The following is a 144,179-nucleotide window of genomic DNA, read 5'->3' as shown; positions in this document are numbered from 1 at the left end:
GCAGTTAATTGGTTTAGAGTTTATTGTGTGGATGTGTTGTGGAGTGAAAACTAAAAATAAAAATCTGATTGATAAATTACAAGCTTATTGAGTTTTGATTTTAACCGGTTACTCGGAATTGTGACTATTACCAACACTGGTGGATGCTGGGACTGTGAACAGAGTTTATAGCAGAGAGTAGCAAGAGAGAGACTACTGCAGGGCCCAGAAAGTAGCCAGCAACAGTGTGGGATGGAGATTGGGAGTTGAGACACTTTGTTGATTGAGATAAAAATACCCCACATGAAATGTGGCCCTCTGGAGCCAGAACTAGCGAAGATTGGTAGATTCTTTTTTGAATATTTACCACTACACCCTACTACCATTTCTGAAAAGCTGATGGAATCTGCCCATAATGATTAAGAAGACTGTAAGGAGAATAGTAGGATTATTTTGTCTGGTTCCCTGTTATAAATTCTCCTTGCTAAACCTCTTGTCTTTAGGGAAAGGTGAAAGGCAATGTCAAATTTTGAGGTAACCTTAAGTAAAACAGAGTGGGCCTGGTACAACCACATGAGGAGCCCATTCTGCCATAACACTCTAGGACCCCCTCAAGGGACCACGGAATTATGACCAGGAGGGGTTTCCCTGGATCATGCCTTTCCAGAGTTGATACACAAAGGAGTGGCATAACTTTCTGTAGTAGGTTGCTAGTCTCGGGAGTTAGTTTAACCTGGCAGAACCACTAGTAGGCCCCTCCAGGAAAGTAAAGACGGGCCTTATCTCCGGTCGGGAATAAACAGGAAAGGTTTGAGCCAGTTAACAGTTCCACACAATTATTGTAGTTCCACAAGGGAGTGGAATTCTTTCTCCATGATGGAGAAGGCCAGGGGCTTAATCTTGTCAGAAATAGAAAAGCCCAGGAAGGCATGCGGGGGGAACTCTCTGATTCTTTTGGGAGCAACCTTTGAGTTGAGTTTTTCTAAGTTAAGCAACAATTGAGAGGACCCCCCACAGCAGGTTCTCTGAACACTGCAAGCTCCTTTAATACCCTCCACCTGTGCCTCCATTGGTCCCAAGAAAGCGTTTCTTCTAAACAGCAGTTCCAGATTGGCTGGCATCGTCTGCACCAGCAATCCTTGGTCTCTCAGGCAGTCCTCAATTGGGTCTGCTGCTTTTGCTCAGATGCTATTGTGGCTGGCCAGCCCCAGCATTTACATTCAGGAGGTTCCTGCTACATAGGACAAAATATATTTTACCAAAAATATTAGAATTTATGGACAATTTTGAAACAGAAAAATAACAGTAGCAATAGATTAGCTGATATATACATACTGATTACATAAAATAACTTTTTAATATACTGTATTAAATTATTTCCCTACTGCTATGATAAAATTGGCCAACAAAAAAAATCAATGTAAAAGAGAAAACCTGGTATCCCAGAGAAGGGGTAACTCTGCCTAGTGGGCAAGGCTCTCCTTCTCGATTAATATATTCTGGGTGATAGCATGCCCAAGGTAATTCTAGATTCTTACAAGTTAACAATTAACACCACCACAAGAAACCAAACAAAACTAAGGAGATTTTGTACAACTGAACTTGGGCCGTCATCAGCTGAAAAGCAGTTGATACAATCATAATCTATTGTTGATGGGGATGACTAGAGCTGATGTAGTATTGGATGGGAAGAGCATCAAAGATTGCACTGAATTAATTAAAGACATCCAATCAGTCAAACAAAATTCAAGATGCTCTAAATTTCAAGAAGAAAACACCGCTGGGCAAAAGTGAAAACAATAAAGTGCACAAGGAAAAAGATTCATTGCCTCTAAAGGAACAACACCAAAGCTGCATTTTTAACCAAAGCTATAGAAGCCAGAAATAATGACATGATATTTTAGGTGTCAAAAGAGATGAACTGCTAAGCAAGGATTTTATAAACAGATAAAATATTCTTCAAAGAATATGTTCAAAGAAAAAAATGGAATTCCAGGCTATGTACTATCATTAAATATACTGCTAAAATATGTGTTTAGACATAAGGAAAGTGAGTCACAAAGAAGCTCAGAAAGACAGGCTTGGATTGAAATGGTTCACATGTGGCTATATTTGAGTAGATACTGACTTGATAAAGCAGTAATAATAATAGTGTGTTCTCAAACTCAAAATATATGTAACAATAAGATAGAATACAGCATAGTACAAGTGCTAATTTATGTTCAATTAGGGAAAGCAAGAGAGTTCATGGTGATTTCTTAGTGAACATTAAAAAGTAACAGAAATATAATTACAACTCTAATAGATAGTCAAATTATTTGACTTATTCCAACTGTTTTTCTAAAAGAAGATTAAAAGTGTATACAATGAGTAAAATAGTATATGGGAGCTAAAATAGAAAATGATGCAATTTATAGGTAAAGATCTGCTTAAATAAAAATGAACAACTTTATGCTACTTTCAAGAGACATACTATAAAACCTCAAAATAAAAAATATGAAGTGAATAGGTAGAAGGCACCAGTTACTTAAAGAACGAGCAAGGAATTCCTAGCTACTATCACTTCATTGTGATATAAGAGAGTAAGTTCCTCTATGACAACCTCAACTGTGCCAACAGTGTAAAAGCCAGAGGACAAAGGGGCAGGAGGAAGGAGCAGTGACTAGAGACTGTGGAGGATGGTAAAGCACTTCTCACAGACCTCATGGGAGGGTGCTTTTGTACACTGTGTATTCAAATGCTGATTTCTGTACGCAGAAATGTGGTTGCTGTTTGGAACTTCCTATTGTCATTATTATGAAGTACTGACTTAGTATTTTGTAAAGCATTCTTCTCAGTCACCTTCTATTAGTTAAATAAAGAGCTGAACAGCTATAGTTGGGCAGGAGAGGGAAAGGTGGGATTTCCTGACAGAAAGAGATGGGGTGGGAGGAGAGAGAGAGTCTTAGGTGTGGACCAGAGGAGTTACCATTAGGACATAGATAAAGAAGGAGGTGCCAGAGAAAAGCTAAAATGGCAGGTAACTGACTATGTGGTTGGGAAGTAGGCCAGGCCAATATTGTTGTGTTAGAACATCTCAGAACCTGCCCAACTATAGTGCCTGAAGCTTTTAATAAATATAAAGGTCTCCGTGTCACCATTCAAAGCAAGGATGTCCATAAGAAGCCCATAGTTTTACAAACACACATCTGAATTCATATGGATGCACATACTTGAAGAATACTGTACCCAGACTCAAGAGAAACTAAAATCAATATGAAACTATGGCATGAATTCCTCACATATGCTGTAACCAAACATTGTGTCATTGTTTAAGTCAACATGTACATGGATATATACATAGTCTCACATGCCAGGGAGATTGGCTATGTGTATATATCCTCAAATTATACAAACTAAAGTTCAAAATATGGATGAATCTATGAAGGGCTAGAAATGAAACTTAGAAATACTTTAATTTGAATAACAAATCAACACTTCAGAAATTAGAATAGAGGTAAATTGGTGGTTAGGGGAAATTCAAAACCTAATGTATATGCTAGAGCAAAAAAAGACTAAAAACAAATTATATGAGTATATATTTATTTTTATAACAATTAATTTGAAGATAAACTGGAAAGAAAAGTAAGAAAGAAAATTTTAAAAGCAGGAAAAATTCTGAAGAAAAAAATCAACAAAGCTGAAAGTTAGATATTGAAAAATACCAACAAAATTGAGACTAAGAGGACAATTAGTAATAATTTTAAATCAAGTAATTATATGACTATATTTGAATTGTTTTGTACAAAATAGGGTTAAAAAGATAAATTTTTGAAAAAACAAAAATAAAATTATTGAAATTGACCCAAAAAGTAGATTATCTGTTTGGTATTATTTCTATTATGTGGAACCTACATCTGACTAAGTCTTGAAACTCTTCTAGAAAAAGGTATTTAAAAGAAAACAACCACAATCGTATGTTAATTGTTGAAAAATATAATTCAAGGGTAAAACATCGTAGAACAAAGTTACAAAAATCTTATATACATACTGTGATATTAAAGACAAATAGTACCAAACTGCACTCATTCCCAAAATGCAATGGTTGTTTGAAATTCAAATTTCAATTGATGTGATACTCTCAGACAAAGCCAAAGAGAAGGGTTGGTCTAAAAATATCTGACCTTTATTCTTCGAAAATGTCAGATCCTTGAATGAAGACAAAAACTTAGCACACCCCTTCAGAAAAAGAAAAACATAGGCAACCTTTGTAGGAAATGAAACCTGTGTTTTTGAGCTGAGCTTGTGCAGGACAGAAAAAACTCGATAAAAGATGTTATTCCAATCATTAGTTCTAATAAAACATGAATTATACTCTACATGAATGTTTGTTTCTGAATATGTTTACTGTGGTTGGACAAATGCAAGGGTCCAAACATTTCTGAAGGAAGACCTCAGACTCAGATAGTATGCAAAGAAGAACCTTTATTCTGTAGAAATAACCAGCATGTAGAACAATCATTCTCCAAAATGGCAACCCCAGATAAAGGCAAGCAGGCCATCTTATAGAGAACCAGGGGAAATCCCTAGAAGGATTAGGCAATCTAAAATTTCATTGGTGGGTGCTAGGGGATCATAGGTGCTCAGTGCTCTTCATTCTTATGTCATGGATGGTTAACCACAGGGAGAGAAATGGCTACCCAGCATAGATATCCCATTCGAGATAAGGTATTTCCCCATTTTTGTGATTATCCCCAGCCTGTTCTTTGGGAGGGGGTTTTATGTCCTTGTTTCTAGATTTTATGGTCTGTCCCTGGAGCTGGTACCTTATGGCCTTCTTTTCAAAATCAGTCCTGGTTCTTAGATGGAGACAAATCTCATTTATATCATCCTTTCACAAAGAGTAGACTGGTAAACTGCAATGTTCTAACAGTAGAACTTACTTTTGCTATTTTTGACTCATCTATCAAAGGAAAAATTACAAATTTAATTGCGGTCTTGTCAGCTTTTCTTTGCTATAAGAATGGAGCCAACCATATTCTCTAGACCTGAGTGAGAACCCCATAAGTGACAGCTGAATGAGGGAGAGCACAAGGAGAGGGAGGTGAAAACCTGAATGCTCCCTTACTCCAGGTTACTCTCAGTAAGAGCTCAAGCCAAAGGGCTTCATTGTTACCTGAATCATGGGGAACACAATCTCTTTTCAGGAAAGGTTACAGTGGCAAATTGCTTTGTATTGGGATCTGTTTGCTTTCTAAAAGCTTCAGTCTGATTATTATTTGACATTTAACAAGAATGGGACAGTTTTGTGTGTTGTCTGTTGAACCCTTGTGGAGTTCATTCCAAAACAAAGACCACCAGGAGTGTTTGCTATGACTATGGCTTCCAAGCCTAAGAGAACACAATGATTACAGTAAAGTAAACTATTCACATCTACTTTCAGTTCGCCAGTTGGAAAACTGCGAGCCAATCTAATCACATGCTAGTCCATGCTATACATGTTTCATACTGCCAAGAAAAGTAAACTCCAGGCCTCCCTTACCATTTGACAGGGCTATGAATAGACTACATCTAAGCCATCTTGTGAATTTTGCATAATGAGTTGGCTCATGAGCTTTCCCACTCACCTACCCAGTCTATTGTATAATTGTTTTTCCCTGTTGCTTTTCTCTTGAAATATTCCCAAGACAAAAAAGTATATATTTTTATTCAGGGACATTTTCATTCAACTATCCAGTTCTTGTAGAATAATGAAATCACAGCTCTGTGACTCTAATTTTCTTGTGCTTCCTTCCCTTTCCTGCCTCCTCTGACATATACCTCCCTAGTGCACAATGTGGCAACAGTACCTGCTAATCACTAAATGTTAGCGAGAGAAGAAACCATAGTTTAAAGTAGTGCCTGAGGCAAGTTCAAAAAGTGTGTTTTTTCCAACAGAAGCACGTGAATTTTGTGTGTCTTTTGTACAGTATATCTTTTTGATCAAAAAGAGAATGCAAGAGAAATTCAGGCCAAAATAATCTAGGATGTGAAAGTGTGTAGGATCTTTCTGCTTAAATAGAATAGTTAATGAACAATCACCTATTTTGAAGATATGAGCAATTGCTCATCAATCTCCTGTTATAATAGAACATAAAAAAAAAGTGTCACAGACCTCAAGGACAAAGAGAATACAGGAAATTCTGTTTACATGGTCCTAAACTTTCAGAGAGTAGAAAGTAGGTGAATAATGCTATCTGGTGGCTTAGGTATGGGAGACATATGCTGTCTTTGGCTGCTGAGTCTTTCTAAACAGGCAAATTGGCCATGTTTGGAATGATCTTACCCATAGTAATTTATAAAAATTATAATGCTGTAAATTTTTAAATAACATGCAAAAATCATCAGTAAACCAGGTCCTTTCCCTGAGGAGTCTTTTTAATGTATTAAAATTCTTTTTTTTAACCACATTGGGATTCAATTACTCATTGAGAGGGGAACACCCATGGAACAGATTATCTATCTTAAGGCTTTAAATGCAGGTTCTTCACTTAGTAACAGACATCCATTTTAATGGAATCATAAAAACCATCCAACAAGCCATACTGAGGTGAACAATCACCCTATTTTGCCATTTCTTCTTCTAAAATGTATAACTTATGCCTTCAAGACTTTCAGAGCTTGGGCTGGATCATCAAAACCAGGTCCTACTCTTCACAAGTACTTCTTTTTCTGTTGAGCAGATCCTACTTTTAACCTAGTGGGACACATAACACTCAGCTCATGACAGGAAGCTTGGGTCTCATGGTCGTTGGTGGTCCACAGTCAAGTATTCAGGTTCCACCACTGCCCAATAGCACACATAGAGCTCAAAGGGAAAATGGTTTTTGATTTGGTTTGGTTTGGCTTTTGGTGTTCTTGTTTGTTTGTTTGGATTTTTTTTTAGATGATGGTAGAGCCTTCCTCCAAAATTCCAAAAATCCTTGCTGTGATTCATCTATAGGGTCCTGCCATAGACTCCAACAGTGTCCTCATCTGCTGCTGACATCTTAAATGCCATCAAGTATGATGGATCATATGATCTAAGTAATATGGCAGCCTACACAGCAGCCTGGGCCTGTTGAAGAGTCTTCTCCTGTTCTAGGTCCTACTCAAAGCTTGCCACCTTCTGAGTCACTTGGTATAAGTGAGAAATATAGTGTCTCTAGACTCTAAATAGGCCCACTAAATATTGTGCTTCTACTTGGTGGAATGGCAGGCCAGGTGCCATAACTTTATCCTTTACCTTAGAAGAAATATCTTTGCATGTCTTATACCACTGAACTCCTAAGAATTTCATTGAGGGAGAAGGTCCTTGGATTTTGGTTGAATTCATGTCCCATCCTCTGATGTATGTATGCTTTACCAACAAGTTTGGTGTGGTTGCTACCTCCTGCTCACTTGATTCAATGACCCTAATGTCATCAATAAAGTACCAATGTGACATTTTGTGGAAGAAACTGATTATTGAGATCACTTCTAACTAAGTTACGACACAGAGAAGGAGAGCTAGAATACCCTTGAGATGAAACTGTAAAGGTATACTACTAACCCTGCTAAGTAAAATCAAATTGTTCCTGGTGGTTCTTAGGTACAGATACCATTTGCTAAATTGACAGCTACATACCATGTACAAGGAATTGCATTAATCTACTCAAGTAAGGAGATCATATCTAGGACAGGAGGTGCCATCAGACTCACTCCTTGACTGAGTTTTTCATATACATGTATAAATGTATGCAGGTATGTAGGTGGGTATGTATGCATGTACGGTTGAATTTTTGGATAGTCAATTGCCATTATCCATTTGTCTTCTGCACTGACCAGGTAGGAGAGTTAAAGGGCACTACCATCCTTGCATTTTTTAAATCCTAGATGGTGACACTAGTTTCTGTAGCACCACACTGTTTTTGATTCACTGCTTTCCCTGACAGAGACAATTCTAATGGCGGAAGCCTCTCCAACCATAATAGCCCTTACTCTAAGAGTCAGGGAACCAATGTGAAAATTCTGCCAACTACTTATATCTATCCCAATTATATATTCTGGGACTTGGAAAACATTCATAGAATGAGTTCAGAAATGCAATAGACCTACTGTGAGTCAAACTTCTGTCAAAACTCCATTGGCAACCTGACCTCCATAAACCCCTAATTTAGCTGGAGGGCCACAATGTTTCTTGGGGTATAGAGGAATGGACATCAATTCAGAAACAGTATCCAATAAATCTTGAAAAGTCTGAATGTTTCCTGTCCCCAAGTGTACATTTACTCTTCTAAAAGGCCTTAGGTCTCTTGGGGGAAGAGATGAAGAAAGGCTAATGGTAAAACTCGCATATTTCAGCAAAGTTCTTCCTCAGGTTGACCTGGACTTCCCTTTATTCAAGGACATCTGGATCTGCAAACTGGCTAAAGTCTGGAAATTGGTTCATCGGCCAAGATTCCCTTTTGGCACAATCCAACATGGCCTTTTCTTTTATTTTTTGAGAATTTTACTGCTTACACAGAGCAACAAAAATGAATAGGCCTCTTATCATTTCAAGCTTGAATAAAACATGATTGATTAGCCAGTACCAGAGGTTCATGTGAGTCATACCACTATAAAAACTACTTTGCCTGTGCTGCCAATTTACAGATCAGGCCATTAAGGACATTGCTTTGTCTATGCTGTTCTCTACGATAACTATGATTACCTTGCCTTGATGATTCAACGCTGTTGCCATCTGTCCCCTGCTACTTAGGGGCTCAATTAAATACATTGTATTTATTTCATCCAACTGAGCAGCAGCATCTCCAACCCTAAAATCTTACACAAGGGAAAGTATAGTACAAACAATTTAAACCTATCCCCAACTAGCTTACAAGTAAATGAGACTCAGACTATTGTTATTTGGCTTCAACAATTACTGGGGGTCACCCCTAATCTACTCTGTAACTGCAGACCTGGCTACCTGCCCAATGGTGTACCCCAGATACTTTCTGTTTCTTCTGGTCATGTTCTCATGGTTTCTCTCCTATCATGGCTGCTTCCTTCTCTTTCCTCATTCCCCTCTTTCCCCCTCCTCTTTCCTTCTCCAATCAGGTCACTCCAAATCCACCTACCTCTAATCCCTCAAGTAATTGTCTATAGCCAATTTTATTTAACCAATAGTTTTTACTCAAGGAATAAGTTTTGCACAACAAAATCTTGTAAACATGAGAAGTCACTTGTAGGCCTAGACCTTCTGATACAGAATTTATCATTACAATACATAGCAATAGACTAAACCTCAACAATTACCTTTTTGCATCTGAAAAATAAAAGTTATTTCTTTTATAACAATAAACAACATACCCTAGGCATAATTGTGAAATCATTGTGAAAATTATCAAGTAAAAGTTACATTTTAAAAAATCTAGTCTGTTCATATTTGGCAACTTCTGAGAAAGTATTTTATTATCTATTCTATCTTGGTGAGTTTAGAGTTCTGTATCTGTACCAATTTCTATCCTAACTTGTGTCGTTCTCCTAAAACTCATTAAGTTCTTCAGTACTCTAGTATACTTCCTTATGGACTACACGTTCTATCTCCTGTCTAGGATCCTACTTAGCCTTTATACTGGTTATACGTCTAGAGGCAACTACTGATGGGCCATGAGGGACATTGGTATTGTCTTGCCTGGCATTTCCTTCAGGGAATGACACTTCTGGTTTTGCTGACAATGAAGGATTAATTTCCTCTGTCACAAGCAGAAGAGGCAATATTTTGTGGGGTGGGAAAATGTCTTCTGTTGAGAGTGGAAAGAGTACTTCCTTAGGTGAAACAAGTCCTTGAGAATCTCAGGGTTCAAAGTTCTCAGCCTCAATAGGGTCCTCACAAGCATCTCCACCCCAAGTTACAAGATCCTATTTACCAATTAACACCCTTGCTATCATTCTCAATATGCTTCAGGACTGGGACTTCAATATCCTTTGTAATTCGGTCTTATGATGAGGCCTTCATTTGCTTTTTCTACAACTTCAGCTCTGTGGTTGCTGCAGAGAAAATTCTTTTCAGGGAACACTTAGAAAACTGTAGATTGATTACAGACATATGGAGCGGCTCAACTTATCAGAGTTCAGTGTTATCCTTTACCGTATTCTAAGATACTAGGAGTTGATTAATTTTACCACATTCTATTCCTTTGTCAATGTATTCATAGACGCAAAGAGGAACTAACCAGCATCATTATTTTGTTTATGTGTCTACAAACTGTCAAATTTTTATGAACAGAGTCAACTAATCTATTGCCTCTCACAAGTGGTGAATCCAGATCAACAAAAGATTGATTAGTTCCTTAAGCTTGTACAATATTTTACATCATGGACTTTCAGTATTCTCTGAGCTTCTAGGAGAGGCTTCAGTAACTTTAGCTGTCAGAAAATTCAGAAGCCTAGATACTTAAAAAAAATTCATCCTTACATTTCTGTTGCTCTAGAACAACTTCTAGGACCAAATTATGTATTTTTCAGGGTTCTCTAGAGTACTAAAATGTATAAGGTGAATATATATAAATATTTATAAAATATCTATATGAAAATATACTCTAATAAATCCCATTATATATACATATATGCACACATACATGAATTTATATACATATACATACATACATGCATACATAAATACATACATATCCACATACACATGTACACAAACACATATACACATATATTGACATATAGACATATATCATCATATATATCATATATACATACAGACATATATAATGGGATTTATTAGAATGGCTTTCATGTTGTGGTCCAGCTAGCCCTCTACCAATGGAAGGTCCAAGAATCCAGGAGTTGTTCAGTCCATGAGGCAAAATGTCTCAGCTGATCTTCAGTATATGCCAGTCAGTGAAGGGACAGACTTGTCAGTGAGAGTGAAAGCAATCAGGTAAACACCAAAAGCTGGCTTTCTATGAACCTTCTTACAGGCTGCCACCAGAAAGTGTGTCCCAGATTAACGGTGGCCATTTCCACTTCAAAAGATCTGGATTAAAAGTGGGTCTTTCCACTTCAAATGATTTAATTAAGAAACAAAACAGATCCATCAAAGATATACCTAGTTGTTTGGGTTTTAGTTACTTCCAGATGTAGTCAAGTTCACAAACAAGAATAGCCATCATAAATTGCAACCACATATTGTGGCATTTTCATAAATCTCCACACCAAAAAAAGAAAAGGCTCAAAAAAAAAAAAAGGAAGCAGGATAAATAAATACACTATCAAGTGCTAAGAAATGCAGAGAAAGACAAGCAAACAAACAAACAAGAGCCATGGCTCTATTTAAGGTAGGAAGAAAACCAAAGGGGTAGAAAGGTTTGGAATTGAGACTAGGACCCCCTTGGCGGGAATTAGAGGAAGTATTGAAAGAGTTAAAGAAGCTTGCAACCCCATAAAAACAACAATGTCAACCAACCAGAGCGTCCAGGGACTAAACTACTACCAAAAGACTACACATGGACTGACCCAGAGCTCCAACTGCATATGTAGCAGAGAATAGCCATGTTGGGGCACCTGGGGAAGGGAAAGCCCTTGGTCTTGCCAAGGTTGGACCCCTAGTGCAGGGGAATATGGGGGAGGGCAATAAGGGGGATATATAGGGGGAATACCTGTATGGGGTAGCGGGAGGGGAGGGAATAGGGCTTATGGACAGGAAACCAGGAAGAGGAATAACCTTTGAAATGTAAGTAAAGAAATATATAATAATAAAAAAAAAAGATTGAAAAAAAAGAAAGGTTTGAAAATGCAGTTGTAGTTACTTGCTCCTTTAAATCTCCTTTTGGCTGTTTGTTTGTTTTTGTCTACATATGTAGATGTTTTAATAAAATAAAGAAAATATCTTTAAAATATAAGATTTCATATTAGATTTATTATTTTTTGTTGTCGTTTTGTATTTTATTGGATTTTTTTTTATTTACATTTCAAATGTTATTCTCTTTCCCGGTTTTCCAGCCATAAGTCGCCTATTCCATCCCCCTCCCTTTCTTCTCTGAGGGTGTTCCCCCTCCCCAATCACCCCCATTTGCAAACCCCCTGACATTCCCCTGCATTTGGGGGTCCAGCCTTGGCAGGACCAAGGGCTTCTCCTCCTGTTGGTGCCCAACAAGGCCATCCTCTGCTACATATGCAGCTGGAGCCATGGGTCTGTCCATGTGTAGTCTTTGGGTAGTGGTTTAGTCCCTGGGAGCTCTGGTTGGTTGGTATTGTTCTTATGGAGTTGCAAGCCTGTTCAGCTCTTTCTATCTTCTTTCTAATTCCTCCAATGGGGACCCCGGTCTCAATACAATGGTTGACTGCTAGCATTTGCCTCTGTATTTGACATGCTCAGGCTAAGTCTCTCAGGAGACAGCTATATCAGGCTCCTGTCAGCAAGCATTTCTTGGCTTCATCAATATTATCTAGTTTTGGGGGCTGTATATAAATGGACTGTCTCTCCAGGTGCAGCAGGCTCTGAATGGCGATTCCTTCAGTCTCTGCTACAAACTTTGTCTCCATATCCCTTTCTACAAATATATTTGTTCCACCTTTTAAAAGGGAATGAAGCATCCACACTTCGGTCATCCTTCTTCTTGAGCTTCATGTGGTCTGTGGATTATGTCTTGGGTAATGTGAACTTTTGAGCTAATATCCACTCATCAGTGAGTACATACCATGTGTGTTTTATTGTGATTGGGTCACCTCACTCAGGATGTTATTTTCTAGTTCCATCCATTTGCCTATGAATTTCATGAAGTCATTGTTTTTGATAACCGAATAGTACTCCATTGTGTAGACGTACCACATTTTTTGAATCCATTCCTCTGTTGAAGAGCATCTGGGTTCTTTCCAGCTTCTGGAAATTATAAATGAGGCTATTATGAACATAGTTGAGCATGTGTCATTGTTGTATATTAAAGCATTATTTAGGTATATGCCAAAGAGAGGTATAGCTGGGTCCTCAGGTAGTGCAATGTTCAATTTTCTGAGGAAACTCTGTGGGAGTCCTTGATCCACTTGGACTTAAGCTTTATACAAGACAATAAGAATGGATTGATTTACATTCTTCTACATGCTGACTTCCAGTTCAACCAGCACCATTTGTTGAAAATGCTATCTTTTTTCCATTGGATGGTTTTAGCTCCTTTGTCAAAGTTCAATTGACCATAGGTGTATGGGTTCATTTCTGGGTCTTCAATTCTATTCCACTGATCTACCTGCCTGTCTCTGTACCAAAACCATACAGTTTTTATCACTATTGCTCTGTAATTCAGCTTAAGGTCAGGGATGGTGATTCCCCCAGAAGTTCTTCTATTGTTGAGTATAGTTTTCGCTATCCTGGGTTTTTTTGTTATTCTGAATGAATTTGAAAATTGCTCTTTCTAACTATGTAAAAAAAAATTGAGTTGGAATTTTGATAGGGATTGCACTGAATCTGTAGATTGCTTTTGGCAAAATGGCCATTTTTACTATCCTGCCAATCCATTAACATGGGAGGTATTTCCATCTTCTGAGATCTTCTTCAATTTCTTTCTTCAGAGGCTTGAAGTTCTCATCATGCAGATCTTTCACTTGCTTGGTTAAAGTCACACTGAGATATTTTATATTATTTGAAACTATTGTAAAAGGTTTCATTTCCCTAATTTCTTTCTCAGCCTGTTTATCCTTTGAGTAGAGGAAGGCTACTGATTTGTTTGAGTTAATTTTGTACCCAAACACTTTGCTGAAGTTATTCATCAGGCTTAGAAGTTCTGTGGTGGAACTTTTGGGATCACTTAAGTATATTATCATATTATCTGCAAGTAGTGATATTTTGTCTTCTTTCTTTCCAATTTGTATCCCTTTGACCTCTCTTAGTTGTCTGATTGCTCTGACTAAGACTTCGAGTACTATATTGAATAAGTAACAAGAGTGGCAGCCTTGTCTAGTCCCTGGTGGTGAGCTAGGTCCAGCCCCTGTACACTTTTTGGTTAGTGGTTCAGTCTCTGGGAGCCTCCATGGGCCCAGGTTAGGTGACTTTGTAGGTTATCTTGACCCTCTGGCTCACTCAATTCTTTCTCCCTCTCTTCCACAAGACTCCCCTAGCTCTACCTGATGTTTGTCTGTGAGTACCATCTGCTTCTGCATGAAGCCTCTCAAGAGAAAATGATGCTAGATTCCTGACTGCAAGAACAGCTGAGTATTATTAATAGTGTCAGGGATTGGCTCTCTGTCATGGGATAGGTCTCAGGTTGGGTCAGTCATTGCTTGGATGTCCCCTCAATCTCTGCTCTACTTTTATCCCTGTGCATTTTATAGGCAGGACAATTTTGGGTTGAAGGTTTTGTGGGTGGGTTGATCTGACCTGTTCTAGTTCCATCCTTGACACTGTCTGTAGTGTCCTCTTATTTCATGGCATGAGTCAAATTTATCATATACTTTTCATATGTGTCTTTTATGTAATCAGTTTTATCTCATTTGCTATAAGTATGCCCAATAGAATACTATTGATTTAACTCACAATGCCTTCAAATTTTAAAATGAACACAGGCTTACAACATACTTTAATATGCATGACTGAGGTGGAGCTGCTCAGGTAAAAGAATTTCCTACAGAAACCTGGCCACATTGATAGATCTCCTGTAAAAGTAAAAGGAACTGATGTCACAGGGCTGTCCACTGACCTCTACCTGCACCCCATGCTGCATGCTAAGCATAAATGATCTATGATTTCTTAATATTTTAAATTGGAATATGAGTTGGGAAATAATTGATCGTCTTCATGACATCAAATATTGATTGATACATAAAACCTTTTTGTCAGGTCATAAAAAGAATACACAGAACAAAATCATTAGCTGTATTCTGGAAGCAGTGGGCAAACAAGTTCAGAAGTGAGGAAACTTGATTTCTCTAACAGCAATATGTCAAAAGTTGGGCTTCATAGAACTGAAATTGTTTGCATTAGTAAGAAAATGTTTCATCAGTTTCATCAGAAATAGGGTTTTTTTTTTAAATACTCAAACATCTTAACAGTCGTTCCTCATCTTTCTTGTTTGTCTCTTCTCTGAATATAATCTGATAATTTATGGAACAATGACTGGGAATTTGTGTCTTTCACTGCCAGAAAAAAAAACACACTGAGGACATTCAGGCAAAGAGGTTTACTTGAGACAATATTCTTACTTAAAGAACTTGGAAAAGATTGATACTTCTGTGTATCTCAAAGGCAGCATATGTTCTGTTTCTCCTTGATTTCTTGTGGAGACAGCTGTTAAAACTTGGACCTGTGTGAATGCTCCAACATGTCTTCCTTTCCTTCTCAGCCTCAAGTCTAGCTAAGATTCCAGCAACCTCTGGTATGGACTTAATGTCTCTTCTTCCTAGTTTCAGGAACTTCCTTCTGCCTGGGGAATCACAGTATCAGCTATCACGAGCCTCCTTTAGGAACTTTCCACAGTCTCACCATTCAGAACAAAATTTTTCTCTCAAAGAATTTGCCAGAGTAATTTTGAGAACTCAACATTTTCTTCATTTCCTTTATGACCTTCTTTATTACTCACAGCCTGAGGAATAATCTGTCCAGTAAGTCTACACCTTGCATTTCAACACCACACATGAACCTGGAATGGCTTTTTCCTCTCAGGCTTGTCTGTCTGCTCTCCCCTATTCTGTAGACAGGAGTTACTACTAGGCCTTACCAGGGTCAAAACTTACATTCACTAGGGCCACATGGTCTGGTATCTACCCATCCATTTGATTCTTCTTTCTCTCTGCAGAAAGGCCTTCTCTGCTTTTTGCATGGTGCTTTAGCAAGCTTGATACTAAGTTCAACTTGAGTCTCTGAACTCCACTTATTTAAAAAAAATCAACTCTGAGGGGTCCAGAGGAGGTGAGAACTTCACAGGAAGACCAATAGAGTCAATTAACCTGGACACTTGAGGGCTCTCAGAGACTGATCCACCAAGCAAACATCATACAGGGGGTGGACCTAGGCCCCCTGCACATGTTTAGCATATGTACAGCTAGATCTCATTTGGGTCCCAAACAACTGGAGCAGGGCCTAGCCTGTCTGTGGAATTCATTCTTCTAGCTAGGTTGGCTTGTCTGGCCTCAGCGGGAGAGCATGCACGTAGCTCTGCAGACACTTCATGTGCCGGGGTAGAGTAGGGGGATACACAGAAGAGCCTCTGCTCTCTCAGAGGAGAAGGGGAGGGGAATGGGGAGAGGGAATGTGGAAGGGGAGACTAGGAGTGAGTGGGTGAGTGGGGCAGCAATCCAGATGTAAAGTAAAATTAAAATAACAAACAAACAAACCAAAAAAACCCACAACTCACATCAGAATCCATTTTCCTGGTCAAGGAGTAGAATCTTGAGACATGAAGCTGGGTTGACCAGATCCTGAAGGATAAGGTTTTCTAAGATAAAATTGAAAAGATTTTCTGTAAAAATTTATAAATCTATGAGTAAAATAAAGGACAAAAGAATGGTTGTGTTATCCATTCCCCAACAGGGCTGACTTGTCTGGTCTCAGAGGGAGAGGATGCACCTAATGTTGCAGAGAATTGATGTGCCAGGGTGGGGGGAACACCAAGGAGGGGGACCCTGGCAGAGAGAAAGGGGAGAGGGAGTGAGGGGAGGGACTCTTTGAAGGAGAGACCTGGAGGGGTGGTGGTGATTGGGATGTAAACAAACAAATAAATAAGAGTGTTTGTTTGTTTTTAGAAGACACATCTTTAAATAAATATTTAAAAATGCTTCTAAAAGTCTTAATTTTCTTTTTCATTTTTTTTCTACTGTAACAGATTGCAATTTCTATGAAGGCAGGATTTTTCACTGAATTTTTTGGTTATTTTGGTTTGTTTTTTTATTTTTTGTTTTGTTGTTTTGTTTTTCATACTATTTGAGGGGCTGGAATAGGTCCAGATGTGAACCTGGAAAATTAACTCATTTGCAAAATGAGTTAGTAAAACTATTTAGAAACTGATAATGTTCATAAATACAGTTCCCCTAAGGGTAAGAGAATAAGTGACTGATTACACAGAAAATATACTGTATTTGTTGTTATGATTTTTCATATTTATTGCTTCTGTTTATTTACCTCTCTATCATTTGGAAATTACGTTGTTGAGAGAACTAAGCAAAATGATTCACTTTTGAATATTTAGCCCCAGTGTATACCTGGGACCTAATGAAAGAACATGAATGTATTGGTCAAATAGGTAAATTAAGATGAAGCTATAGAATGTTGCAAGTTACAGATGACTACATGAATGTTGGATGGCATATTCACAAATGTGAAGCTTCAGAGATATGTCCTTGGTAATAGTATTCAAGATACTTGAGACGCTGGAGGCCAAAAATCAAACCTGAAAGCTGACCCCAAGAGTTTACAAAGACCTATCTACCTCAATCAATGTTTTCTTCCCACAGGGTTCTGAGTTAGTTATTATCTAGACCACATTTTTCTAATATACTTGAGGGAATAAAACTACACAACTTTAACTCATTTTTATGTCAATGTAGATTTTTGTCACTGTATTAGCTTCTTTTCCTTACTGTAATAAAACACTACAAGCATTAGTGAGTTCTGTAGACTTTGTTTTGGTTTATTACGTCAGAGAGTCTATAACAATGGGAAGGCATGGCAGTGGATGGCTAGAGTAGGAGACTGAAAGATAACAAATTTACCCACTGCAAGTTGTGGGGGGGGGGTGGATTCTATAAACTCTCAAAGCCTTCCACAGTGATGTACTTCCTTCTGTAAGTTCCTGTGTCCTAAAAGTTGCATAACCTCTCCCCAACTAGTGATCCCCAACTAGAGACCAGTTATTCAAATACATGTGCCTATGGGGAAACAGTCTCATTCAAACAACCACAGTTGCTATATGAGACCAGTTTTAAATTAGAAGCTTAGATGAATAACATTTCCCAAGGGCCTGTGCGTTAGACGCTTGGTTCTAAACTGCAATTATTAGTAAAGATAGGTTCTTTCTCTCTCCCTCTTCCTCCTCCTTCTTTCCTCCTTCCCTCCCCCTCCCTCTCCTTCTGCCTCTGTCTCTCTCTCTCTCTCATGCTATCTCCTTCCTGCTCTCACCCTTTCTCTCATGCTACCTGTCTCTCATGTTATCTCTCTGTCTCTTATTCTCCCTCTCATGTTATATCTCTCATAGTCTTACACATACTCTCTCATGCTACCTCTTTCTCATTCTCTCTGCCTCTCTCTCTCTTCTTCTCATTCCTGGTCCATGCAATATCAGTAGTTTTATTTCACTGTACATGCTTCTGCTGAGATGTATCCCTTTACCAGATGCCTGAGATTAGAGGAATAGTTAGTCATAAGTACATTCAAAATAAGCTTTCTCTTATTATTACTTGCTTCATAAATTTGGTACAGAAAGGAAAAGTTATGTAAAACTGAAAAAACCTATATGATAATATTCTCTTTTATATTCTAATGAATTATGGAGGTACTGGCTAATTCCAGTACTATATTATTTATTGTTCAAATTTCAGCAACCATGCAAATAAAATAATTTTCATATTATTTTGTTATAGAAAAGATTGTTGTGTAATACACCAAATTTAAGAAAGCCTTCTTAGTGGAATCTATATGAGAGCATATATGTATACATAAAATGTAAAACAGAAAATTTTCATAATCTGTTATACTTAATTCAATCAACATTATTAGATTTATTTATTAGTCAAATATAAAAACAATCACTATTCAGACCTGTTTGAGGGACCTAGGCTTTGTTCAGTGGAGTGAAAGAGAGTAGTAAAGCTTCCAGTGGTCATAATAACTCATAATGTTCAGTGTGTTTCATAAGAAATATTCTGAAATCAGAGAAAGAACTGGAAGAGCTTGAAGGAGCTCGAGACCCCATATGTACAGCAATGCCAACCAAACCAGAGCTTCCAGGGACTAAGCCACTACCCAAAGACTATACATGGACTGACCCTGGACTCTGACCTCATAGGTAGCAATGAATATCCTAGTAAGAGCACCAGTGGAAGGAAGCCCTGGGTCCTGCTAAGACTGAACCCCCAGTGAACTAGACTGTTGGGGAGAGGGGAAGCAAGGGGGGGAGGGTGGGGAGAGGAACACCCATAAGGAAGGGGAGGGGGAGGGGGATGTTTGCCCGGAAAACGGGAAAGGGAATAACACTCGAAATGTATATAAGAAATACTCAAGTTAATAATAATAAAAAATATATAAAAAAAAAGAAATATTCTAAAAAGACATACAAGTTTAAAGGATGAAAAAATGAGATATTTTATCTCTACAGTGATGGTGATTATGAAATACAGACAAGTGTAAGAAAGAAACACATTTGAAATGGTCCATGAAAAAGAAATACATCCGCCTGATAACATGTGCTTACGATGCAATAATGGCATGAATACTGCAGAACTGACCACTTTCTGTTAGATCCAAGGCTCATTCCATGAGATCCAACCTAGTACCACTGAAAGGACCAAAAGTCTACAGCCAGAAAGATCAGTCTTTATGTGAGAAACGACTACTGTTATTCTGCTAAATGATTGTAGGATTAAAATGACTCCTAGTGACTTACTGCTTTAGCCATAGATCCAAACATCTTTCAACTCTCAGCAGAGAAGTTTCTCCTTGAAGTAGATTACAATTAACAAAGATCTCCAACTGGTCACTGTACAGAGAATAAAAGACTATGAAGTGTTCAGCCCTTTCTGGAGCGTCTATGTTATGTTCATCATCACATAGCTCAGGATCTTCTTGGAAGAAGGGGAAGAAACACTCCAAGAGCTAGAGGTGGTGGAAACCATCAAGAAAGCAGTGTTTTCCAGACACGACAGGGCAGTTTGCAAGTATAGATTCACAATGACTGTGAGAACATATGCAAAACCTGTGCAAACTCTAACCAAACAAAATCCAGGCAAAAATTTGTGGAAGGTAAACAGGAAATACATTACTAGTCGAGCAGCTTTTGACATTTCATAGCTGGCGGAAGACGGAGAGTATGCTGTGTTTAGTGAAATAACACCTGGTAGATCTACCACATGCCAGGGCATGAAGACTAACTGGTCAACACGAAATAGACTCCATAGTCATAAACAAACAAACAAGTAAGCAAGCAAGCAAACAAAGGAAGGAATCTCAAAGTTGTATGGGAAAATGGGAGGGAGATTATAGAAAGAGTTGTGGAGGTGGTGAAGTTTTTCAAAATATATGAAATTCTCAAGGAATTAATGAAAATGTTTCAAAAAATAAATACAGAATACGTTCATGTTTTCAAGGATGGAACTGGGAAGGAAAACATTCAAGGAAGAGACACAATTACAGAAAACCTATAGCAATTATAACAAAGAAGCTAAGCTGTCCAATTTAGTTGGGTGGAAGAGTATGCAAAAGATAAGAGTGAAAATAACGGGCTGATGTAGGACCAAAGTGCTCCAGGTCCAATACTGATGCTCAATGAGAGTTTGCACAGGGCCATGCTACTTATAGATGAGCTATAAAATGAGCACGTTGGCAGACTTTGGGAATTAAAAGAGTCTGAAGACAGAGAGTAGTTAAGCTATCAAGGTGAACTCCAAAGAGTGAGTCCACAGGAGCTGGAAGTGGAGATGTAGCCATAGATATAGAGGTGAATCAGAAAAGATGGGGAAAGCGCATACATTCCAAAGAAAGAATTACAGAACCATCATCTGAAAGGACAAAATACAATGGAGAGGAAGCGATTGTTGTGATATGTATTTTCTTTTGATATTATTAACAGGACCTAGAGTACTGAGACTGATGAGTTAGGAAACAGCAGAGAAAAACACCGATTAATAAATCTAAGAAATAAGTGAATTTTACAAAGAAAATGAAAGAGAGGAGAACAGAGGTAGGGAAATGGGGTGAAGATAAAACGTCAGGTAATAAAGGAAAGAATCGCGGGAAGGGAATGGGAGCTTCTCAAGTATCCAGCAAAATACAGACATTGTCAGGTCTGGGAAACACAGTAGATTAAAGAGAGGATGCTACAGTTGGCAATTTAAATAGTGAAGGCTATCGAAAAAATGGCACACAGGCTAATTGTGTTGATGGTTATGAGCAAAGTGTATGAGCAGGAGGACATTAAATGCAATTAATTTAAATTCAATTTGTAGTAATTTTTTTTCAGAGCTGAGGACCGAACCCAGGGCCTTGTGCTTGCTAGGCAAGCGCCTTACCACTGAGCAAAGTCCCCAGCCCCAAATTTGTAGTAATTCTAAAAGTAACACAAAAAGGAAAAGACAATGATAGTTCAAGACATTCCTATTTCTTCTGTGTCTTCATCTATGGTTTCCTAAAGCAAAACAGTGCAATTTGTCACTCCTCTTTGCCTATTCCCATACTGACCAACAAATTCACTGGGCTTGGGAAGTTGAATGATTAGTATTTTCCCTAATGAGCACCTACAATATTTGTCTGCAATAGTGATCAGAAGGCATGTGGATACACGACATGTGGAAGGGTTTCCACTATTGATTGTCTTTGATTTGGGTTTTTCTTGTCAGAATCACTTGACTTTGAATCTATTGTCATTAGGAGAGGGAAAAAAAGATTTCCAACTGAATATGTATTATCTGGGAAAAAAATAATTGTTTATTTTAATTCTTAATTTCCTTTGCTTTCATGCTCTTCCCTTACACTCACATGTTTTCTTACTAATCAATTACCAACGCATTATAAAAATACAGAGCATTTTATGTGATGTTGATTCTCAGACCCCTGTCAACACTTTTGAAACCTTATGCTTGCTGAAGCACCTCAGAAAGTTAGCTTCCTAGTACATTGTTTGCTCGGGAGCTAATGTCCATATATGCCTTACAGCGTACGTAAATCCGTTGTACACTGAGAAGACGTATGCACAACGTTATACAAGCACTTCGCCCTCATCTCTAGAGTAATGCCTCACTCTGCAAGACAAGTAGAACCACACCTACTTTCCAAAGATTCCTTGCAGCAGCAAGAGCTTTTGCAACAACCCTGAATGTGGAAATCACAGAAAAATAATTCAATACCATAGAAACTGCTATGCTTAGAATTTCAGGGTTTCTGCTTATCTAAGCTAATTATTTCAAAAGTCAGAGTTTCGACACAACGTTTATTCTGTCAACAGTTTAGGTCACTGTTAGGGCTTTTGGACTACACCATCTTGTGTTGCCCAGTAGTATAAAGAAGGGCTCTCTGGAGTACCACACAAATCGCTTCTTAACCTGTGTGCCTTTTGTTTCTACAGCCATTCAGCTTAGGTTCCTGGACATAGCTAGATCACTTTAAAGGTAAGTGACCTAATGATTTCTATTTCGATTCTTATATTTCAAAATTGTAGATTATGTGTCCAAAAGACTCTCCATGACAGGAATGAAAGCACATCCCTGGGACTATCAGTATTTCTTTGTCTTTCTTTTGAACTAAGAAATACCAATTATGCCTAAGTCTAAAAAGAGCATTTGTAGACTTTGAGTCACTTGTGAGTTAAACTGCAGTAAATGGAAGAGCAAACACACTCTTCAACCAAGGCTACCAATGTGTGGACTCCCAGCCTACAATTAGCAGTGGTAAATATCTCTTTTAGAGCCTCTGCGGCACCCACAAAAAAAAATGGGATCAATGAAAGGTTCAAGAAGTTTGCAAAAAGATGAAAAAGGAAAGATGAATGGCCAAGGATAAACTGTAGCATCTGCTGAGATCTGTCAGGTCAAATGCACTGAACTGCCCTGCAGATATATTTTATGTGAGTAATGTGTACCCAAAGGTGACAGAGTACCATGAACTGGTTCTAAACCAGGATTCTCTAATTCTCACGAAGCCATATTCAACGGTTCAGCAAGACTGTTGACTTCTGGAGAGGTCAAGAGGGGATAGCAATTACCAGAAAACTGCAAAAACAGCTGCTCTTCTATCGTGACCCCAGATTAGAAGTTGTTTCTCAACAAGTCTCTCTCTCTCTCTCTCTCTCTCTCTCTCTCTCTCTCTCTCTCTCTCCTCTTTCCCCCCTCTTTCTCTCTCTCTCTCCAACCAATCCTACTGACATTTCCTAATTGACATTCCATAAAAATACGTGCCAGTGAGTCAAATATTTGCATTGACTATTAGCTACCCTTAAAGTATTTTTAAAAAATTGAGAATCAGCAAATATATGTTGAGGGATGATAACAATAAATTAAAGAAATAGTTCTCTTTGTTTGAGTGAAAATTCCTCTTTTAACATAAAATCATCTTTTTGCCCCTAATTTACTTATCTTAGTGCTTGGGAAACACACCCAGGACCGTGTACATACTGCCAGTCAAGTAGTCAAATGCTGTGCCACGAATCAACACCCAAACTCAATAAGTTTCCATCAAAGCAAAAGTGTTATAAAGGGAGAAGTTGATAGCCACCTCTGTTACTAACATCATCAAATAAGTTTGGCGTCATCGTCTTTTTTATATTATTGTCCAAATTTCCCCTAGCAGAGTTATAACCAAATAACAGATCAGAATATTTTATATTAAAGCTTTGTTTTAGAAATTTTGATGGTAATTCTGAAGAAAATCCACCTCTGATTTCAAGCATCTACAGATCAAAGCAGATGGCATTTGCTAAGAACTGAAGCCTGATAATGGGACACATTGCCACTTGTTCTGATCATTCTCATGCTAAGTATATAAAATTAAGAGTTTGTTTTCTTTCTAATATGTGTAGGAAGATTCTAGAAGGTGTACAAATCTGCCAGCATTTACAGGGATAACCACCCAGATTTTCTCTGAACCCTCTCACCCTGCCCTGTTAAGATGCTGAGGCAAAAAAAAAAAAAAAATATGATTTCTTACCAGGAAGCAACAAATTGAGTGGTCTGTAAAAAAGACCCTATTTTACTATCAAAACAGACTAGGGCTACAGAAACTTTTGAGTTGGATTAAAAAAGACTAGACCAAAAGCATGAGTAAGATTGTCAACACCTGCCTATCCTTTGCAGACAGTGACATTGGCTTCCATTTCTTCGTATCATGTTCACGGCCAAGCAGCAGGTATACAAATGCAGGTAGATTGTCATTTACATTGAAGGGTTATTCAACATGTGGCAGTGGATCTGTTTGCTTTTATTCTAGCCCTTTCCTCTGATCTGTCAGATAAGGAAAAAGTTTAACAAGAAAGTCCTCATTTCTGAGTCCATTGGAGAAACAATTCTGATACCTTCCCTTGGCTTAAAATAAAATCTATTGTCTCGTGTTATCGTTGCTGACATAACCTTTTATCACAACTAAGAAATGTAAGCTCATTACATTAAAATATAATCAGAAAATAAGCTTCTGAGACAGTTAAAAGAACTATAATTCAGTATGATAATTGGGCAATATTAAAACTTGTACATTTGCTAGGACCATACTCGCTATCTTCACGGATATGCATCTAAAGTGTACTAACACCTAATTACAGAGTTACACCAATTGATTATACGGAATTTCCACAATGATCATAATTGTTAAATGCAATTAGTGCATAAAACTATGCAGCCAGCAACAACAAAAAGAAGTGGCCAGCATTGTGGCCCGAGACTGTAATTCTAGCCATAAGAAGTCTGAAGATAGAGGATCGTCTGTTCCAGAGCAGTCTAAGCTATTGTTAAATGGGTCCAAGTCTAGAACGGGTGACTTGGTAAGACTTTATCTCTAAATACCATGCCAAAAGAGGTCTGGAGACATAGACAGTGGTAGAATATTTGTTTAACATGCATAAAGCCTTTGGTTGAATTTATAGCACCAGAAAACAAAATGAAAATTAAGGACATAAATATTTCCCTATTAACAGGAAAGATCATTGAAGTGCATTATGTCTTGAAAAAGCTAAGCAGAATCACATGGCTGTACATATTTAGAGCCTGTGCATGCAAATATATGTAGGGTGTGTTCATGTATTCTTATTGACGTATAACAAGAGTTAAACTATTATTTTAGAGATAAATAAACTGAGGCATAGAGAAGATAAGTGAATGTCATTTTTTGTTTTAAGTGAAAGTTACCATATTAATTTCAAGAGCACTGTATAGATATTGAATGCATTATTAGAACATGTAATATCAACTTACGAATGTCAGGAAGTAGTGGTGACTTTATAGATAACTCCCAGATACTCAAGGCCCAACAACACACCTAGAGAACACACTCATCCTGATTTTTATTCAAGCATTAGTCATGTAAAACTTTCTGGTACTCAGGGTAGTAGAACTCTGCAAATCCCAATGCTCCAGTAATCTGATAATAAGTGTTGCTAGAAAGTTAGCAAAGGGTGCACTTCATTCAAGGGTCAAGAGTTTTGAATGAGCGCTTGTCATGCTACCTCAGTTGTACATCCTTGAACTTCACCATCAATGATGTAGAGAATATGGCTTCTTTCTCTCTCATTTTTCCCCTACTTTTTCTTTTATTGAAAATAGATTGTTTATCTACATTTCCTTTTCCTCTACCCGTTCCAGTTCCTGCCTCCTCTCCCATTCAGATCCACACCCTTTCTGTTTTCCTTTAGAAAACAAACAGTCACCTTTGGAATAATAATGAAATAGAATTAATTAATTAATTAATTAATTAAAATATGACAAAACAAACAGGTACAAAACCAAAAGAAGCACAAGAGGTGCTCCTGTGAATAGCGCAGAATTTCATTAGGACTCATTTTATTGCTACATTTCTCTCAGACTCTTGGCCATTCATCAGTGTTAGGTGTGGGCTCCATCTCATGGAGAGGCCTTAACTCAAATCATATTTTGGTTGATTTCTCCCACAAGTTTTGAGCCACTGTTTTACCAGTGTACCTTGTAGTCTGGTCAATCTTGTAGATCAAAGTTTAATAGCTATGTTGGTGTTCATGTTTCTTCTTTGGTAGCCTGCAGAGTAACCTTTCAGTACCATGAATGCTAGTCCTTAGGAGTGAAGGCTCGAGGCGCTAGCTCAAGTTCTCCGTGCTCTGTGAGTGTGTAAGTGCTGTCTGCAGCAGTACTGCTTCATTTTGGGCATTTTGTGGAAAGTCACCAGTAGCCTCGCCTCGGCAATGGCCTGCGTTGTTTAGGGGTTCCTACGGGACCCCTTTAGCCAACAACTCAATTAGATATAACACATATCAATTCTGGAAGTTTCCTTTGGTGATGAGAGATGTCCATTTGGGCTTCTGTTGTCCTCCCTCCCCATTACCGGGCAGTTTAATTTACATCACCTTCATACATTTATACATTTCAGGAAGAGCCTCCTGCATTTGGTTTCCACATGACTTCTCAATTTGCCCTTAGTTTTCCCTCTCCATAATCCTTCCCTTGCCCCCGTCCCTTCCCCCTCTGCTTGATCCTCCTGTTGCTATCTCCCCTCCTCCCCCACCAATAACTATCTATTCTATTCTTATCCTAGAGGTCTCTAAGACATATCACAGCTCTAACTTTCTATGAACCATCTATGAAGGACAAAGGCAGTAAAATCCCTTTAGTACTTCCTACAGAGTAGCCTAGACTGTTCCCCCAGTCTCTAGAAAGCATGGAAAAGTGAATGTACCCAAAGTAGCACAGCATAAAATGGGTGGCTATTCCGAGAAACATGTTATAAAATTTTCAATATTTTGATGAATTAAATGTCTTCCAAATACATACTACATAATCTGTTTTGTTTACTATTACTAGTTATTATACTATAATGAAGGTTATCACTCTGTTAATCTTTAGCCTTAAAATCTTTTTGAAAATTACCCTTACATGAATTCACATATGAATTTATGTGTTAACTTGTCCCATGAAACCTAGAGCAATGAAAATGTTTTCTTTAATCACATGAATCTGTAATTCTCATTATTTATCTATCAGGCCACTCTATTTCAGGGCCTAGGAAAAGGTCCTGTGGAAGCATGACCAGATATCTCCCCTTGTGTTTCATTTTGCTGATCATACTGATTGACAAGAGTGAAGCCTGTTTCTGTGACCACTACCCATGGACTCACTGGTCCAGCTGTTCTAAGTCCTGCAATTCTGGAACCCAGAGCAGACAGAGGTGGGTATGAAATATTCGTAATATTCTGAAGAATCTCAAAGATGATATCAAATCATCTGACCTGACCTGAACTGCAGGAGATATAATATCAAAGATATAATATCAAATAGATCATACTATGCATTGAAGAACAATTATATATCAACCAACAATTTAGTATATCTGACAGAATTTGAGTTCTATTTCACATGAAGTTGAAATGAAGTGTCTACTTTTGTTCTTTCTGCAAAATTAAAGGGCTTCATAAAAATGATTAAGAGTCTGCACAGGAAGTTTAATTTTTTTATTTTTTTTTACATCACATAACTCCCTGCTTGCCTACAGTTAGTGAGTTAATTATACAGAAATTTGTAGTCATTAAACAGAGCGGAACTGGACCTCAACTGAACAGCATGCTAGCTACTTGCTTGATTGTTGGCACAGTTAATGTGGCAAGAAAATTGTGCTTACTTGCAAATATTTAATAATCCAATTGTTTTACAATTCAGACTCCTCACCTACACATCTTGCTTGTATCTGCTAGATTTTTCTGTCTCCTTAATTTGCTCACATGATGCAGAAAACAGCAACATGACTGTTCTGGAAAGGGATCACACCCAAAGACCTACATCTGTGTGATCTGGATGGAATGCAGACAGCTCACACACCTTTAATCCCCCTGGCTGGAATACAGACCTGCCCTTAGCACACCTTTAAGGTAAAATTAGTTTGTAGAAGGAAGCAGCCATGTTTGAAAGCAGTGTCTAATTGAGGGGCAGACAAAGTGACCAATCAATCAGAGAAGGATTTGACAGAATGAGTCAGAGATAGGATATGTCCATCTCTCATGAGAACAACACAGAATAGAGAAGCTATTGGAGAGTGGCACAGAGAGTCGGGCGGTTGGGAGGCAGTGCAGTGTGCAGTATAGTGTAGTTGAGTTCATTTATGAGCTCCTGCAGTTCAGGTCAGGTCAGCAGAGGCAGTTGAAGAATAAGAAGCTAGAAGATTAGAAAAAAATGACCAGAATTAGTTTGAGGCCAAGCAGAGCAATTCAGTAAGGAACTGAGAAAAGCCACATTAAATCAGTCCACTTGGGGAGGAGTTTTCAGCCAGAACAACTGAGTTGAATCACTCAGCCAAAGCTCAGAAAAAACTAGAAAGGGTGAACTTATTCATCAGTAAGCCTCCAAGATAACTACATCAAGTGAATAAAAGTTACTTTTACAATGTGACCTAAGAAAAAAAAGCATATTTTACATTTTTATTATTATACTGCTTTTAGAGAGTTATTTTTAAAAAGTACTTTTCTATAGCCCATTAAACTTACCAATTGATTTGCAATATCATGAAGTATGAGAAGAGACTCCATTCTTCAAGAGTCCTTCCATAACTCTCAACTGCCATCACTGTCTTGAAATTCTCCACTTTGGACTCCCGTTTCCATTATGGTCTTGAGCTCTGTTAAGTTGTACAGAGTACGCATGCACCATCCTTCTTGATTTCTCTGATAATGTTATATTTTTACTCTTGGTAGGTAATGCCACATATTATTTTTTATTGATATGAAGGCACTGTGAAAACACTGACTCTGAGTAGCGTTTTCTCACCGTTACAGACAAATCGTAGTGAACGATTACTATCGGGAGAACTCCTGTGATCAGCTCTGTACCAAGCAGGAGACCAGACAGTGCAACGTGGAGACATGTCCCATCAACTGTGTCCTAGGAGACTATGGAACATGGTCAGACTGTGACCCTTGTATTGGAAAACAGGTACGTGAGTCACAGTCAGCCCCAGATAATCTGAGTCCCAAGTCAGTGCCAGTATCCCATGGTAGATTCAATATCAGAGATTTGCTAAATTTCTGAAAATAAACTGCCTTAATTTTCATTAGAGGAAAATCATGTTTAGTAGTGACAGTCATGGTGGTGACAGTGACAGCTGCAGTGGTGGTGATGGTGATAGGGCTCCTTCTATATTAATCTTGGACATATGAACACCAAAAGGAAAGTCACCTCAGATCCTAGCACACTTATCCATATCTGAACTCCACTGACTATGCCTTCTGACACTTCTGAAAGCAAAAGTAAATGCTAAAAACTTCTGCTTTCATCCAGTGCTTAAAACAAAACAGAAATAAGGGAAATAAGTCAAAACCCTGACTCTGTTTTTCCTCTAAACTCTGTCTACTCATGAGAAAATCCCTCAACTTGTTTATCTCTCTCCGTTGCAATATTTACCCAGTACATAGTCATTCCGGTAAAGGCCACATCACGTGATCAACATTAACTTCAGTCAGTCCCGTGTTCCCAACAGCTACACATTAGAGAGGAAAATGAAACTTCATTTGTGAAAGGCAAACTGAGAACTGTGCTGGTTCCCTTAAGAAAATCTTGCAAATCACATCCTAGTTTATGTTTATGCACAGTGTGTCTTCCAGCTCCTTAGAGGGCTAAATATTTTAACCAAGAATGTACCATTAATTACTACTATATTTTGAACTGGAGCTTTCCTGCAATTTAAGTCAGCACTGGCTAATTCTGTCATATTTCTACCATCACTCTCCATCTTCCTCCTTACCAAAATGTGTCAAAGTGTGGAGAATATGTCAAATCAGTTTCCATAGTGACTTTCTTATGCAAAAGAATCTCAAGATCCTTTTCCATTTATCACTTGACACTGTCAGAGATATAAAAAGGCTATTTTATTGCCTGAACACAGGAGACCCTCAGTAAACACTTTTGAATTTACCGTTGGTGTAATTTAGAATTGTTATGATTTCAGCATAAAGAGAAGCCTTCTCATTTTTCACTTTGGGAAACTGAGGCATGCCAAGTGCTGATTTACTAAATATACATATTAGAATGAAATTGAGGAAAAATATTAGTACAGTCCAGGTACTGTCACCATGGGAAAGATTACAATTAGGACTGACAAGGACATCCTGGGATGGATTTTTACTTTGACATTGGCCTTGCTTTGAAATTATTCACTCACCTCTACTTCTCTTTCAGGTTAAAGTTAGATCTGTCCTGCGCCCAAGTCAGTTTGGGGGACAACCATGCACAGAGCCCCTGGTGACCTTTCAACCATGTGTCCCATCTGAGCTCTGCAAAATTGAAGAGACTGATTGCAAGAATAAATTCCTCTGTGACAGTGGTAATATATTCTGCTAAAATATTCAGTCTTCACTAAAAATACTGACTGCCAGGAAAATCTCAGGGAAAAAAGTTCTTTTCCCATTGTAAGCATGAGGGGGACTGTTGTGAGGTTACAAATTAGCAAAGCACTAGGTGTGAAATTAGCTTTCATAATAATCTTGACCAGTTACCTGACTCGTTTGCTTAAGTAGTAGTGTTCAAAGCTTTCCTTGGTTATAGGGGTGGAGAGGGAAAGAGGAGAACAAAGGAAAAGACAGCAGCAGATTTTATAACAAGTAGACATTAGTACACACAAATCTATAATGAGGCTTATCCAAAGGAAGTGATGAAATGGGGGCCAGAAAAATGGCTCCGTGGATAAAGTAGCTTTCACTCAGCCTGATAACATGAATTGAACTCCAAGCGCTCCTATGACAGAGAGAACTGACTGCTGAGAGTTGCTCTGGGCTCCTTGTGTTCGCATAGCAAACACAAACACACTAAATTAAATAAATAAATAAATAAATAAATAAATAAATAAATAAATAACCAGAAAGCTAGGTTAAATAAGAAGTGGCAGATTTTTTTTTTGTTGGAACAAGACTGATGAGATATTATTATGTCAAGTGAACTGTAAATAAATTTTCATGACTGGTCCCCAAAAGCTACTCCCAATACCACACTAATTAGAAATCATATTGGTTTAAATGTTATCAACATTCAAGTATAATGTATGCTGATATCTGTAAGAACTTATATTTAAGTTACATTAGAATAGAGTCAAATCTTAAATCGTTTAATCACAGGTACTCTTCTTCATTCCCGGATCCTACCACTTCGAACAATTTAGATATAATTTCTACAAAGGCTTCAACAAACATCAAAATGGACAATTTTAGCTTTCCAGTCACCTGGTCTATCTTGCTGTCAGCCAACTGTCAACCCTCCTACATAAATATATGACCCTATACCAGCAAGCCATATATATATATATATATATATATATATATATATATAAGCAAGGACATGTTCCAGTGAATCATATTTACAAAAATGAATGCAGGTCAATTTCAGCATATGAGCCATAGTTCTTTGAACTCTAACATAAATAACCAATTTGTAGTTATAAAAACGAAATTTCGGATAGATAAACCCCACATCGCTTCTCTGTACTAGCAACTTTTAAATAGTAAGTAGCAAGTTTTAAATTTCACAGATAATTGACTTAAGACCTTAGAACTAAAATTCTTCCTTTCTTACACATCGCTCTTGACCTCCATCTCCGCCAACTTCTAAATGCAGATGAAAGGGTTAGTGTCAGGGTTTTCCTGACCTAGAAAATGAGGGTAAGTGTTGGGTTCGGAGATACACCTTGTGCCTCCATGATGAGGTCACATCATGAATTAACGTAAGATAATAAAAATCTTGATGGAATGGCTGAGAATAATCCAGACTTGAACATTACATCCAAAATCTTAAAATCAAAATTTGCAATCGAAGTGCAGCTATTACAGCTTTTAAATGCAGTTGTTATAGTGAACGACATGAAATGGGTTATAGAAGAGGTCACTGTAGATAAAATGTTCATGAGCCTACAAAAGCGTTAGAGTCACATAGTGAGAATTAATACACTGTGGCTAATTTCAGGCGAATCTGCAACTGCAGCTGCCGGATTCCAGGTCAACAGCATTATGTCCACAGCCACTGTTTAAAGACTGGAAGGACAAGATGGTTCAGCATCCTGATGAATGACCAGAGTTCATTCCCTGAGAGTCACATAATAGAAAGAGAACCAAATCCTATAAATTGTCTTCCGGTCTCTTGAACCTCAACCCCATCCCCTGTGGCTGCTATGCCATCACCCCTCCAATAAAAGCTAATTAAGTTCTGCAATAAAATTAAAAGTTAAAACATCCAAAATATCACAATGTCAGTAATTGTTGATAAGTTGTGTCCCTGAGCTCTGTGCTTCCGGAAACACCTCGGCCCCCAATGTCTCCATGGTACAGCTCCAGCTACCAATTGATACATCCCTGGCAACAATACAGTTGCCATCTTTACAGATTGAGTGATTCGATGCCTATTTTGGTTGATAAATTTTCCATTGAAAATGGTATGTTACTGTACATTTCAAAAACCACGTACTATGAAGAGGAATAAGAGAGCTTGGCTGGACATTGTTTGCCTGATTTGAGATGATACTTAGTCCCTGACCTAACAAAGCCATTATCCTGTTCCAAACAGACTCAGTCTTGCATTTCCTCCTTCATATTTACCTTTCAGTCTTCTCGGAACCCTCAAGGCTACAATATCATTTTAATATTTGTCTGGAATTTTGAGCCTTATCATGACATTAGTTGTAATACATTATGCCAGTTTATCTCTCAGGGCTCTAATTTTAAACATTGAATAAAAAATTAACTTGTCCCTCAGGAGTTTATAAAAATAATATGCAATCACAATAACATAGTCAGTCTAACTTAAAAACAAAGGTGTATATGACCACATGGCTCCAACTAGCAGTCAGTTTTATCTACAATTTCAATTTTGTGATTAGTCACTCATGGTCAGCTACAGTCCGACATATTAAATAAAAGAGCCCGGAAATAATTTTATCTTTTAAATTCTATGTCAGAGTAGAACAAGGAAACCATGTGCCACCCCACCACATCCTTCTCAGGATACTGATCGCCTCTCTGTATAGCATATCCACCACACACACTACTTGCCTATTGTGCCAGCTATAAGATCACTGCACCAGTCAGCTGTAGCAGCACAGCTGTTCACAAACCCTTATTTTACTTATGAGTGGTTCCAGAGTACAAGGGTTGGGGTGGTGGCAATTCATGTGAGTCAAAGAGGAGCATGCAGCATCCAGGCAAAAGTCCTTGACTTAAGGTACATAAGAAAACAGTTGATGTGGACGCTAAGACTCAGGGTAGGAAAGGAGCTAGTGTCCATGCACTTGTAAAGAAGGAAATATAAACTAGACTAGCATAACCATCACATCTCAAACTACAAGAGTTTGGGACAATGAATATGATGGGTGCTTAAGATATGAATTACAGGGCTCTGTGCTCCCTGAAGACTTAGACTTGGGACTGTCTTATGAATTGTCCTCCACAGATAAGGAGGACTACTGTATATGTATGCACTGACTTGATAAATTCTGCAACATTCAAACTGCTGTTCAACTTCCCACTCCCCACTTTGGTATAGGCTACATTCATGGCTTATAACGTCACCTCCTTCCTGCTTCTTATTCCATTGAATTGATATTGCCTACAGTCATTCTCAGCTGTGTCCCACCTTACCCATGTAATCCTTGTCCCCCATTACTAAACACTACTCAAAAGATACCTTGTTTCTTTCATTTCAGCACTTGTTGGCAGGTCCCTTTCAATGTCTAGAAGTATCAAAGCCTGCCAAATAACCGTGTGCTCCATGAGTATCCTTAGAGCTATCTAAGAAAATAGAACACCTCTCTAAAAGGAAACACTACACAAAACTGGATTATTCTTCAATATGTTAGCACCAAGAATAGTATTTTTTAAAAATATCATAAGTCAAAATGGCACTCCTCTCTGTTTAAAGTTAAATAACCTGTTCTGTTCTCTTCTTTACCAAAAACAAGATTAAAAGTACATAAACACAAAACTTTATACATAACATTAGGATATACAATTTCCTAAAAGTAAACTCTTCTTGTCTATATCTTAAAACTGACAGAGATTCAATCCAATCTTTTAGTACTGTATGGTTGTGATGTTCATAGCCATGAAGATAATAGCTGTCTAAACACAAGATAAGATCTTGAATAATCTAGAGAAGGCAATTAATTTTGAGTATACCCTACCTTCTACATGGAAATTATTTATTAACCAAAAGATGTGAAAGTAAGTGTTTTCACGAGTCTTTGTAGTAATAAATTCAGCAAATACACAAGTCTCACTGTCAAGCATTTGTTTAGTCTAATTAGTTGATACACACTGTGAGGGAACCACTGATCACAATGTCTCAAGCTGGTAATCTTCAGTAAGAAGTATATGAGATGAAAGGAAGGTGTCTGGCTTCTTCTACACAGGATAAACTTTTAAAGATTTGGAGATATATTGTTTGCACAAGTAGATTCCAAAGTAGATTTTTGTCTTAAAATGCCATATGTAGAATGCCATTGAAATCAAAACAAAATTCTGAACCTGTTACCAATCGCTATCTTCAGACCAATATCTCTACAGAAAGCTCACTGTAATATAATTTTAAAATTCTCTTTGAAGAAAAACAAAAACAAAAGAAAGTTCTCTTCTTGAAAACACACCATAAACAGCTAAACAATCTTATGGTGACTCTTAGACTCTCAAGCCCTAAAGGTGACTAACATCAGTTTATCACTTCCGTTTATGCATTCCTGTACCTTACCCTCAACTTTGGAAACATTTGTGTCTCACCTGAATAAATGCTTTCCTGATTGAGAACACATTGGAAATGCTGTGGTGTGCTTTCTTGACCAGGGCGCTGTATTCCCAGCAAGTTAGAATGCAATGGAGAAAATGACTGTGGAGACAATTCAGATGAAAGGAACTGTGGGAGGACAAAGCCAGTATGCTCACGGACATACACTCCTATCCCCAGTGTGCAGCTGATGGGCGCTGGGTATGTAACATCCTTTTACGATTTTGGAAAGAAAGGGTATCTTGGAAATAGTTGGAAGTATATCAACAACGAAACTATAGAAAGTACAAAAATTTGTGGAATGTAAGCAACACATGACTTGAATGATGTTTGGGTCTCTGAAGAAATTGATCAGGAAAAAAGAGAGCATTGCTTATGGTTGTATTTATAAGTCAACATCAACATCCCAATAGGAAAATTCATCTTTTTTTGGTGTGAAAGAGTAGGAGAGGTTAAATAATGGAAGGAGGAAGGGGAAAGGGGAGGGAGGCAAGAAGGGAGGAAGAGAGAGAGAGAGAGAGAGAGAGAGAGAGAGAGAGAGAGAGAGAGAAAGAGAGAAAGAGATCCTCATTACTTTCAAGTGAGAATCTCATTAGGAACAGCACTGGGCTCCTCCAATGCCACTTCATTTTCATCAATACCCGAGCCTCGCTTGATCATGTGGCAAAGAGAGTTCCTACTGAAAAGCCTGTTTCTTCCGTTGTTCCCTACTCCCATGGTTCCTTCTCCCTCCCTCCCTCCCTCCCTCCCTCCCTCTCTCCCTCCCTCTCTCCTCCACCTCCTCTCCTGACAACAAGGTTAGAGGATTGTTTTTTTTTATTTAATTCTAATATTAAAGTATTCAAAACAAAAACAGGAAGAAAGGATGAATGGGAGAAGGAGGAAAGGGAGGAAGAGGAGCAGTCATAAAAATACAGAATGGTGATGACCAAGTGAAGACATAGAATAAGATGTGTGCCAGTGTGGCTTGAGATCCTCTCCCATAAACAGTGTGACTTATGGGTGGGTACAGGCAGAAGGCTGGCCTTCTGTTGTTATCTGGTCTCACCTTAATAATGAGAAACCGAACCTCAGAGAGTTTAATTAAGTCTGCCAAACCATGAATGGTGGAACTAGAACTCAAGGAGAGATTTATCAAACAAGTCTGTTTCTGTAACTCCACAGCAGCACCCCCTTAGAGAAACAACGGAAAGAAATATGAGACCCAGCAGCCCTTGCTGACAAGAACTCAAAAATCCTCATGTTACTATTTCAGGAGGGCACCTGCAATTTGGCAAGGGCATCTAAATTCATTAGGCCATGCCCAGGTTTTCAAATAGTTTAAAGAATATAAAAGGATTCAAGTAAAAAGGAACTGAACCTCAGCTTGAAGGTTCAGAGGAAACCTGAGAAACATAAGAGAAAATTTATAATCTTCTGTGTCCTCTATCCCCATAATGAACCCACCCTTTAATTTGGTGTCGGAGGAAGCCAATTAGCTGTCAGGTCTATTGCTTCCTACTGGAATTTTAAAACATTTCACTCTTCTCGGGCTAGAGAGATGACTCGGTGGGTAAAAGTAATTGTTGCGCAAGCCTGACCACCTGAGATTGGATCCCCAGAATACATATAAGAGTCTGGGTACGGTAGTGTATATCTGTCATCTCAGCCTTCGCCTGTGGTACAGGGGTGAAGGCGGTTGACGGCCAAACGCTCACAGGCCAGATATTTTGGAGTTTGCATTGCAGAATAAGCAACAAGAAAGACCAAGTCTCAAAAACAGAGGAAGGACAGAAAGGACTCTTAAAATTTGTCCTCTGGCTCTCACGTGGGTGAGTCACAGCGTGCCACTGTGCAGGAGTGCAAAATGAAGTTTAGAAGTCTTCAGGTTTAATTAAGAAAAAAAAAAAAAAAAGAACCTCCTCACTGATGTTTTTAACATTACTGTTGTTGCCACAGTTGCATAACATGGAATCAGGAGGTCTGAAAGGCAAACAGCAATGCGACTACAGCTTCATTTGGTTTACAACAAAAACCAGTAACCACTGGACCAGACTCCAGAACACTTGTAAAGTAGATGAGACATTAGCCTGAAGTAAGGGGAGTTTGGTTCCACACATATTTCTGCCTGAACCATCACAACCAAGTTATTGAATATCATGGTCCTCAGTTTCCCCATATGTGTCCTGTGTGCTACAAACTGATTTGTGATTCTGCTCTAGGACATTCTAACTGCCTCCCACTCCCATGAGAGTGCTTTGATATCTTTTTTTTTTTAATCATCATGTAGAAATATCTTCCCTGTTATCCTCTTCCTGGAAGAAAATCCCAGCCCCCAAATGCGCACTGATGATCACCGTGTCTCTAAGGCTCTGACTTTTCAAGAGTTTGTTATGTTCCGACTAATGGAGGGGACATTATAACTAGTCTCTTATTCTGTGAATCTTGGCTCCAGGGCTACAGATAAGAAAAACCGCATGCTTTGTTTGTGTTCTCTGGCAGGCAAACTATGTGGCCTTCCGACAACCAGAGCTGTTGTCCTCAGGCTTCTTAGAACAGAGACTGCTGACTCAAGGACAGCCAGTCCTCTCTTTCTCCCCAGGGAGAGAGTCTTGAGATTTACTGTAATTTCTTTCTAATCAGCTGGCCTCAGCGTCTCAGCCTCCTCCCTCTGCCTTCTGATAGCTTGCTGCCCACAAAAGATATCTTTTAGAAGCCTGGCTGCTTTTAAAAATTACATCTTTCCGAGAAAAAACAAATTAACAATACTTATATTCCCAACATCAATCACTGAGCCCCATTCCTACAGCAAGAATCATACAAGATGAACTGTGTGGTTTGTTTTCTTTTCAAGCTCAGCCGAGGTGGATTGTGTAAAAATTTTTGGCCACGTATATATATGCATACGCATGCACATACATCTCTTTTAAGTTATATGTTTTAGCTAGTACAAGGCCATTAGCCCAATATGTGTGAAACTCCAGTTCCTCCAGTACGGAACCAAAAAAGGATGAACTATAAAGCAAATGTGATTTTAAAAAAAACAATTTAGAAAGCTAAAGTCAGAATGTATTTGAAACATTAAAATATCGAGTCAATATAAACATTTCAACAGAGACTGAAAATATAGGAGGTAAAACCTTGTGCATAGTTGGTTCAGCTCTGACCAAAAAAGCAACTTTGAGAAGAGAGGGTTTAATCTAGTTTACAGGTTATTTTCCATCACTGAAGGAATCCAGGACAGGAGCTAAAGGCGAAATCCTGGAGGCAAGAACTGAAGCAGCAGTCACAGAGGCTCTGCTCTCTCCACCTCCCTCAGCCTCACAGCACTGCCCGCCCTCCTATACCAATCAGTAATTAAGAAAATGACACACAGACACCAGCCAACTCGATCTGGGAAAGTTTTCAGTTGAGATTTCCTCTTTCCAGATAATTCTAGGTTTGTGTCACATCTACAGCCAAAGCGAACCATGACAAGCTTCCAAAAGTTTCCTCATCCAAGTTCCGATAGAGTGACCTTCGGACAAACCTTGTCTTTAAACTCTGCAAGCAACTTCAAAGATTCCTTGTGACCAGGGAGTTCGTTTTCTTTTCTGAAGTCCCTTCTCGTTTGCTACAAATATAGGTACACAGACTGAAGCAGTCCTATAAGAACCATTCTTTACCCTTCATCCACCCCTCTTAGGATACTCAAGTATGTGAGTCACAGACACTTGTGCTTCTGTGAATACTTCAGGAAGCTCTCCCCAGATCAACTGATCATAATTCGCCATTCAGATACTCGCTGTTATAAATTCAAATGTGAATGGACATAAAGCTCAAGTTGTACTTGGAGCTATTTGAGTGCGAACTGCTTCTTTTCCTTTCCTTTTCTTTTCTTTTTATTAACTATTTTGTTTGTTTACATTTCAAAATGCTATCCCCTTCCGGGTCTCCCCTCCATGAACTCCCACCTCACTCTCCTTTGCCTTTAAGAGGGTGCTCCCGCACCCACCCACCCACTCCTGCCTCATTCCTCTAGCATCCCCATTCTCCGGGGTATCATGTCTCCATGGGACCAAGCACCTCCCCTCCCACTGAGGCCAGACGAAGCAGTCCTCTGCTTCATATGTAGCAGGAGCAATGAAGCAGCCCACATATACTCTTTGGTTGGTAGTTTAGTCCCTGAGAGCTCTGTGGGGTCCAATTGGTTGATACTTTTGTTCTTCCTGTGGGGTTTTAATCCCCTACAGCCCTTCCCCTAACTCTTCCATTGGGGTCCCTGGTCCAGTCCAATGATTGGCTGTGAGTATCTGCATCTGCTGTTGGCAGAGCCTCTCAGAGGACAGCCATACCAGGCTCCAATCTGCGAAGCACATCTTGTCATCAGCAATAGTGACAGGGTTTGGTGTCTGCGGATGGAAAGGATGGCACAGTGGGGCGGTCTCTGGATGACCTCTGCTCCATTTTTTGTCCCTGCAGTTCCTTTAGACAGGGACAATTCTGGCTTAAAATTTTTAGATGGATGGGTGGTCCCACCTCTCAAATGGGAGCGATGGCTATTTACTGGAGGTGGTCTCTTCAGGTTCTATCTCCCTGCTATTGGGTATTTTGGGTAATGTCATCCCCATTGAGTCCTGGGAGTCTCTTGAATCCCTGGTGGCTGGGACTTTCTAGTGGGACTTTCCAAGTCCTCCTGCCCCTACTGCTACTTATTTTTCTTCATTCTCCCGGCCCTCTGGGCTTTTCTATCTCTTCCCATATCTGATCCCGCCCCCATATTTTCCTCCCTCTCTCTTCTCCCAACCTCGTCCCTCCCGTCTCCTTCCATGACTGTTTTGTTACCCCTTCTAAGTGGGTTTGAAGTATCCACACTTTGGCCTTCCTTTTTATTAAGCTTCATATGGTTTGAGTTGTATCATGGGTATTCTGAACTTTTGGGCTGATATCCTCTTATCAGTGAGTACATACCCAAAAGGACATACATGGTATGTGCTCACTGATAAATAGATATTAGCCCAAAAGCAGTGCTTCTTAAGGAACTTATCCAAACCACTTCTCAGAACAGTATCTCGGAGCTATATTCAAATTCACCATACAATTTGGCCATTTGAAGCAAGCAAGCATACTGGAGGTTGAGCAAAAGGACCATGGTTTGCAGGCTGGGTTGTGCTACATAGTACGGTTCTATTTTAAATCAGTTTGCAAATCTATAATTTCTTGGTATATCCACAGATTTATATAGCCACCACATGAAGATAATTTTAGAACATTTTATACAGATTTTTCAGAGCAGCTGCAACATTTTATGTTTTCATTGTTATGCTTGATTGAAAAATCAATCTCCCTTCAGTTTGCCTATAATTTTTTATGGAGCAAACTTTTAATTACTGATAAGTGTTGGAAGTATGTTACTAACAAAATCATATTTTAAATACGATGCTCATTTATTTGAAATTATTAGTTGTACTTTCTGGTTTCTAAATTTTTATTTGTTTATATATTTATTTATCGTGTGTGTGTGTGTGTGAAAACAGGCGTCTATGAACCACAGGTCACACATGAACATCTGAGGGCACCTTTTCTGGAGTTAGTTTTCTTGATTCACCCTGTTTTGAGGCAGTCTCTCTTAGTATTTCTAATACTGTACTGAAGATCAGTGTATCTGGCCCACAAGCTTCAGACTAATTCCCCTGTCTCTACTTCCTGTCTTACATTAAGGGCACTGGGATTACAGATGTGTACCACCTCATCTGGCTGTTTTACTTGTTGTAGGGATCACACTCAGGCCACCGGGTCACCAGGCTTACTAGCAAACGCTTGTACCCTGTGAGCTACCTCCCTGTTCTCCAACAGTTGTTTCTAATGTCCCTTTCCATTAAAGCTGCCTGTCCTAACAGGTGTAAAAGGACAGCTCCTTGTGGCTTCCGTTTTTATTTCCTGAGTGGTTCACAGCGTTGAACAACTTTCTGCATGGTAGTTCCTTGACTTCCGTCTGTTCTGTAAAGAAATGTCTATTCAGATATTTTGATCACTTGCACACTATGAGCTCATATATTCTTTATATCATTGGTTTATAAGTATTCTCTGTATATTCTAGATATAACCTCTTCGGCAGATAGGTAATTTTTTTATAAAAATTTTCTCCTGTTGAGTTGAGTTTAATATTTTGATGGTAACCCTAGAAGTGTAAACTTTTTAAAGACATTGGTTTGTTTGTTTGTTTGTTTGTTTGTTTTTGAGTATGTGTGAGTACCTGAAGAGGTTTATGTTCACTACAGGCAGTTAGGAGCCTGCAGAGACCCAAAAGTGTATAAAATCTCATAGGAGAGGAGTTTACATGGGGGCTGGAAGATGCTATATGGGTTCTGAAAATCAAATCTAAGTCCTCTGCAGTAGTAAGTGCTCTTAAAGACTAAGGGGTGTGTGTGTGTGTGTGTGTGTGTGTACGCGCGCGCGCGTGTGTTTGTCTGTGCATGTGTTTGTGTGTGTGTACGTGTGTGTGTATGTGTGTGTATGTGTGTGTGTGTGTGTGTGTGTGTGTGTGTGTGGGTGGGTGTGTATGTGTTTGTGTGTGTATGTGTATCACTTCTGCTGTGTATGCTTTCAGCATCTCATCCAAGAAGACTTTGCCATATATATAAGATCACGAAGATCTACTTGTACAGTTCTACCTTGTCTTGATCACTCAAGCTTTAAGCTTCTTTCATAACAAAAACTGTGATTCTTCTGATCTTGTTCTTGTTTCTCAAGACTCTTTTGGCTATTTACAGATGACTTTTGGAATCTGCTTGACAATTTTTCATGAATAAAAAGTCAGCTCAGATTTTATGTTGCAATTTTCATTGCTGTAATAGAATGTCTGATAGAAATGACTAAAGGAAGGTTTGTTTTCAGATCTTCCCCACAGTTTCTGAAAGATTAATCTATAGTCATTGGCTATTTATCCAAAGCCAATAATGAGAAAGAACACCCTAGTGCTCTGGACATGTTCAGAGGACACTCAGCTCATACCTGGAAGGCAAAGAGACAAACATTGAGAGACACAGACAAGCCACAGCTACAAGACTCAAATAACCTCCCTCCTGCCAGTCCCTATCTCCTAAATTTTCTAGAAACTTCTAACGTAGAGTTACAACTGGGTACCAACCTTCAACCATGTGGGAGAACACTTCAAATAAATTCCATAAGAGAATTTGATTGAGTTGGTTCAACATCCACATGTCAATTGGGGAAGTACTGACATCTTATTAAAGGAAGTGCTTCCGGTCCATGAATGTGGATGTCTTTCAATTCGTTGACCCTTTATTTACTCTTCCAACAATTTTTATACCTTTCAGGATTCAGGTCATAGACAACAATTTTCTCAGTGTATTTCTGAAACATTTTTTAAAATGCTGTTATAAACTGAATTGTTTTCTTAATATTGTTTGGAAAAGAGAATGCATTTTATTTGTACCATTCAAAATTTCAAATATACTATAATTAGCATGTAATAGTCATGAATATTTGTGAATTACAGTGTGGCATTTAAGTATTTATGTACAGTATGTAATTAACAGATCAGAAATATTGACATATCTGTCATCCAGACACTTCATTTCTTTTTGTTGAGAATACTCAAAATACTTTCTACTACCTACTTTGAAATATTCAATTAAGTTTGGCCAAGTTTACAAACCCTATTCTGCTATAGACATAGAGATGTTTCCTTCTTTATGACTTTACCTCTGTACCATTATCCATCCTCTTTCCATTCTGTCCAACACACTGGTAGCCATTTTTCTACATGTCTCTGAAATCACTTAGCTTCCACATCTAAGTGAGAACATGTAGCATTTGCCTTTCTGTGCATGCTTATTCCATTTCCCATTGTATCTTCCATTGTTCATGTTGGTGATGATGTATTTTCTTTGTGTACTCGTCTAGGTTAGTTCTGTACCTTGACTATTATTACTAGTTCTCCAGTAAAATGAGTATAGATGTTTCTTTGACATACATAATTTCTACTCCCTTGAATGCATATCCTATAGTAGAGATGCTATATCATGGAATGGTCATAGTGTATTTCAGGAATCTCTATGCTGTTTTCCACAGTGAGTGTACTGCTTAACATTTCCAATGTCCCCTTTTTGTTTTCTGACCATGTATCTTATTGTTGTCATTTGAGTAATTGCCATTTTAAATGGAGAAAGATCATTTTTATTGTGTTTTTGGGTTGCTTTAGATTCATAGTTGACATTTGTCTATTGGTCTTGAATACTACAAGAGAAAACTATTGAAGTAAGTATACATCTAATTTAATGGAATAAAATCCACTTTCTCCACTGGAAAATTAGGAAAACTAAAATGTACTATTCCATCATGTAGAGTTAACAGGCTAATCTTGTGCTAACCACTATAAACTCCTCAAACTACCTGAAGGTCGTGGATAATTACCTCCATCTTCTCATGGGAGAAGACAACTGAAGATGGTCTTAAACTGTATGTTCTACATTCATACTGGTAGAAAAGAACAACTATTTCTACTAGTCAAGTATTTGTTATTAATGTTCTAACTTTATTTTCTAACTTTCTAATTATCCCTGTTCTGCTCTTAACTTTCTTCATCATTTTTATTTTGACATTTTCATGTCCATACAGCTGTATTGCTGTACTGTGTTTACAGTTACCTCCTCAGTCCCCATCCCACCCCATTTACCCTGTCTTCCTCCTCCTGTTGTTCACATTCCCCTAAGGACACCGTGCCACCTGGTTAGAGTTAAATGTCCAAATAATTAATTCTATAATCTAAATCCAAATGCCTAACAGCAGAGTACCCAAATTCACATATTGGACTGCTTTGTGATGCCTTCCCAGAGAAATGATTATGTTTGTCTTTTCATACCTGTGTAGGAAGTTGATAGTGTAGCCTCTGAGAAAGGTGAAGCCATTTAAACACCATGTGTTTTTTAAACTAGCATTATAAGGGTAGAACAGAAGCACATGTAAGTGGTCATCCTGAGGATGCACATGTCCACTTGAGCACTCACCACCATCAGAGTGGAAAAGTGATTGTGTATCATGAGTGGGACAGGGAAGGGGAAAGCACTTCCTTCTACTACACGGAACTTCTGAATGATATTCCCAAGAACTGAATTCTGTACTATAGAAGACAAGGTTACCTGGTCGAGCACATGTAGAAACTGACTGTGTTTGTTAAGACTCTAGCATAATCTTTATAAAGACATTTTAATCATCTATATAAATTCGACATAACCAAACTTTTGATTAAAAAAGCCTGCTTTTCTCAGAGAATATGTTATCTGATCTCTAAGAAACTGGAAGACTATATGAGATGAATGAAATTTTCCTCAGGCTGCTTATAATTTCTTGAATATATGAATTTAAACAAGCTAATCTTTGTGCCTCAATTTATTTATAAAATACATGTAAACAATTTTTTCAATAAAATACACCTATTAAATGTTAAATCACTTAACATTTGTAAAGCATTTACTATTGTTTAGTGCATAGGGGGCTAATAAATGATACATAATCATTTAATAAGTAAAATGCATTTTAAATGTAACTATATGACAATATAGGACTATTATTATAATACTATTAAAATGTTGCTATTTCTATTTTGTAATTTACTTTCTATCAATATTCTCTTACCATATCATAATATGCTTCTGATGTCTGTATCAATATTGTAAATAATAAAAATTATAAGTTCAAATTTTATTTCATGTTGGAATCCTAGGTGTTTTTTAGTCAATTGGACTGGGTTTGGGACAGCCTGTCTTTTATGGATGTCTCATCATAGAGAATAAAAGAAAAAATGAGCCTTCCCTTGGAGTCATTTGTCAGAAGTCAGGAATGTCTAGAAAAAGGAATGTCTTTCATTTAAGTAAAGTAAATTTTAAAGATTGCTTTATATCTACTGAATTCTTCAAAATTGCTTTGTTTCCAGGTTTCATTTTCTGGCAGGAGAGCCCAGAGGAGATGTCCTTGATAACTCCTTCACTGGAGGAATATGTAAATCCGTTAGGAGCAGCCGAACGAGTAATCCACACCGCGTTCCAGCCAATCTGGAAAACGTCAACTTTGAGGTACAACAGTGTAACATGATGGTCACTTCCACACTGACAATGTTTATAAACTAAGTTTCTAGTGGAGATTTTGATGCGTGAAGGAGCAGAATGGAAGGATAACGAACAATTTGAATCACACATTATATATTTCTATTTCATCCTACCAAAACCCAATGAGGTCAAGATTATTTTCATTTTCTTTTAACTAGAGGAAGGGGAAAAAAGGATAATTAATTTGTCCAGCATCAAACAAGGTAGGAAGTAGTTGTAAGTTACAGACTTAAGCCCACACTTCCTTGACTGTTCATCTTTTCTCCGTGAACATACAACTTTAAAACATATTCATGCCAAAAAAAAACCCATTTATTTATTCAGAATGTTCTCTTACTGCAACTTTTCACTCACATAACCATGAGACAGATATGAAATAGTCTCAAGTGCCTACAAAGCAAAACTAAAACAAAAACAAGACAAAGTAAAAACAAACAAAAAGAATTATGATGAGTCTGAATAGAATATAAATACCTTGGCTTACCTCCCTTAATAAAATAAAAATTTTCTTATTTGATTTTTTTTCCTGTCTAGTAAGGAGCAGTACACTGCAGTGCTGGATAGTAATCTATTAACTGAAAATAAGTTCTCCATCCATGTTGCATTAAAGTGAAAGTGTGGTGATCGGAATGAGATAGGCTCATATACTAGAATGTTCAGTCACAAATTGTTTGGAAACATTAAAAGGATTAGAAGGTGTGGCCTTGTTGAAGGTAGTGTGTTACTGGGGGTAGGCTTTAATGTTTAAAAAAGCCCAGGCTAGATCTAGTGTTTTGTAGATCAGGATGTAATTCTCAGCGACTTCTGCAGCAATACACTGACCTGATGATAATGGACTAAGCCTATGAAACTATAAGCAATTCCCCAATCAAATTTTTTTTATAAGGGTTGCCTTGGCCGTGATGCCTCTTCACAGCAATAGAACAGTGATGAAGACAGTGGACAATCTCTTTCCTTTAATTTTTGATCAGGGAAATACATAGTTTTAGTAGTCATGGTCTTGCTGGCAGACTATACTGCTAAAGAGATTTTTGAAATCTAACAGTTTGTGAGACCCTCTTTACAGTAGTTGGTATTCAATAAGAAATCATTCAACACTTTACAGCACTCATAGGTAAATGTGCTTATGGCCAAGTCCAAAGACCTAAGTTCAATCCACAAATTTGATTCAATACTTCTGTATGCTGTTCTCAGACATCTAAATGGGCACTATATCACCAGCCTGCCCGCGCATGTAAACACAGAATAAATGAATAAATGTAATATTTTAAAATTATTATGACACCTCCATACATGTAAATACAGGCATTTTCCAATTGAATTTACTCCATTTAAAACCATATAAGATATCCTTCTGAGTTTAGAAAGTAACTTGGGAGTCCAATGGCACATTCTAATACCCCTCGAGGACTAATGACAATATTCATAGGATATATGGTATTGAATGGACTTTGAAGAAAGAAATGTATCTGTTTACATGTGATATTCTGCTGAGTGGTCTTTTCTAGCTTCCAAACACGCAGTCCACAAGCTTGCTTTCAAAAATACAATTTTCAACAACAGCTACTGCCCCAGTATTCTCAGCAGAAATCTACTTCACACAGTTTACAGAGAGCATTCCCATGATTCTCCCTTCCATCTCTGATTTCTTAAGTTCCCTATATCTGTTTTCATAATGAGTGTTGATTTACCTCCTAAATATCCTTAAATATAATCTCAAAATACAAAACTGATCAACATTAAACAGTTTATTCATATACTTGGTATTTATTAATAATGTATTATGAGTAAAATACTGCCTTTATTAAGATCTCATTATTACCAGACCTCATTCCAATTTCTTAGTCTAATATAATTTTTGTCATTGCTCACTTATGAATCTGTCTCCTTCCCAACTAATACATTTGGCAAGAATCCTCTGTAAGTTTCTGTTCAGGACATCTAAACCCCCTTATCTACATTTTTATTCACATGTACGTGTGTATAAGAGAGAGAGAGAGAGAGAGAGAGAGAGAGAGAGAGAGAGAGAGAGAGAGAGAGAGAGAGAGAAAGGCCATGTACACACCACAAGTTGTAATCAGAGGACAACTTTCACAGTTCCACCTTTCTGGGTTTTTTGACTTGAACTCTGCCTTAGTCAGTGTCCTATTGTTGTGAAGAGACACCATGACTAGGGCAATCCTTCCACAGAACTTGCTCACAGTTCAGAGGTCTAAAACGTTGCCATCGTAGTGGTAAGTGCGGAGGCATCAAGAGAGACTTGGTGCCTGACAGGTAGCTGAGACATCTATATCTGGATCAGCAGGCCACAGAAGGAGAGAGACCCTGGGTCTGGGTTGAGCATTTGAAACCAAAAAACCCCTCACCCACCCCCTGCCCTCACCCCACTCTACCCTCTGTGACATATTTTATCCAACAAAGCCACACCTACTCCAACAATGTCACAGGTCCTAAGCCCCGTCAAGAAAAGCAACTCTCTGATGACCAAACATTCAAATATGAAGCCTTTGGGGGTCATTTCAAACCACCACACACCTATTAAGTCATCTTGATGGCTCCTAATATCTTATTCTTTAAGCTCATTCAGAATGTAAAAAATTATAGTCTGGGCTTTTTTTAAGAACCTGTGAATAAATCTACACAGCTATTTTTATATACATATATTCTTTAATGGCGTGGCCTTTTCATTTTGTAAGTGACTGAGAGGTTCATTATGTAAGCATTTTAGATGCTAACCATCACATTCTGTGGTATCTGAAAGCAACACTGAGAGGCTGGTTTTGTCACCATCTCTGAGCAGTCACTGTTTGCAAGAGGGCTAGATTTCCTTCTTTCGTAGTCTAATTTTGAAAGTTGTTTAATGCAACATGTGATTTGTCTCTCGGCGGTTTTTACTGAGTGTTTAAAATATTTTATTTCTATTGCAAGGTAGTCCTCATCCATTTTAAGTGATTTTTAACCAACTATTGTCCTTACAGTTGTGACTGTAGCAGGAGCTTAAGTTCCTGAGACAAGACCCACTTTTACTTTTTGCTTCCGTGGATTTCAAAAGTGTCCTGCATCTCAGAGGCATAGCCAATAGATCATAAGAAAAGAGAGTCCAGCTATGGTCACACAGAACCTTTCTCCTTTGTCTCAGTCGTAGATCACTGAAATATAATTGAAATCAAATCTCACAACACACTAAAGTCATAAGTGGTATTAAAAATTGACCTCATCATGGCTGATACCATAAAGAAATGTTTTAGTTTGTATAGTTAGAGATGCAAAAGTAGGCACTTTGGAGGCTGAAGAGATGTGGTTAAGGGCCCTAGCTGCTCTTGTAGGGAAGGAAATTTAGTTCCCAGTGCCAGATGATAGCTCATGACTAGTTTCCGCAGATATCAGGCACACAAGCAGTGTGCAGATATACCCACAAACCAAATGCTCATACACATAACATTATGAAGTTAGCCCTCGCTGCTTATCATCTTTCTAGTCTCTGGTTCTGTGTCCTTCCCTTAGTAGGGAGGCTCAAAATATAGTCTCTCTGGATCTACACTGATCTGTTTTCCCATGAGTACTGCATCCATCACACTGTATTTTCTCCATAACCAAACTTTTAACAGTCTGGGTATAAGGATTAACAGACTCTCTTGCTCTCCAGTGACATGAGATGGGTAATGGCTACTTGTTGACTGCTGAGTGGATGAGTGATCATTGTGTGAGGTGACAGCAAGTAGCTCTGCTGTGTATTCTCCAAGCTATGTCTTATTTCATATGTACTTTGCTGCTCAGGTACAAACTATAGAAGATGACTTGAAAACAGATTTCTACAAGGATTTAGCCACTATTGGAAAAAATAAAAATGAAGACCGTTCATTGTCTGGTGAGAAGAAAGACTCTTTCCACGTACCGATTTTTTATTCCTCAAAGAAAAGTGAAACTTTCCAACGTAACTCGGGCTTCAAAAAAGCCATTGAAGCCTCCCACAAGAAGGTAAGGAAAATAGTTGATGATTCATTCTTCCTTCAAAATTAACACCTAGCGAAGCAACCAAGCAACAAGAAGCTGAACTTTTCTGTATCAGTGGGATTTCTAAGAGATGCTTAAATAGACTGTTTTCTTAATTCTCAGTTTAGTATTAAAGATGTGCTGCATACAGGTGTTCTTGTTTTACTTTCAATTTTCTGTCCTGGTGGTGGTCAATATGGGTTGTTTTCAATAAGTTTTAAGGCTCATTTTTACATTTATTTATATGTATATGCGTGAATAAGTATATGCCACATGTGTGTGGGTACCCACAGACCCAGAAGAGGGTGTGAGGTCCCCTCAAACTAGAATTAAAAACAATTGTGAGCTGCTTGGATGTGGGTGCTGGGACCAAATTCAGGTCCTTCAGAAGACTAGTCAAGTCTCTTAACTGACCCATCCCCCTGGCCCCAAAGAGGGCTATCTTTTTAAGCATTTGGAAATTATACAGAGTAAAAGGTTTCATTATGATGTTGCCAATGATGGGGATATTTTTTAGACTGCTTGTGATATTAGTGTATTTTCTTCATTTTTAAAAAAATCTGTTGAGACTTTCATATATGAGCGTTGTATTTGTATCATTTCTGCCTTTCCTTCTGTCTCTAAAACTCCTTCCTTGCCCCTCCACTCTTTCCCAAATTCAATACCTTTTCTTTATTATTGTTATACACACACACATATTTAACTTACTGAGACCATTCTGTGTTGCTCACATGTACATGTGTTTAGAGCTGGCACCCTGAGATTGTATAATCTATTGGCTGATTTGTCCCTGAAGAAGACTGAATCTTACTTCAGCAGCCATTGATTACTTGCACATCTTCATCTAGGGGTGAAATTTACCCCCTTCGCTGTGGCATGTTTATTGGGAGGTCTTGTTTAGATAATGATATTGTGGAGACTTTTCCTGTCATGTTTAAAGAAACGTTTTAAAAATTATATATTCATTCACTGTGTGTGTGTGTGTTCCTGTGTCCATGTGTGTGCATTTCATGTGTGTACAGGTACACACCCTATAATATGTCTGTGAAGGTCAAAGCATCACTTGTTAGAGTTTATTCTCTTTCTGTTATGTGAGTCTCAGGGATCCTCCTCAGGTCATCAGACTTGCCTTAACTAACCAAACATGTTTCTAACAAATGACAAAGAGTAGCTTTGTCTTTTTATGCAATCTGTTTCAGACTTTGTATAGACATAGACACTCCCCTCTTTCAATCTACTAATTCAGACTTTCTTGGGATCTGGTCTTTGATCAAATCCCTAGCTCACCTCGATAAAGCATCCATGTCTATACATAATTGTCTAAAAATCATAGTGTAGAGAGGGAAGATGATGAAGATTCTGAAAACATGTGGGTGACCTGCAGATAGTGACCTCATTTTGAGACAGATTGCACAGTGTTCTATATAAACGTTTTAAACATACTAGAGAGCACACATGAAAACCTTTTTCTGTGGATAGAGTGCTAGTTTTTATCTTAATAGCCCTTGCCCAAGACAAAACATTTGGGGCTATTTGCAAATTAAAAGATTTGAAATTGCTACTTTTCAATCATTCTGCCTCAGAATTGTCACCCTTGTATGGCTCAAGACAATGTCAACATGGAAGTAAAATAGAGAGGCCATCTGAATAGAGGATCCTTCATTCTGGTCCATCTATGGAGAAAATGCTACTACAACCTTTCTTAGTCTGCAAATACTAAAACACACCAAAGACTTGTGAATTGATGCAGGCCCTTTAGCTTAGCCTAATATGTGTTGTTTTCTTTCATCAGTCTCAGACCTGAATAAACATTCATTGGGCAGAGAATCTCTTCAGAGCAAAATAATAATCATGTGAAGCTTGGTGGTTACCTCCCTTATGTTACAAAGCTGAAACCATAAAACACAAGTCAAGCACAGCAAGATCTCACAAATTGATAAAATGTGCTAATATTGTTCAATACTCTTGTGTAATGTAACTTCTTGGTCTGAAATTGCCAGTTCCAACCATTGTACAGTAGTAATGTATCATGTCTGTGCTTCTGGTATGTTGAGCTATCAACATTGTGTGTTGTATGTTTCCAATGATTTAGTCTGTAAGGAAAACTATAAATATTGAACCTCCAAAGTATTATGTTAAAGATGCGTGTTTCTTAATAAAAAGCACAGAGATGCTTCAAGTTTGAGGGCTGTCTGACAAAATTCGAGTGTTAAAGTTCAGAAATAGAATTCATAGGCATCCAAAGAAACATAACTCCACAAAGGAACAAACTTTCTCTGCCTTGTTCACTTCTCTAACAAGTGCACCTGACACAACTGAATTAATTTAAATTGAAGTCAAGAACATAGGAAGGCAAGAGAGTGGAGTGGGAGAAGAGAATAAATGATAGCTCCTGTTTAACTTTGCAATGTTTTCGGTTTTTGCATTAGCAGCTTTTTGATTTTGTAATTATAGCATTCAGGAAAATGGCTGTTTTATAATTAACAGTTACAATAAAAACCCTTTTGCTAAAACATGGTAGTTATTCTGTAACCGTTGCTTGTATAACACATTCTTTAGAACCAGGAGAATAGATTAAAACGCATAATTCATAAACACAGCATACCTGAATATGCTCATAAATGCCACTAGTTATGTGGGAGAATGCAAAGGAATGAGATCACAACACAGTATTAACTGTCTGACCTCGAATTAACCTACATAATAAGAAGTGAAAAAAACAAGTGGATGTGTTTGCAAAAAAGAAGCCAAGAATTAAAGAAAAAACTTCACACTTCTGCATATGTGTGAAAAAATATAAAGAATTTGTTTAATTTCATTTCTTAGTGAAGGAGAATGTGGTGCTCTTTGGCTTCGAGAGTATGAAATGTCACCTGGTGCACATTGCCTTAATCTGGTGGCAGACAACTAAAGTTTACCAAATTTAATGCGTCTTTGTGGTTAGTGGATATCACCTTAACACTTCAGCTGAATCTTTACGGATTCTTTTGTTTACTTGCATTAAGGCATTGCAAAGAAAAACTCACTGGTGGTACGGCAATGCATTGACAGGCAGAAAGACCAGTGTTTCTCATCACTGGTCTCTTCCTTGCTAGAGAATGCATGCCAGAGGCACATATTGTACATGGTTGAGATAATCCCATCTGTTTAGTACTTTGAACATCGAAGGGGAAAGATACCGGAGTGCAGCATGAAGAATGTAGCTTGTGTGTGAGAACACGGAATAGAGTTGAATTATTTTCATCCTGTGGTAGGAGTGGGGCTGATGAGAAGTTGGTGACATTTAAAGAATCGCTCCTCAAGTTTCCATTATCTTGTCTCCATTTCATTATTTTTTTTTCTTATGCTCTTTGCCCTTTTTACGTAGGATTCGAGCTTTGTTAGGATCCATAAAGTGATAAAAGTCTTAAACTTCACCATGAAAACGACAGACCTGCAGCTTTCAGACGTCTTCCTAAAAGCCCTCGTCCACCTGCCTTTAGAATACAACTTTGCTTTGTACAGCCGGATATTTGATGACTTCGGGACCCACTATTTCACCTCAGGCTCCCTTGGGGGCAAGTATGACCTTCTCTACCAATTCAGCCGCCAGGAGCTACAGAACTCAGGTGTGTAGGCTTTGATTAACTTGGCCTGCATTTCTCCTCCTACTCCCTCATTCTCCTGCTCTACACTTCATCATTCTAATGGCTCTACTCTGACTTCATTTAGACCAGTTGTTGTTGTTGTTGTTACCAAAACTGAGATGAAGAAAAATCAGAAGCAAGCACACTTAAATAAAATAAAAATAGTAACCAAGAACCAAAAGAAGAAAGTGTGTTTGACCTCTGTGGCCCAATATCAGTCATGGTCACTAAGAAGGGAGATGCTGGCCAGTACCTAAACAAGAACAAACAGAGTTCCTTAAATTTTATATAATTTACATATAATATCTTATAGAAAATAACTTATAATGATTTACAGAAAATTCAATATCAATTATTCTCTTCTAATGATTTTAAGTAGAGAGAAATGGTGGAAGATAAAGGAATAATTAGAGATTTGACAAGAGAGTAAGGTAGTATAGGCCAAACATTCATAACTGTTGATACTTGCAAACAAGTGCAAAGTATTTTATTTTAAGAAAGTTTTCAATGTTATGTCCTAAGGAACAAATATTTGAGCTTATATACAAATTGCAATATACACTAAGCATCTTTTTTTCCTGAGTTTTATCTAAAATTTCAAATACTAATTACCACTATTATTATAAGATTATAAGTATAAGACATACTATTATAAGATCTTGGATTACTTTGCTTTCAGACACATGTGTGAAATGAAACAGTGCCCTTGTCTCTCATGTGCCCCTTGAAACAAAACCTGGGAAATAATGGTAACCAGACTATGCATAAATTCACCCAAATAAGACAAACATTGTGCATCACTAAATTTCTGTAAAAAATGATGTAGCCATTCATATTAAGAGACAGTAGCAATCAGCACTGGGATTTGTATTCCTCTAATTATAGAAAATAGTGATATGTAATATGCCCTGTCACGAGTCCTTCTGAACCACGAGTTCCCTCTTGATCTGCTTCCTAATAAAGGGGATGAAACAAATGCCATTACAGGTTTTCAGTAAAAGAATTTTAAAGATTGATCTGGTGTAAAGATATGGTATGGATAACACATCATGCCGTGCTTTCTATAGTACCTGTCCACTGTGTTATATTTTAGTCTTTCTTTCTATTGAAGCAAGGCTTGGATGATGTGTTGGGTATATGGTGCCAACATTATCACTGTGCACAAATGGCTAGAAGACACCCCTAGCCCTTGTCTTTATTTCACCTGGCCTGCAGATGACATTGTTCTGGACAATGCTGCTGTGCCATAGGCAATGGGTTCCCATTTAATGACTGTTCTTATTATGCATTCAGGGCAAAGCCTCTTAGCTTAGAGACTAGATCAAAGAACTGTGTGAGTCTTCAACCAATTACCCAATATTTCAGTAGTTGAAGATCTGTAACCAAAATGGAGAACATTGTTCTTCAATCTCTTCTTCTGTAAACAGAGGTAGAGATTAACAAATACAGAGTGAAACAAAGGTTAAGATGTGATAGGAAATGAAAATTAAATATAAAATTAATATGTACATATTCATATACATATATACATAGACATCATCTACACCAGATATATACAAAGATATTATACCTATTCACTGTGTATAGTATTTGCAGCATACATATGCATGTGGATATATCCCATACATTCAATAACATTGTGTTCAATATTTATAATTTCAACATTTTTCATTCAGAAACATTTTGAGCTTCACTAGTACTGAGGTGCAATCTTAATTATGTTGAAAGTGAAGCACACTGGGACAGAATAAATCTTAAACAAATGGAAATCTCCAAAGGGCAGCCCCTTCTGCTTTCAGAGCCTCCCTAAATAAACCTCTTTTTCTCATGTTCTTTTCCTTTTTTCCGTGTCTAGAAATGAGATTAAATGTTAGCAGACTGTAAGTTGAAGGTACTGTTAGACTTTGTTTAATAGCAATTATACCTCTTGTCATCATTCTTTAAAATAGCTTGGATGTTCCACAATGGTTTCTCTCCCTCTCTCAAGAAGAATGCAATTAAATCAAACCGTGTTTGCTTGCACACTTCGCAGTCTCATTCCTCTGTTGGTCAGTGCCCCATTGGTATGCTAACACCTTGCTGGAAAGTATTACACATTGAAAGAATTTCAGAGTTACAGTATGAACTGCAAACAGTGGCGACATAAGAAGGCAAATTTTAAACCTGTTGTAAGGAAGTCATCGTCTGCTCTGAGTTTGAGGAAAATCCAATCACCTCACCATTTCTTAGCAATGGTTTTTCTTTTATTTGTAAGCCTTTACTGTGTATTAGTGAAAAAAATCTCAGTTAAAAAAACTGAGCATAGTATTTTGACTAGTTCTGCCAATTCACTCATTCTGAACAGGCTGAAATGCTACAGAAATGACTCATCCCTCTACCATAGCATAAAGACAGGGAGGTGTCTAGGAGATCCCCCAGTTAATCTGTGCAGAGACAACACAGGGTATAAGTATGGGGACAAATGGGAGGCATATATCGAAAATCACCAATGAGACCTTGATTCTTTAATCACAGTATTGTCAACTCCATAGGCCAGAGTCATTCTTCACTTCTTGAAGGATTCATACATGGCCCTCAAATATATAAAATTAACTTTGCCTGGAGGTAAATTGTTATGTTATATTCAATTAGTCATGTAAAATTTATTTCTAGCTTATAAACTTTATAAGAAATGTAAGAATAGGGAAAGCAATTTTACACTGTAGTTGCAATAAAGCAGTACAATTGCTTTGAATTTTGACGTATAAAAATGTTATCAGATGTCCATACTTATTCAAGACTGAATGAAATAACCATCCACTCTTTATTTGTTAGAGTTGAATATGTAAATACGGAGACCTCAAAACTAATTTTTTACTCCTAATAACGTGTACCTTCAAATGGGTCAAACTTAAAACATAAAAAGTAAAAGGAAATTGAAGAAAATTGATGTAGCTCACATCTGCCCACATCTCCCCTGAGAAACCTGTGCTTTCGTGTGTCTTCATTTCAGTATCAAACCTGATCTGATATCTGCCTAAACTCTCCCAATACTTATCCCTGAGCATTCCAACTTGTAAACATAAGTGCCATTATTTGATAAAGTCTTTGCTTTAAAGGGGTTAAGAGTGGGCATCACAGCCTCTCTCCCATGCATAGTTGTCTTGGAATGCTGTGAAGAAAACAGGAAACATCAACTTCCTTCACATTATCCGAGATAAGTAGTACAGACTCTAACTCTAAGTACACTGGTCCTGTCTGTCTGTGTTGTCCCAGCCTCACAGACTCAGAGGTCAGTGAGCATGCTTACAGTCATTGTGATGGAAGTGATTCAGGTGTTCAGGTGTCAAAAGCTTTAACAATGGATGATGAGAAATTGGTGAAGGGTTGGTGAAGGTCTTCTAATGGAATGGTTTTAGCCGCAGAGCATCAGAGTTTTCACATGACCTATAAGATGGAAGAGGGTCCAGTGAAATCAGTACTGGCGATTCTGGAAGATGTTAATTCCACCTCCCAACCTGAACAGACAGGAATTAGATAGTGCTGCCTCCCTTGAGCCAACAAAGAGAGTTTTGAATTCAGCTAAAGGGACAAAACAGCCAACAAAGAGTCTGAAGAGTTCATTGGTCAAGAATGTAGCATTTCTATTATAATAAAAAGGTTTGTTGGCCAGACTCCCGGACCAGCGGAGGATCCCTGCCTTCAGCAGCTCTCTGCTCCCAGGCCCCCTGGAGGGGAGTTCTTGCCGCCTGGTCGGGCGGGCTCTCCTGAGGCAGCAGAGCGGAGGAGACCACCAACGCTGCCCACCCCTGCCCACATCCCTGGCCCAGGAGGATACTGTATCACGGCCTCTGGGTACCCCGAGAGGAGGGCCCAGGAGCAGCAGATCCACTGCGCCTGAGACACCGCACCTGAAGGGACCGACCGCGATAAACAGTTCTCTGCACCCAAATCCCCGGGGGGAGAGCTAAACCTTCAGAGAGGCGGACACGCCTGGGAAACCAGAAGAGACTGCACGCTGCACACAGTACTGACCCCAGAGGAAAACAAAAGCTATCTGGAACCCTGGTGCACCAAACCTCCCGGAAGGGGCGGCGCAGATCTTCCTGGCTGCTGAGGCCGTGGAGAGCTCATAGGCAACACCCCGAGAGCAAACTTGAGCCTGGGGACCACAGGTAAGACAAACTTTTCTGCTACAAACGACTTGCCTGGTGAACTCAAGACACAGGCTCACAGGAACAGCTGAAGACCTGTAGAGAGGAAAAACTAAACGCCCGAAAGCAGAACACTGTGTCCCCATAACTGGCTGAAAGAACACAGGAAAACAGGTCTACAGCACTCCTGAAACACAGGCTTATAAGACAGTCTAGCCACTGTCAGAAATAGCAGAACAAAGTAACACTAGAGATAATCTGATGGCGAGAGGCAAGCGCAGGAACCCAAGCAACAGAAACCAAGACTACATGGCATCATCGGAGCCCAATTCTCCCACCAAAGCAAACACAGAATATCCAAACACACCAGAAAAGCAAGATCTAGTCTCAAAATCATATTTGATCATGATGTTGGAGGACTTCAAGAAAGACATGAAGAACTCCCTTAGAGAAACACAGGAAAACATAAACAAACAAGTAGAAGCCTACAGAGAGGAATCGCAAAAATTCCTAAAAGAATTCCAGGAAAACATAAATAAACAAGTAGAAGCCCATAGAGAGGACTCACAAAAATCCCTGAAAGAATTCCAGGAAAACACAATCAAACAGTTGAAGGAATTAAAAATGGAAATAGAAGCAATCAAGAAAGAACACATGGAAACAACCCTGGATATAGAAAACCAAAAGAAGAGACAAGGAGCTGTAGATACAAGCATCACCAACAGAATACAAGAGATGGAAGAGAATCTCAGGAGCAGAAGATTCCATAGAAATCATTGACTCAACTGTCAAAGATAATGTAAAAGCGGAAAAAGCTACTGGTCCAAAACATACAGGAAATCCAGGACTCAATGAGAAGATCAAACCTAAGGATAATAGGTATAGAAGAGAGTGAAGACTCCCAGCTCAAAGGACCAGTAAATATCTTCAACAAAATCATAAAGAAAACTTCCCCCTAACCTAAAAAAAAGAGATACCCATAGGCATACAAGAAGCCTACAGAACTCCAAATAGATTGGACCAGAAAAGAAACACCTCCCCGGCACATAATAGTCAAAACACCAAACGCACAAAATAAAGAAAGAATATTAAAAGCAGTAAGGGAAAAAGGTCAAGTAACATATAAAGGCAGACCTATCACAATCACACCAGACTTTTCGCCAGAAACTATGAAGGCCAGAAGATCCTGGACTGATGTCATACAGACCCTAAGAGAACACAAATGCCAGACCAGGTTACTGTATCCTGCAAAACTCTCAATCAACATAGATGGAGAAACCAAGATATTCCATGACAAAACCAAATTTACACAATATCTTTCTACAAATCCAGCACTACAAAGGATAATAAATGGTAAAGCCCAACATAGGGAGGCAAGCTATACCCTAGAAGAAGCAAGAAACTAATCGCCTTGGCAACAAAACAAAGAGAAGAAAAGCACACAAACATAACCTCACATCCAAATATGAATACAACAGGAAGCAATAATCACTATTCCTTAATATCTCTCAACATCAATGGCCTCAACTCCCCAATAAAAAGACATAGATTAACAAACTGGATACGCAACGAGGACCCTGCATTCTGCTGCCTACAGGAAACACACCTCAGTGACAAAGACAGACACTACCTCAGAGTGAAAGGCTGGGAAACAACTTTCCAAGCAAATGGTCGGAAGAAGCAAGCTGGAGTAGCCATTCTAATATCAAATAAAGTCAATTTTCAACTAAAAGTCATCAAAAAAGATAAGGAAGGACACTTCATATTCATCAAAGGAAAAATCCACCAAGATGAACTCTCAATCCTAAATATCTATGCCCCAAATACAAGGGCACCTACATACGTAAAAGAAACCTTGCTAAAGCTCAAAACACACATTACACCTCACACAATAATAGTAGGAGATTTCAACACCCCACTCTCATCAATGGACAGATCATGGAAACAGAAATTAAAACAGAGACGAGAAAGACTAAGAGAAGTCATGAGCCAAATGGACTTAACAGATATTTATAGAACATTCTATCCTAAAGCAAAGGATATACCTTCTTCTCAGCTCCTCATGGTACTTTTCTCCAAAATTGACCATATAATTGGTCAAAAACTGGGCCTCAACAGGTACAGAAAGATAGAAATAATCCCATGCAAGCCTCAGACCACCACGGCCTAAAACTGGTCTTCAATAACAATAAGGGAAGAATGCCCACATATACGTGGAAATTGAACAATGCTCTACTCAATGATAACCTGGTCAAGGAAGAAATAAAGAAAGAAATTAAAAACTTTTTAGAATTTAATGAAAATGAAGGTACAACATACCCAAACTTATGGGACACAATGAAAGCTGTGCTAAGAGGAAAACTCATAGCGCTGAGTGCCTGCAGAAAGAAACAGGAAAGAGCATATGTCAGCAGCTTGACAGCACACCTAAAAGCTCTAGAACAAAAAGAAGCAAATACACCCAGGAGGAGTAGAAGGCAGGAAATAATCAAACTCAGAGCCGAAATCAACCAAGTAGAAACAAAAAGGACCATAGAAAGAATCAACAGAACCAAAAGTTGGTTCTTTGAGAAAATCAACAAGATAGATAAACCCTTAGCCAGACTAACGAGAGGACACAGAGAGTGTGTCCAAATTAACAAAATCAGAAATGAAAAAGGAGACATAACTACAGATTCAGAGGAAATTCAAAAAATCATCAGATCTTACTATAAAAGCCTATATTCAACAAAACTTGAAAATCTGCAGGAAATGGACAATTTCCTAGACAGATACCAGGTACCGAAGTTAAATCAGGAACAGATAAACCAGTTAAACAACCCCATAACTCCTAAGGAAATAGAAGAAGTCATTAAAGGTCTCCCAACCAAAAAGAGCACAGGTCCAGATGGGTTTAATACAGAATTCTATCAGACCTTCATAGAAGACCTCATACCAATAATATCCAAACTATTCCACAAAATTGAAACAGATGGAGCACTACCGAATTCCTTCTATGAAGCCACAATTACTCTTATACCTAAACCACACAAAGACCCAACAAAGAAAGAGAACTTCAGACCAATTTCCCTTATGAATATCGATGCAAAAATACTCAATAAAATTCTGGCAAACCGAATCCAAGAGCACATCAAAACAATCATCCACCATGATCAAGTAGGCTTCATCCCAGGCATGCAGGGATGGTTTAATATACGGAAAACCATCAACGTGATCCATTATATAAACAAACTGAAAGAACAAAACCAAATGATCATTTTATTAGATGCTGAGAAAGCATTTGACAAAAAATTCAACACCCCTTCATGATAAAAGTCCTGGAAAGAATAGGAATCAAGGCCCATACTTAACGTAGTAAAAGCCATATACAGCAAACCAGTTGCTAACATTAAACTAAATGGAGAGAAACTTGAAGCAATCCCACTAAAATCAGGGACTAGACAAGGCTGCCCACTCTCTCCTACTTATTCAATATAGTTCTTGGAAGTTCTAGCCAGAGCAATCAGACAACAAAAAAGTTGGTCAAGGGGATACAGATCGGAAAAGAAGAAGTCAAAATATCACTATTTGCAGATGATATGATAGTATATTTAAGTGATCCCAAAAGTTCCACCAGAGAACTACTAAAGCTGATAGACAACTTCAGCAAAGTAGCTGGGTATAAAATTAACTCAAATAAATCAGTAGCCTTCCTCTACACAAAAGAGAAACAGGCCGAGAAAGAAATTAGGGAAATGACACCCTTCATAATAGATCCAAATAATTTAAAGTACCTCGGTGTGACTTTAACCAAGCAAGGGAAAGATCTGTACAATAGGAACTTCAAGACTCTGAAGAAAGAAATTGAAGAAGAACTCAGAAGATGGAAAGATCTCCCATGCTCATGGATTGGCAGGATTAATATAGTAAAAATGGCCATTCTACCAAAAGCGATCTACAGATTCAATGCAATCCCCATCAAAATACCAATCCAATTCTTCAAAGAGTTAGACAGAACAATTTGCAAATTCATCTGGAATAACAAAACCCAGGATAGCTAAAACTATCCTCAACAATAAAAGGACTTCAGGGGAATCACTATCCCAGATCTCAAGCAGTATTACAGAGCAATAGTGATAAAACTGCATGGTATTGGTACAGAGACAGACAGATAGACCAATGGAACCAATTGAAGACCCAGAAATGAACCCACACACCTATGGGCACTTGATTTTTGACAAAGGAGCCAAAACCATCCAATGGAAAAAAAAGATAGCATTTTCAGCAAATGGTGCTGGTTCAACTGGAGGTCAACATGTAGAAAAGAATGCAGATCCCATGCTTATCACCCTGTACAAAGCTTAAGTCCAAGTGGATCAAGGACCTCCACATCAAACCAGATACACTCAAACTAATAGAAGAAAACTAGGGAAGCATTTGGAACACATGGGCACTGGAAAAAATTTCCTGAACAAAACACCCATGGCTTATGCTCTAAGATCAAGAATCGACAAATGGGATCTCATAAAACTGCAAAGCTTCTGTAAGGCAAAGGACACTGTGGTTAGGACAAAACGGCAACCAACAGATTGGGAAAAGATCTTTACCAATCCTACAACAGATAGAGGGCTTATATCCAAAATATACAAAGAACTGAAGAAGTTAGACAGCAGGGAGACAAATAACCCTATTAAAAAATGGGGTTCAGAGCTAAACAGAGAATTCACAGCTGAGGAATGCCGAATGGCTGAGAAACACCTAAAGAAATGTTCAACATCGTTAGTCATAAGGGAAATGCAAATCAAAACAACCCTGAGATTTCACCTCACACCAGTGAGAATGGCTAAGATCAAAAACTCAGGTGACAGCAAATGCTGGCGAGGATGGGGAGAAAGGGGAACACTCCTCCATTGTTGGTGGGGTTTCAGACTGCTACAACCATTCTGGAAATCAGTCTGGAGGTTCCTCAGAAAATTGGACATTGAACTGCCTGAGGATCCAGCTATACCTCTCTTGGGCATATACCCAAAAGATGCCCCAACATATAAAAAAGACACGTGCTCCACTATGTTCATCGCAGCCTTATTCATAATAGCCAGAAGCTGGAAAGAACCCAGATGCCCTTCAACAGAGGAATGGATACAGAAAATGTGGTACATCTACACAATGGAATATTACTCAGCCATCAAAAACAATGACTTTGTGAAATTCGTAGGCAAATGGTTGGAACTGGAAACTATCATCCTGAGTGAGCTAACCCAATCACAGAAAGACATACATGGTATGTACTCATTGATAAGTGGCTATTAGCCCAAATGCTTGAATTACCCTAGATGCCTAGAACAAATGAAACTCAAGACGGATGATCAAAATGAATGCAGATCGCCCTGAGAGACACAGCCAAATACAGCAAATACAGAGGCGATGCCAGCAGGAAACCACTGAACTGAGAACAGGACCCTGTTGAAGGAATCAGAGAAAAACTGGAAGAGCTTGAAGGAGCTCAAGACTATATGTACAGCAATCCAACCAACCAGAGCTTCCAGGGACTAAGCCACTACCCAAAAGACTATACATGGACTGACCCTGGACTCTGACCTCAAATATCCTAGTAAGACACCAGTGGAAGGGAGCCCTGGGTCCTGCTAAGACTGAACCCCTAGTGAACTAGACTGTTGGGGAGAGGGCAGCAGCAATGGGGAGGGTTGGGAGGGGAACACCCATAAGGAAGGGGGAGGGGGGGGGGGGGATGTTTGCCCGGAAACCGGGAAAGGGAATAACACTCGAAATGTATATAAGAAATATTCAAGTTAATAATAATAAAAAAAAAAAAAAAAAAAAAAAAAGGTTTTGGAATGAGTTGATGGGGAGAAAGCCCAAATAAATAGGAAAGTGATAGACAGGTGGCCAAGACAAGCCAAGTGGTTCTGTCTCTCAAAAGCAGCTATGGGTCCAAAATGTGCGTCACAGTGAGAAGCAGACTTGATGCCCAGGGCAGAAGCAGTGCACAGCAGTAAGGATAACCTGAACGCTCCATTGTGTAGTGCAACAACAAGGGCAGGCTGGAGGAGACAAGATCCCCACGGGATGGGCTACAGTAGTCTCACAGATGCATCAAAAGTGAAGACTCACAGAATCTCTCTCACTTGCAATTTCCTCGGGAGCCACGTGGGGCTGAATCTCAGAGCAAAAGAGTCTATCAGAGCTGAGCAGGACAAAAGCTGGTGATCATATCCAGCCCCGAGAGCAGCCGGAGCTGCCTGGTTCGCTTCCTTGAATTCTCAACGGTGCATTCTCAGGGGAGTTTGCCTGTGTTTATTTTCCAGGTTTAACAGAAGAAGAAACTCGAAACTGTGTCCGGTATGAAACAAAGAAACGCTTCTTATTTTTTACGAAAACATACAAGGAAGACCGGTGCACCACAAATAGGCTGTCTGAAAAGTACAAAGGTAACCGTGTTCTGTGGGCACTCTATCCAGTGTGTCCTGAGCCTGCCCGTCATTTAACCATATTTCACGTGACCGCTGTGTCTTCATTTATATTTTTTTGTTGACCTCAAAACACCACGTGCTGTGAGGGAAAGTAAAAAATAAGCACTACTTTTAAAAGTAGACATGGATAAGGTGCTCTTATTCTTAGGCTGTTCGATTCAACAAAGAGTATATTGATTTTTCTCATAAGTAGAACTCTTTATCGGGCATTGAAAAGTAAGCATGACTGTAAACTCCACAACCCTACTAAGAAACTTAAAACGTGCGTGCGCGCGCGCGCGCGTGTGTGTGTGTGTGTGTATGTGTGTGTGTGTGTGTGTGTGTGTGTGTGTTAAAAACATAGATTTGTAACGAGAATGCTAGAATTCATGCCATCTGTCACCACAAAGGCGCATGCGCAGAGACAGGATTTGAATCTTTTAAGTTCTACTTTACTCAGACCTCAGGTCTGAGAGGCAAAAAGACTGGCATGTTGGAAACTGCATTACGCCTAACCAGCAAAGTCTATAAGGATGAGGGTAATGGATACAGCAACGAGAGTTGTCAATCATGCCAGCATTCAGTCCCATCCTTTGGTCACATGGTCATCCACATCTCCGTGACTTGTGGTGGATGTCTGCTGTTGACATTCCTTGCACTAGTCCCCCGTTTTCGGAATGACTGGACTCAGACCCTTCTAGGAACACTGGATTTAGTTAGTGTTTGCCTGATTCAAGCATGGATCCACGTGTGGTATCTGGGCTGAAAGGAAGAATGGGGAGCTTAACTCAGAACGTACCAGTCATTGACAATGTGATGTTACAAACAAGTGTGTACTGACTCCTTTTATAATAATCCATCTTACAGAAGCATCTTTATAATGCAACATATGAAAGGGCCCCTGTGGTTTCGTCCCTTGCTACCTCCCATTATCTTGTATTGATAAGATTCGTAATGTACCATGGATAGCATCCTGAAGCTATGCAACTGGTTGAGAGTTACCATAGCTTCTTACCTGTAATTCTCTGGCCTAATTTTACACATAGGAGCACACACATACACTTATAACTCAATGTGAACGTTATTAAACACCTCTATGTCTGAAACCTATATCATAAGCAGAGTGCAAATAGAAGACAAGATTAGAAGGCACTTAGTTATCGTCAGGTAACCATGTGTGGAAACCATTTTTCCAGAACTTCTTGGCTTTAGCTTGTTATTAAAAGCCTGCCATGAAAGACTCCATTCTTGTTTTCAGCCTTTAGCAAGGGTCTCCCTGTGAGCCTCAGTCTGTCTTCCAATTCCTTATCCTACTGTTTTAACTTTCTAAGTTGGAGGACTAGAGATTAGTGCTACTTTTATGCATAGTAAACATTTTGATTCTTGCAATTTCTACTCTTATCCCTGGATAATTTTCTTGTAGTCATTATTGATTTATCAGCAATCATTTGATCTTGATTGCCCCTCTGCTAAGGGGAAACATGTCTGGGTTTGTTTGATCTAATTCCATGTCGTAAAACCTAAATTATATTCATGACATAATGCAACAAATTGAATCACTTGTTCATATATTGTTATACTATAAAATTTTGTTATGTTTTTATTTAATTTAGGGTGGTTATAGAATTTCATATATACGTGCTTTATTTACAATATTTCTACCCCTCTGTATTCCTCCCAACTCCTCCCATGTCCATCCTCCACCCTCTCTCAAATTTATGACCTCTCTTCCTCTATAATTATTATATACTTGTACATATATATGTTTACATGTACACAAACATATATATTAATACATGTATATATGCATTTGTATATAAAACCTACTGAGTCCATATAGTGTTGTTCATATAGACATATGTTTAGTGCTAATAACTTGGGATTATCCAACTTAGGGATACTCAACTCTAAAGAATACTGATTCTCCTTTCTCAGTACCAATTGCCTATAGTTCTTCATCTAGAGATTGAACCTTGTGAAATGCTTCCACCCACCCAGCATGCTGACTGGTATTATCACTATAAGGTCTTGTTTCCTTAACCATGCTGAGATTTTATGGGTTCCCTGGTGTGTCTAGGAGGTAGTATCCAGCAGCAGGCATACTGGTTCTCTGGCTTTTGCAACCTCTGATCTCTTTTCACCAATCTTCCCTCAGCCCTAGTGTAGGATTACATTCGATGTACCAGTTGAGACTGGGCATGCCATGGCCACTTAATCTCATTTTGGTCAGCTGTGGAGCTATGTAATTGCCTCTATCTGTTGCAAAAGGAAGCTTCTTTGATGAGGGATGAGAGTCAAGTTTCTCTGTGGATAGAAGGATAACTTTTTAGAGGGGGATTTTTTAAATATAAACTATAAAGTGTTTGTTCTAGGATTTAGGCAGGCTTTATTGCTATCAGATTTTTAAAGGTTCTTACAAATTAGTTTTCTTGGTTCATAAGAGTCTGAGAGTTATAGAGAATACTACCTTCTAATATGAGTTGTCCAAGAAAACAGAGATTTCAATGACCTTGGACAGTGTGCAATCTTGTCTGAGGAAAAAGTTAGAAAGGAAAAGAATACAGGAAAAGCCTCAATTCTTTATATATTCACCTTAATTGAGGTTTGGGATAAAGGGCATCTACTCTCTGTAGAACTGTGGAGAAAGCCAATAGCTAGCTTTTCTTTTCCAGAAAGGTGTAAAGACAGTTAGAGCAATTTTTCAGAGCATTCTCCCAAGAGGCCGTTATGAGGAATGAAGCCTGTGCCACCCATTCCAACAGTCACAGCTCTGAAATAAATCAAACTGAACAAAACTGTGCCCTTAAGAGGCCACAAGGGTCTTGATGGAGAAAAGAGAACAAAATAGGCCTGACAGCATTTGAAAACCAAAAGCAAGTGTGCCCTGGTCCCACCTGGATGGGAGCCTAAGACCTTACCTCTTTCTCTCCAGAGCCAAACGTTTCCAATCATCTAAACCACTCGTGTTCTCGCCTATGCCTTGAAACTATCACTAACTTCTACTTCATATTAAAATTCTTCTCTTCATTTACCAGCCTCACTGAATGCTCATTCTGCTCTCAACACACAAAAGCTAAAGCACAGAAACTCCAGAACTTGGAATTTGCATTCTCACAAGGAATACAGATGAGAAGCAAATACAAATGTTTTTTGCTGCAATAATTAGTAGAAAATGCTAAATATAGTATTAGAACATATCAGGTGTGTGTGTGTGTGTGTGTGTGTATGTGTATATTTGTGTTAAGCATAATCAAAATAAAAATAATAAAGTTGGCAACTGCATTTATACTATATTCTACCCTCCAAAAAATGAAACGTAGAAAATAGTATGTAAAACAGACTGGTCATTTCACAATATAATTTTTTTTTGAAAGTCAATAGTGAGCTGGGTAGTTTTATGTCAACTTGACACAAGCTAGAGTCATTGGGAGCCTGAGTTGAGAAAATACCCCCATGAGATTGGCCTGTGGTTACAGCTGGGAATTACTTTCCTCCATTGGCTCTACTCCCCACACATGCTCAGATATGACTTTAGTGTGACACACACACAAAAAGAAGCCATGAAAATAGGAGAGCAACACATTAACCAGTGGTCCAGAGAAGGTATAAAAGAGAGAAATGGGAGGTTGAACTAGTAAAATTTATTATGTATGTGTATAAAATAGTCAACCATTTTTTCCATTCAAGAAGAAATGGAATAATCCACACATTCATGGATAGGATTTCTGTCCTAAACAGAACCCAACATATCTTCCAAATTCCCATTACTTCTAAATAGTAGAAAAATAAAAACTTAGCAGTGGAATGTAAATCTGTCACTCTGGCTTTTCATTTTTACTTTTTAGCCAAATATAGGACCCTGACTGTTACCCTTTGGTGATTCCCAGGGCTAGTTTTAGTATGTAGTTGTCCATGCACATGAGCACATGCACACTTGTTGAGGAAGCATTGGGGCCCTCTGGCATCAGAGAATGAATTAGATCTTTGTTAGCTTGTTGACATTGCATTTCTGCTCATGCACTTGCTCTGGTCCTTGTTGACATGCAGAGGACCTGTCTAGTGTTGCTGATCATTCCTAGGCCTGTGATTATTGAGCCCAGGGTCTCTGTAGAGACAGTCTGTGTCTACACAACTTGAAGCTATTGAAGATTTCCTCATTTTCTTCTAGGTTCTGCAAAGTCCAAACTATGTGATGCACATAGCAGATAACTATAAATGGCATTTAAAAGAAATCAGCACTAACTTGCAGGCACCAGTAGATGAAAATATCCATTCACACACAACTAGAAAAAAAAATGAGAGACAGATTTATTTCTATCAGATTTCTCTAGTACCACTAAGCCCTCCAAAACTCAACTCAGAGTAAAAGAACCCTCCTTCTCCATTGTGGAATATATCAAATCCAGATCTCCATCCATCCTACAGCTCAAAACATTTTGTCCTTTGGAAAGGAAAATGGCCCAAGTCATTGTATATTTCTGTCGTTCTGTAATTAATATTTTAACTTCCAGTTCTGAGTCATAGGAGGCTTGGCTTTTGAATTTTCATTTAAATATTAAGAGCTAGACAATGACTTTTTTCCCTCAGATACTGATCCTACACAGTGAAAATTATTGCCTTCCAATCTATGATTCCTACCAGATTTATAAAAGTGTATTTGAGCATTCAAAACACAATGCTTCCTGTCTTCCCTAAACCAGGGCAATTCATATGTAAAGCCCATGATGCAGCTTGAATCAGGAGAAAACTGGGGAATATGGAAGTTAGAAATACAAGCAAAATAATTAATATCAAATGTTTAACCTAGTGAGTATAGAACTTAAGGGTAGAGACAGTGTGCCCAATGAGGCCCCGAGAATACAATCATCTCATATATATAACCACCGAGGAAAGGGAATGAGGAGTACTGAATTGCTTAAATGTTTACTATGCTAACAATGTGAGTCTTTACTTTGAGGTCACCCAATCTTGAGATTATAATTTTTAGGAGACAGTCTAGGAGGTTTTTCCCAACTACTATATCCACTGTTATAATTAGGCCAGGTGCTCTCCCACGGGTTCACACTGTACACTGCACCCATGCCATCGCAGCATCCAGCACACTGCTCTGTGTTTACTTCTTATTTTTTACTAACCTTTAAGAGAATCTAGGACATCGTCACCATCTCTAAGTTCTCTGTACTTAGGGGATTACAAATACACATGACAGGCCAGAAAGAAAGAGAGAATGAGGGAGGAAGGGGTGGGAGAAGGAGGAAGGAAAAGAGGGAAGAGGGAAGAATCAACACTCATCAAGTTCTTACTATATCCCAGGCACTATGTTGTTATGTGTGAGCTGATCTTTTCTTGTGTTTAATCCCCATGGAGTCTGGGAGGCAGGTATAATTATGACTGGCAGTTTAGATCAGGAAATGAAAGCAGAGGGAGACAAAGAAGGAACACACACAAACTAATAATAAGTATGTCAATTTGACTTAGGCATAAATTTGTAAAATAAAGTTGACTTTTGAAAAGAGCTCTGGTAGAAATTAAACAGTTCTTGCATGCCCTGCTAAAATCTTTGAATTTGATCCTAGTAAAAATTTTCACTATCCCACTTAACAATCAGGAGGCTGTTAATAGGTAGGATAGGAGTCATCACATTTCATCTTTAAACTTGAAAACTGTGGCAGAATTAAAGAAATTTTTTTGGAGTTCTTAAAATTATTAAATTAAAAGAGACTGACTTTTCCAGTAAACTGACATGGTGTGAACCACAAATAAACAAAGAAAAAGACATTACCAGTCAATATTCGCAGACAAAATTGGGCAGTACCTTCTCCAGGAAAACAGGGTCAGGGCTGTAGGGAGAGAGAAAAGAATAAATCAGAAAACTCAAAACTGTGGTCAGGATGTAAAGTGAATTAACTAATTGGCTAATTAATTATTTGAAAAGAAACATTTGAAAGGAGTGTTTTCCTAGTTGTGACATACACTGAACACACTGACTAAGTGGTGCCCTTGCAGGGCCGCTCCCTGCCTAAATTCAAACTTTGTCTCCAGTGTTGATTCACTATGTGACCAACATCAAGAGCTTAATCTTTCCTTTTCTATGGTTTCTCATATACACACATGAAATGAAAATAATAGTAGTATTTACTTTAAATATATCGTGAGAATCCTCATGAAGCACGAAGAACAATATCTGCCCTATATTAAACACTGAGTTTGTAGTCACTGGGCTTTGTAGTTGACCATGCAAAACATGATAAAAGGCTACTAGAGATATAACTTCACGGTAGAATGCTTGCCTTGCAAGCAGAGGGCCCTGAGTATATTGAAATTGAATTCTGTTAAGAACAAGTTAGTAGAATTCTATTAATGATTTTCACTCCTTAAGACCCCAATCCTAGTATATGTAACTTGTATTGGGATCAATCTGTTTGTGGATTATGTTGTATGAATTCAAATATTAGCAACATGACAGTCACTGTCATGTCAATCAACACATCAACATAACCCCCCACTCTCTTGATCAACAAAAATAAATACAAAGGCATCTAAAAGAATTTTTCTTATAACCTCTCTTTGAAAGGGTTGAGACTTCTTACTTCATATGCGAGTATTTCTCCTATTCTATATACCATCTCACCTGAGAATATTTTTGACTATAATGGCATGGCTAACTTTTACTGGAAGTCTAGAGCAGTGGCTTTCACCCTTCCTCATGTTGTGACCCTCTAATATAGTTCATCATGTTGTGGTGACTCCCAGGCATAAAATAATATTTGTTACCACTTCATAACTGTAATTTTGCTACTTTGTGAATTGCAATGTGACTACCTGTGTCTTTCGGTGATCTTAGGTGACCCCTGTGAAAGGGTCATTCAACACCCAAAGGGTCACAACCCAGAGGTTGAAAATCTCTGGAGACCAGAGTGACGCTGCTGACTCCCAGCCATATCTCTGGTTGTCATTCCATTCTATTTCTCTCTATTTATTCCTCACCCATATTTAAAGTTTTAAGTTTAAAAACATTCTATCACCTTTGGGGTGGAGGGGGCGACTGTAATTGCTAAGTTTCTACCATAGCAGTCAGAAGGTACATGGTTTGTGTTAGTCCACAGTCTCCATACTTGCGGGAGTATAAATCCAAAGCTGGGAAGTTGGCTTCAAATCGTCAAGAGCAGAGCAGTTGGACAATAGGGAGCGTGTGCAGTCCACTGCAGCCTGTGGCTAACTATGTGTTTCGAAACAAACTGCTCTCAGCTTCAGTGTCTGCAGTGACAGTAATATCTACTTAGCATCGTCGCGACAATTATGTAGGGTAATGTGTGTGAAGAACCTGGTATGTACCCCGTGCTGACTAAATGGCACCATTGGCGTCCTTACTGTAATTTGTATTATTAATCTCCCTGTAGAGATAGAAAATGTTCCCTCACGTTTCCCTCTGAGCTTCCTTCTTGGCAGGACCTGACTATGCTCTCTACATTGCCCTCTTAAGAAAACTGACTTGTCTTTGAAGTATGAATTTTCGATAAAATCAAATGGATCATTTTCTTGAATCATCTTTCAGGTTCCTTTTTACAGGGATCAGAGAAATCTATATCCCTGGTCCAGGGCGGGAGGAGTCAGCAGGCAGCAGCCTTGGCTTGGGAGAAGGGCAGCTCTGGTCCAGAGGCGAATGTCTTCTCTGAGTGGTTAGAATCGGTGAAAGAAAACCCTGCTGTGGTTGATTATGAGGTGAGACTGAAGAGACCTAGACTTCATGCCACACCATTCCCTTTTCTGTTTCCTTTTCAGATGATAGACAGAATATCTGTTTTCAATATACACTCATGATGCACATTTAGAAAAAAATGTTAAATTGTACAGCTATCGCTTCTATAATTTAAGTGAGTGTTCTAGGACAAGATTTAGAATTGTGAGCACACATGAAATACTAAGAGTATTTGGTGAATAAAGTGGCTCACACTTGCCTGAGAATAGCGAGCACTCTTTGTCTCACTTGGAACAATAACTTTCAGGTTGGTGGGTTTCACGCAACTCTACCTTGTGAGCACATGAGGAAAATTTTAGATCCATTTGGTTTCCAGCCTCCAGAGCCATCGATTCGATTTTCCAGTTTCATATTTGTGATAATTAGACAAAAAGGTGAGTTTTGTCACTCATGGTATTCTTTGTATAATATTACATCATCTAAAGTCAGGTTTGTCTATGACATAACTGCATTCTAAAAGGAGCCCCAAAGCTATTCTGTTGATTTTATTTAAATAGAGATAGAACAGTTGGATCATTGTGAGCATGGGACCATTTACAAACAGCAGAAAAATATGTGAGCTCCAAGAGTTATGGTAGGAATAAGCCAGCTGCCCAGATGAGCCACACTGTCGCACTCACAACCCTGCATGGCTGTTTCTTTGGGCTTTCGAGGAGGCTAAGGCGCAAGCATGCTTTCCCTCTTGCCACTGTTGCCGACTTTCTTTGTTAATACAATCCTCCCACTCTCACCAATGGCATGTTCTTCATTTGCTCCCACTGTGCATTCTCTCATCTCACTCCAACAAAAGCCAGTGTGCATCAATAGGCAGAGAGCAAGGAAACCTCCCCTCATCCTCTCCAGACCTCCTGCCTGAGGCAAAGTTAATGAGCTAACAACAGAGCACTAATGAGCACTGGTAGTTCTTGGTGGCCTAGCTCAGCACTTTCGCTGCTTATGTTTGATGCTTAATAAATAACACGATGCAAACCTAAATAAGCAACATGTGCCTTCCTTCACAGCAGACCTGCAGGGACAGTTAATTCTACACAGTCTGCTCCTGCCCTCAGGCAGCAGGCTTTCCTCTCCTGGCTCAACAGCCAACTGACTATACTGAATTCTCTAATAATTCCTTGGGGATATGAGGGTTTTTTATTTTTGGATTTTTTTTTCTGTTAAGCACTGCTTTGATGAGAACTAGGTAATGCTGGCAAAATGTTGGCTGCCTGAGTAGAAGGTACCACAGCCATCTCTGTCACCTGTTTGCAGCTTGCTCCAATCATCGACTTGGTCAGAAACATCCCATGTGCAGTGACAAAACGGAACAACCTCAGGAAAGCCCTTCAAGAATATGCAGCCAAGTTTGACCCTTGCCAATGTGCTCCGTGTCCTAATAATGGCCGCCCCAGGCTCTCAGGCACGGAATGTTTGTGTGTGTGTCAGAGTGGTACCTACGGTGAGAACTGTGAAAAACGGTCCCCAGATTATAAATCGGGTAAGTATCGGGAATGGATTGTGAGGTCAGTACCTTATCCCCTTAAAATATATAGTATAGGTTGATGAATTTGACAAAATAAAACTCCTTGGCAACCCTTACATTGTAAACAAGTCTCCAAGTATTAGGTTCCAAAGACAGTGCCAGGCTCCGCTGTAACCTGTGAACTGAATAACCCTGGGAAAATGATCTAACCTCTCCAAGTTACAAGATTGTCATCTATAAGATGAGGCTAATTCTATTATTACTCGAGGGTTGAGGCGCGTGTGTGTGTGTGTGTGTGTGTGTGTGTGTGTTTAATTATGTTCTAAGATATATATAAAGGAATCACAGTATAATGCCTATAACATTAGACATTATAAAATAAACACATGATATTGTGTCGTATTCTTTCATGGCTGTGATAAAACATCATGAACAAGGCAGCTGAGAGAAGAGTTTCCTTGGGGACTGCATTTCCAGAGGGTTGGAATGCTATGGAAACAGGAAGCAAAGAGAGAACAGTGGAAATAGCACACAACGTTTGACACTTCAAAGTCCACCCCTAATAGCACACTACTTCCAGCAAAGCCACTCCTCCTAAGCCTTCCTAAAACAAGATGGCCAACTGGAAATCAAATATTCAAATGTCAGAAACTATGGGGAACATTTATTGTTCAAAGCATCATGTTACCACCACATTACTAGAGAAGTGTATTAGTGTGTGTATTGTAATGTATAAGTAGGTTTTATAATAAGGGATGAATTAAGCTGTAATCAAAGCTTTCATACATGGCTACATAAATATACTCAGATATTTCTCAGAGAAGAGATGAGACCTAGGAGTAAGGATATGTTCTACTAACTATAAGAGTTTAATTTGGTATATGCTTCTGTCTTAGTCAATGTTCTATTACTGTGAAGATACACCATGCCCATGACAAATCTTAGAAAAGAGGCATCTAATTGTAGCTTGCTTATAGTTCCAGAGGTTTTGACCATTATCAGCAGAGTGGGAGCATAGGGGCATGTGGGCAGATATTGGAGCTAAGAGTTCTACATCCAGATCCAATTGCACCAAAAAGAGATACTGAGCCTGGCTTGGGCTTTTGAAACCTCAGAGCATACTCCCAATGACACACTTCCTTCAATAAGGTCACACTCCTAATCCCGTTCAGGTAGTGCCACTCTCTGATCACCAAGCATCCATATATATGAGACCATGGGGAGCATTCCTACTCAAACCCCAATATTGTTCATAAGATTTTCATATATATATATATATGAATAATATATATATGCATATATGCAAATATGTGTGGTTTTGTATGTATGATATATCACTGATACATGTATTAATAATTTAGATGATTTCTATCTGTTGCCATTTTATCCTTGCCTGTGAGAACTGGAAAAGGAATCAGACAATGTACCAGACCCCTTCCCTCAGGGCTTCTTGCAGTCCTCACCGTAAAGCTGCAACACCCCACAAAGCATGTCACACAGCAAACGTGAGGAGACCAGGTTGTCCTGGTCTCAAAGCCCAAGATGGCTTGCACCGGGATGGCTATGGGTCTTTCTCTGTTACAGATGCAGTGGATGGGAACTGGGGCTGCTGGTCTTCCTGGAGCGCATGCAATGCTGCTTATAGGAGGTCAAGGAGCCGGGAGTGTAATAACCCTGAGCCACAGCGAGGAGGGCAGCGCTGTGAGGGCAAGCATTGGCAAGAAGAAGACTGTACATTCTCAATAATGGAAAAAGTGTAAGGTCGGGTGCGAGGGAACAAAGGATGGCTGGTTTGCATTTACCGCTGCTAGTTGAGAATCACTTAGAATTACAGATGTGCCTACACAACATACTAGAGAAGCATGAAATCTGCTACTACCCTTAGCTCACTCAGTAGCAGGTTCTGTATTTAATCAGTATCGGTATATGATAATATGTAGATGGATTGGCTGTGTAGCTTTAATCTATGCATGCATGAATATGTGTGTGTGTGTGTGTGTGTACAGGTACATATTTATTTTTTTCCCTTTTAGTGGACAACCATGTATCAGCGATGATGAAGAAATAAAAGAAGTAGACCTTGCTGAGCCAGAAGCAGATTCAGGGTGTCCTCAGCCACCTCTCCCAGAAAATGCATTTGTCTGGGTGAGTGTCCTGATCGTAACTCTTGGTTTGAAGTTCAAAAAGAGAACTCGAAGTGTATGGGTTTTCTTTTAATTGAAGTTGTTATTTTCCTACTTTAATATTATGCTGACTCAAAAGTACAAAGAAATATCCAGAATGCTGGAACAGCTATTTATCTTGAATACCCTGGGGTCTCTTCATGCCTGTCAATCAAGGAGCAGTCAGGTGATGTTTTCCTTTGTACTATTCCAGCCATAAGAAGGTGTCAGACTGTGTAAGTGAAGAATGGAGGTTCAGCACAAGGTAGCTTCGGATGGCTGTAACAGTTTGCAACTAAGACCTGACTGTTTCCTTCTGACTCTAAGGCACATTCTCCAAGAGATAAAGGAGACTTGGACAAACGCATTAGAGTTCTCTGCATTGTCTGGTTAGGTTAGAAATTTGAAGACCCTTGGGCAGTCAAAACAATTCTAACATCTTTTCAATTTCATCTTTTTCATTAAGTCGTGATATGTTTCTATGCTTTTTATTAGATGTGAGTCCTGTCACATGACTCTGTGGCTTTAGATTGAGTCCTTTAACAGATATATAACATTAAAATTGATCACAAAAGGCATGCTCTCTAGTCATTGAATAAAACCTTTAAATTCATCTTTTTCCAATAGTGTATTTATTATCAAACCTCAGCTAACATACAAATCTCCAAAATCGCCACCATAGATATCCATGGTGGGTAGCCTATACTGTGTGTTCTAATGTATGTGCTTTGTGGTCAGATGAGGAAGCACTTCGGAAGCATTTCATCAGTCTTTATTCCAGGGTAGTAGTCTTGGCATGTTAAAACACAGAGCAGCCACTTCCATTCCCACAGTCTGGTTCACAAACTCTCAAGTGGGGCCTCAAAAAGACTATATCAACAAATATATGTGAATGCTGCTAGGTTGGAAGTCACAGAGCAGAGAGCAATCCTTTAGAACAGGCTATGGGCTCAATCTAGTTCGTTACTTTAAAAAAATAAATTTTACAACACAGCCATATTAATTTATTTACCTATTACCTATGACTGCTTCCAGGAAATAATAGAAAATATGAATAACTGCGACAGGCGCTCTTATGACCAGCAACTGACTAATGCAAGCCCTTTATAGAGAAACATTTTCTGATACCCGCTTTAGAATATCGATGTCAAAATTACACATTGTCATATCAAGCTGCCTAAATGATGTTTAACATGGTTATGCCAGCTGCGTGTGAAAACTGTTAAAATGTTTTGTTATTTAATTTTTAAAAAACCCACTGAGGCTTTAAAGAGGAATTCATCATGCGTATGGATCGTCTTATGAAATTAGATTATGCCCTTGCTCCATTCCCTGCTGGTGTAACTGAGTCCCATAGACTAGATTAATTAACGTATTAGGAAGAGTTATTTAAACTGGTTGTGATGGAGCACATCTTTAATCACAACACTCAGGAGGCAGAGACAAGTGGATCTATGTGAGTTCAAGGCCAGCTTGATATACCCAGCGATTTACAGGCTAGCCAGGACCGTACAGTGAGATCCTATCTCAAAAAATAAAGCCAAGCAAACAAACAAGGTAGTGATTTAGCAAACGGTTGTGGAGTTTGGGGTAAAAGTGTTTGAGAATGTCTCTTCCCTCTGAGCTCAATGATTGCAATGTATTTGTATATGTTATTGCTTCGTGAGAGAAATGGAGACAGGAGTTCAAAGCAATGGCTTATTTTGGGGAAAAAAATGGCAGGATGTAAGGATAGTAGCACAAGTTAGTTTAAACTAATAATTTTAGAAGTGCAAGATCTATTTTTATCTTGAAATTTTTAGTGAGTCCCCATAGGACAATGCCTTATCCATTATATGGGGAAAAAAAAAATATATATATATATATATATATATATATATATATATTTGTATATATATGTATATATATATGTATATATATGTATATATATATATAGTGACTAGTCAACTTCTAGGAAATGAAAGGTTTTTAACCGATTTCAGTGCATTCCATTCATCATGATATCAAAGGCACATGCTTCTCATAAACATAGGCTGGTCATGCAATGAACAGCCATAGCACTGTGAGCTTAAAGCTTTTCTTTGCTAGAAACATTAGGTATTTTTGTCACTTCTCATTTGCTGTGACCCATTTTCCAGTAAACATGTGTATGGAGACAAAATGAAGATGATTAAATCCTTGAACAATTACTGACAGAAGTAGCTCCAGGAAGGATGGGTTTTGGCTCATGGTTTCGGATGGGAATGTTGTAGCTGAACTGGCCACAGCAAGGGAGGCTCCTGTCCATGGTGGTAAGAGCCTGAGGAGGGCTGTTCACATCTGCACAGACTAGGAAGCACACAGAGCCCAGGTAGAAAGTGTGAACTGGCTGTAATCTCTAAGGCCTGAGCCTCAGGAACACACTCCCTCCCACTAGACTCCATTTCTTTAAGGTTTCTGAACCTCCCATACCAGCACCACTGTCTATGGAACAAGGGTTCAAACAAATGAATCTGTAAGAAATATTTCACAGTCAACCCACAACAGGAGGCATCATCACATATAGAGCTTGTTTGGTTGTGTGTGTGTGTGTGTGTGTGTGTGTGTGTGTGTGTGTGTGTGTGTGTGTGTTGTATGTCTGTGTGCACGTTTGTGCATGTGTATACACAGGATTGCATGGAGGCCCAAGGACAACTTTAAGTGCCCTCCTCTGTTGCTTTCTTCTTTATTATTTTTGAGACAGGCCTCTCACTCAACCAGGAACTGGCTAGAGCAAGTGGCCAGCAAACTCCAGAGAGCCTCCTGTCTCTGCCTACCACCAAAGCTGCAGTTACAGATGTTGTCACCACATCTAGATTATACATTGGTGGGGAAGATTCAAAATCAGGTTGACATGCTTGCACAGCAAGCTCCAAGGAGCAAGTTTTTTCATCTGTTGGTTTTTGCTTTTGTCCATGGTGGCAAGAGCCTGAGGGACTTGCCCATGTCCCCACAGACTCTGGAAGCACACAAAGCTCAGATAGAAAGTGCAGCCTGTCTATAACCTATAAGGCATACATATCCCATTGTGTAGTCCTGGCTGGATTTAAATTCATAGAATTCTACTACCTCTGCCTCCCAGGTACTGTGATTAAAGGCATCATACTCAAAAGCAGAGAGAAATTCAAGTGCAAAAAGTATAATTAGTTTAAGGCAGAAAAATAAATTCAGAGAATGAAGGTGAAAAGTTATCCAAGAACAAAAATGAGGAGGAGAAGAGGAGGAAGAGAAGGGGGAGGAGGAGGAGGTGAAAGAGGGGGAAATGGAAGAGGAATCAAAAGACATTTGGACTGAATTTAGGAGTAGATCTTAAAAGGCTGTTAAATGAGTAGATACCAAGAGTATGCACTGGGCAGACTCCAGGGAGACCCTAAGATACCCAGAGATGACAATCCATCACATTCATCACATTTCTGCTTTCCGTTTTAATTCTAGAATGAAAAGAAACTGTACTCAGTTGGGGAGGAAGTTGAAATTTCATGTCTCACTGGATTCAAAGCTGTTGGATACCAGTACTTCAGATGCCTACCAGACAGAACCTGGAGGCAAGGAGATGTCGAATGCCAACGTGAGCATGGGGCAAACAAGAAACAGTGGTGAAAATAATGAATGAAACAGTAAACAGGGCTCATTTGTTAATGTTATATTTCATAACACCAAATTTCAGCTCCCCTGCCCTTGAATATTAGCCTCATACACATAGCACCATGAAGTATGCCTCTAAAAGAAATTCATAGAACCAGAAAACTTATCTAACCACAGGCATCTGCCTTGGGTGATGTAAAAATGGGAACAAATGGATAAATACCCAAAAGACAATACGCAGATTTGGAATTTCATATAAGATGAAATAATCTTCAAACCACTATTTTTTTTGGAAGGGTACAATTACACCCTTTACTGGAAAAGACCAAGTAAAATATGTGTTATCTGTGACTACCCATGCTGTAGGGAGGTAAAAACCGAGACTCAAACCAGACTCAGAAAGAGACCTCAAACACCTTCTGGGACCACTCATGTAGAGTTGGGAGCAGTGTCCACTAAAATGATCTGCACCTGTCACTCACGGTGTTGTAACTTACCTTAAGAAAAAGACAAAAGGAAGATAAAGGGAAGATTCCGTAGTTGAGAACACTTGCTACTCATGCAGAGGATACAGATGTGATTCCAAGAACCCCATGGCAGCCTACAACCATCTGTGTAGACAGTTTCAGGAGATGGGCATCCTCCTCTGACTCTTTAGGCATGGCACCAGGCACACCTGTGGTACACACACACACACACACACACACACACACACACACACACTCACACATGAGCAAGTACACATATAGATAGAATAAATAAACCCTTTAAAAGGATGAAAAACTCAAAAGGTAGAAGAATAGAAGAAATTATTCCTTGAGAGAAAAAATATTCAAAAGATATGACAAAAGTTGAATGTGGGACTAGCCCCTCAGAAAATAATCCTTTGCTATCAGGATTAAAGGCTTTGTTTTAGTGGAGTTTCTGAGGGGAAGCTAGGGCTCTTTAACAACAAACTTGACTGATTAAAAAGAGACACCACAGCTGAGCAAACACAGTAAATCTCACTGGCATCATCTCTCTGGTCACGCATCATCTGCATGTAGTTGTTGTCACTTCTGCTCCGCTGAACACATCTGAGATGTTGTTCTCCCTGCAGGGACCGAGTGCCTCAAACCAGTTGTTCAGGATGTCCTGACCATCTCCCCATTTCAGAGTGTGTACAAGATTGGGGAATCCATTGAGCTGACCTGTCCCAGAGGCTTTGTTGTTGCTGGCCCATCGAGGTATACATGCAAGGGAGACTCCTGGACACCTCCCATTCCAAATTCACTGAGCTGTGAGAAAGGTGAGCAGGGACTCGGGCTTTGCAATTATTGTAAGGTTTGGCTCTAGAGGGTCTGTAATTCAGCATTGCTACTGCTCAAGTAGATTTCAGAATGCAGGGAGAAGCACACTTCACCCTGTGCAGATGACGAGATAATACCTTACTGGCCAAGTGAGTGTTTGCATCTTAGACAGTGAGTACAATTTTCCTTTCCAATAGTGATCTTCAACCTTGACAGGGAGTCCAAGATAGCTCATCTAACAAGATAGAGCTGATAATTAACTGAAAGTTATGGTTCCAGTAGAGAATAGTGGGAAACATATAATTAGGCATTGCATTAATTACCTATATCTGAGGTTTTCTAATTCTTTTAGTCTATCATCTGTTTCTCCTTATATCAGCTCCTCTAAATGATGTCTTTCAGTTCTGCATGGAATTCTTTTAAAATCTGTCCAAGACCCATCTTCCTAGTGTTCATGTTACTGAACCAGAAGGAAATCAGCGACTAGTACTTGTCTAAAACACTCCCAGCTGGAGAGAATTTTGAATATTTTTACCACAAAACAAAGAAATAGATCTTTTAACCTTGATTTGCACACAAATTTGTGCACGTACCAAATGTCATATGGAACGCCATAACTATAAACACACTTTTATGTACCAATTTAAAAGATTTTAGTCAATATAAAATTTGAAGAACCCTTCCCTGATGAATCCTGCATTGCTGGAGCTGAAAACAATTGTTTTGAAGAGAAGAAAAATATAGACATATCTTTGAAACAACTGCCTAGAGAATATTATGAATTTTCATATTTCCCTAAATCATCATACTGATTTCATCCACAACTAATTTTAAAATGAGTTTTGGAAATTGCTTTTATTTGACTATTTAAAACCTTTGCAAGTTCAATTTTCTTTATTTTGACAGTTTCTATATTGAATCAATTTATATAATAACAAGACTTTGTCAAATAATGTCTAATTACTCTTGAGAGGTGAGGGGCAAATGTGTGTTGTGTGTTACAGGGTATACTTCTACATGCATGTATGTGAGTGGGTGTTCATGCACATGAATGTCCACATATATGGAGGCCAGTGGGATACTGTCACCGTCCACCTTATTCTTTTAGAAAGGACTTCTCAGTAAACCTGTACCTCATCTGTTCGGTTACTGTTTGCCTCACTGACCAGAGTGGTCCAGGAATCTGCACGTTTCTGCTTCCCAGTGCTGGGAATACAGGAACACCTTGCCACTCTCAGCTCTCTGTAACTGTGCTGGAGATCCCAACTCAGATCCTCCTGCTTGTGTGGCAAGCACCCCACCAACTGAGCGTGTCCCCAACCTTGCTTTTTTCAGCTTTCCTTAAACTGAGTTTTGCCTCGAAAATAGTGGATTTCGTTACAGTATTTTCCTTTGTGTGCATCAATGTTTCTGGCTCATATTTGTCCTCTCTCTCTCTCTCTCCTCTCTCTCCCTCTCCTGCCTCCCCCCTCCTGCTTTCACATCACATATGTCATATATGTTCATAGACATAGATAAATCTAGGCCCTGCATATGAGAGAAAACACATTATTATTTGTCTTTCATCTGGTCACTGTCCTCCTGTGTGCCCACTCTCTCCCACTTAAGTCTCTTCCAATGAGAGAAAGCACCCAGTATTTGTACTTTGGAATAATCAGAGTTCTTGAGGATGCATCTGAGATAAGATATTAGGCTAATTTCACTTTTGAAAAGAACAGAAACACACCCAGGGAAAATTAGACCAAGCTCACGCATCGGCTCCGATAACTCTGTCCTTTGCTTTGCTGCTCTGTCCTTCTTCTCGTCTGTGATCTCATAATATTTGATCTTTCAACCTAACCTTAAGTAGATCCTGTGGGAACTGGTGAGGACTTTGGGCGAATGTTGTGTCTTGGATGACAGCTCCAAATCATAATAACGATAAGTAATATGACTATCAGAAGAGGTGTGGTTGGACATTTCAGGCTTCCAAAGTTAAGATATTCTGAGTAGTGTTCTGTTCATAAGAGCTGATGTGAAATGTACATATATACATACATACATACATACATACATACATATGTATACACATGCATACATACATATGTACATACATGCATACATATGTACATGCACACATACATACATACACACATACATAGCCAACTCTGTCTTTGGAAACTTAAATTATAAGGGAACAAAATCACATGAAATGGATTACATCTAGATAAAGGAAATAAAATACCCTGATATGCTCTCTCTTCCGTGACAATAATAGAAAGACTCCAGTCACAAAAAAGAAATAGATTTTTTTAAAAAAAAGTCCAAGTAAGGTAAAGACACTTTCAGGATGTTGCTGGCCAAAGACTCTTTGGTCTTTTCTTGTGAAAATCTGTTTTCATCATGAAGAAGCAAGGTGCTTACCATTATCCTCTACAGCTTCATCCTTCCTTCTTTTTAGAACCAACCCCTTACACACACCTCAGGAAATCCTCCTGCTCTCCACATTTCAAAGATTAAAAAGTATTCTAATTACATTGCTCCTGAGTTTGGCCTTCTATCCTCCTCAGTACCAGCACCAGCTTCCTCCTAAAGGATCAAAAAAGATGGAAAGTTTCTGTGTGGTCAATGAGCACTCACAGTAACTAGACCATGTTCCACACTGCTAGAAAGTTGATCTCTTACTGCAAACAGTGCATAGCTTTGAGCCTTCCCTAGCCTGTGCATGAAGGGATAGAACAAACAATGGAAACCTCTCCCTTATCAGCGTCCATCGACCGAACTGCAGTGGACCTCGCTCATCTCTTCTGACGTTCACACCACAGATCACATGAGAGCTACAATCCTCCAAGTTTACCTAGGCTCCTGACCACATTTTGGCCGATGAAATGAGGGTTCAAAAAGAGATGATGGTGGGAAGTGGATATAGCAGGGGAAAACAAGGCAGTTGTTTTCATTATTCAATTGTGTCTTTAACAAAAACCTCATTTTATCAAATCTGGTCCATAATAGGCTAAGCGAGAGCCTGTGACCCCAACCTCCTGGCCCACTACATAACTAAGGAGCAGCAGCTATGGCTCTGTTTGCTCTCTTGACAATTAACTTGTTCACTAAGGCACTCTTGTCCTGCGGATGCTGATGAGTCAGATCAGCTCAGGGATGTTGGGCTGATCCGACACGATTGGGATGTCAGATTTAGATCCAATACTAAGCATCTTCAGTGTAGCCTTCACTGAAAAGAAACACAACCAAGGCTTCTCCTTATGGAGAATGCGTTTTAAGTGTCGTCTTTCCACGTTAGTCCCCTTTCTCTATGTAGACACTATTCAATTGGTCATCTTCATTCAAGCACATTACTCTTGGGGTCTTTCCTTATTTTCTCAGTTGAGATCAGTATGGTATACAGTGCCCTGAATCCATGCTGCATTTTTAAGAGATTGTCCCTACTTTAAATGATAAATCTATTGTTATACTATTTTATGCACATGAGATAAGTGTCTTGAATGTAACTACTTCTCTCCAGTTCTGTCTGGGACCTTGGTTCAAATTACTGTCCCCTTTCTCCTGAATTACGAAAAAAAATCAGAGCCCTTTTAGATTCATCAGAGAACCACTGTCTCTTCCTTCCTCTGTTTTCATTGAGATTTCTCCTTCCTTTTACCCACCTCTCCTTACTCTTTCCCCCCTCCCTTCCTTTTTCCTTTTTTGTTAACCATGAAATCCTAATATATAATATGTACATGGATCAACTTCTACATTCATTCATCTTGAAAATCAGACTTTTAAGACATCATTTCCACCACTACCACCAAATTTCTCACTTCCCATAGTTAATGCCCATAGCACTAGATCTCACAGATGTCATGTGTGTTTGTAGTTCCTGTATTCTTTGACCTTTCGGTAGATTTTAACTATGTTAACTTTCTCTACATCTGTTCCAAGACTCATCATTATGTTGGTGGTGGTACCTTTGGTTTTAGTTTTGAGTGGTGTCTTAGGTTCTTTATTCCTGTGATGAGACACTTTGACCAAGGCACCAAAGGACGTCATTTAATTGGGACTGCTCTACAGTTTCAGAGGTTAAGTCCATTATTATCATAACAGGAAGCATAACAGTGTGCAGTCAGACTTGGTGCTGGAGAAGGAGCTGAGAGTTCTACATCTTGTTCCAAATGCAACCGGGAGAGGACTGTCTTCCAGGTAGCTAGGAAAGGGTCTCAAAATGACACACTTCCTCCAACAAGACCACACCTCCTAATAATGCCATTCCTCGGGCCAAAGATATTTAGACCATCACAGGTGGTTTTTTGTTTGGTTGGTTTTTTACTTTGTTCAAGACAGGGTTTCTCTGTAACCCTGGCTGCTCTGGAACTTGCTCTGTAGACCAGGCTGGCCCAATCTCAGAGATCTGTCTGCCTCTGCTTCCTGAGTGCTGAGACTAAAGGTGCACACCACTACCACCTGGTAAACAAGTCGTTTTGTTTAGTTCCTACCTCACTAGCTGTTTCCTTGTTTTACACAGGTTCCTGTCTTAGACTAAGGTCTGCCCCATCACCTCATCCTGCAGTCTTATGCTAAGAGATCCTACTCACATTGGCAGCCTTAATAGTTTCTTAACAGATTTAATGAATTTAATCCTTAGCACAAATTTAATCTATTAATTGGTGTCATAGGTGCCACAGTAGAGAGAGGAGCTCACCAAGATGCTAAGCCTCCATTTCCTGAAGGAGCAAAGGGGTTCAGCTTTCTTGGAAAGACTGACACCCAGCTACCTCACTCCAGTTACTATATTCAAGCATTATACAAGGTTAAATGGTGCTTGAAAGGCTCCAGCTGCCAAAGTTATCTTGCCCTTGCTACCCCATACAAATCTCAGTCCCTTCTGACCATGGCTAGCCATAATCAAAAGAACTCCAGGTTTGCCAGGATCTGTGCAGCTGCATGCTCTCACATAATACCAAGTACATATTCTCTAGAGAGACAGCATTTCTTCAAGGTTCAAACAGTCTCAAAACAATTTCTCAGCCTCTACTGATTGACCCACACATAGGAAAGGCTTTGTTGAAACATTTCACTCAAAGGCTTTACTATGAATTTCCCTTAAAGTCAGACATAAAGGCTTTACTACATACAACACTACAGAGTTCTAAACAGGCATATCCAAATTCCTGTAAGTCTACTTCGCTTGGACATGCCATGGATACCACAAACTCAATATGAGTAGAAAGAGATCCTGATTCATCTTTCCCTGCCTGCGGTGAACCATCCCGATGCTTTCTCTTTCAGAAAAGGCGCCAGTGCCTCTTCTCATGCAAACTAGACAGTAAGAATTAAACTTGATTGATAACATAACTTACCACAATATTAACAGAATTAACACATGTACAAATATATTTCCTTCTAGTGTGCTACATACACACACAGAGTTTATCTATATCTCTCTTCTTTCACATCCCGCTCTTGTTCTAAATTAGCATCTCTGTGTACCTGAATCACTATAATAACGCCATGTGGTATTGTGTACCATAGTCCTCTTCCCTATACCTTTTTCCACAGAAGATGGAGTCTATCTCGTTTTCAAACTCTAGACCTGCTGTTGTCCCGAGCTTAGAAACCATCAAAGATGTACTCCTTGGGAAATAAACGGGGACAGCCTTTTTAGAGCCCTTAGTTCCCATCATGTGCTACTGTGGCTACATCTCTTTGTATGCTTTTGTTTTTCTGTGCTCAGCCACACTGGCCTCCTCTCAATTCCAGGAAAGTCACATGCTGTCTCCTTTTAGAATGTTTTCATACTTGATGTTCCCTCTGCTTCCAACAGTCTCCACAACCCCTCCCTGCTACACACAGGTCACTGTTCCCAACCTTCCTAGGAACATCAATTTTTCTGATTGCACGCCTCTCTTTTAATATCACTAATATTGTTAGCAATTCTCTATGTATTATTGTGCTTGTCTGACCAACACTGTCTGTCCCCACCAGGTACAGAATGTGAGACATAGCTCACTCCATCAGTCTCAGCGCCTAGCAGGGCCCGCGGAGCATAACAATAATCCACACGTTATCTGGGAGTCAAATGAAAAAAACTCTCTCCATTTCCAGTTTTTGTTTTAGTTTGGAAACTAGTGAAGGGAATGAGTTGGAAAGGACTTTTCAGATGGAATGTTTCAGAACAGCGTATTTAAACAAGCCATGATGGATGAGCTAATCCAGCAGATAAAAGAGAACCCATTCCCAGTTCTCCAGAGTTCAAGCCTACCGGTCAGAACTATTAAGGACACTGCTTTTCTCTCTTCTTTTGTTTCAGATATTCTGACAAAGTCAAAGGGCGTTTGTCAACCGGGACAAAAGCAATCAGGATCCGAGTGTGTTTGTATGTCCCCAGAAGAAGACTGTAGGTATGAAACACTCTGAAGTGTGTTTGCAAATTGAGGGAACCAATCTGGTATAGCCAGTTTGATGGAGAAGATGACTTTGATACACAAACAGGCAATACTAATTTTCACATAGCTGAAACTCCTACATTCAACTGAATTAGTCTTTTCCTACTAGGGAGCAAACTCTTTTTAATTATTTTATTTTTGAGATTACAGTTATGTCATTTTCCACTTCACTTTCTCCCTCCAAACCTTCTCATATTCCCCTCCTGGGAGCAAGGATTATTTTTAATCATGTCTTATTCTACCTCCCTGCGTTCATATTGCATTTGTCTATTTAAACAATCTAATTTATGTGTTAAAAATTATTCTTGTTCATTTAAAACTGTCAAACTCAACTACGTCAAAGACTGCCCTTCTTACTGAATATAGCTGAAAGTAGGAACTCCAATAAGTTGTAGTAAAGAAAGTATTATGGGTATGAAGTACACACACACACACACACACACACACACACACACGTGTGTGCACATGCGCGAGCGCGCACCCACAAACGTACACCACATGCACAGATATACACACATCACACACATATACACACACCACACATGTACACATACACCATCCACAAGCACACACACACACACACACATCATACAGAAACATGTACACATACCCCACCCACAAATATAATATACCACACACAATATACAGACCACAAGTGGAAACATTCTTGTTTTGTTTAGTTCTGTTTTCCTGGAAACCCACCTTTTGCTTCATCATGCTAACTTCTATGAATAAAATTGAATGTTGCAAGAGGAAGTCAACAGGCTACATATGACTGTGAATATGTCACTTTTAACCCTTATTACCCCCCAGACTCCTCTGTGCAAATGTAACAAACATTTGAAAGCACTGGGTCCCCATCATCTGGTAAGCACAGTAGGCCTTTTTCTCTAAAACCCTACCAGTATATAACAGACTCCTCAGATGTTTCCACAAATGGTTTCTTCCTTTCGGAGTCTGATCACCAGAAGATTTCTGGGAACTATTCACTGTATCCACACTGTCCTTTTAACAGAGGAAGCATCTTTCTGGGTCTGAGCAATACCAAATCTTAAACATACACACTACCTTCAGAGAGACCAACACTGCTGTGCTACACCCTCCAGTCCTTCCTATACCTATCAGTTCCCTTTATAAGGAGTAAATGTGTTGGAAGGCTAGCCCACAGCTTATGTCTTCTGAATAGAGAAAGCAGTCTTTTGTTCTAGGGGATAAGCCCTACTTTCTGGAAATAACTTTACACACTGGTGCACTGGCTGTTAACTCTGAAGCAGACACCACAGGAAGAACTCAGATTCGAAGTCATCAAAGCAATTTGTCATCTCCACCTAGAGAAAAACCAATCTTGTGTTACATACATAGTAGCAGGATTCATCCTTTTATCTGTGGAGATGAAGCGAGTCAGCCAAGGAATGGGTTAAAGCCTCACGCTCCAAATCACAGCACAGGCACACTTAAGACATCGTATAGTGATACAGATACTGTATGGCATTCACTGAACCACTGCAGCAATTAATTCGTGTTTCAGAGTTGCAAAAAGATCCTGTCCTATGTTGAGCAGGAGAAGCCAAAACTACACTTAATACTGGTAGAAAGGAGAAAGGATGCCATGCTGGTGGGTATTAGCAAGAAAATAATTTGATGAGTTTACAGACTTAATTGCCAACAAGAAGGAGGGACTTAATGGGATGGAAAAATAAACAGTTGGTTGCAGTTAATCATAGAAAACCTTGTTTATTCAGTTGTTCAAACTCCAACTTGAATTGAGTTGGAAGCAGTTGCAAGATTAAGATGGAAGGTTCTAGAAGACGAGTCGAAGAGGCACACGGGATGGGATTGGAGGGGTAGATGGAGAGAGACTGTCAGTGCAAAACCTGGTGGAGAAAACTTGAGTAGCCATCACCTGTACATGTCGTCTGCATTTCCTTTATGCCCTCAAACGTAACATTTGTTTCCCGTCCTTCAACAGCAGTTATTCAGAAGATCTCTGTATATTTGATGAGGGATCCAGTCAGTACTTCACTTCATCTGCTTGCAAATTTTTGGCTGAAAAATGTTTAAACAGCGACCAGTTCCACTTTGTCCATGTTGGTTCCTGCCAAGAAGGCCCACAGTTAGAATGGGGTCTTGAGAGGCTAAAACTCGCAATGAAGAGCACAAAGAGAGTACCCTGTGGATATGATACCTGCTATGACTGGGAAAAATGTTCAGGTAAGCTAGCCTGGTAAATATACCAGAAACGTTCTTATTTGGTTCCTCTCAGATGCTGCATTTATGCATATTTACATATATATGGATTATATAACCTGACTTTAATCAAAAATGTTTATTTTTATTAAAATTTTCACGATCCAAACAGAAAAGGCAAAGGATAACCAATTACAAACTAAAAGTAATTACCTTAATAATTCAGGGTTGTATCTTTCCAGTCTTTTTCTATGCCTATGTACTCAGAATTATCCTTAGATTTCAATAAGACAGCGGCTCTCAACATGTGAACAATGACCTTTTTGTGAGTCAAACAACCCTTTCACAGGGGTTGCCTAAGACCCCAGAAAACACAGTTATTTCCATTCTGATTGTAACAGTAGCAAATTACAGTTATGAAGTAGCAACAAAAATAATTTTAAGGTTGGCAGTCACCACACTGTGAGGAACTATGAGTCACCGCACTAGGAAGGTTGAGAGCCACTGCAGTAAGAGGAGCACAGTTCTGCTCCTCAGCTTCAAGCAGTGCTTTCCATAACCCCAGATAATTCTTCATGAGAATTATCTAATTTTTTCCCTGTTCTTTATACTCAATTGATCCAAGAGTGCTATCTAGGTCAGATTAGAATTCAATTGCCAATTGCTGGAATATTTTCCTTAAATGTCTTTAATTCCTCTATTCGTGATCGGTACTTTCAAGATCTGACAGTATTATTCAATCAGACATCCTGAGCTCAAGTTCAGGGTCCCACTGGACTTAAGCACTGGTTTTTGCCTATGAAATAATCTTTCATTAGAGTTACCTCTTTCTCACTATCTGTGAGGTCAACTAGATGTACATAAAAAGGCTCTGTGAGCCATGTGTACAATGTCACTTGTCATCCAGGGGAAGATTTTCATAATAAGGGCACAGCTTAGGGAGCAAATGATTCCTATTGGCCAGAAAGGACTATTTGCTCAAAGTTGCTTGAAATTGGATTACCAATATTGTACTGATGTTACCATTTGGGTCCCTAATCAACTCCACTAAAAAAATTGTCCCTGGTGCCACATATATTTCAGTTATTTCCCTACATACAATAAACATATAAAAATAAAATGGAAACATATTTTATATAATGTTTTATAAATTGATGTGTTCATTTAATATAGCATGATATAAATATAACTTTTTCCATGCCCTGATATTATTGTCACATAATCTTAAATGTCTATGTCAGAGTGAAAATATTAAATATGATTTATTTATCCAATATTTAATTAGACTAACTTTTCCCTGATACATTTGTATTATAAACAGTGCTATGACAGATAAATTTATCACAAAGGGTTCTGTTAATCTAAAATTATTTCTTTAATATACACCTTAGAAAATGAAACTCAAAAGTAAATATTATTTAATGATGTCTTCTTTATACAGTCACATTCCCTTACAATATACTTTTATCATATTCTTCCTCTTCTCCAAACTCCTTCCAGATCCTCTCTATAAATACTATTTTTAAAGTATAAAATGTTAACTGATATGATGATGCATTGGCTTACTTTCCAGGAGTGTTTTTGTGACCATATGTTCAACTTTATCATAAATGCTATTCACCCGCTGACACCCTCACCAAGCCTAGACCTCATCACTTGTTTATAACCTGTCAACCTATCCTTAAGATGAAGCATTGCATCTTCATCCTCCAGTGGTACTACATCTACACCAGGAAAACATCTGCCCCTGAAGTGGGCTGTTTCATACGATTTACAAAAATGGTTAGAGATTAGGACTTAACAGAATCAAATGGGCATCCAGATTCCCCTTGTGACACATTTTCAATAAGCATTTTTGAAACTTGGAAATAAAGCACCCAATGGAACCCACCTCAGGTTTGTAGGTATCCCTTTTCAGTTTCTGGTCCAAGGTTCTTCATCTGCGAAAGAAGAAACATCTTACCGAAGTCCATACTCTTCCTGGTCAATTTAAAACTGAGGACCAGAATCATCATCTTTGACAGGCCACAAGCTCTTCCCATGATGGAGGAAAGATGTGACCTCACAGAGCCAGGTCTTCTGATGGAGCCCTCACTCAGAATAATATGCCTGAGTCTTTAACCTCCATGCCACAGGTTAACAGGACAACTCCACAAAAGGGACAGGAAACAGGGGCCTGTTTCATGGGTCACCCAGCTCTAGTTACTATGAAATCTTGTATAAATAAAATACTCTACTATCTATATTTTAGCTATTTGGCCAACACCAACCACCTAGCACCTCTTCAGAAGTAGTATTTTGTGGTTAAAAATACCTTAAGTGTTATCTGGATCCTTCCTCTATTTACATATGAACATTTTCACTGGGAATTGTAGTACCAAAATATTATTGTCAGAACTATAGAGAGAGCCCGACATGGAAACTCAAACCTGAAATTCTAGGACTTGAGAAGCAGATGCAGGAAGATTTGATGAGCTCAAGACCAGCCAGGGCTACAATGGGAAGCTCTGTCTCAAAAATATATCAAACAAAAATCAATCAATCATTCAGTCAATCAATGGAAGGGTTTTGGATAGCCAGATAATTTTTTAAAATGGCCTCTGACTTTACTGGTTAAGTCAGGGTGTACAAAGATGTTTAGAGTTATCTTGCTTTCTTCCTTGCAATAAGGAAGGCCTTTATGGAATTCTCCCTTTTAAAAGATTTTGTTTGACTTTTTCATGAATTATTGTTTTCAAATCTGTATGATTTAGAAATAATTACTGCAACACAACTTCACCAAAGCATCTGTCTTACAAGTATCCTGTCACTAAGTGCCCAAGACTCTACAAATTCAAGTTTATTTTTAAAAGAAATACTAAAAAGTTTTGACAATCAGTATTGCTCAAATTAATGGAACAGTTGGGATTATCAACCTAATGTATAAGCAGTTCTTAATTTTTTTTTACTTACATAATTGGTTTTGCACATAGTCGAGTAACGAGTAACTAGAAGACACTTTTTAGAAGAAATGGTCAGCCTCAAACAGTATTATTTTATAATTTTATTTATTCTTTGGCAACTTTGTAATATATACATGTCATCATATCCAAGACAAACCTCCCATCCGCATACCCCTTAGATATACTCCCAGCACTTCCCTCTCCTGCCTCCATGTTTTTTCTTCTCCTCTTCCACATCATCATCTCATCATCACCATCATCACCACCATCATCATCACCACCACCACCACCACCACCACCACCACCACCACCACCACCACCATCATCATCATCATCATCATCATCATCATCATCATCATCAATATCCATAAATACTCCCCTGAGTATACTTTCTCTTTTTCTGCATGGCTCTGGGGCCATCCACCTAAGCATGGAGAATGTACCAATAGCCACACCCAAGAAGAAAAATGATTCTATTCCCCCCCCAGCAGATATCACTTTTCATTAGCTCTGTACCGCATGAGCTTCTCTCCCTCTTGACTGGCTTGCTTCACATGGGTACCTACAGCTGCTCTGAGGTCACGAATGCAGCGGCCATGTTATTCTCAGAAGACAGCATCTCACAGCACTCCTCTCCATCCTCCGGCTCTCACATCCTTTCCACCCTCTCCTCTTTGCTGGTCCTGAACCTTCTGGGTAGGAGGGATTCTATAAATGTCCTGTTTAGGGCTGGGGATTCAACGTCTCCTATTCTCTGCACTTTCACCAACTATTAGTCTCTACATTGATTGGGCATAGCCAAGGGGGAAAAATGGTTTTTGAACCAAGGTTGAAAGCAGCATTAATCTATAGGTGTAAACATAAATATTTAAAAGGCAGTTTGACCATCTGTCCACTTAACAAAACAATAACATCAGGGGCATATCTCTCTCTCTCTCTCTCTCTCTCTCTCTCTCTCTCTCTCTCTCACACACACACACACACACACACACACACACACACACACACACAGCTCTTAGAGCCTATGACCTTCCTGGCTATTGGCTATAGGCTTTTAACAAGTTCTAGAACATGAGACATGAAGTACTGTGGATTAGGACTCAACTCTAATCAGAAAGTAGCCGATTATGTCTCTGCCAGTCTTTAATCTATCCAAAGTCAGCATCACAGTGAGTTATGCTAGAAGTGGCACCATAAATAGCCCAGACCAATGCAGTTACAAAGAAAGAGATTTGGAAATGTATTTTATACCCAACCCACTCACAGCAAGTTGTGGCCCTAGTAATGTTAAGTTGAAGTGAATGACATCTTGCTTAAACTGTGCTCGTGATTACACTGTGCCCTTTGCTACTCTTTTCCTTCCCATCTAAAATGAATTTAAGAAAAGAAGAACCTAAAGTGGAATATCAAGGTAGTAAGATGTTCTCTTTTCAAAACTTAGAAAAGAAATGGCTCCCTTAGGAATCCTATTTTTATGGATATAAAATGTTCTGTCTGAACTATAGAAATATCTAAAACCAACCAACCAACAGGAAGGGGAAATTCATTCAGCAAAAAAACATTTAGCATCCCACTTATGGAAGTTCCCACACAGTCTAGTGAGGGGGTTGCACATAAAGGGCTTTTTGTTCCCTTCAGATCATTCACAGTCCTTGGAGAACTCACATTAGACAGTTCTTGCATGACTCACTTTAATGCAAAGCTGTGGGATGAGAACTGTGAGAGAAGAGCTGGGTTTTGTAATGGTGAAAGAGTGAGGACTGAGTGTTAAAGGATTCATTGCTAGATGGAGTGGAAATGTCCCTCAGGTGTTGAAAACAAACAGCATAGGTGCACATAGTAATAATAATGCAAAAACAGTGGTGACAGTGCCATTGTAAACCCTGAGAGAACTGGTTTCTTATGCAAAATGGAACAATCCTTTGGTCTTGAACTGAATCCTTTCTGACAGTGAATGAGATTTTCCCAGTAATACTACCTTCTCCAGTTGGCTACAGACCAGCTAAAATAGGCACATTCCAAGTTCAACAAAACATTCTACCTCTGTAAGATAAGATAGAGAGTAATCCAAGAAGACATCTGATGACAACCTCTGTCACCTATACACACACACACACACACACACACACACACACACAAATAGACACAGACACACACACACACACACACAGAGAGAGAGAGAGAGAGAGAGAGAGAGAGAGAGAGAGAGAGAGAGGAAAAAGGAAGACTATTTCCTGAAATCAAGATTTGTATGAATTATGCAGTGATTAGGTGCCTTCAAAAGCAGTCCTCACAGGAGAATCAACCAAATTAACTGCTTATTAAAACTATAGGCCCCAGAATATTACAACCAAGTAATATTCTAGTGTAAAATGAGTAAATATGACATGGGATTATGTCAACATGTTGAGGCTTGTGGGTCACTTATTAAGACACCTGTCCTGAATGTTTACTAGCTGTTAGATCCCAGGGAAGCTCTGCGGGATAGATTATAGACTTGTAAGGATTCAGTAAAGTATGCAAGTGCTTGGCATAAGCGCTCGCAGCCAATAAATAATAACTGTAATGTTGATAAGAAGGACCCAGAGAAAGGGACAGGACAGAACACAGACCTGGCATAAATGGTGTTAACAGAGTAAGTATGAGAGGTGGCTCACATCTTGCTTGGATGTGGACCATGAGGACCAGCAGTGGGTCACAGGGGTCCAGTTCTGGAATCTGACCTGCTTAGGAGAGAGCAATCTGCAGTCCTAAATTCTTATCTCACCACCCAGCAACTGGTGGGTTTGTTGGGATGTCACTGTGGTTTCAGCTTTCCCTTAATTGCCTTCAAGGAACAGGTTACTGTGGAGAAGGGTTAAGTAACACCAGGCTCCAAAGGATTGTCTGTGGTGACTCACATTGTCTCCTTCATTGCAGCCCACACCTCCAACTGTGTCTGCCTATTGCCCCCACGATGCCCCAAGGATGAAAACCAACTCCACTGTGTCAAAATGGGATCATCAATGCGTGGGAAAACAGTAAACATCTGTACACTGGGAGCCGTGAGGTGTGCAAACAGGAAGGTGGAAATACTGAACCCTGGGAGGTGCTTGGATTAGCACTGCTAGTGATGAATGAATTTACTATTCAAAAACAACGGACAGGAAGTGAGGAAAGTGAATGGATGGGAGCAAAGTATGATAACACATATCTTCAGGAATGTCATGATAAAAACCCATTACTTTGTATAATAACCTAAACAAACTCTTTTTTTTTTAAAAAAACTCATATGTAAACTAACATAGCCATAAATTGCTGACAGAACTCTCTTGTGTCGTTTGTTGTCATACTATTGCTCTCCCTCCCACTCTGCCATTTGATCACCTCCTTTCTAATGCCAGCATCCTGTGTCACATTTCTGAGTCAAATGTATTTATCAATCGAGCAAATTGTCTGACATTGCACTAAGTACACTGGGACGTCAGAGGACCTTTGAAGCCTGTGGGAAACATTATTCTCACAATGAAATATAATAAAAATCCATAGCCTTTTTCAGTGGATAAATAAACAAAACGCTGCAGAGTCCATAATTCACATCACAAATTCCCAACCTTCATGTATTCATTTCACAAATCATTTCTCCGTTTTCACAGTGTAGCAAGCACTGTTCCAGGTCCTTGGTGGTACCTCTGGCAGCCACCACAGGGTCACTTTTAAGAACACTTAGTTTTGAGATGAACCATGACACAAATGACTCTGATTTTCTACTTGATGTCAAAACCTTAGGGTCTTCCTTCTCCTTACTCACCCTACAAGGGGATGTGTAGACGCTGCTTCTGAACATCTCCAATTCAGTGGGCCTCCCACTTCTGGGAAGGAGGCCACCAGCCACAGCCACCTGGTAGAAATCTTCCTACACTTTGCATATTAAATGAGCCCTTCCTCTTCTCATTAATTTTAAAACCTTGACAACATCCTAAAGATCCTGTAATATAAAATGAGAAAACTGAGCAGGAAAGGCTCTAAGAAAACATATTTTCCTGGTGTAATTAGAGTTGAGCGGGTCTCCCCTCCTAGGATTCACTGGTCCATTCGCCTCCCACTCCACACGCCCACTGGCTTCTGGCAGTCGAGTTGTGAAGGCTTTTATGCCTCCTGCCTTCAGCCTTCCTAAGACAATTAAAGAATAAGATCTGTTAAATAGAACCACATCCCAAAGTAAGAGTAAAGAACCTTTCTTCAAAGCTGATTTGGCTCTGAGCCACTCAGCTCTCCTGTGGGTCCCATAACTCTCCCCTATGGAACAGAGCTCAAAGAGGAAAGGAACCCGGTGCAGGAGGGGAGATAGTCCTGCAGGCATATGCATGTAGTGATCATAGTGGAAGTTTAATCCCTTCCTCTCTGCTGGGTGAAAAACAGGACAATGCTGAAAAAAAATCTCTTCCCCACCCCTGCCGCATAACCAAAGCCAGCAGGAAGTCATTTGTGAGGAAGGGGTCATCTCCAGTTAAATGTAAGCAGGTACAGCAAGAAACCACTGAGCACAGCCATTCTCCATGGCTAGAAAGAACAGTTTTCATAAAAAGAAAACTGGCTGCCTTGGACAGTAAAGAACAGCAGCCAGCTGCAAGCACTTGTGTCACACAGGGGCCTGTGGTGGGGGACAGCAGCTCAGAGAGTGGAGGTGCTGCAGCTGTGGTCAGAAGTGTTTCAGTGCTGGCTGACAGCTGTGGTCAGGAGCGTTCGGCTAAACCATTAAAGGCTTCTGAAAAAAGGCTTGGTTTCTGTTTCCTTGAAAAACCAAGCTCAGGTGGGCTCAGCTAGTCTATCTGCACTGCTGCTTTCCGAGGCTGCCTCCCTGTAACCTAAGTTAAGTAAGGATCTGGCCTATGCCATGGAATGTCAACTCTGCTGATGATGGTGGCGTTTCTAAGAGGGTCCTAAAAATGCTGATACGTGCCTAAGCATTTCCCCCTTCCTCGAGCTGAGAACACGTCCTGTCTAGTGTTGAAAGCAAGATCCTTACAAGAATGGCGGCGCACTCGGAGAAAGAGGGAGAGAATAGGGAAGTAGTGTATGAAGAGGTAAGACGGAAACGACCCTTTCTGTACCCCAGTCCCTAGGCACACGCAAGGACAGGGGAGAAATGGCAAGTGTCTGGGTTCTAAATAAAGGAACACTGAAAAAGAGGACTGGCTGGTGGTGGCCACAGGTTCAGTTAGGAAATGAACATCAGCTCTGAGAAAGAAGACCAAAAAACAGAACCACCTTTTCAGAACACAAACTGACTGGAAATCTATGTGCTCTGTCCCCGACTTAATTAATGGGAGCAGAAATAAATTTGACAGGACATGGTGAAAGCCTGGGCTGTCATAAGCAGGAGCTACAAACTGGTTGGCTGAAGCAACAAACATCTATTTCCTGACAGTTGCGGGCTAGAAACAGGAATTACAAAGTCTTAAGGACCAGCTCATTCTGACACCTCCTCTTGTAGCTTCCAGTAATTGCCATCGGTCCTTGACGTTCTTTGGTTTGGGGATGCACAGTTTCCATCATAACCCTGTCCAACTCTTCTTTCTGAAAACGCCTAGATCCAACTTAACCCTCTTCTGGGATTCCTTCGTGCACCTGCATTGACTTGCACAATCCTGCACAGAGACACACATGCATGCAGATCATTAAAAATAAGGACAAACCTTTTGTCCATAGAATAATCAAAGATGACACCAGCAATAATTATTCTTTTGGTTAAAAATCAGTCATACTCGCTTTAAAGTATTTCTCTTTTCCTTGTAAGAGTCTTTCCTCTCAATGATGATGAGTTGATCTTCTACCTCTTCAGTTACTTTTGTCTCCAAGAACTTTTTTAGTGCGCTCACCCATTAAGGTCTGCATTAAGCTAATTTGCATACCATTTACCCGTTGAATTCTTCACACTCGGATATTAATATTAATACGGCAATTTAGCACAATAGGTGTTAAGAACTAGTAATAAAATTATCATCAGGAAGCAGAGAGCAGCAGCGGAGCATATTAAATACCTGGAATTTTGATTGGGAGTCTCTAACTCTGTCCTAGAAGATTAAATAAATTCCAGGTCAAAGGTAAGAGGTTTCTCCTCCAAGTCTAATGGAGACAAGTGCTAGGCATCTGTGTGTGTTGGCTGGGTGGCTGAAAATTAAATGAGGTCTTTTTAAATATGTATTTTAAGTTTGTTGACTCTGCAATATGCTGACAAGTGCCTCCCCCACATTAAAAAAAAAAAAAAACTATGATTTTGCTAGGATCAGGGTCATTGTAGGAAAATGATCTCAAATTTCCAGTACACTAGTGGTGTGATATTTCAGCTTGACTATGGGTTCCCTTTTCAATCTTCAGGAAAGATCACAATGTTTTAGGTAGTTTTTTTTTCCCTTCTCCCTTTCTACAAAGGACTTCCACAATAACGCTACTTAGCTTTGAAGGTTGAAATTCTCTGTTGTTTCCAAGAGATCAGCCACAAGCTACACCTCATCCACGTCCTTATCTAAATCCCAATCCTCAGTGAGAAACTGCCAGATGATTCTAGTTGTTCTTGGATGTCAAACTGCCCTGAAGGTTGATTAATTGGATTCCAAATGGCTGGTTTCCTCTAAGGTCACCTTTATTCTTTTGGCATATACTGCAAGCATCCTACTTCCAATCAAACACATGGACTGCACAATCAGAGTCATCCCCAGTATGTTTGGGCATGCGAGTCAGGCCACTGCTTCCCTATTTGTCTTGTTGACAAGTTCTGGCTGCACAGCTTTTACTCCACATAACCACTGTCAGTCAGTGAAGGTAGATGTCACCAATCAAGGGGCTCCGGGGGACAGATGGTACACAGAAAGTCATTCAGAGATTTATATGCAGGATGTTTATCACCACATTATTTATAATAGCAAACTATGACAGATCTTAAATATCCAATAATAAATTATGGTCACGCCAGATGATAGCACAGCCTGAGGTCATGAATATCTTTTTTAATGAACACTTTTATTAAAAACTTAAAAACCGTAAGGTGAAATTTCACTATGTATATAAATGACTTTCAAACAGGCACTGTGGTACATACCTGTAACTCCATCACTTGGGAGATGGAGGCAAAAGAGTAGGAGGTTCGAGATCAGCCTCGGTTATACAGTAAGTTGGAGACCAAACTGGATGCCGTAAGGCCTTTATAAAATAAACCAAATAATAACCAAATAAACCAAAAATAAAATAAAATCATGCCTAGAAGAAGAATAACGGGAAAACAAGTGTTGCTAAAAGGTAGAGTGAGTATTGTTTGCCTCTTTGCTTGTGTAGTCTAGACTTTTTTCTTCTAGATTTTTATCTAAATAGCAAACCTTTTTTAACTTGATGTGAAGATTCATTTTTGCCTTCTTTGTAATAATAAATTGTTAATTCTGCTGTGTTCCTAGACTGATAGCTTGGATAGTAAATACCTCCTTGATCTGGATATACTCATGTGAAGGATGTTCGGCCATTTTTAGCCAAACTTGTGAGACTCACTTGAAACATTCATTATTTCCATGCAAATCCTAAATCCCTTACAAGTCACAAAAGTTAAGTTTGTGATCATACACATATCAAAGATGAACTTGGCAGGTAACGTAGAGATTCCGAGGATATACAGAGACCAGTATATAGTAGGAATCAGTGAGTGACTGTAGAATGTTATAGATACAAATAATGTCATAAAGAAATAAAAAATTTTACACTAAACAGTTGAATAAAAAATCAAACCTAGACTCAAGACGTTAGACACTAACAACACAATTAAAAATGGGGTACAAAGCTAAACAGAATTCTCAACAGAGAAGCACTTAAAGAAATGCTCAAGTCCTTAATTATCAGGAAAATGTAAATCAAAACAACTTGGGGTCTCAATCTTATATACATCAGAATGGCTTAGGTCAAAAACTCAAGAGATAGCACATGCTGGTAAGGATGTGGAACAAGGGGAACACGTCTTCATTGCTGGTGGGAATGCAAACTTGTACAGCCACTTTGGAAATCAACTTGGCAGTTTCTCAGAAAACTCAGAATAGATCTACCTTGAGGCCCAGTTATACTTTTGGACATATACCCAAAAGATGCTCCAACTTCCCACAAGGACACCTGCTTAACTATGTTCATAGCAGCTTTATTCATAATAGCCAGAAACTTGGAACCACCTAGATGTCCTCCAACTGAAAAAAATGATAAAGAAAATGTGATACATCTGTACAGTGGAATATTATTGGGCTACTAAAAACAATGGCATCATGAATGTTGCAGGCAAATGGATGGATCTTGAGACTATCTTCTTGAGTGATGTAACACAGTCCCAAAAGGACATGCATGATATGTATTGACTTAAAAGTGGATATTAGTCATAAAATACAGAATACCTGTGCTACACTCCACAGACCCAAAGAAGCTAAACAAGAAAAAAGGCACAAGCAAGGTTGCTTGAATCTCACTTAGAAGAGGAATAAAACAGTCATAAGAGACAGATAGAGGGGAGGATCTGGGTGGGAAAGGAGATAGGGAAGGGGGTGGGGGTGGGGGTTACAGGATGGTACAGCAGGGATGGCCAGTTATCCACAAGAATGAATGGAAATCTACAACTGACAGGGGTAGGGAGGTAGGGGACATCTCCAGAAAGAGAGAAACCTAGGCTAAGGGAGGCTCCCAAGAATCAATGGGGTGTCCTTAGCTGTGACTCACAGGGGATATGGAACCTGAAGAGGCCACCATCTGTAGCCAGGCAGGAACTTCAATGGAGTCATAGGGACACCAACCCACCCACAAAATTTTGGACCCCAAATGTATCCTGTCTACAAGAAATGAAGGGATAGGGGATGGAGCAGAGACTGAGGGAGTGGCCAACAAATAACCGGCCCAACTTAAGACTCATCCCTGGGCAAGCATCAATCCCTGACACTACCAGTGATACTCTATTATGCTTGCAGACAGAAGTCTAGCATAGCTGTCCTCTGAAAGGCTCCACCCGGCAGCTGACTCAGACAGATACAGACACCCACAGCCCAACAGTGGATGGGGCTTGGGGACTCTTATGGAAAAATAGGACAAAAGATTTTAGGTCCCAAAAGGGATAGGAACTCCACAAGAAGACCAATAAAGTCAACTAACTTGGACCGGTGAGGCTCTCAGAGTCTGAACCACTAACCAAAGAACATATATAGACTAGATCTAGGCTTCCCCACTCACATGTAGCAGACATGCAGCTTGATCTACATGTGAGCCATGAACAATTGGAGTGACAGGGATTGGATGGGCAGATGTCCCAAAAGCTGTTACCTGTACGTGGGGCTTGTTCTTCTAGCTGGGCTGCCTTGTCCAGCCTCAGTGAGAGAGGAAGCTCCTAACCTTTCAAAGACTTGAAGTGCCAGGGTGAAGGGATACTACAGGGGCCCTCACCCACTCAGAGAAGGAGAGGAAGGGATGGGAGGACGATTGTGGGAGGAGGTGACCAGCACGAGGGCAGTAAGTGAGATGTAAAATGGATAAGTAAAAAAATTAAATATTTAAAAAGAATTAAGCCTGGGAGCTGAGGAGATTGCTCGGCCTCCAAGGTGCGTGCCACTCAAACATGAGTTCCTGAATTTGGATCCTTAGCACTCACATGAAGAAGCCAAATATGGTGGGACACACATGTGTAATCCGGACAGAAGGATTTCTGGAACTTGTTAGCTAGTCATTCTGACCAAACCAGTGAGCTCCAGAGTCAGTGAGACCCTCATGGAGAGCAACAAAGGAAGATATCCATTGTCTGCCTCCAGCTTTCACACAGATACATGTGCACATGTACTAATATGTGCATTCACTCAGACATACACACACACACAGAGAGAGAGAGAGAGAGAGAGAGAGAGAGAGAGAGAGAGAGAGAGAGAGAGAGAGAGAGAGAGATACACAGAGAGAGAGACAGAGACAGAGAGAGACAGAGACAGAGACAGAGAAAGAGAGTCATAAACAGATACATATACAATGTACACACAAAACTTAACCCTACACCCTCTACATTGATAACAAATTCTGAGTTGCTGTTTAAGCTCAGATAAACCTATCTGACATCCAAGTCCTGCAGGAAAAGCAATAATAGTAAGATAAAAGGCCAGTTCACTCTTCTGAACTGTGAAGAGTGTGTGTGTGTGTGTGTGTGTGTGTGTGTGTGTGTGTGTGTGTTGTAATGCAACTGGACAGAGTTAACAAGAAGATTCACCCATAGTTCTACATCCCTGTCTCATGTTGAGGTGGCAGATGCCCCTTGGTCACTAACATGAGCCCCTGTTGAATTTCTGTGGGTGTGTGGAATGAGCAAAAGAAAATAAAAAAACTAAAACAATAAACAAACAAACAGAAAAGAAGAGTTGCAGTGACCAACAACAGTTTGTTTTCAGCTGCTGAAATGGGATAGTTTGTTATGTCTTCACCTCACTCACCTGTGAGATATTAGCTGTGAGTTTAGCAAATGGTATGAGGCCATAAAACGGTGATTTGGGTGATCGCCTCCCCAAATCGTGCTCTAGAATAATTTCTCTTCCCTGGCCTCATTCAGAATGAAAAATGACGCTTCCTAACATGGCCTATAATGACTAGTGTACTCGGGAGAGAATAGAGAAATTAATTGGAAATAGAATAGAGAAAATATGGTATTTCACTTTAAAATATATGTTTTCCATCAATTCATAGAGAAATTAATTAGGAGAATTAAAAAGATGAAATAAATCCTTTAATTGAGAATTTACCAGATAGAACTGAAAAAAATGTAAAAATTTGAATACTTTCCTTGGAAACTATTAGATTGAGTATTATTATCAATCTTAGAAATGTTTATTGTTTTTCTAAGCACTGTAAAGTTAATTAAATCTGCTTTATATTTTGATTGCCAAATCATTCCCTAAGCGTATTTTATACTGATTACTTATCAAACTGAACTCTAAAGAACTCTAGAACTCATCAACTGTACTATAGACATGAAGCCTTTATGTCAGTGCGGTAGAACTTAAAAACTAACGTATCTGCAGTAGGAGGTAGTATTTAGTTCCCTGTCGTCCCTCGAACCCATTCATTCCTCCATCTAAAATCAAACATTTAAGGAGAGACCCTTGCTAACCTCTGTTCTAGACTCCATGAGTGAGTTTCAATTGGTTCAAGTTAGTCCCATCTTCCTGCCCATATGGCTTAGACAAGTGTGTGTGATGCAAGTCCCTAACTCAGGTGAGGGGCTACATCTTGATGATTTCTAAGAAGAGTTTTCTCATTCTTTTTATAGTGACTAAACTTACTCTTTATTTACTGATTAATTTTTTCTGTTACATCATACACATTGTTATGGAAATTTTGTTAACAATACAAAGAACACAGGTGTGCAACACATGGATATAGCTAAATGTAGAGTGGTGACTTTTTCTCTTCCAGAGGCCTGATCCCCACTGAGTGTAGATAGGAATGTATTGGTTATTAGCTTCCCAATTTGCCCAGAAACGATCTACAAGAGCATTTCTTCTTCTGTTACTTACCACAAAGAGTAAAAAGGGAATTAAAAGAAAGATTCCTCATTGGTTCCTACCATATAAAAGATGCTATATTCTATTTTAGCAGGGCCAATATATGGGAACTTTCTAAATTAAATGGTACTACAAAATAAAACAGTGATGAGATTCTGGCTAAAGAATCATTTTTGTCAGGCTATGAAATCCATCATTATGGTCAAATGGATCCAAAAAACATGAATGTCCAAGTTGGTATATTGGTAGCTAATATGTAACTGGTGTTCAATAGAGTTCAAAGACCTTGCCTTTCTCTACGTTCTTTTTCAAGGTTCTTAAAGAGTTCTGTTGGTCTAAAATACGTTGTTGAGCTTCCCAGTTTGCTTTCTCTTCTTCAGACTTACAACATTTTCCCTCTAATGTTTTGTGACGTACTTCTAAAATCTTGTTCATTAGCTCATGGTGCTGCTGGAGCTCTGCTCCTTCAGTCCTTCAGTTTTTCAACTTTTTCTTGAGCTTCATCTCAGACACCTGTTCCATTTCTGTTTCCCTTGGCTACGTGGCCTTTTCTTGATTCTCCCATCTGTGTCAAAGGGCTCTTAGTCAATTGCCCTTTATTCTCATTTTATCCACTCCACTATAAGACACTGCTGTTAATTTTCTGCTTCTGTAGTTCTCACAGTATACATCATTAGTAACATATTTCAAGTCCTGCATGTGTGCTCTAACCAACATATTTATTGGAACTATAAAATCCAAATGTTCACCATTTTCAACTTTAGCCACACCCCAAGGATAACCTTCCTCTGACTCATTTGGTATCAATTTCAATGACAGTATTACTTCCAAATGCAGCAAAAGGTAAATGGTCCTTTATCTTCTTAACCAGCTCATTCTCTTCTTCATCATCCATTTATGTAAATTCATATATTTTAATTTTCTGTTCTTGGATTTCTTGTATATCTGACTTTTAAGATGCTGGCCTTCCTCTGGTGTGTGTCTGCTTTGACAATTAATGGGATGGTACACACTTATTCATGTAAGAGTTTCACAAACTCAATACCCAATGGTTGAAGTCCATGTCTTGAGGAACAATGAAATATAAACAAATTATACTTATGTTATCAAGCAACTGACACCTGTTCATTCAAGTTTCTGCATTTAACTGATCCTCCAATATACTGTCAATGTAATCAATAACAGGCTGCCAGCAACTACTATTACCCACTATATCTCCAAATCCTGGTGTATTAACTAGCAGCAGCAGCAGGAGCAGCAGCAACTGAACACTGCATTCCTGGACTAAAATTGGATTGTTGAGCATCCACAGTCTTTTTGATTCTTTAAGAAGGCCCTAGATAGGTGCTGGAGAGATGGCTCTGTGGTTAGGAACACTGACTGCTCTTCCAAAGGTCCTGAGTTCAAATCCTAGCAATCACATGATAGCTTGCAACCATCTGTTAACTTATATATAATAAATAAATAAATCTTATTAAAAAAAAGAAGGCCCTAGATATTCTGGAGAATTCAAATCTGTGAGGAATACTGAGTTGATTAATGATGACGTTGCCAGTCTAGATTCACCTACTACTGTAAGTGTTCAAATCTTCTTTTTACTGATTTTCTGCATATGTGATTTGGGAGGTTGCCAAATCCCAAATAACCCTCAAGGTTCTTCGTTTGAGCTACCGGGATGCTGCAGTGAATACTCCTCATCCATACTTACTTATATTCAAAGATACCTTCATTCAGAAGTAACTGTGTTATTAGTAGCACACACTTTGTTCTTAAAATGACTGTTAGTTACATGTGACAAGTTATTAATATTCAGAGGCTGTCAATTAATAAAAATAATAATAATAATAGACTGAAGTTCTTGCTTATTCACAGAAAAGCTTGTGCTTGGTGCCCTATGAACCCAATGATACTGAGGCATCTATACCAGGAGAAAGCAAAGACATGTGGAGAAGGTACATGCTCTGACATAAAGGCAAGATTTAGCCCACGTCTTCGTCCAGACATCAACTATTTGAAGGGAGAAAACCCCAAATATTCATAAATTCCAGTTGTTTGACATATCTGATGTTGACATCTTTCTCTAGGTAGATGTGCAGCTCACTTCAGTGTCTTTATTCCAAATTCCTAATTGAGAGAACTCATGAGAAGTACAGAGTAGCTGTTGTTTTATACAGTGAGCTTAAAGTGGCTTGCTGTATAACAATAGACAACCAAAAATAGTTCTGAAAGGAATATTTCTAGTTTTAGGATTCATACAATGCAGTCAACACATATAAATAAAGGGAATAGAATGCCAATCTCATACTGGTGTGGCTCAGAGGGGATGGATATATATATACATATATATATATACATATATATATTTACAAAATACAAAAGGTATGTACACACACACAGAGAGAACTAGTGAATCTGAATCCATCCTACACAGAGCTATTTGCATTATTTTGGAAATTTTTTTGCAAGTTAGAAAGTATCTAGTAGTAAGTTAAAAAGAATCTATGAGTTTTCCATCACAGAACGCATAGAATGCCATATCTGTGAAAAATCATAACTAACAACCTGAACCAATATCCAATTTCTGTTAAGCCAGATGGTATAGACTGCCTAACTCTACCTTTTAAGCACTACTATCATTCTAAAAAGAACATAATCTGAGTAAAATAAGATTTTTTTATCTCAGAGTGACAGATAAGAATCACAAGGATACTGTGTTTTTATACAGAATATAAGGATGCGGTTTAACATGTACTTTCTTTCTGGGGGGAAAATGGCTTTGCAGCTGCAAGACCCAATCACAGCTCGAGATCACAGCACCTGTTTATATGACTATGTAGAGGTTGATAGGCAACCAATGAACTGGGTGGTATAAGACCTGGAATCCTCAGCCCTAGATGAGATGTCTCCATCAGATCCCTCCCATTAGGGCTCAGGGAGCCCCATAGAAGAGGAGGCAGAAAGAGTGTACGAACCAGAGGGACTGGAGGACACCATAGCTCTAATCAGCAGGATCTCTGTTCATATAAACTCTCAGAGACTAAGGAAGCAGCACAGGAACTGCACGGATCCAGATGGAGTCCTTTAACTGAGAGGAGAAATGGACACAAGCCCTTATCCCTAGTGCAGAAACTGTCTCCAGTTAAGAAACACTTGCAAATGAAAATTTAATTTTCTCCAAAGGAATCTCACTGGGAAAATAACTACTCTTTTTTTTTTTCATTTAAGCCATCATGTATACTTTATTTTTCCATCTTTTTGCTTAAAATTCACACATGTCCAGATGAGAGCTTTTTATCATTTTTCACATGCCAAGTAGAGATCTTCGATATCTAAAAATACATAAAATACCAGATCATTGGCAATAATATGCATATATTATTATTTATCATCAGCAGAAAAAAATAAAATCTTTATATTTTATTACATGTTGATTATCATAAGATATTTTGATGATTTGTAGAAGTTTTCAGTGCTATAGATAATAAACACTGATACATTTCTTCGGAGACATATTCTTTTTTTTCCCATCTTTATTAACTTGAGTATTTCTTATTTACATTTGAATGTTATTCCCTTTCCCGGTTTCCATGCCAACATTCCCCTAGCCCCTCCCCCTCCCATTCTATATGGGTGTTCCCCTCCCAATCCTCCCCCCCATTACAACCCTCCTCCAAACAATCACATTCACTGGGGATTCAGCCTTGGCAGGACCAAGGGCTTCCCCTTCCACTGGTGCTCTTACTAGACTATTCATTGCTACCTATGCAGTTGGAGCCCAGGGTCAGTCCATGTATAGTCTTTGGGTAGTGGCTTAGTCATGGAGAAAATAACTACTCTTAAGGGTGGGCTGCATGTCCAGCTATAGATGGCCAACAGAAAATGAACTCAACATCTTTGGAGGTTCCTAGCCTCATAATGCTGTGTCTGGCTCTTTTAAAGCTATATGTGTGTGTGTGTGTGTGTGTGTGTGTGTGTGTGTGTGTGTATGTATGTATATATATATATGTATGTATACGTATATGTGTGTATATGTGTGTATATATATGTATATATGTATATATATGTATATATATATGTATATATATATATATAAATTTTTTCTCTTTTTTTAACCTTACAGGTCCTTTGAGTATGTGGGATGATTTCCAGTTTTAGGAGAGCTCTGCACTTTTATCTGTTTCCTGTGACTTTTCTTGGCCTCTTATCTGTTTGTTTTCTAGTTTTCCAATGTGTTAATTTTTGTTCTATCATCAGAGCAAAGCAGAGCAGAGCAGAGCATATATTCCCCCAAGAAGCCTGTTTGATTTCTAATGAGATACAAAAAGTGGTAGATCCAGAGAGGAGAAGGGGAACACCTTGGAGGAATAGAGGGAGGAAAACCGTAATCAGGATATATCATATGAGAAAAAGTATGATTTCAATAAAAGGAAAAATGTTTTGCGTTCTTTGGCTGTACTTCGAGCTGCTGGCACTACACTGAACACTGAGGAACACAGCCCAATTGTGCATAAGCCTAACTGTTGGGATCCTGAGTGGACAGGTTGACAGCAAAGCTATGAGGCTGTTTCCTGTATGAAGTCGCTGACTTCTTATGATCTATACGCCCATCTTACACACAGCTGGAAATGTCATTTTCCATATTGCTTTGACATTTTGCTTTTTGTTCCAAAGAATGCCTATGTTTCATACCGTTTATTTTCCCAAAAAGAATATTGAACAGGAACAAAAAAGGGCTGAGTCTGAACTGGACGGGGGAGGGAAGCATCTTCTGTCAATCTGAGGTCAACTCAAACCAATGATCACCAAACATGCCTTCAATGGACCATGGACAACTGAAGGGAGGGCAAGGAAGGAAGGTGGCCCACCAGGCCTCGGCTCCTGAAAGCAAACGTTCATCATCCCAAGATGGGCATCTCATTAGCACTAATAAACTAATAAAATTCTGATTGGCCCTCACTTTTCATATGGTGCACTGGATTTCTATTACTGCAGTAACAAAGCAGCTCAAAGCAACCCACCTTTTATTACTTTTGGTTTGGTAGGGAAGGGCCAAAGTGTATCTTGTTGGGCTAAAAGCTAGTTGCCAACAACAAATGCATTCTTTGTGGAATCTCCAGAGAGTAGACCTTTTGCTCTTGGTCACTCCCATTCAGACACCATCTCCATTTCTTGGTTCATGAGTCTCTTTCTTTGTCCAAACTCAGCATCTGTCATACATCCATCTACTCTACTGTTTTTGTTTTTGCTTTAAATTTGTCTCACCAGAACCTGCGTAGCTGTACAAGATCGGGCCAGAGAATCCAGGATAGTTTTTCAAACTTTGATCACCTCTGCAGTTTCTTTTGCCATGAAACATGTTCTAGAGACAGAAAAGGTGAGCTTGGGGCAGTTTCTGTTTACTGAAAACATCCTCCATTGCGATAGATTATGGATCTTGGAATGTTTTTAATTAATTATGAGCCATTTCAGAGGCAGAAATGACCAAAGTCATTTCTCGTGAAACTAAAGCTATTCTGAAAGCTTGGCTGCATTGGTCCCTTGATGAGACCACAGTTCCAAGAATCCTCAAAATAGTACTAGAAGGACGACCCCTCTCTGTCTTATATCAATTTTATTATGCATTATTTTTTATTGTCACCCCATAGAGGAAAGCACAGCAGTCAGAAGTTTAAAGCAGAAAAAAAATGAAACATAAATCTTCATTGTCTGAGCCTTGGGTTAAAATAACAGGATATACTCATCAGTCTTGCTTCAGTAAAGTGTTTCTCTCCTCCACCAACTGATGAAAAGGCAAGGCCGTGTGAGAACGAAGCAGCCTGGGTGCTAACTAGTTAGTTAGGGGTGTGACCACAGTCACAGAGAGGGGTGACATTGATTGCCTTAATCTGAGTACCACATAGGCACAACCAAGCTTCAAACTTCCCACCACCTTCTCGGCAAATGAAGGGGCTTGAATTAAGATAACACTGCCTTAGAAAAAAATGACACATTGTAAACACAATAAAGATCTGGCAATGACTCTATATTAAAAAAGCTTTCTGTCACGTTAACAAATAACTGAAATAGTGGATACACAGAAAATTTTCATTTTGGCTTTTCTGGAGACTGCAAACCACAACTGACTGGCTTGTTGTTTTTGAGCTTGTGAAAATCTATATATGGAGGTTTAAAAGCAAGACCAGTATGAAGGGATGGTATGCCCAATACGTAATATATTTTATTTAAAAACCACAAGAATACGTATGCTTACTCCATAGCTAAGAACTACAAGAAAAGGGGACAAAGCCACAGTCTCCCTTGGAGGCATCTTCTGAAGAACCCATTAAGCACATGTCTTAAAAGTTTCTACGGGGCTGGGGATTTAGCTCAGTGGTAGAGCGCTTACCTAGGAAGCACAAGGCCCTGGGTTCGGTCCCCAGCTCCGAAAAAAAGAACCAAAAAAAAAAAGTTTCTACTACCTCCTAGCCATACCCAAAGCAGGGACCAAGCCTTCACCATAGGGGCAGATAGTTACCCATGTCACTACACTTCCCAAGTCCGGTCGGTGATCATGAAAATCACTTGGAAATCTTTTAAAGTATATTGCTTCCAATGTTCCACCCCAGACCTACTAATACAGAGCCTGAATATAAACGTATTTGTTTTCACCTGGAATAATTGTGGGCTCAGAGTCTCACTCCCTCCATCTGCTAGCCTAGGACTTGTCCTGGAAGCTTCTAGCCTCCTTAAAATCTAATCTAGGCCTAGAATGCTTTCAGTCTCTGGGACTTACTGCTGAATGAGCTCACCCTTTCTAGTTCTTTCCGAACTCTGGAGGATTCAACTCAGCTGTTCAGGCTCAAAAATCCTCTCTAAGCTGACTGATTCAATCTGGCTTCTCTCTCAGCCTCTGACTGAATTGCCCTGCTTGGCCTCAAACTAACTCTGGCAACGTGTTCTAATTTTCCGTCTCCTGATTCTCTGTCTTCATCTGTGTGGAGCTCGTTCTCTGTCCACAGCCTGTCTCTATCACTGTCCCAGTAAAACGGCCTCCTCTCTCTGCACTGCCCCTTAAGCAGCTTCCCTTTCCTCTCTTTTCCTGTGAGAGTTGGGCGTATCCTATTGTGTCAAATCTTTCTCTGATTCACTACTTTGTCTGCCACTCAATGAGGCATCATTTCCAAACACTGGTGCTTCCTTCTACAAACTAACATTGCCCTTACTGTTTGGAATTAAGTCTCTGTGCCATAGAGATTAAAGGTGCATGCTAAGGGCTGAGCTACACCACAACTAGAAACGGGGATTTTCAAGAAGTAGCACAATATCAGGTTTTACAGTGTGATCAAATAACCTGCAACTCCTGAATAAGAACGCAATAAAAAACCAATCAATAAAATGAAGGGCGAGCAATTTATATCACAACTCGAGCTGCCCGCCTGCTCTGAATCCATAAACATTGGCCCCAGTCCAAACTCCATCCCTTATCCATCTCCTCCCCACCCACGCTAAAACCTCTATTCCCTTCAGTAGCTTGCACTAATATAGTCAGATCACAAGCTGCCAATACCTTTTTTTTCTGAAAATTTACTACTTTAAAATTCATGTCTGTGCTGGAGAGATGGCTGAGTGGTTAAGAGCATGCCCTGTTCTTTCGGAAGTCCTGAGCGTGGTTCCCACATCAAACATCTCCCAAACACCTGTAACTCCAGCCTTGAGGGATCAAATGCCTCTGACATCTACAGCTTCAGTTCTCAAATGCACAGCAAACACACAGTTTAAAATAATAAAATAAACCTTAATCAATGCCATGCCCTCGTCCTCTAGCATTGTTAATCGTATTGGCTAACCGTGTCTTGAACTTTAGATTCAGAAATCACAGACATTCATACCCACTGCTTAGAAGAACTGTTTCAGCCCCACTCAGTAGCTCCGTAATGTTTATTGTTTGATATCACTAAAGAATAGAGGAAAATTAGAAAAAGGAAGTGACAGGCAAAGGTGATGATGAGACTGCTACAACAAATGTGTGAAGGTAGAGGCGTGCGATTTATAATTCCAGTTAGCATTTCTCCAAAAGGGGAAGCAAAATCATCTGTGGCAAAATAACCTTAATTAGTCCTGTGCCACATAAACTCTACATACTTCTCTATGGTTCCCCAAAAGATAAGGAGGTAGCATTTCCCACTTAATTGATGCAATTTAATCAAAACGATTTAAATCAACAAACTACCACTTTGAACAAAAAGCTGAACCAAGCGCTATAATTATTAATAAAGTTTATGTCCACTGTGACAGAGATCAGGACCCATGTAAACCAGCAAAAATGTATTCCTCACAGGCATCGCTACATGAGGTATTATTTAAACAATAGTAACGATATGTTTGCCATTTACTACATGATAGGCAAATAGCAAACTTTGCATGGATTAATATAAATTAAACCTAGCTGTAACTTTAGGATAAATATTTTCCATGTTCTTAAACTTGTGAAAACTAAACACTAATAGTCCAAGGGCATAAGAAGGTAAGAGTATCCTTTGCTGTTATTAGAACTCTACTGAATCTAAACCTCTTAACACAGAACTCAGGAATTCTTATCTTTTACTGGAATCTCCAGACTGTCAACTTTGTGAAAGTAACCTTTGACTACATTAGAACAGGAAATAAGATGATTGTAATTTTCAATTAGACAGCTAACTCTTTGCCTAAGAGAGGAGTCTAGCTTGAGGGAAGAAAAATCAGCAATCCTAAGACGAACGAGTGGGCTCTCTTAGAATAAGTCCATGAAGATAAAGAAGGCCTCACCAAGGCAGAAAATTTTCAAAACAAAAGGACTGGTATTGATATGTGCTAAAAACAAAACAGCAGGATCATTCATCAAGCACTCCCCATTGTCAGGTACTATGTCCTTTTCTATATATGACGATCTTGACAGTGAGTAAATTCTATATGGAAAATTTGTTATTATCTTAGACGCATCTGAAGCTGAAAACTTCACATTATCATACCTCCAGAGAGTATCACTACTAATACATACTTACAGCGGTGTTATAGATCATGCCTCGATCCACGCATTCTAGCAATGCTCAAAGACAACCCTGCATTCTTCAAAGCAAAATCACAGCTGCAGCTCTCACATGGCCACATCCATGTCCCTGTTTTCAGGTCCTCTAGCACTGTGCTCTGACCCTTCTGTGTCTGTCATAGATACAAAGTAAATACAGGCTGGCAAATCGTTTTTTCTGAACAACAGACATTCATGTTTCCTTCGTGGGCCCATCATGGCTCTATGTTACTGTTTATCAAAGCTTTGGAATTTGTTTTTTTTTTTTTTTTTTTTGAGTAATGCCTCTTTTTTTTTTTTTTATTTCTGAAGTATATTTATTTTGTAGTTAACAGAAGGTAAGGAGTAGGGGGAGTTCCTTTCTCTAGAGCATTTTTATTTATTTTTTTTTTTATTATTATTAACTTGAGTATTTCTTATGTACATTTCTGAAAGTGTTATTCCCTTTCCGGTTTCGGGCAAACATCCCCCCCCTCCCCCCCTTCCTTATGGGTGTTCTCCCAACCCACCCCCATTGCTGCCCTCCCCAACAGTCTAGTTCACTGGGGTTCAGTCTTAGCAGGACCCAGGGCTTCCTTCCACTGGTGCTCTTACTAGGATATTCATTGCAACTATGAGGTCAGAGTCCAGGGTCAGTCCATGTATAGTCTTTGGGTAGTGGCTTAGTCCCTGGAAGCTCTGGTTGGTTGGCATTGCTGTACATATGGGGGTCTCGAGCTCCTTCAAGCTCTTCCAGTTCTTTCTCTGATTCCTTCAACAGGGTCCTGTTCTCAGTTCAGTGGTTTTCCTGCTGGCATACGCCTCTGTATTTGCTGTATTCTGGCTGTGTCTCTCAGGAGCGATCTGCATTCACATTTTGATCATCCATCTTGAGTTTCATTTGTTCTAGGCATCTAGGGTAATTCAAGCATTTGGGCTAATAGCCACTTATCAATGAGTACATACCATGTATGTCTTTCTGTGATTGGGTTAGCTCACTCAGGATGATAGTTTCCAGTTCCAACCATTTGCCTCTGAATTTCACAAAGTCATTGTTTTGATAGCTGAGTAATATTCCATTGTGTAGATGTACCACATTTTCTGTATCCATTCCTCTGTTGAAGGGCATCTGGGTTCTTTCCAGCTTCTGGCTATTATAAATAAGGCTGCTATGAACATAGTGGAGCACGTGTCTTTTTTTATATGTTGGGGCATCTTTTGGGTATATGCCCAGGAGAGGTATAGCTGGATCCTCAGGCAGTTCAATGTCCAATTTTCTGAGGAACCTCCAGACTGATTTCCAGAATGGTTGTAGCAGTCTGCAACCCCACCAACAATGGAGGAGGTTCTTTTCTCCACATCCTCGGCCAGCATTTGCTGTCACCTGAGTTTTTGATCTTAGCCATTCTCACTGGTGTGAGGTGAAATCTCAGGTTGTTTTGATTTGCATTTCCTTATGACTAACGATGTTGAACATTTCTTTGGTGTTTCTCAGCCATTCGGCATTCCTCAGCTGTGAATTCTCTGTTTAGCTCTGAACCCCATTTTTTAATAGGTTATTTGTCTCCCTGCTGTCTAACTTCTTCAGTTCTTTGTATATTTTGGATATAAGCCCTCTATCTGTTGTAGGATTGGTAAAGATCTTTTCCCAATCTGTTGGTTGCTGTTTTGTCCTAACCACAGTGTCCTTTGCCTTACAGAAGCTTTGCAGTTTTATGAGATCCCATTTGTCGATTCTTGATCTTAGAGCATAAGCCATGGGTGTTTTGTTCAGGAAATTTTTTCCAGTGCCCATGTGTTCCAAATGCTTCCCTAGTTTTTCTTCTATTAGTTTGAGTGTATCTGGTTTGATGTGGAGGTCCTTGATCCACTTGGATTTAAGCTTTGTACAGGGTGATAAGCATGGATCGATCTGCATTCTTCTACATGTTGACCTCCAGTTGAACCAGCACCATTTGCTGAAAATGCTATCTTTTTTCCATTGGATGGTTTTGGCTCCTTTGTCAAAAATCAAGTGCCCATAGGTGTGTGGGTTCATTTCTGGGTCTTCAATTCTGTTCCATTGGTCTATCTGTCTGTCTCTGTACCAATACCTTGCAGTTTTTATCACTATTGCTCTGTAATACTGCTTGAGATCTGGGAGAGTGATTCCCCCTGAAGTCCTTTTATTGTTGAGGATAGTTTTAGCTATCCTGGGTTTTTTGTTATTCCAGATGAATTTGCAAATTGTTCTGTCTAACTCTTTGAAGAATTGGATTGGTATTTTGATGGGGATTACATTGAATCTGTAGATCGCTTTTGGTAGAATGGCCATTTTTACTATATTAATCCTGCCAATCCATGAGCATGGGAGATCTTTCCATCTTCTGAGATCTTCTTCAATTTCTTTCTTCAGAGTCTTGAAGTTCTTATTGTACAGATCTTTCCCTTGCTTGGTTAAAGTCACACCGAGGTACTTTATATTATTTGGGTCTATTATGAAGGGTGTCATTTCCCTAATTTCTTTCTCGGCCTGTTTCTCTTTTTGTAGAGGAAGGCTACTGATTTATTTGAGTTAATTTTATACCCAGCCACTTTGCTGAAGTTGTTTATCAGCTTTAGTAGTTCTCTGGTGGAACTTTTGGGATCACTTAAATATACTATCATATCATCTGCAAATAGTGATATTTTGACTTCTTCTTTTTTCATCTGTTTCCCTTGACCTCCTTTTGTTGTCTGATTGCTCTGGCTAGAACTTCAAGAACTATATTGAATAAGTAGGGAGAGGGCAGCCTTGTCTAGTCCCTGATTTTAGTGGGATTGCTTCAAGTTTCTCTCCATTTAGTTTAATGTTAGCAACTGGTTTGCTGTATATGGCTTTTACTATGTTTAGGTATGGGCCTTGAATTCCTATTCTTTCCAGGACTTTTATCATGAAGGGGTGTTGAATTTTGTCAAATGCTTTCTCAGCATCTAATGAAATGATCATGTGGTTTTGTTCTTTCAGTTTGTTTATATAATGGATCACGTTGATGGTTTTCCGTATATTAAACCATCCCTGCATGCCTGGGATGAAGCCTACTTGATCATGGTGAATGATTGTTTTGATGTGCTCTTGGATTCGGTTTGCCAGAATTTTATTGAGTATTTTTGCATCGATATTCATAAGGGAAATTGGTCTGAAGTTCTCTTTCTTTGTTGGGTCTTTGTGTGGTTTAGGTATAAGAGTAATTGTGGCTTCATAGAAGGAATTCGGTAGTGCTCCATCTGATTCAATTTTGTGGAATAGTTTGGATAATATTGGTATGAGGTCTTCTATGAAGGTCTGATAGAATTCTGCACTAAACCCGTCTGGACCTGGGCTCTTTTTGGTTGGGAGACCTTTAATGACTTCTTCTATTTCCTTAGGAGTTATGGGGTTGTTTAACTGGTTTATCTGTTCCTGATTTAACTTCGGTACCTGGTATCTGTCTAGGAAATTGTCCATTTCCTGCAGATTTTCAAGTTTTGTTGAATATAGGCTTTTTTAGTAAGATCTGATGATTTTTTGAATTTCCTCTGAATCTGTAGTTATGTCTCCCTTTTCATTTCTGATTTTGTTAATTTGGACACACTCTCTGTGTCCTCTCGTTAGTCTGGCTAAGGGTTTATCTATCTTGTTGATTTTCTCAAAGAACCAACTTTTGGTTCTGTTGATTCTTTCTATGGTCCTTTTTGTTTCTACTTGGTTGATTTCAGCTCTGAGTTTGATTATTTCCTGCCTTCTACTCCTCCTGGGTGTATTTGCTTCTTTTTGTTCTAGAGCTTTTAGGTGTGCTGTCAAGCTGCTGACATATGCTCTTTCCTGTTTCTTTCTGCAGGCACTCAGCGCTATGAGTTTTCCTCTTAGCACAGCTTTCATTGTGTCCCATAAGTTTGGGTATGTTGTATCTTCATTTTCATTAAATTTAAAAAGTCTTTTAATTTCTTTCTTTATTTCTTCCTTGACCAGGTTATCATTGAGTAGAGCATTGTTCAATTTCCACGTATATGTGGGCATTCTTCCCTTATTGTTATTGAAGACCAGTTTTAGGGCTGTGGTGGTCCGATAGCACACATGGGATTATTTCTATCTTTCTGTACCTGTTGAGGCCCGTTTTTTGACCAATTATATGGTCAATTTTGGAGAAAGTACCATGAGGAGCTGAGAAGAAGGTATATCCTTTTGCTTTAGGATAGAATGTTCTATATATCTGTTAAGTCCATTTGGCTCATGACTTTTCTTAGTCTGTGTATGTCTCTGTTTAATTTCTGTTTCCATGATCTGTCCATTGATGAGAGGGGGGTGTTGAAATCTCCTACTATTATTGTGTGAGGTGTAATGTGTTTTTGAGCTTTAGTAAGGTTTCTTTTGATGTATGTAGGTGCCCTTGTATTTGGGGGCATAGATATTTAGGATTGAGAGTTCATCTTGGTGGATTTTTCCTTGATGAATATGTGAAGTGTCCTTCCTTATCTTTTTTGATGACTTTTAGTTGAAAATTGATTTTTATCTGATATTAGAATGGCTACTCCAGCTTGCTTCTTCTGACCATTTGCTTGGAAAGTTGTTTTCCAGCCTTTCACTCTGAGGTAGTGTCTGTCTTTGTCTCTGAGGTGTGTTTCCTGTAGGCAGCAGAATGCAGGGTCCTCGTTGCGTATCCAGTTTGTTAATCTATGTCTTTTTATTGGGGAGTTGAGGCCATTGATGTTGAGAGATATTAAGGAATAGTGATTATTGCTTCCTGTTGTATTCATATTTGGATGTGAGGTTATGTTTGTGTGCTTTTCTTCTCTTTGTTTTGTTGCCAAGATGATTAGTTTCTTGCTTCTTCTAGGGTACAGCTTGCCTCCTTATGTTGGGCTTTACCATTTATTATCCTTTGTAGTGCTGAATTTGTTTTTTATAACTGAGATTGATCCACAACTAGAAATTTTTGGGGACACTGCAGGTATTCATGATTGGCCAGGTTAGACATTCAGGGGAAAAAATGCTGGAGATGCCAGTAAAACCATAACTGATTTCTGTATTAAATTGCCAGGGGTTAGCATTGTGCAAAGCAACAAGCAAGACTACCTGCTTAGTGACTACAGAGGATCACATTCTCTGGTTATAGGCTGATCAAGACAGGGGACACTCATGCTCCCCTGGCAGCCCTCGTTTAACTTCACCCAAGAGTGACAGATATTAGCAGCTGACATCCTCAGATCTGAACCACTGGAGCTCCTGAGCCACTGCTCATGTCTGCATACATGATTGTTCTATCAAAGTATAAAGAGATGGGATGGGAAGCTGAAGGGAAGGGCAGGAGGACCCTGCTCCTACAACACAACCCACTGGCTAAATGCTTCTTTTACTAAATATTTACTGGGAAAATTGCCAATAAAATATGTGCATTAATGGCATTATATGGTACATGCATAGCAGCATGTATTACCATGTCATGGTAGAAAACATACTTTTCTCATACGTTCTGCATGTTGAGCCATATGTTAAATATAACATGAAAAAATCTCCAATTTTCTAAGTAAATGTGTAAGATAACTTTTCCAAGCACCATAGTGGCCTCTCTAGAATTCTAAAACAGCTCATTTCAATCTATAAAATCAGAGAAAATTTTTGCCAACCCTTTAACAAAGGGTCAATATCTAGAACACAACGAGGGCTCAAAATTTTAAACAAGAAATCCAACAACTCGATAAATAAATAGGCTAGTGACGAAACAGTACTTAAAAGATGAATACACACGAAGAATAAACATACGGAAAATGCTCGAGTTCACTAGCCGTCAGAGAGGAGCAAAGGAAAACTATGTTGAGAGTGTATCTCAGCCCAGTCAAAATGGCAAGCATTTGGAAAACAAATAGTAACACGTGTTCACACTACTACAGTCACATAAAACCCTTATGAATCACCCATTAAAAATGTACGCTAACCCAGCGACTATGGAAGTCTGTAGAGTAGTATCAAAACGACTAAAGGCAGATTTTGTCAAATGACCTAGTTGCACCACTTGGTTATTTCTCCAAGAGTGTATGTCACAAAGGTACTTGCACACTGATGTTTCTTCCAGTCCTGCTCACAACAGATCACTGATGGAACTAACCTAGGTATCCAAAGACTGAGGAATGAACAAGGTGAAAGTGGCTTATAGACTACAGAATTGTTTTCAGTCAGAAGCAAGACTGAATTTAGCTTGTTTGCAAGAAAATAGATGCAACTGGATTTGTCTCACTTGTGAGTCCTAGGTTTTATATAGATATATAAAATTATGTCTGTACTTGGCATAAAGGTAGCAGCAGAACTGATTAGGGGAACAAGGAGTCCCTGTGAGAAGAAGAAAGAACAGAACTAGAAAGCTTGGGTGAGGCACAGGAGAGAGAATAATGTGGTAAGCAAACAACATGTGCTAGTTTTTAAAGGTCCTAAGGTAATACAGTGCCACAGACAATGGAAACGCACAATACAAAAAGAAAACTAAAACAAGTCTCTTAGACTTTGAAGAATGAGGAGAGCTCAGAACAGTTTGGAAGTGTCTTAACCCAGTACCTAGAACAACAGTGATTTGAGCCTAAAAACAGTAGAGGAGCAGAAGATTTTAGAATAGAAACATAAGTTTATTTTGACAAATCTTAAGCACCATTTGTGAAGGGAGACTGTAAGCTTTGCTCATTGTTTCTCTTAAAATAAGTGGCAATAACAATGGGGTAGGAAGTTTTTGTTTTTTAAGACACACGATTAAAATATTTATTTAAACCACTATGAGAAGCAAATAGACTGAAAACACATTTGGAACATGAAAATTTGAGTCATCCCTGTCAGGACTCACTAAGCCAACTATAAAATTCATCAGAGTTGAAGTCTTGTGAAGATGGAACAAAATAATGAAAGCTAATGTTTAAGTATTTGGAGACTACGTGGAAACAAAATCACTCCAGTCTAAGAGACTTATTTGGGCTAAACCTACATATGTCTTTCAATATGGAAATTGTATTTACATATTAAATACAAATATAATATTATAGGTTTGTATAAATGTTTATCTCAATTATTTCATATTGCTCTACTTAAAGTATAAAAATGATAATACTAAACTGCAAAAATACTAAACTGGTTTATACTATACATGTTTATATCAATATAACAAAATTCTATATAAGTATTAAAGCTCCAGAGGGAAACACTAATAGCATAGAAATACTATTTTATGAATATTTTGAAGCAAGTTGTGCCATAGAGTATTTGTACTTTCTTATTTCTAGTTTTTGAACTATACTGAGTTATATATTAGGGGAAGGAAGTTTTGATAAAAATGTTCTTGGTGTATCTCAAAATAATTTTGCATAAAGTTTTACATGGTAAGTGCTAAAAGTATATTTAATAGACTTGGATTAAAACAAAGAAATATTAAGGTAGAAAATAAATTTTGATCATCCACTGATAAATCAAAATTTTTCCAATATATTGAAGTGTGATTTATTTATTTATTATTTATTTATTAATTTATTTATTATTTCACTAATTCATTTCAACATCTATTCATTCAATAAAAATTTACCAAAAGAAATCTTAAGAACATGTAATTTCCATTGTCAAAAGTGTTAGCTTATCTTGATTGTTGTAGGAGATAAAATGTAAATTAAAGATTATTAATAGTATATTACAACCTACAAACGATGTTTTAAAGAGAAAGAATGCTGCGTGGGATAGAGAATGGTGACTGTTAGGGTTGGGGATTAGCTGCACACTGACCACTCAGACACCAATCTCAGATAGGATGAAAATTTATTGAATGCTTGATTCAGGCTGATCAATCAGGATCTCAAAAAAGCAAAAGGACTCAGAAGCCTAATTGTGGTACCAGTCTTTTCTCAGGGCAGGGGGGAAAAATGATTAAAAAGTTAAAAAGGCAAGGAGGGGAGTGGTACAACATTTTGGTTAACCAGGACAAAGTATTATCAGCTAACCTTTAAGCTGATTGGTCCTCGAGAAATAAGAAGGGTAGTGGACAGGTAGTGAACATGGGAATTTCAGAGCATTGAGATAACAGAGCGTAAGCAATACAACCATAACTTCTTGGCTTATATGACAGTTAAAGTAATAACTCCTAAAAAGTAAAAAACTTAATTTCACCTTATGAGTAACATAGAGGCTACATACAAAATGGCTGCAGTTACATCAGACCATGTCAATGGTGAGAATAGAAATCTACTTTAAACAGGAGTCAGAGACTTCCTTGAGAAGGAGACATTCAAGCTAAGAAAGGAAGGTTTGGAAGGATCCAAACTCAGAAGCCTTGGGAAGACAGACAGCATGGAAGAGAGCACATTTGAGAGCATTGGGTGAAAAGCAGTCAGAGACTTTTTCCAAGACAGGAATCTAATTTGCCTTCTGCTGTCACAAAGGTGAGAGACTGATACGGTGTCAAAAACAACAATCCAGACAAATTCTAAAAACATATACTTGGGTTGCAACACTGCTCCAGAAGCAGCAAGGAAGGAAGAGCTAACAGCTCAAAGAACTTTGGAGAGAGGTATTGAGGATCTGCTGCAGACCCCTGAGATAAAGAAGCTGGCATAGCCTAAGAGTTAAGCATCAAAATAGGCATAGGCAGCAGCCACTAGTAGGGACCAGAACCACCAAAGGGATTCCTTGATTTTAAAGCTCTGCTGTGATAAAACTGGAAAAGGGAAGAGGGCTATGAAGATTTCCTCCTTCAAAACACTGACTGAATTCAGTGATGCCAAGCAGAAGCCTGAAGCATGCACACACACACACACACACACACACACACACACGCACGCACACTGTATGTGTGCATGTGTGTGTACAACAATAACAACTAAAGATAAAAGGGACATTATTTTGAGAGCAAGAAACTGAGGGGTTAATAGGTAGGGTGGGGAGAAAAATTATGTAATTCTACTTTATTTTCTAAAAAAGTTGAGCTACCCTTGTTATCTGAAAACAGAGCACATCCAAATCTTAAGAGGTTTGGAGACAGCCTGGCATAGCCCCAAGGCAAGAGACAGTCCCAGGAGGCAGCTATTGAGAGCAAGACGTCAGACAAGCTGATGAGTGAAAATCACAAGGTTTGGCTCAGGCAGTGAAATGAATAGTTCAACTCCCAATGCCCTAAAGTGGATTTCACCAATTGAGCGCAGTTTGGAAGTTTCTTGACCCTAATAAAGGTCAGTGGTTGGGTGAATCAACATATCCACTGCTCATTACTCTTGAGCCAGAGAACCCATAAGTGCATGCATCCCACAGCCTGATTAGTACCTAGTACATCTTAGAGCTAGAGAGGTGGCTCAAAAGTTAAGAGGTTCTTACAAAGGACCTAGGTTTGGTTCCCAGCATCCATCTTGGGCAGCTCACAACTTCCTGCACCCTAGTTCCAGGAGATCCAAAACCCTCGTATGACTTTTGCTGGCTCTGCACATATGTGGAACACATATGAACAAATAGGTGGGTACATGTATACACAAATAATAATCAAGAAAAATTCTAAAATACTTACTAACTCTCAGATGACTAAATACACGTTCTCTGTGTCTTAGTTATATATGCCTCTCAAATATCCAGCTCACAGAATACAATAGTACCAATAAAGGCTCCTGGAGACAAAGAAGAGCAGTTAATAAACAGAGGACTGCTCTGCTGGACATCTGACAATGTTCTAATAGAGTCTTCATACCAACATATGTGACAGGAAAGAAAGTTCCACAGAGACCTCAATCCTAAGTCACCAGCACTAACCACATGAAAATAAGGGTAATGCTAATTGAACTTAATAGGCTATCACCTATTATCCCTACCTATGTGTGCACATTATATATGTACCTTGCTATCTATGATATATATTTATAATAATTATAAAACAGTTCATGAATTCAAGGCAGAAAATGGGAAGCATTAGAAGAGGAAGAGGTGGGTATAAATTATATATATCATATGCATGCACAAACTTCTCAGGTAATATTTTTAAAAAATAGCCTACAACTTTCTCTGATCCCTCCTGCATATGACTGGCAGTTTCAAGGACCTGAAAAGAAGTTGAGCCAATATTATCACTGCTTCTCCTCCTTTCCCTCTCCTTCCCTCCCTTTTCTCCCCGTCTGCCTCTTCCTTCTCCTCCTCCTTCCTCTCCTTTACAATCTGTGCATTTAGCAATATTTTTAGTTTGTTGGATTTTTTAATTTTTTTCTTCACACATTTCTCTAACTTTTTTACATAGTTTTTCTTTCACTAGTGGACAAACTTACCTTTTCTTGATCTTCTTTTTTCGTTGTTCCCTTTCTTCCTGTCCACTCTATTTCTAGGATATTTTAATGGGAAACTTATTATAATCTCATGGTTTTGGTTTTTGTTCTGTCTCCAATATTTCCCTAATTTTGTCACAATGAGGCTTTAACTTTCCAACTCTGAACATCTATTTTCAGACTTTATGTCTCAAAAACATTCAGAAACTCTTTAGTTTAAAGTATAAATCATCCAAGTAAATGGCCATAGGTCCCTTCAGGGAAGAACTAGAGATATATTTACAGAAGGTACTTGTTGTGATTTTTTTTTTCATCTTTATTAAATTGAGTATTTCTTTTTTACATTTCGATTGTTATTCCCCTTCCGGGTTTCCGGGTCAACATCCCCCTAACCCCTCCCCCTTCCCTTCTATATTGGTGTTCTCCTCCCCATCCTCCCCCCATGACCACCCTCCCCCCAACAATCACATTCACTGGGGGTTCAGTCTTGGCAGGACCAAGGGCTTCCCCTTCCACTGGTGCTTTTACTAGGCTATTCATTGCTACCTATGCAGTTGGATAGTTGTGATATTTTAAGGTAGTGAATGGCCATAGCTACAGTCAAGGAAGAACTAGAGATACATTTACAGTATGTCACTGTGGTGTTATAGTGTATCCTTTGAACCTGGTCACCACTAGACTCACTGAAATTTTATGTGACAATTTGCTCAGAACAAATGCATGACTAAGCAAGGACCATGTCGTGTTTATTGGGCAGTAGTCACCACAACCTGATTCTTCCATCTTGTCTCCTTCTGAAAATAAATACAACCAGCCTCTTCTGTGGCTGCCCTCTTACTGCCTGTTCCCCTGAGCTACGCATAGTAGCATGTATGACTGGAGTGTCTTCTAGGACACCTTGGAATGCAGTGATCTGGAAAGTCCCCTGTCCTCACAAGGTCAACATCCCAGCATGCTCAGAGACCTCAGCACTTTGACTTCCATATCAGTCTGCCTTAGCAAGTGAAGCATTGTAGTATGACTTGCTGCTGTGCTACTTTGTCCAGGTTTATAAGAACTATCATTACATTTCTCAGTCACCTTGAAGTCTTTGCCAAGGTGTTAGGTCCCATGCTTGAACAAGTGTCCCTTAACTCACCAGATGCTTCTATTGCCCTGATGTAAGTCAAATATCCTAAGAAACATTTTAGAGCTTATGACAAAATTCAGATGCAAATTATTTACAGATGAAATATATGTCTGGAATCCTGTTCCACTTAAATGATTCCTTGCTAACACAAAAGTGACTATGATGTGTATGTCTGAAGATACAAGATAAAATCAGAACATTGAAATATTGATAAATTGAAGCTGATTGGTAGATGCATGCAATTAATTATTCATCATTACACGTGTTTATGTGTTCCTTTGAGATTTTCTGTAATAAAATGACGTAGAGAAGTTCACATCTTTTCTTTCCCGTGAAGTTTCAAGATGAATTTTTTTTCTTTTTTAAAAAAACGACAGGAAAGAAAGTTTAAATGCAATGAAGTGCAGCAACATGAGAGAGAAGGAACAAGGAAGGATGAAAGAAAACAAAAGAGAAAGGATGGGAGACAAAAGAACAGAGAAAGGAGAAGGAAGCCTTAAGAATAATGGAGGATGGTGGAGATCACAAACTTAGCTGTCACTTAAATGCCACCTGTCAGATATTTCTATCTATGCTCTAATTGAAAGAACTTGTTCCCACACGTGCAAGTTCCACGTACAAAATTCAAGTGCAACATCATTTTATTCATATGATCCTTTGAATGTACAGTAATTCTTTGAATTATTCTCTAGATAAAGTGAACTCTATGACTGAGAGAGAAAAGATAGCACTAATAACTTACCCACGTTGTTTAAGTTAGAGTGAAGATATTTTAAAACATTTCAAAAATCTTTCCTAGCTCTTGGCCCTTCAATTGTTCCTTAGTGAACAATGTTTGTTTTCTTGGTAGTTAAAAAATTGTATCAGGAAGATAACATTTGAAGTAGAATAGATTTTAACATGAAAATTGCATAAAACTTTATTCTTCATTTCTATATACCATCTGCATTCCCTTGGATAATTTAAATAATAGAACTTAAGTTCCATCTACATAGATATAAACATACATACAGAATAAAATGATATAGATAATAGATCCTGGAGCCTGCCGGTCAGTCAACATGAAAATCACAACTGGGGAAGGGAGGATGATCATAGGAAAGGCAGAAAGAAGATGCAAGGGACAGACATAGGAGGGCCGTTGGTCAATACCACGACAGCAGTGACCGTATTTTCTCAATGTCTCTTAAAAGCAAGCAACAGAAAGCATGACCAATTCCATGAACAATGACCACAAATGTTTATTATGTTACACAGTATCTATGTTTGATTAAGGCCATTTCCTTCAAGCTTGGACAGTCTCTCAAGGATGTATGTGTAAGTGGAGGAATTCGGCAGAATATAACACATGTATTAATTAAAAACAAAGACAGACTCATTCATGATTAATCACAAGCAAGACATTAGCCAAAGTTAACTCTGGATGTACTCCCCACAATCATAAAAGGATAAAGTGACACTTTTACACACACATAGGGTCATGTTTTCATAGCAGCCTGCTCTTTTCCAGGAACAATAAATTTTTTTTTTTTTATTAACTTAATATTTCTTATATACATTTCGACCTTATTCCTTTCCCTTTCGGGCAAACATCCTCCCCCCCTTCCTTAGGGGTAACCTCCCCACCTCCCCATTGCCGCCCTCCCCGCAACAGTCTAGTTCACTGGGGTTCAGTATTTTTCCCTTCCACTGGTGCTCTTACTAGGATATTCATTGCTACCTATGAGGTCAGAGTCCAGGGTCAAATTGAGTCCCTGCTCCCTGGCTTGGCATTGTTGTAATAGGGTCTTCAAGCTCTTCCAGTTCTTTCTCTGATTCCTTCAACGGGGTCCTATTCTCAGTTCAGAGGTTTGCTACATTCGCCTCTGTATTTGCTGTATTCTGGCTGTGTCTCTCAGAATAGCAGTTCTCCATTTGTCTAAAGGGCCACATGTGGGGCAGGCTCTGAATGGATGTTCCTTCAGTCTCTGTTTTAATCTTTGCCTCTCTCTTCCCTGCCAAGGGTATTCTTGGAACAATAAATCTTAAGGCCCTTACCTTATCAGTAACTGCACTTACCCTTTTTGAAGTATATGAATGTGACAAATTGAATTGTGCTCCCTCACAAACGGAGTTCTATCTCTTCTGATCTTTATTGGAAATAGAGTCTTTAAAGATACCACAAAGTTAACACGAGTTCACACTAAATTAGCAGGTGACAAAGCTCATGTCCTGAGAGAAACAGAGGTGCAGACATGGAATGAAGGGTCCTACGGTAATAGATGGACATCTAGGCTCAGCTACAAGCCACAAGCACCAGTGATACCTGGTAAAGTGCCAGAAGTCTAGAAGAATTCAAAACTATGAGATTAAAAAAATTATTGTTTCAATCCTCCCATTTGGTGGGAGTTTGTGGCAGCAGCAGTTGGAAATCCCAAGTTGAATGGTCTTCCTAGCTGTCTCATTTATATATGACCTCTATGCCTAGGGATGTCATGACCCAAATGAAATCAGTCAGCACTTCCATAATGTTTTACCACTAGAGAAACAGTCTTTAGGACTCCAGTGGTTTTATGTAAAATGGAAAAGTAAAATTTATGTGATTTTTATTTATCCTTTCCAGAACAATGACAGAGGGGAAGTGTATTTCCTTCATTGTGGGGAGACAGCTCTTTTAAATCCTTGATATGCGTTTTTAACTGATGCTCTCACAACCTCATTATATAAAAATTGGGACAGTGCCAAATTGCATAATGAAAAATTTCAAAGCAAACAATGCATATGTTTAAAGGAAATCATTCTTCTATGTTAACGGTATTTATTTAATATATTTTCAATAAAATCTTTGAGACAAAAATTTTCATTCCCATTACTTTTTAAGATAAATTGAGTCATCCTGAGATATCCCATGATATCCCATGATACATTGTGTTGAACCTTTTTACACTTACCATGTTGTACATATTTTTCATGAGGAAATACATACATAAAATGGCCATATTTCTTGCTCTCTAAAAGTTGCCTTATCACTAGAATTTAAGAGGCAACCATTTTGTGGCCATTACACATGATTCAGTGTAAAGCCTCATTGAGGAGAAAGTTTTCACAATACTTAGTTCATTCTCATGGTTAGTATTGATTCCCAACTTGACGCGGTCTGGAATCGTTGAAGAGGACAAGTTGTTGGGCATGCCTAGAAGGAATTGAATGTTTAGATTAAGTTAAATGAAGTAAAACGATCCATACTAAAGGTGGCCAATATCATTCCTTGGGTGGAATCCTAGATTGAATGGAAGTGAGCTGAGTGCCAATAGCACTTTCTGACCTCTCTCTTTTTTTAATTGGATATTTCATTTATTTACATTTCAAATGTTATCCCCTTTTCCAGTTTCCCATCTGGAAAGCCATTCTATTATTGCCCCTCCTCCTGCTTCTGAGGATGCTCCCCCAACCACCCACCCACTCCTGACTCCCCACCCTGACATTCCCCTACTCTGGGACATAGAGCCTGCACAGGAACAAGGGGCTCCCTTCCCAATGATGCCAGATAAGGCAACTCTCTGCTATATATCCAGCTGAAGCCATGGGTGCAAATAGTGATATTTTGACTTCTTCCTTTCAAATTTGAATCTTTTTGACCTCCTTTTATTGTCTAATTGCTCTGGCTAGAACTTTGAGTACTATATTGAATAGGTAGGGAGAGAGATGACAGCCTTGTCTAGTCCCTGATTTTAGTGAGATTGCTTCAAGTTTCCCTCATTTAGTTTGATGTTGGCTACTGGTTTGCTATATATTGCTTTTACTATGAATTCCTGAACTTTCCAAGACTTTTATCATTAAGGGATGTTGAATTTTGTCAAATGCTTTCTCAGTATCTAATGAAATGATCATGTGATTTTTTTTCCTTGCATTTGTTTATAGTGAATTACTTTGATGGATGTCTGTATACTGAACCATTCTTGTATCCCTGGGATGAAGCCTACTTGATCACGATAAATGATCATTTTGATGTGTTATTGGATTCAGTTTGTGAGAATTTTATTGAGTGTTTTTGCATCGAAATTCAGGAGGGAAATTGTTCTAAAGTTTACTTTCTTTGTGATGTCTTTGTGTGGTTTATAAATAAGCATATTTGTGGCTTCATAGAATGAATTAGGTAGTGTTCTTGTTTTTATTTTGTGGAATAGTTTGAAGAGTATTGGTTTTGGGTCTTCTTTGAAGATCTCATAGAATTCTGCAGTAAACCCATCTATTCCTGGGCCTTTTTTGGGTGTAAGATTTACAGTGACTGCTTCTAATTTTTAAGGGTTATGGACTGTTTAGATGATTCTGATCCTTACTTAACTTTAGTATCTGGAGTTATGAATCAATGGATTTAGCAGGTATCTATAAAACATTTCATTCAAAAACAAAAGAATATACCTTTTTCTCAGCAACTCATGGTACCTTCTCAAAAATTTACCGTATAATTGGTCACAAAACAGACCTCAACAGATATAAGAAGACCTAAATAATCCTGTGCATCCCATCAGATCACCATGGGCTAAGGCTTGTCTTCAATAACAACAAAAACAGCAGAAAGCACACATACACATGAAAGTTGAACAACACTCTACTCAATGATAACTTGGTCAAGGAAGAAATCAAGCAAGAAATTAAAGACATTTTAGAATTTAGTGAAAATGAAGGCACAGCATACCCAAACTTATGAGACACAATGAAAGCAGTGCTAAGAGGAAAACTCATAGCTCTGAGTGCCTCCAAAAAGGAACTAGATAGAGCATATACTAGCAGCTTGACAGCACACCTAAAAGCTCTAGAACAAAAAGAAGCAAATTCACCCAAGAGGAGTAGATGGCAGAAAATATTCAAATTCAGAGCTGAAATCAACCAAGTAGAAACAAAAAGAACTATGAAAGAATCAACAAAACCAGGAGCTGGTTCCTTGAGAAAATCATCAAAATAGATGAATCCTTAGCCAGACTAACCAGAGGGCACAGAGAGAGTATCCAAATTAACAAAATCAGAAGAAAAGGGAGACATAACAACAGAAACCGAAAAAATCAAAAAGTCATCAGATCCTACTACAAAAGCCTACACTCAACAAAACTGGAAAATCTGGATGAAATGGACAATTTTCTAGACAGATACCAGGTACCAAAGTTAAATCACTCTCTGATCCTTTAGAAGGGATGCAATGTGACCAGTCCCTGTGTCCATGTCTTCCATGGACAAATGTAGACTCTCAAACTGTAAACCAGAATATTCCCTTCCTTTCTTGTTTCTCCCAACAGTGAGAAAAGCAGCTAAGACATGCATTTAAGTGTTAAGTTTATGTAATTGGGGCTTTAGGCACAAACATGTATCAATAATATATAAATGGTAAATGAGCGTAGAAAGCAGGTGATTTTCATCATCATTAGAGAATTTGAAATGAAAACAAGAGATACCACTAACCACCCATTAGGGCAGCTGAAAACCAAAACATTGAAACATCAAATTCTCCCAAATAAATGAAGCAGCAATAACTCTCATCTGTTACTTAGGGGAATGCAAAGCAATGTAGCCATTTTGGGAGATAGAATAGCAGTTCCTTATACACTGTGACGCAGAGTTTTAATTGTCCAATACAATCCAAGTTCTTGGTATTTTAAAAGTTTCCATTTGTACTCAAATTCCCAGCTTTCTCCTCCACACAGTATTCTGCATCTTTCACATTATTTCTGCACTGAAACCTTTTTCACTGTTGTGCCAACCCAGGAGAAGGATAGGCAGTACTGAAGGCCATTGATTGGTTGGATTCGTCTCTCAAAAACAAGCCTATTAGTGTTCAAAAGAAGCAATAATTGTATATTCTGAGCACTATTAAATTTTGTTTTTTCTAATTATGTGCTATTAAGGAATAAAATATAATTGATATTGCTTTGACAAACCAATGATCAAAAAGAAACTTCAGTTATCCATCTCCATCAACTGCTAGCCAAAGCTGAAGTCAATAAATGATGACCCCAAGGCCCAAGACAATCGAAGGATGAGGAATATTTGTCATTGTAGATACAGAAAATGTTAGGTGTTATCTAAGGGTGACAAATACTTTGTAATCTTAAAATTAATGAAGAGACATGAAAAAATGATACTTTGTAAGTGCTGCTTCTCAAAACAAAAATCTCACAAAAATAAAAAAGCAAAATGGTGACCAAATAAAAGGCAAAGGAAGAAACAGCCAGATTACTGATTCGATGATATCTGCCACTGGCAGCGCCCCATTTTTCTTCTTATTAAACTCAAAATATGTTGTCAGAAAAGTTGCTAGCCTCCTAGAGAGATAAAGACTCACAACTCTCTCAAAGTAGAGAGTTAAGGAGTACAACTATCTTGCCATAAAAATAGAAGGATATATCATTGAAAATAAAATAAAAATTCCTAGAATGAAAAGCCCAAACATTTTATAGTATGTATGATACTTATGGGAGTGTAAAAAATAGAAATTCAGAATGCAAAAAATTAATTCATCATTTTGGAACATGTAATTAAAAGGAAAATTAGAATTATCTAACTTAAAACTTAATTGAAATTGATAAAAGCACAAGAGATAAGTAATTGGATACATTTAAAGGGAAAATTGGTGAATTCTAAGAATGTTAGAAGCTGTCCTGATTAAACAGAAAGAGATAGCACACAACTGTAAAAAGCAACCAAACATCAGACTGAGCACAGGAACCCCAAAGAAGGAGTTAGAAAAAGGATTGAAAGAGCTGAAGGAGTTTGTAACCCATAAGAAGAACAACAACATGAACAAACCAGACACCCCAGAGTTCCCAGGGACTAAACCACCAAGCAAAGAGCACACATGGAAGGACCCATGGCTCCAGCCCCATATGTAGCAAGAATGGCCTTGTGAGACATCAATAGGAGGAAAAGCCCTTGGTGCTGTGAAGATTCAATGCACCAGTGTAGGGGAATGTCAGGGTGTTGAGGTGGGAGTAGGTGGATGAGAGGGAGAGCATCCTCATAGAAGCAGGGGAGGGGGGATGGGAGAAGGGGGAACTGAGAAAGGGTTAATTTAATTAACTTGAAATGTAAATACTTAAAAATAACCAATAAAAAAGAAAGTCAAACAGATGAAAATTGAGTTATCAGTGATGGTACTGATAAAAGTTAATGACAAAAATTTCAAAAGCAGAAGGAAAAATAATGAGGAGATATTAGAAAATAATTTTTATGGTTTCTCTGGAGTTAAATGAATGACTTCCCTGCTGAAGGAACATATAGCATACTCTGTGGGTGAAAATAAAGACGAAAGCATGATATCATCTTCAGTAGCTTATCTCTATATAAATATAATTTAATGAGATAGCATTACATTCACAGTTTTATGTCCTGTCATTTTGAGTTCACATACAGGATGATGGTCTACCAGAAGGAACAGTAAGCCATTTCAGTTAAAAAGTACTGAACTGTTTCCCTGGTGTTAGAAATGACTCCTGCACTGTCTTGTTGTTAGCCTCTAGCAAATTTCCCCTTGCTTTAGCACCTGGACCACTAGAGGGCTATGTCTGACACAATCAGAAAGTTCCAGAACTCTATTCCAGAACTCTATTCATTAACCAGTATCCACTCTGATAATTCAACACCTGTACTATACAAGATGATAAATATTTATGCTCATGTTATTCACATTTTAGATGTTGGTAGCCATGTTGTGACTACACCATGATTTATTCAATTATCCATTTGTTAGTTAAAAAAACAGTTTTACTTTTTTCTTTCTTTCTTTCCTTTTTTTTTTTTTTTTTTTTGAAAATAGATCTTTTTTCCCATACAGTAGTTCTGGCCACAGTTTCTTCCCCCTCCACTCCTCCCAGCTCCTCCTCAACTCTGCTCTCCCAAGACCCAATCACCATTTCCTCTTCAGAAAAGAATGCACCTCCAAGAGACAACAACCAAACAAAACAAAGATACAACAAGACAAGACAAAGGCTGAACAAGATAAACCAACAGGAAAAAACACATGTCAAGAGCAGACAAAAGTCAAAGATACATCCCTCTCCCACAATTAGGAGTTTACAAAAATACCAAGCTAATAGCCATAACACATGAACAGAGGACCTGGTGCAGACCCATGCAGGCCCCATGCTTGCCACTTCAATTGACTGGCAATAAATAATACATTAATTAATTAATTAATTAATTAATTAGATCAATGAAATGATTCCTAATTATATTCTTCTATACTCATTGATCAGTGCCTTGTCTAGTCATCATCAGAGAGGTTTCCTCCAGCACAGATGGGATCACATGCAGAAACCCATGGTCAGACATTATGTATGCAGAGAGTGTCTAAATTGGAGGGCTCTATCAGGTCCCTCCTCTCAGAGATGAGGAGGAGAAAAGATTACAGGAGTCACAGGAAAATGGGGGACACCAGGAAAACACAGCCCACCCATTCATCTTCTAAATGCCACTCTGATGTACAACTTCATTTCATTGATAATTTCTGTAATCTGTATTAGGTCATAAAATGTAGACTGCTTAAAAAAACTGTAGTTTTATTGACAATATTATTATAGTTATACATAACATTATTAAATAAAATAGAAATAGTGATATTTTAAAAGAACTTTTTTGTGTTATTCATATTAGTTCATTTGATATACAAAACAATTTTGGAGGATTGTTAGGACAAATATCTCCATCAATAACTTGTGCAAAACCAATCAAGAATTTTTTAGCTGTAACTGGAACAAATTTCATCCAATGCACTCTCTCCCAGATCTTTCAGTGTTCATCGTGTTGTTTGCAAGTGATTAGTGCTGGCCCCTTTCTCTTTGTTTGTATCAATTGCACACTTTTCATTTTTAAACTTACATACAAAACATTAGATATCATTATGACATTTTCCAACAGTGCATTTTAGTACACTCTTCTCCCTATACGCCTCCCTCACTCCCCGGATGTCTCAGATCTCCCCCTGTAACCACTCCCAGTCTTCACTCTGATTTGTATCACGTGTACCTTTTTGCCCTCCCTGTTTTCCTAGGATCTTTATAAACCTTCTCTTTTTTTATTGGATATTTTTATTTACATTTCAAATGTTATTCCCTTTCCTGGTTTCCTGTTCATAAGCTCCCTATCCTATCCCCCTCCCCTTCTTCTATAAGGGTGTCCCCCTCCCTAACCATCCCCCTCCCTTCATGTCCTTTCTAGTTTTATAGACTTTATACATGCCCACTAATAAACATGTGGGCTATATAAAGGCTAGAATCTACATATGAAAATGAACACATGGTTTTGTGGTAAACACAATAAGCATGGTTGTATGAGTATCTCTGTGGTATGAAATGGGATCCTTTGGGGATGTACCCACAAGTAAAATACAAGTACTGGTCAACTGAATCTTGTTGAAGGCTTCTTCTCATTCTTCTCCTTAACTTTGACATAGAAACATTCGTTAGGGCTTTAGAGTTGGTTCAGTGGGTGAGAATGCTTGCTATTCAAGCATGGTGATCTGAACCTGGATACCAGCAGCCACATAAAAGGCTGAATGTGGTGAACTGCACTTGTAACCCCAGGAATATGAGACTCAAGAAACAGAAGGGAATTGCTGGAGCTTGCTGGCCACTAGCCTAGAGCCAAGTTCAGAGAGAATCTGTCTCAAAGAAATAAGATAGAAATAGAGTTGGAGGAAGGACTCCCCATTTTTCATTATTTTTACCTTAAATAAACCTTTCATTTGGCATCATAGTTCTGCTGCAAATAACTTAGAAAAAAATAATGCCTTTTCATAGTCAAGATTCTATATTCTTCAATATTTCAAATATTCCTTCTAAAGGGCAATTTTTTGGATATTTTTATTTACATTTCAAATGTTATCCCCTTTCACAGTTTCCCATCCATAAACCCCCATCCCATCCTCCCTTCTTCTATGAGGGTATCCCCCCCACCCAACCACCCTCTCTCCCCATCCCCTGACATTCCCCTACACTGGGGGTTCCAGCCTTGGCAGAACCAAGGGCTTCTCCTCCCATTGGTGCCCAACAAGGCCATCAAGAGCGATGTTTTTGATGTTATAATTCTACCGTGATCTCTTCCCATCCAGTTCCATAATGTCAATTTGGCTTCCAACACATTGTCTCATGCACTGCCAGCATGAAGCATCCCTGGTATTTTAGAATTCAATCTTCTGAGGCTCAGAGATCACCATGGTGTGTCTGTAATTCATGTTTATTTTTAGTTATGCGACTTTTCATTAGAAATCCACAAATCTGTCTTAACCTAGTTTAGACTCCTGTTCTGTCAGAAATGTTCATGTCAGGAATTTCAATGAACGTGTTTTGAAAATAATTGAAGGAACTGCTCCTGGGAGGTATGATAGCAGCAGCAGTTTTCACTTGTTTCTCTTTTGTAGAATTAAAAGCGTCCCCGTAGGTATCTGATTCATGTCAAGGAACAATAACAGATTAGAGGTTCTTTAATGACAGAGATTATGAGCATGATAAACAAGAGCCTTGTGAAGCAAGATGAAAAAAAAGTATGTAAAGAAAAATTAATTTACAAAGGAAGAGATCTAGTGTTCATTAAGACCCTTCAAGGTCTCAAAGACTTTGTGCAATCTTAAATGCATATACAACTATACTCTGTGTGAGAGTTACAAATGAGACGACACCTATGCATCTATTCACCATAAGCAGAGAGCCCACGACAGACAAAAGTAATGAGTTTCCCAAAGTCCTATGTGGTGAACTGGACTTTTCGGGAGTTATTACTGTTGTGAGTCTGTGGTCCTTCAGAGATTCACCAGTATGACTCAACTTTGGTTATGACTCAAATTTGGTCTCAGTAAATTAGGGGTTTTTATTTAAGAAGAGACTGGCCAGTACCAAACCAGAGAGAGTTCTATAGGCAAGGCTCTGGCTATTATTAGCCCAAGGATTACGAAGGCCAAAACAACAAATTGATAACATTTTCGGTAGCCAAATTAACTCATATCCTGTCTAGGTACAGGCAAGGCTTGACTTTGTAACAGTTGACCAGCAGGTGCCTCAGCCAGGCAAGCAAGTGTTTCATACAGAAACAGAACTTAGCAGTCAGCCTGCTTAACCTTGTGACCCATTACTTTATAGAAATATCTGAGGCAGTGAAATTTTTTGAAACAATCATCAATTATTTTAGAATAGCCCAACTGTACCAGATGGACTAGGGGTGGGTGGGGACAGGAACAGGAGGAATCAGGTGGCAGGGAGGATGGAGGGAGAGAGTACTAGGAGAGACCACTGGAACTGAAGGACAATTGGGAGAAAGGTAGAAGCCTAGCACAATGAAATCTCACAGGGATCTATTAAGGTGATCTTAGCTAAGACTCCTAGTAATGGGGAATATGATAAATTCATTACTTCAGTCTGTCATGAGTTCTCTGCTTGTGGTGAGTAGATGTATATGTGCTGTCTCATTAGTCTCACACACCATATGGGTATAGTGGTAGCATGTATTTAAGATTGCATAAAATTTTGGGGACCTGGCAGGGGCTCAGAGAGCTTGAATGGGCCATCTCCTGTATCCAGGCAAGACTTCAGTGGAGGGATTGGGCTCCATCCCAGCCACAAAACTTTTGGCCTGCAATTTCTCCTGCCAAGATGATGTCCTAGGGTAAAGATAGCATAGAAATTGTAAAAGTGGCTAGCCAATCAATAGCTGGTACAGCTTGAGAGCCATTCTACAAAAGGGGGCATGACACCTTGACACTGCCTGGGCCAGAAACCAGAGGCCAGATGGACCAGAGACCTAGGATAAAACCAAGCATTTGTTTATCTTATAAATAAAATGCAAACAAAGAAAGAAAGAAATGATATTCTGCTATACTCATAGACAGGTACCTGGCACAATGATCATCAGAGAAGCTCCATCCAGCAACTGATACAAACAGATGCATAGACCCACGGCCAAACATAAGGTAGAACTCTGTGAATCCTATGGAGGAAGGGAAGGACAGCTTGTAGGAGCCAGAGAAATCAAGAAGATCAAAAGAAAATTCACATAATCAACAAACCTGTACTCATAGAGCCTCACTGAGACTGAACCAACAATTAGGGTCTAACCTGTGTAGGTCTAACCTAGGCCCTCAGCATATATGTTACAGTGGTATAGATGGTGTTTTTGTGGAACTCCTAAGAGAGGTAAGGGGAATTGTTTCTGATACTTTGCCTGCTTTGGGGAACCTTTTCCTCATACTGGGTTATCTCATCCAGCCTTGATATGAGGGAAGGTGTCTAGTCTTATTGAAACTCTATGAGCCACCTTTGGTTGATATCCCTGGGAGGCCTGCCTTTTTCTTGGAGGAGAAGTTTATGGGGCAAGGACCTAGGAGAAGTGATGGGAAGGCAGACTGTAGTTAAGATATGACAGAATTAATTAATTTAAAAAATATGTAAAGGATGGAATGAAGAAGGAAAGAAAGAAAGAGAGAGAGAGAGAGAGAGAGAGAGAGAGAGAGGAGAGAAAGGCCTAGCTACAACAGGAAGTCATCCATCTTGGGACTGCTGATGACAGAGTACATTTAAGGTAGGAGCAACTTCTGCATGGCTTATACAAGCTAAAACAATTTTATTTTTACAAGCTTAGCACAATAAATGTGTCCTCTAAACATAATGTTCACCATCACACAGGAGTGCCGATGAGGAATTACCTCCAGGAGCAGGAGAATTAAAGGTAACTGCATTACCACAAAGCCCACCTCAGTCTTCGGTGATGACTGACAGGGAAACCATATCCCTGGAGCACTTTGCATGCCTCACGGACAGCTTAACAAGTCTGAAAATCTCCTCCCAGCCATTTGGCAGGTCTGTCTCCTTCCCCGGTGACTGTTTACTGCTTCCTTAACCTTGAGGAAGGAAATCTTTTAAACTTCAGATTCCCCAGACATGTGAAGTTTGTTTCCTTGCCAAGTCTCTGGAGCCTCCCCATCCCTTCCATGAAGGAAACTGCTATACAACACTGTTTTAGAGCAGACGGGAGGGCAAAGAAATGGCAGACATCAGGTTTCTTTAATTTCAAAACCAATGATTTTTCCTTCTTTGTGTACTATAGTGTATGCCCTGAAGGAGAGTGTAACCAACTCAGGGTCGTAAATGAGTTTTCGCTTCTTCCTGTGCCTGCACCATTTACCACATAATTTTATAAGGCCTTCTACTGTCAGCAACTCAGCCAGATCACTTGATTTGGCCAGTGGGATTTTGCCGAGTATAACAGATGCAAAGGCTTGAACAATATCCATAAGAGTGGTGTCAGCCTTTTGCCACTGTATAGTTACTATTCAGAACACTCTACAATGCACAGAGGGAAGTGACAAACATGAGCCAAATCCACTCAACCTGGGTCAGGTGAACCTGTAGGGTGAAAGGTCTGAGCCCACTTCTGCATGAAAAAAAAACTACCAAAACCCACTAATCCCAGAGCATGAAAATCCACCAATCCCTCACCATGAAAATCTACCAACCCCTGAGTACAAGATTCCACCAATCCCTGGACAGGATTCAAACTCAAACTCAGGACTTGAAATCTCAACAGCCCTTACCCTGTAAATCTCCACCTAGAAAAATCCACCACCCCACACACACACAAATTCTATAAGCCTGTCTCCTGCCCAGTTTCCTGCTGCTTCTCACCCAAGCAGGGGCAGCCATCCTCTTGAGGCTCTCCCAATAAATCCCCTGTGTGAGGTTTGTTGTGCAGTGTTACCTTGTGGTATTCCTTGGCACCTGGCTGCCAAGGTACCGTACCCCTGAGAGCTATGAAACTTCCATCTGAGAAACCTTCCCTTCAGAGCTGTGATGCCTCCATTGGGGAAGCCTTTCCCTCCAGAGCTGTAAAGCCTCTGTTGGGGAAGTTGTTCCCCTCAGAGCTCCAACGCTTCCACAGGGAAAGCTTCACCCCTCAAAGCTATAACACTTCCAGAAACAGCCAGCTGAAGCACTTGACTTGGCCATTCACACTCATTCAACACCTCTGGGAAAGCAGAAGCTGCTGAGTGTGGAGAATTGGAGAATTGTTTGTATGCAAAAATTTAACCAAAATGAATAAATAAATGATAAAAATGGGATGCTATGAAATTTCAGTGTGTGAAAAAAGTCACACTTTACAGAAACTGACACAGGGGCTGGGAGTGTGGCTCCCAGTGGTAGAGCACTTGCCTGAATGCATGATACCCTGTGTTCAATCCCTGACACCACAAAAACAGAAAGAAAGAAAGAAAGAAAGAAAGAAAGAAAGAAAGAAAGAAAGAAAGAAAGAAAGAAAGAAAGAAGGAAGGAAGGAAGGAAGGAAGGAAGAAGGAAGGAAGGAAGGAAAGAAAGAAAGAAAGAAAGAAAGAAAGAAAGAAAGAAAGAAAATTAAACAACTTATTTCTAAAAATACTTTGACTTGTGTGTATCCTTTATTTCCACAGTTTTGTGTTTATATATTATCTGTTTATACAGAATAAAGGCTAGAAATCAAATGCCGAGTGGGATTAAGAACCCAAAGGAGGATATGTGGAATCAACAGAAGAAGACTTTCACCAAGAGGCATAGCTCACATTCTGACACTTCGACAACTCAGGCCACTTTTATTTATATTTTTTTCACAGATGAAAAGATTTTACATTCATTTTCTCATTTTCTCATGTACAATCCTTTTTAAGAACTCCCTACATTTAACAACGTGTACAACTATACTTTTTCCCCTTGCTTCTCCTCCTCAATCTCCGTGGTTTCCTGCTAACCCATGAACCATATCAAGAAAGAGGAAACATAGCTTCAGTAAGCTGTTAATAATATCTAACTCAGCACATTATTACGTAACCAAGTGATCATGGTTGGTAGTAACTGTGGTTACAGTATAGAGAGGTGACAGAGTACATACCCAGGAAATTCTGATGTAATTATTGGCACCAAGCATCTCCCCATATCCTAATCCGGAGATCGAATTGCTCTAATGTCCAGCGCTCTCAGCAAATGAGTAATCTGAGTCCATTCCTCACCCTTGCTTGGCTTACTTCTGAGTGTTCCTATCAGGTCTTGGAACCAAAGATCATGCAAGATGTTCCTAACCTTATGACTATCACGTAGCTGTGGTTTGGAACAGGTTGGTGGGCAAATTGTTGATAGAACTAAGTTTCTATTGGAAAAGGCCATCCAGACATTAGCTGATGTACCCAGACCAGGGCCTTGTGTTGAAACAACCCCATCACCATTATTAACAACAGAGGTGTAGTGATTTGTCCCACTCCCATGATCCTCGGAGAAAAACAAGAATGAATCATCATCTGAGCTTTCTTTATCTGACTCTGGGGAAATGTCTGTCATAGACAAAGTGAAAGTAAAGATTGCCATTAGCAAAGCCCGGAATGTAAATGGGAGGCAATAGCAAACCAAACAATCTCTCCAGAAAGGCCAAGAGATTCTGCATGAATACATCCATATAGGTCCTTGCCATGTGGGGACCTAACCCCTTGGCCATAAGAAGAGCCTTCTGCATTACCCTCAAATACATTTCCCAACACAGGCTTGGTCACCTCCATCTCCCCTTTTTGTTCTTTAATTGGATCTCTCAAATCTCTCCAAAAGTAGCCATCAATCTGTTGTTTATCTGCCTGAGGATGGCTGTAAAACGAATAACAATGATCACCGTCATTCCAAGTGTTACACTCTTGGTGATAAAAGACCAAAGGTTCTTAGTCAAAACAAAAGAACTGATAGAGTCAAGAAGTATATTAGCCACTTCCTGTGTTGAGGAGGTTGTAAGTGAGCACATGAGATGGTCTGAGCATGAAGCTTATGTATATCCATGACCAAGTCTGAATTAATTATTCCAAGCTCCTCGGAGATGGACCTGTGTCTGATTCCAAGCAACTTTTGTGCCATTGGATTGTAAGGGGATAAAAGAAATCCATTTATATCCAAAATGGTAAAATGTATGTATGTCAATCTAACTAATATTTTGAATTTGAGTTTCCATACGTATAATTGCTTCCTCTAACCCATTAATTCTATCTATTAATCCTTTATCTATCTGTTCTTGAGTAAAAAGAGGAAAGGATAAGAGGAAGGGATAAGTTATTAACACAATGAGCTGCAATACTACTAGGAAACCACAGGAATTGAAGAGGAAAAAAAGGAAAAAGTACAGTGTGCACATTGGTAAACGTAGGAAGGTCTTAAGAGGGATTGGATATGAGTAAATGAAAAAACACGAGCTGTTTGTTGTATACGAGCTGTGAAAAAAAAAACAGATGTATAATTAAAGGTGCTCTGGCTTGTCTCAGTGCCTGAGTGTGTGTGGTGAGACTCTCGGTCAAAGTCTTCTTCCGTGGATTCCACACATCCTTCTTCCAGTTCTGAATCCCTCTGAGGTTGGACTTGAGGCCATCAGTGAATAAGCAGATCAGTTACACGTCCATCTGCTTGTGCTCACTCTTAAATAGTTCACATACCGATTAGAGTCTGGAGTATCTGCTCCTCGCTAGTGCCTATAACTTCTACGGCCACAGACTTTTGCAGGGACCTCTGTGACCTCCATGGCCTGCAATGAGATGATCTACGGAAGCCAGGACTGCAGCTTGGTTCGGCAGGACTAAGAAGATGGTGTTGGTTTAACCTTCAGGAGTCTGACTGTGAATGCCTTATCTTTGGCATATTTTAAGTACAGCACAATTTGGTGAAAACGTATTCTGGTGATAATTAACTCAATTCTGCCTTCCCCGCAAAGCAAACATAAATTTCTGTGGGACAAAAGGGAAACTAAATACAGATTGAACATGCCTACATTAAAACTACTTGTAAAATCCATAAAGATAGGTTGTATAGCTTGACTAAGAAAGACAAATTTATGACAAGTGTCTTGGGGGAGGATCCAGTATGGTTTCTGACCACACAGAAAGCACAAAAGTCACCAGGCTATTAATCAAATCAACTCCCAGCATTCTGGGTGGATAACAAGGTATGCATTCCTTCCTTTGAAGGAACAACCCTGTGGATTTAACATTCCAGGTTCCCCAACTGCCTATCTGTGAACACAAAGAACTCTATGCCTCCTACGGCTTTTGAACAGGTTTAGAATCCTACACATGAATTCCCTCCTCTGGTGCCTGACTCAGATTCAATCAGAAAGTAGTCAACTGCTTCCACAGTCATGCCTACCTCACCAGAGGACATGTCCTACCTGACAAGTCAGCATTCAGTGTCCACCACCAGGTAAGATCCTCGTGGACCTTTCTACAAAAGCCTTCTAGCACAATAAAAGATAGCCAGGAAGAAGTTTCCCAATCATTTTGATATTGATTCCTCTGTGTCCTGTAACCAAAATGTGTAGTGTGTTCAGCAATGGGGTCTTAACCTCTAGTTATTCGGGAAGCATTCAAGAGTAAGAAGATAGTTGTGTTCTTCAGCTGTGACCTCTCTCACCAGCGACTCATGGAGAAGGATTTCACATCAGCCACAGGGATTTTGTTTAATAAACTATGGCTGGTTTCTGGGACCAGTGTTATCCATCTATATGGGATCTCTCCATTCAAATTTTTGCTTTATTTCCTTTTGTATTCTTTGTATAAAATTTATTTATTTACTTTACAACCCAATATCAGTCCTTCCTCTCTTCCAAGGACCCTCCTCATATAAGTCCTCCCCACGTTCCCCTTAGAAGGGGAAGCCCCGCTTTGGGTATCAAAACCTCACATGTATTCACTCTTTAGTTAGCTTACAAAGTAGTGGATCCCCACATGACTTTTCAATAAATCCTTAAATTTGGATCTGCCCCCCCACCTATCTTCTCATTCCCAACTCCCATGAACGTCTACTTCTCCAAACATCCCTCTCATAGAGCATGTGCCCTGGTTCACCTTTCCCCATGTCAATTCCTCTCCCTCTTCAGTCCCTCATGAACCCTTCCTACTATCTTTATCTTCACCTACTTGGTTAGATTTTCTTAGGTTTTATCTTTTTGAAGGCATTTTCAATGAGACGTTTTCTTTGAATTCTTTCTTGGCAAATTTATTATTGGGATATAGGAAAATCACTGGTTTCTTGTTAGTTTTTCTACTTTGCTAAAAAGGTACAAAGGATCTAAGAGAGTTTGGGGGGGGGTTTGTTTGTTTGTTTTGTCGTGTTTTCTTTCTGTAGGTCCTTAGATCCTTTAAGTTTTAAATTATGTTGTCTACAACTTGGGGATATGTAACTTCTTCCTTCCCTATTTGACTTCCTTTTATTTGTTTATCTTTTCTTAGTTCTCTAACTATAATTTCTACACTATTGAGTAATAGTGAAGGTAGCAGGTCCTCTTATTCTGGTACAGATTTCAAATAAAATGCTCTCATGTTTTTCTCATTTAGTAGGTATAATCTTAACTATAAATTTGTTATATATAGCTGATATCTTCAATGATCTGTTGCTTATTTGAGTGTGCCGTTTAATCTCCATACATTGATTTCTGTAGTATTTCTTGGGGCACATTCCTTCTATCCTATCCTAACTGAGTGCTCAGGGGTCAATTATTTACTGGGTCAGACTTAAAGCCTGAGTCTACAGAGGCAGGTATGAGTAGAAACCTATGGGAACTCGGTCAACAGATGTTGTCTTTGAGTCTAGGCCATGTGAGACAGCTTAGTCTATGGGTAATAGCATTCAGTGTGGTGGGCCTTGAACCTGGAACACGCCAGTAGTTAGTCTTGAGTAACTTGGAACTTGGTGTCATTCGGGTTTCTCTGGCCTTGGGGTGAGCCTACAGACTTGATTCACAAATACTCGTCTAGAACCTGAGGCCATAATTATCAACCTTGTATTCAGTTTCATTGGTGGAGAACTCACTTGGGAGATTCACACCAGATTTCTGGTGATAAATTCACTATTCATTTTCCAAAAAAAGAGACTGACTCCCTCTGTACCACATAGCAGAGACCTATGGGAAATTCACGTGGACAATGTGAAACTTGCTTTCTTTAATGTTTTCTTACTTCTGTGACATACCTAAGAATTGTTTGCTCTCCCTAGGATTCCTTTACTATTATGAAGGTGGGGTTTTTTGGTTTTTGGTTTTTTTTTTTTTTTAACATGGAGAGCTTTTCAGTTTGATGTTTCTGTAAGTAGGTGAGTACTGGATAGTTCTCTTGTGCCACCCTGATGACGTCACTTAGCTACATTTTTAACATTGCACTTTAAATCTCCTTCATGCACATATAAAGTGAGAGATTTCTGATGTGCTTACAACTTAGTTAAAAGGTCTGTGAGCTGACTCAGCAAAGAAATCTAGAAATTTATTGAAGGAACTACCAAGATATCAATGAAAAGTTTCATGTTTAAGAAACAGAAAACATTAAGATTGTCCATAGTTTCTGGAAATCTCTCCAATCATGGCAAGGACTGCCAGTTGCAGAAGAAAGTAGAAGTCTCCCACTACCAAGTAAGGACCTCCAGACCAATATCTACTTCCAAAGCCAAAGAAATTGGCTCATATGTTGGGGCTTTCTAGTAATTTCAGTTGTGCCAAGTGGAGCAATAGCACACATCTAAGTGGTGAAGAACCAGTCCCTGCCAGTTTCTCCACAAATCATTACCTACTAAGAATAGGAAGATGTTATAGGAAGGAAGGGGAAATTTCCATTGGAACAGGCAAGCCATCCAGGATCCTCTCCAGTTTTAATGTTCTACCATCTATATACTGCTTCAGCATTAAAGGAAGCAGGTATGGTCACAGAGCTCCAGTCAAGACTGATGAACTTCCTGAATGGGGAGAAAACCGTGCCCAGCAACAGTCTGTGAAAATGGAGTAAAATGGCCTAGTGAGAAGAGTTAGTTCAGTAGATTAAGGAAGAACTGTCTAACAGTGCATATGGTGCTCTGTTAATACACTTTAGAAGTGGCAAGGAAAATATTTAAGTGCCAACTTCAAAACCACAGATCTGTCTAAATATTATATCTTTTGAGTGAAATACTCTGCCAATTTATAATACAAATATGGTATAGAGACATATTTTAAGACTTTCTTTTTGATTATATACATTTATTTTTTATAAGAAAGTGTTTATAGATGAACTGGATGGTGTTAATATCTTTAATTTTCTATTCTTTAACATTGTTTTGTTCTACTGTAATTGTTTTATTCCACCAAAGTGTATTAATATGCTCCAAATGACCCAAGTAAATTTGTTAGATTTAGGCTGTTACTTGAAAGATGAAAGAGGATTTTCTTCTCTCTTTAAATGAAAAGTAAGTTAATAAAATTATTATGAATAATAATAATATTAATAATGATATAATAATATTTTAGAGACATATCAACTCATTCTGTGTATGAGCCATAGTTGAGTCTTCTTCAAACTCAATGATGATGTGACGAAACAGGGCGTGGGCTAGCTATACAGTGGTATAAGAAATTATCTGGAGAAATGTAAAATGGTTAAGTAGTTAAAGCACTTTCATATGTACATATGTACTGACAGACACATACTCATTCATAATTAAAATATACCTGAGAACAAATTATTATTAGGGATAGCAGGAAGTAGGAAGGGAAAGGACTTGATTTAACATTTAGACAGAAATGAGACAATCATAGCAGATGGCCCTAGGTAGAATCATAAAAAACAGAAATTATACAGCACAATTATAAAGAAATTATGTACAGCATGAATGCATGCAAAAGATGCAGAAAACAATTGGAAACCCCTTCTCATCTTAAAGATCCAGGTTGTGGTTCTCAGGCATAGCCACAAGTATTTCTCCTCCATGGACCAGTTACACCAGGGACATGATGGGCAGCATCTTCCCCATCCATAGAAGAGCAGCCTTTATTTACTTTGTGGCAGATTAGAATAATCTGTAAATGTTTTGTAAAAAGAGAGTGAAGAGGAAGTTTGAAGAAAGTGTGAGGAAATACTCCACATAAAATGAGCAGGACAATATGATGCACTTGTGAAGATTATACATGATCAAATAATGTCACAATATGGAGAAGAGCCTGCCAACTGTGCTTCATGAATCACAGTTTCTGCATTTGTGAGCTGCTCTGATCCTTTTTCTTTCAGGAAGCCAATATTATAGCATGCATAACTACTAAAAAGCCTTTGGAAATATAGCTTGTTTCACAGTTTCAACAGTGACAACCACTCTTAGCAACAGACATTGATTATGGAAACTGCTTTGCTCTCTGTACCACCTGTATGTGGAGTTTTGTTACCTGTATGAATACCAATGGCTTCGTTTACTAGACCATTGCAATTTGGCTTCTCATGTCACTATATGGAAAGAATTAGTGCTTGTGTTCCAAAATGTTCCCTTCATTGTTGGTGTAAATAAAATTATAGAATGACAAGAAACATAAATTACTGTTCTTAAAATTATAATAATGACATCATGGTAACTTGTCATTTAAGATATCTTTTGAACTTGTACCTTTTAGTAGCTTCTAAAATATTTGTGAATGAAAATGTATGAAGTTCAGAATGGGCTTTAAAATAACTCATTAATGAGAGATGTAGAGGAAAGTAGGGATGAAAAAAAGCAATGACTTAATTAAGGAAACACAATGGAAAGTACATTTGCACTCCCCATACAATTATTTTCACTTT

At 39.0% G+C, this 144,179-nt stretch overlaps 1 protein-coding gene and 1 pseudogene across 1 annotated transcript; one reads left to right on the top strand and one right to left on the bottom strand.

Moving 5' to 3' along the window:
* Positions 1-26,838: 26,838 nt before the first annotated feature.
* Positions 26,839-93,969, top strand: C6 (complement C6). The gene is made up of 17 exons (XM_032896841.1): positions 26,839-26,983; positions 28,581-28,737; positions 29,980-30,124; positions 34,617-34,758; positions 44,474-44,612; positions 48,423-48,623; positions 52,006-52,246; positions 62,703-62,825; positions 70,402-70,568; positions 71,854-72,079; positions 73,649-73,820; positions 74,098-74,209; positions 77,680-77,812; positions 78,929-79,117; positions 85,405-85,495; positions 87,510-87,751; positions 93,589-93,969. Exons 1-17 carry the CDS (start codon positions 26,841-26,843, stop codon positions 93,768-93,770), a joined length of 2,805 nt encoding a protein of 934 aa, XP_032752732.1. The 5' UTR covers positions 26,839-26,840; the 3' UTR covers positions 93,771-93,969.
* An 8,495-nt stretch (positions 93,970-102,464) lies between these two features.
* Positions 102,465-103,895, bottom strand: LOC116896011 (annotated as a pseudogene).
* Between the last annotated feature and the right edge of the window lie 40,284 nt (positions 103,896-144,179).

Source organism: Rattus rattus, chromosome 3 (genome assembly GCF_011064425.1).
Source record: "Rattus rattus isolate New Zealand chromosome 3, Rrattus_CSIRO_v1, whole genome shotgun sequence".
NCBI lineage: Eukaryota > Metazoa > Chordata > Mammalia > Rodentia > Muridae > Rattus > Rattus rattus.
The sequence above is the reverse complement of the archived record's forward strand: the minus strand, read 5'-3'. Positions and strand labels throughout refer to the sequence as shown.

Coding starts and splice junctions, on each gene's coding strand:
- C6 (XM_032896841.1), top strand. CDS start 26,841: ATGACCAGATATCTCCCCTTGTGTTTCATTTTGCTGATCATACTGATT. Junction 26,984..28,580: donor GGAACCCAGAGCAGACAGAG/GTGGGTATGAAA, acceptor TCACCGTTACAG/ACAAATCGTAGTGAACGATT. Junction 70,569..71,853: donor CTGCTGTGGTTGATTATGAG/GTGAGACTGAAG, acceptor ACCTGTTTGCAG/CTTGCTCCAATCATCGACTT.